Source organism: Amblyomma americanum, chromosome 4, assembly GCF_052857255.1.
Source record: "Amblyomma americanum isolate KBUSLIRL-KWMA chromosome 4, ASM5285725v1, whole genome shotgun sequence".
Taxonomy (NCBI): domain Eukaryota; kingdom Metazoa; phylum Arthropoda; class Arachnida; order Ixodida; family Ixodidae; genus Amblyomma; species Amblyomma americanum.
The window spans coordinates 74,774,452-74,918,630 of NC_135500.1; the positions used below are offsets into that span (position 1 = coordinate 74,774,452).

Sequence of the window (144,179 nt, forward strand, 5' to 3'; positions counted from 1 at the left end):
GTTGCAGCCTTCTTTCGAAAATAAACCCTTTTAGGGCAGTTTAGTCTGAGTAAGTTAAGCAAGAAGCGATCATATTCGAATTACTTTAGACTGTACCTCATTTCGTTCGAACCTGAACGCTGTCGGAGCTGGTTCTTCCTCGCCTAAGCTTCAACAGATTTGGTGACCCGGCTACGAACACGCAACTTCATCGTCCTACATGGATTCCCCTGGCTCTTCCGCCCTTCCTACCAGCGGCGACGCGTCCGAGAACGCTCAGCCTCTCAGTGCTTCAGTGGCCGCGTTCCAGCTAGTCAGCCTGCCGCCATTTTGGCTCAATAGCCACCGCGCCTGGCTCCTGCATGTTAAGGCGCATTTCCAGCTGCGACGTATCACCAGCCAGGAGACCGAGTTACTCCAACTCGTGTCGTCCTTGTCTCCTGACGTTGCTGAGGACTTAGTGGACGTCATCTGCTCGCCGAACTCGGCTGGACCCTTCGACACGTTGAAGGCGGCTATCACGGACCACAAGTCAGCGTCCGAGCGCAGCAAACTCCAGCAGCTCCTCAGCGCTACAGAGCTTGGTGACAGCCGCCCTTCGCAGCTCCTCCGTCGCATGCGCCATATTCTGGGAGACTCCGCTCCTCAGCACGACCCACTTCTGCGTGAGTTGTTCCTTCAGCGTCTTCTCCAACACATGGTCCTCATCCTCGCAGCTGCGGGTGATGTTTCATTAGGCAAGCCCGTTGAACTCACTGACCGTGTTCCGGACTACTCACGGCTCCCCAACGTCAGCTCTGTCACCAGCCAGCCTCCAGCTACCGCCGCAGACTCCCACCTCGCCAGCATCGAATGTCGACTTGATGCTCTTGCCAGGCGGCTCGATATCCTCCCACCTTTGCGGCGCCGTTCTCGGCCGATGTTCAGGACACGCCGCCGCTCCCCGAAGTCCCAACCATCCGATGCGCGGCCAACCACCTCGCCCTCGGCTGTCTGCTGGTACCACCGTATTTTCGGCAGCTCTGCCCTCAAGTGCACCACCCGTGGAAACGCTGCGACCGGCCACTGACGGCGGCAAGTGGGGCTGGTGGACGGACATGCCGCCTCTATTACATCTCGGTCAAGATTACTGGAACTCGTTTCCTGGTCAACACGGGAGCACAAGTACGCGTCATAGCGGCCTCTTGGGCAGATCGCCGTCGCAACGAACAGACCTCCCCGCTCCAAGCGATCAACAGCTCCCCATTCGCACGTACGGCCAATGGTCCCTGACTATTAACCTCGCATTGTGCCGCACGCTTCGCTGGAGCTTCATTATCACTGATGTCTCGCAAGCTGTTCTCGGCGCGGACTTCCCCAGTTTCTTCAACCAAACCGTCGACATGCAAGCTCATCGCTTCATAGACCTCAGCACGCACATCTTCGTCAACGGCGTACTCTCCACCACTGCGGCGGCGGGGCTTCGCGCTCTCGTCCCTGTTTCGCCGTACTCGAAAGTTTAAGCTGATTTTCCCAACCTCACAAGGCCGCATACCAGAGAGTCACCGACGAAGCACTGGATCATGCACTCACCACATCGTGATTTCGGGACCTTCGGTGTTTGCTCGCCCTCGCCGTTTGTTGGTAGAACGCTTCGCTATCACTCGCCGTGAGTTCCAACACATGCTTGAACTCGACATAGTGCGCCCTTCCTACAGCAAATGGGCATCACCAGTTCACATGGTGCCAAAGAAAGATCCGGACGTCTGGAGACAATGTGGAGTTTACCGCGCCCTCAACGCTTGCACTTCACCAGTCCGCTATCCACTTCCTGACATACCGGACTTCACATCAAATCTGGCTGGGTGCATGATATTCTCTAAAATTGACTGTCCCCTCACCTCTTTCATTTCATTTCTCCATTCTGCCTGCTGTCCTTTATTTCCGCTGCCCCAGCTCAGGTGCTTCAGTATCGATGGCAGATGCCGGGGCTAGCAAAAATCTTTTCCTTCCTTTTTACTATTATTTTTAATAAAACCACTACCACCACTTAGTGACGGCTTATTATCAAATTCCTGTGGAGGCCGCTGATATACCGAAGACGGTCTCACGTACAAAAATGTCCTATGGCCGGCTTTAGAATTTTGACCCAAATAGCTATAGACCTTTCCTATTTCTGTCTATAGCTGTCTATACAGGCTGATATATTTTTCTATAGAGAGCTTAAGACAATTGTATGGTTCCAAAGCTATAGCTTTAGTGGCATAGATTTTTCAATAGCTGTCAATAAGCACCTCCATGGGTGCTTATAGACGTTCTTAAAAGGCCATAGACGGACATAGCTTTTTCCATAGACGCCCATAAGACTTTTTTGTATGGCACCGTCCGGCCTCTTTGAGTACGTGCGGATGCCTTTTGGCTAGCGCAACGCCGCACATACTTTTCAGCGAGCTATCAACGAGGTTATGCGAGGCCTCGACGTCGTGTTCGCTTAATTTGAAGATATCCTCGTAGCAAGTTCGTCCGCTACTAAGCACGATGCTCATATGCGCGCCCTCTTCTTCTGACTGGGTGAATATGGGCTCGTCAACCCCAACAAGTGCCTCTTTGGCGTAGCTACAACAGAGTTCCTCGGCCACCTTGTCACTCCGCAGGGCTTTTGGCCTCTCGACAGCAAAGTCAAAGCCATTCCAGACTTCACCGCCCCCAGGTCATTCAAAAAGCTAAGAGAATTCTTAGGTCTCCTCTAGCTTCATCATCGCTTTCTCCCGAAGTGCGCCTCTTTCCTGAAGCCTCTGACCGATGTTTCGTCTACGAAAAAAGATTCTGCTGCGCCTTTTAAGTGGACAGAGGACTTCACTTTATTTCCTTAAAGACCCTCGTGTGAGGGTATTACATAAGCGGTGGGACACATATAGATTAACAACAGAAAAAGTACACAAAAATTGAACGAGTTATACAAAGAAAAATGATTATCGTGATGCAAGCAAACGCGTAATTTGGTTAAGAAACATAGTTTGGCATGTGATGGCAGCAAGTTCATGGGGAAGGCCGTTCCAGTCGCTAGCAGTCCGGGGAAAGGATGATGAAGAAAAAGTTGTGCGTGCTCGTGGCCGAGATACCTGCTGCTGATGTCCGGTGCGAAGAGAAAAGCGTGGTGGGGGAGGGCAGATATAGGGTTCCTGTGATAGCTCGGAATAAAAGAATTTATGAAATAGGTATAAACTAGCAATGTGGCGACGAAGTGCAAGAGTAGGCGCTCGCAGACGCAATTTTACTCGTACATCCAGTTCCTGATGCTCCACTGCGCCTCGTAACCGACGCTTCCAGCATTGCCGTCGGCTCAGTTCTTGAGCAGCACGTCTCTAGTTGACAGCCCCTCAGTTTTTTCTTCCATAAGCTGAAGCCACCCGAGACTAAATACAGCACCTTCGGTCGAGAATTTCTCGCTGTGTACCTCGGTATCAAGCACTTTCACCATTTCCAGGAGGGCCGGGACTTTCACGGCATCACGGACCACAAGCCCTTGACGTTTGCCTCCAAAGGGAACCACAGCACCTACACTGCATGCAAGATCCGCCAACTGTGTTTTATCTCCGAGTTCACAGCAGATCTCCGTCAGTCCATGGCCCGGAGAATGCTGGTGCTGATGCGCTTTCCCGTGGTAGTGCCATGGCGTCCGAATCACCAGTGGTCATTGTGGGGTTGGCTTGGGGAGATATATACACGTTCTCCCAACTCAATCGCGGCTGACACGGTTCAAAGCCGCCCGGATCCCACCCCGTGATCGCGTACGCTACCGAGCGCACGCCAACCACGGCGGGCCTTGCTCTGAGGGAACAAAGGAAACACACATTGGCTGACACAAACAGGCATTTATTGCTACAGAAACAATAACGCCAGCTAGCGACAAGGTACGCTAATGAATCGAGGTCGTCCGACTGACCAGCAAGGTTCCGAGCGAATGATCGCCCACGCTAGGGCTAGAGATATTCCGGAAGCCGGATGGGACGAGTACCGGAGCGGGTCTCCCCGTCACTTCCTCGCCCCTCCGGCGAAGAGCGGAGCCGCGAGCGACACGTCCGCTCGCGCCGACGAACCCAGCCGAAGAGCCTCATGCCCCCTCCCACGCGCGGGCTTCAGCAGTCTCCCGCGCTGCGACGCTGGCGCCCTCTCTTGCCAGTTAATGTAACTGACAAGGGAATGCGCTCCTCCTCGAGGTGAGACTGCTGCTGCACGGTGCCTCGTGGGAAACCAAACACAGGGGGCTGCAGGGCAGGTCCCCACAATGTAGAGGAGCTAGTGGCTGCACAGCGCAATGATCCAGAGCTCCAACGTCTTCGGTCCTCATCCACTTCCGCGTCCTTCGCCGAATGTTCATTGCCGTTTTCCTCCCAGTTAATTACGTGCGAGACATCCACTGGCGTCTCGCGCCCGTACGTTTCTTTGGGTTTGCGCCGCACCATTTTTGAAAAAACTGCACCACCCGAGCCACCCTGGTATTCTTGCTACGCAGAAGCTGATCACATCTCGTTACTTTTGGCCAAGCATCAATGCCGACGTCCGAAACTGGGCAAGAACCTGCCTTCACTGCCAGCGCGTCAGAGTTCACCGGTATACCGTCACACCTGCCTCTCCTTTTCGGCCACCTGACGCACGGTTTTCCCACGTTCAAATAGACATTATTGGACCACTCCCGTTATCACGAAGGGCCTCTTATCTGCTCACCTGTGTGGACCGTTTCACCCGCTGGCCCGAGGTGTTGCCCATTGCTGACACTACAGCCGAAACCGTTGCTTCGGCCTTCATGGCCGGCTGGGTCTCTCGTTTCGGCTGCCCGTCTGTCGTCACCACCGACCGTTACCGCCAGTTTCAATTAGCACTGCTTACTGCTCTTGCCAATATTCTGGGCGTTCGCCACATCTGTACGACCGCCTACCATCCTTCGGCCAATGGCTTGGTGGAACGTCTGCATCGGCAACTGAAGGCTGCCCTTACCACTTATCAGCCAAGCGAACGCTGGTCCGACCACCTTCCCCTCATCCTCTTGGGCAATCCCTCGGCACTGAAGGCTGACCTCGGCAGCTGTTCTGCTGAGCTAGTCTACGGCATTCCCCTGCGTCTCCCTGTGGAATTGTTCTCTCCTTCCTTCCCTCCTTTAATATATGACGCTTACACCTACATCCGAGACCTACGCAACACATTTGGCCACATTACTCCTGTCACCCCCGCAGCCCGTCACCCACAGTCCGTGTTCGTCAGCCAGGACCTGGCCTCCTGCACCCATGTCTTCATCCGCCGTGACCACATCCGTCCACCCCTCACGCCGGCCTACGATGGACCGTTCCGCGTCCTTCATCGTGAGCAGAAGACATTCACGTTAGACGTCAACGGCCGTGAGGACGTCGTGGCTGCTGACCGCCTCAAGCCAGCCTACATTGCCACTCCTCTGCCCGTCGACCCTACACTCGCTCTCGCTTTGACTGCGCCACCATTGTGAGCAGCTTCCTTCAAGCACATCCGCTGGGCGAATACTGTGGCTTCGCTTTACAGGGGGAGCCCTGTAGCGCCCCTGGCGCCACGCTCGGCTCGCAGGCCATGGCACGCGGCGCCGGACGAGAAAGGAAGTTTGGCTAGGCCGCCGCAGCGCGAGCAGCGCAAGTAAGCAGTTCAAACCTCAATGCTGTTGCAGCTGGTTCTTCCTCGCCTTAGCTCCGACACATCCATCCATCCATCCATCCATTCATCCATCCATCCATCCATCCATCCATCCATCCATCCATCCATCCATCCATCCGTCCGTCCGTCCGTCCGTCCGTCCGTCCGTCCGTCCGTCCGTCCATCCATCCATCCATCCATCCATCCATCCATCCATCCATCCATCCATCCATCCATCCATCCATCCATCCATCCATCCATCCATCCATCCATCCATCCATCCATGCGCGCTCAAACACACAGTAGCGTCAGTGTAGCTTGGAAGCTCCGCATGCGCGACGAGGGTTCCCAAATGTCGCAAGTCCCAGGACTCCGCTTTATCCACCATTGTTTTCATCGCCTACCCGAGCGGCAGCAAATCTGAAGATGCTTCCTTTTCGCCTGAATTTACTTCTGACCGTGACAATGACGGAAACCAGACTGCCCAACTATGTAGTTTCCTATAATTGTTTTGTCGCAAGAATGGTTTTGAAGATAGAAGTTAAATTTTTTGAAAGACAGTGGTCAGTGGAAAGCCAAACTGTCTTCACGTTTCATATAATTTTCAGAAATTTTTTCTTTGCAGTGCAAGCGTACCAAATGTGTTCAAATTTGTTTATAAAACGAGATTTTCGGCAAATAACATTTTGCGTCATAACCACTGTGTAAGAATAGCTTGCAACCCACCATTCATTATCGAAACTAAAATGCAGAAAAGCGTGCTGTTTAGATTTGCTCTGGTATATTGCATTAAATTTTAAATGTAGTAGTTTTTACAGGAAGAGAAAAGTACTGAAACCTTTAGAGAACGGTCATTTTCCCTGATGTAAGAAAAAATGTGTTGTGCGATAAGAATAGCGCGCGTTCCCGCTGCTAATAAGTACACGTATAATCTTCTGTTACGGAGGCAAATTGCCACTCAGCTACAACTGGGCCTACCTAAACCGTAACCAGCGCTTCGCCAGCTGAATGCTATTAGATAGAAAATAATGGCTGTAAAGGACGGGCAGACATAATAAATCTCCCGAGTAACTTTCGGGGAATGTAAGTGACCCTGCAGCAGTCCGAAGTCAGGAAATTGTGAGTAGTTCAAAATATATTGAATCACAAAGCCTGCTAAATTTGTGGCATGTGAAGCTACTTGCGAAGGCGCTTCTGGTGGGTACCTCCAGGAAGGCGCCCTCAAAATTCTCTCACATCCGGCTTTTAAAGCGGAGGCAGTGCGCGTTTTTGTGCAGATTGCCTTGATGAAAACAGAGCGTAGGAAGATTGCGAACATGATGTTTATTGTGTCAATATTGAAATTAATATTTAGGTTTCGGCTGCACGTCGAAACCTCGCGGAAGTGAAGTTCTCAGTGACCGCCTGTAGAATACGAACATGAATTGTTTGCACCAGTGTGCCATGTATTGTGCCTGATTTTACACTGGCAGCTGACACAGTAATTTGACTCTCTCTTTTTATTCTTTTATTGAAACCTGCGTCAACTTTGCGCAGAAGTAAAAAAAATTCGCTACTTTCGGCTACATTTGCGATTTCTTTTGCCCACTTCCCTGAACTGCTCTAAGGCAGCACTTGGTATCTTTGACGGAAAGAAATTATTCTTGAGAGCAAAGGGACGCGTCAGTAAGGTATCTGAAAAGTGAAATAAAAATGAAAGGCCCATAAATTTATTGCTACGATGCAGACCACAGAGACGACGGACAAGGAAAAACACGCAACAAGGCGCTTCTATCAACTGATTTTCACACGGAAAAGACATTTCTTAAATATCGCTGTTCTACAAGTCAAGCGATTATACATAACGTGGAAATGATCAATCAACAAACGTGACAATAAAAGTGAATTCTTTATCAAGCAGATTCAGGGTGGTACTGCTAACCCACGAGTTTCCTCCTTTTCTTATGTGATATGCTTCTGCGAGCTCTCGGGTCACTTTATCTTGGTACCTGAACAGCACGACCACCCTATCAAGGAGGGGCGAAGATCCTTGGCATCAGCTGCAATGCTCGGCTAAGTTTTTGAAAAGACGACTTGAGTGGGAACGCAAATGCTCCTGTAATCGGTTATTAAAGCACCTGCCCATTCGGCCTATGTATGTTCTTCCGCACGTCAGCGGAATGCTGTATACTGTATAAGCCTATGGCAGATCTTACATATCGAAACCGGTGCCCGACGCTGCAGCCTGTTTTGGCTTGTGCCCCAGTCCTTCTAGGGCCCATGCGCAGATCTGGCCAAGCCTCCTTGAAACGGAAAACAATACTGGCCCTCCGTATCATGACCCTATTTTTTTCAGACGATGTGTCATTTCATGGACGTAGGGCACCACTGCGTGCTTCCGTTTTTCCTTTGGTTCTGGTTCGGGGGCACCTGCCTGACCTTTTCTGGCACGTTTCAGCAAATATTATATCAATATTAATTTCCGTGCCGAAAATTGTACAAAAATGATCTCTGAATCTTTTTTGAACACTCACTCTTGTCAAAATGTGATAACATCACCTACAAGACTTAGTGAAGGTTCACAAACACTCCTTGCTTTTTTTATAAGAAACTTTTAAACCAGTCGTACCAAATCTGGTGTAATCAATTACTGTTTAAGCGATCACCTTCCGATTTTCATTTCAGTGGATAATGGGTTCCGAGCAATTGCGAAATCTGAGCCGCCTTTGTCTCGCTCGCAAATCAATCCGTGCACTTTATCGAGATTCCGTGATTGCATTGCGGAAGTGAGCTGGAATGATGTGCTCTGTAAACATAACGCTGATATACCTATGATACGTTTGTGAAGAAATTTTTATCATTGTATAAAACCTGCTTTCCCCTGAAAACATATGCTTGGTCAAAGAAAATCCGTAAGCCATGGGTATCGTCTGAACTCCTTAACCTGATAAAAAAGCGTGGACGGCTCTTTCAGAAGTTTATCAGCAACAAATGTCCTGATGCTCTCAAAACATTTAAGACCTATAGAAATGATGTCACTAAAAAACTTCGTGCTGTTAGAAATCGTTATCACTATAATATTCTGACTTCCTCGAATCAGCAATCTGGAGACGTCTGGCGCAGCTTATACCAAATATTTTGCAAATCTCTAGATATGCTTACAAAACTAAATAATAATGGCGTAGAAATTTCAAGGGAGGACTTAGCTAATACATTCTATGATAATTTTCTTTCTCTAACCTCAGTGTCGTCCATTGGAGACTACTTTTCTTTCATGAAACATTCCTTCCGACAAACTGCATTTCTTGAGCCAGTCTCGGAATCTGAAATATTAGCCACATTTGCCAGTTTGAAAAACAGCACGTCCACTGACATAATGGGTCTTCAAGCAAATCCCATGAAACATATCATTCACCTAATTGCGCATATCCTGGCGCATATATTTACCATTTGCCTTTCTTTGGGGGTGTTTCCTCAGAGCATGCAATGTGCAAAAGTCACGGTAGTATATAAAAAAGGCGACAAGAACAACGTGTATGATTACCGTCTGATTTCAATACTCCCTCTTTTTTTCTAAGGGACTCGAAAAAGTCATTCTTAAACGATTAACTTCTTTTACTGATTGCTACGACACCTTAGCTCCTGCAAAGTATGGTTTTAGAAAAAATCGATCCACAGAACTAGCGCTCCTTGATCAGAAAGAACTCATCCTTGAAAATTTTGAAAACAAAAACATGGTCCTTGTTATCTTCCTTGATTTTACAAAAGCTTTCGATTATATTAACCACAGTATACTTCTACAAAAGTTGGATCATTATCGTATTCGAGGTATAGTCCACAAATTAATTTCATGTTACCTTCAAAACCGATCCCAATGCGTTGTTATAAATGGTCGCTCTTCTGTCGTCAAACTGGTTAAACTAGGTGTTCCGCAATGGAGCATCTTAGGCCCTTTTCTATTTATTTTATATATAAACGGCATAGTTAACATTGACCCTAGCGCTAAGTACTTAATTTACGCTGACTACACAAGCTTATTTTTTCCAGGTAGTTCTGAACCGTATTTGGCTTGGCATGCTAATCGAACACTTAACCTCGTTAGTACACGGACAGCAAGAAATGAATGAAAATTAAATATTGCAAAAACCAAGGCTGTTATGTTCTACTTAAGAAATAAAGTTTATATGTTACCACCAATTGTCATTGACCGCATAGATATACAGGTTGTTCAGTGTTTCAAGACACTCGGTGTTTTTTTTTCTGAAAATTTGTCCTGGGATGCAGACATAAATGACTTCATCAAAAAACTTTCTAAAACTATAGGTCTCATGCGCCGACATTGTTTCATGTTTCCAAGAGCAGTTTATATCATGCTTTACAACTCCTTATTCTCATCACCTCTCAATTACGGCGCAATTGTTTGGGGAACTACGACTAAATACAATATTCATGCGCTCAATTTGCTACAAAAACGTGCCATCCGCATAATATGCAAAGCACCCTATTTAAATCACACGCAGGAGATGTACAAGCAGCTAAATATTGTCAGCATAGAATCTATGTATGAGTACAGGCTTTCTAAGCAATGCAGATTAGAAAGAACTAAAGGGAATGACACCTTGAAATTAGTGGTAAACCTTGAAAAACACAATCCTCTATACCCAATGCGCAACCCAGATGAATGGAAATTGAGCAAATGCCGTACAGGATATGGAAGGCAAATGTTAAAATTTAGAACACCAACATTGCTAAATGATTTCGCGAGGTGCGGAAATACAGATTTTGACTGTATTCCAATGAAGAGCCAACGGAATAAATATGTATAGGACTGAAATGTCACCACGTCTTAAATTTTGAAACTGTTTTCGCATTTACTTTTTTCCTTTCTTTTGCTGTGTTCTTTATTGCTGATGTCTTTGGATCATGTTTTACGTATGGGTAAACATATTTACTCTTCACAATGTAAACTAATAATGTCATTACAATGCGCTTTATTTTCATGTATGCGCATGTTTAACTTGTGTTTGTATTCTCCTATCGCACCCATTTTTTTAAATCGTTATTTTTAACCACTGCAGCATGTAGCTGCATACTGCTTGTCATGTATTGGGGTACGCGCCTATGTAAAGCCTTATTCTGCTTTTTGCCCGTGCTCCAAACAATCCCCGAGATGTTGAATAAACATTGTATTGTATTGTATCGTAAACTCTCGCTCACCGACATCAAGACGGGGAGCGGAATCACGGCGCTCCTCAATCTCGCCTCCTGATTTTAAAAGCTACTTTGGTAGCATGACTTAGAAATGGCCGACCCCTAGCATGCAAACGCAACGCCCCTTTTCACAAGTTTCGAGTGAGCAGACCGTCAGTCTGGCAGGGGTTTTGCTCTCCGCGGTTCATACGGCCAGCACACATGGTCCTTACGAAAACTCAACCGAAGGTCCAGAAATCGCAGGCCCTTGCCTTGTCCGTCGTCTCTGCGCTCGCTCTCGCAGGGGATCGAATCTATACCAACTAGCCCAAGTAGCCTTTCTAGCTCATAAATTTGCGTCATATGAAGGAGAAATGGCTATGACGCGAAACAAAATGGGTGTATGCTGTTTGTTTCTTCAAACCTCAGCGCGTGCTTAATTATTGAGAACGCGTTATGAATCAAGCTGGCCCCATTATCGAAAAACAAGAGTTCCCAGTGTTGCAGTCTGATGTTTTTGCGTTACCCAACAATGTTCCTAAGGGACATGAGTCCAGCGAGGCGCCAAGGTGCATTGCGTGTGAGTAGGTTGTTCGACCTCCAAAAAAAGTGTCCATGTTCCTGAGCGACGGAACCACAGCCAGACTCGACGGCAAGAAGGACTCTCATATGCCAAGTGACAAGAAAATCAGTTACTTCGGCCAAGAGTGTGTCCCCGTCGGCATCTTCTTTCGATGTTGCAAGTGAATGCGTTGCGCAAAATAATGAGCTCAAAAATCAAAGTGTGTCTGACCGTCTTCATGTTTTGCTTGGAGCCCTGCGTTGACATGTTCCAGCGATGCCGCCTGGTAACCTGAAGAACTTTCTACATTTGGCTCTTTCTTTTTAGTCCACGATTATCACCCCTTCGCAGCGAGCTTTCTTTCGAAGTAATATGAATGGTGTTCAACCTCATGAATCTAATATCCACCGAAAAGTGCCGTTTATATTGCAAAGAAACTGCGCTGGGATTTTAACTCGGGCATCGGGCAGCTGAACTAAAACTATTCTTGAAAGAGACTTGTGTTCCAGTATTGGCCCGGTCGGAAGCTGGCCTGCCAAGCGGGAGATGTTTGACTGGATATGTTGTCCATAAAAACTGCAGCGTAAAGTCATTTCCTGCAGGAACTACCGCGCCTTACATAAGAAGGAAAATTCCAAATGTTTCTTTAAGTGTTACCGATTTTTGCACGGTCGACATTGAGGTAGCGGCTGTGAGAATACAGCTCGGCTTTCGAACCCCTTCTATTGGATCCGTGTACGTGTCCCCGCGGAAAATAATAGCATTAGATTTGTTTCTACAGCAGCTCTGATACAGCTGCCCAGCTCCTCGAATCATCTGCGGTGATTCCAACGCCCATTATGTCGTCTGGAGTGACAGGAACACGGATCCCCGTGGACACAAACTCGTAGACGCTATTGACAGTTTGGACCTGTGTGTTGCCAATGACGGAAGTCCCACTTTCTTCCGGCCTCCAAGCCTCAGCGACAGCTATAGACCTGGCACTGCATTCACCTGACGTCCGCGTGAGGTGGTCAATAGCGCCTGACCACATGATCACAATCCCATTTTTGTGTTTGCTGCCGACTTTTTTATGCGTAGTCCTAAAATCAGCAGTGTGGTCAACTTGGGCAAGTACAGATAGCACCTAGAACGTGTTTCTGTTGATGTTATTGACAAAATAATTTCTAGTAAGTAGCAGCAGCTACTGCTGTCAAGTTACCTGACCATTTTCCGGCCCCGCATTTAAAACTCAGGAACCTTTGCGCAGCGAGAAGGATGGAACGCCAACTCATGCGGAAGAAGGACGACAGGGATTTCAAGGCGACCTTCAATAGGCTGAATTCTGCGATTCGACGGCACACGAACGATCTCTACAGGTAGCAATGTGTCTCATTCTGCGCTAGTTCGACTGTGTTCTCACCGATGACGAGAATATGGCGATCGAGTTATTGGCAGCCTTGCTGGAAAATCTCGCCTTGGAAATCTTTCGAAGCTCTTGCAATGCGCAAGGAAAAACCTAATGTGTGCTTGGCAGAGAAATTTGCAAATGCATTTGTACGTGATAGTTCCGGAATGGATATATATACACCACCTGCTTCCTCCTGATCTATCATGGACGGCCCGTTCACGCTAAGGGAGCTTCAGCCAGCGCTCTGTGGTCAGCAGCGCCGGTTAGCACAAGGTCCCGACAAATCCTCCCCTGGAACTCAGGAAGGAGCTCCTAAACTTCATGAATCGAGTTCGGGAGACAGGCGAAGTTGCTCCGTCATGGAAGGTAGCATATGTAGTTCCAGTACTAAAGCCTGGCAAAGATATCACAGACCTTGCCTCGTATCGCCCTGTGTCATTGACCTCCTGTGTAGCTAAGTTGATGCGGAAACTGGTAAATGAACGCTTGTCGTGGTGGCTTGAGGACAGCAAAGCACTTGCAACACGTATGGCAGGATTCCGCCGAGGTCTTAGTGCCCAGGATAGCGTCTCAGGCCTGGTGAGTCACATTAAACACCAGAAAGCTTTCGCCCTTTCCACCTTAGTCACTTTTCTTGACGTTGCAAAAGCTTATGACACCGTGCTTCAGAGCTCAATTCTGAATAGTTTGGAACGCATAGGCATACAGAGCCATATGTTAAGATTAATTTACACGTTTATCAGCGATCCTGCGGTTCGTGTACGGTTATGGAGTATATTAAGCACCGAAACGGTTCTATCATGAGGTGGGCCTCAAGGAAGTATTCGTTCCTCCACGCTCTTTAACGTCGCAATGACTGGCCTTCCCGATTCGTTGCAAGCAATTGCAGGCAAGTGCATTTGTCAATATATGCCGAGGACATTTGTATTTGGATTACTGGCTACCAACACAAGCGATTATCCTTGATAGCTCTACAGACTCTACTTTCGGTACAAGCTTACCTTCAACGTGTGCGTTTGTCTCTATCAGCGCAACAATCCGGCTTTGTTCTCTTTCCATGTGTATGAAGATGTGTAGAGTGCAGTTAAGATTGACCTTGGTCGCTCTTGCATCCACCAATTCAATCGCACGCGTTTTCTGGGCATCATTACTGACTCCCGCCTACAGTGGCGAAAAGCTGTCAACGCGATTGTCCCATCTCTATCTTCGCGTCTCAATATGATCCGTAAAATTGCAAGTGAGACATGAGGAAACCATCTTTCTTCAATGGCCTTAGCTATGCGCTCGCCTTCTCTGGTGGTGTTGCCGCCTTCGTGAGCGGCCGCGTAGTGATGGTGTTGTCGACATGGAAAAGCGGCGTTCTGTTCTGGTGTATAATTCGCTAATCTATCCCTCTACACCAGATGCCTCCAGCTCTCCTGTCATCTGGCTCCACTGTTTTGCTTAAGCTGTTTTAACGGCGTCCTCATTGAAATGCAGAACGCTGCTGAAGCGCATGTGCCCACAACTCGCCACAATCCTGACAGCTTACTCAGCCAAACTGAACCCCGTTTCAATGTGCCCGTCTCGTCAGCGCGCACATGTGGGGACGTATTCCGAGTTTGGGTCATAATAAAAAGCCTCATAATCTGCCGCAGCGGCCGCACCTGATTGGTCAAAAAGCCGGAAGCGAGTGTGGTGGTTCGGATGCAGCGAAAAGGATCGAAGCAACTGACGTGGTGACGTCAAACACCTAGCGGATGCTGAAGGGAAGCGAACATGGCGTCGCGCTTGTAAGCGGAGCATCTCGCTTCGAAGTGAACTCTTCGATGTCCCTTCGTTTTTCCGCACGTGAACTGGCTATAAACTACTCCTTTTTAATGCTTTTTTATTTTTATGACTAGGCTTCAAGGCTATCGCCGGACGCTGCCTCCTCAGTTTTTTTTTCCCTCCATGATACAGTAATTCTACGCATAGCTATGAACGAACCTCACTGCCGAGCAGCGGCCGGAAGTGCAAACCAGAGCTGATTACTAGCCGTCCTGATGGATGGCGCCGCGGCGCTAGTGCTCTAAGCCGCGCGCACATATTGCATAATGATTCATATCACGCGTCCATTTATTCCCTTCCTTCATGGACGGGATGCTGTCGCCTCGTTTTTTCTTTTCATGTATTTTTGTGTGTTGGTATGCGTTTGTAAAAGAGGCTTGGTGCTCTGAATATTGTTGCTCTATGTACCCATTTATGTATTTCTAATTTCATGAGCTTTTATATGTATGTAATTAAATTTAGTTATGCCTGCAATTTTCTTTGAAACTGAATTGCATGGATCCCAACTAGCTTTTAGCTAGGGATCCAGATGTTTTCACAAGCATGCCTATTATGAATGTTGAGAAATAAAATTGAATCAGTCAATCAAAGTGCGGGCTGCACTTGCGCCTCCGGAGCAGCAGGAGCGAACTTGGGCTCCTTCGCCCCGCGCGCTGGCTTCGCCCACCACGGAACTATGCTAACGCATCTGTCGCTCCAGTGGCACTGCAACTTGTACACATTAGGGGGTGAATGAAAGTCTCGCTAGAGTTGGTTTAGGCGCGCTTCCCTTCATTTCTCTCTCCCTTATGGCGCCATTGCATTTCATATCATTTCATAGCATAGCAGATCATGGCATTTCATGCTTAAAATTTCACTCTAAGACACGAATGTGACGCGGATTTTCCCGGGAACACAACTGTAGCTCGTTGTTAATTCATGGCACCCTTAGTGGGCCCTCAACGCGGAATGCGGGCTCGCGGTTCGCCCGACTGGTGGTTCTGGCTAGGCTTGCGATGGAGTTGGTGCCAGTGTCAGCGCGGTCGCCGCACTGGCTACCAAAATCAGCTCTTCCGCACACAGCCTCGCACGGGTGAGTGGTTTCCAGTCGCAGTTTCCGAGCGTCATAGGGCTATAGCATATATTGGTGGAAGCTAAGAAATAAAGGTAGCCCTTAGCGTCAGTTCCTGCCCTGACGGCATGGTCGAACGTGGGTGCCGCGGCAGTGCGGTTCAGTGTCACTTGGGTCCAGGAGCTCAAGAGAATTTAGGCCTATCACTGATCCAGCACTGCGGGCTGAGTAGCGCGAACTCTTTCGTAGGTGACAGATGTGAGTTTGCGGCGGGTGGCAGAGTAGGAAGAACGTCAGAAGCCAAAGCGCGTATAAAAAGCAGTCACCGCACAGTGTGGATTTTCGCGATTTATGAAGCATAGCGTAATGAGTGTGCAATTTTTTGAAGGAAATCAGTGTTTCGATGTACGGAAATATATTTTTTTTCAGAACAAGACTGTGAGCATTTGTTTCAAAATATTTGTGAACGAAATTAGTACTGCTTTTAGTTTTGCGCTTCTTCTTACCAGGCACACGTATGGCCTCATTTCGTGTTTTGAAGGCATTTGACAATACTGTTATTATTCTGAAAGAGAAGGATAAGCTTATCTGCCCATTTCTGACATGTGGAGTAGCAGTGACTTTTAGCGAAGGATGTTAAATGAATTATATTTTACAAAATTAAGGTGTTCTTTGGGAATCGAAAATCGTGCGAGCACCAGGAATCCCCGGAAATTAACGATCCAGTCTTCCAACTTAGGGTTTGAACGGAAGAAAACTGTTTTATATGCGGTTTTAAATGAACGCTCTCCGATCGGGTCGAAGAGTTCTATGTTGTGAGAACAATTCGTAAAGCGGGGCATAAACAAATGGATGGGAAAGGAAAGAGGTCGGAAAAACCAAAAAGCTGGAATAGCTTGGTGTGCGTAGACGTCCGGTCATATCATGGCGATATATCCTTGGATCCACAACTTTTTGTTGTTGATCAATAATATGTTGAACCGCCACTTTTCTAGTGAAAAAAAATCGGAGTTTTGCGTGCAAAATGAATTGTGGCGTAATATTCGGGTGAATATTTATTCTATTGTACTGAAAAAAAAAATTGTCACAGAACGTAAGGTATTATCCGTATTACAGAAACGAAAACGCCTAGTGAAGGACAAGGGAGATGCCGCATTTCATTTTTACCTGATAAATACTTTGGAGGATTATCTTACGTTTTCCAATCTTTATATAGAACCACATTTTATTAAACCAAAATTTTAAATTGATTTAAATGCAAAATCTGTGAGAGACATATAGGTGCGGTCCGTGCAGCAAGGAGAACATGATAAAGCCGAGTAATGAGATTATTAATAATTTATTATTACATTAACAACTCTTTATTTTTTATTTTAGGCGGCAAAAGTATGTTAAGAAATTGAAGGCTGTCAACTTTGATGCTCAGTCCGCTTTCAAATTTTGATTACCATTAATATATGTATGGTTCGAAACATCGAACGTAAGAAATACCTATTTCAACGCTCGTTGAGTTGGCTTTCTCGCTGTGCACATAAGCAAATAAAGCAAATCCAGACGTTGGTTGTGTATTTTATGAGGTAGAAGCAGTAAACATTATTTCGGTGAAGATAATACGCGCAGCGACTCCATTTTTAAAGAAACGCAACGCGTCAAGGCCAGCTCAACTAACTTTCAAATGTGTAATTCTTACCTTCGATATTTCTAACCACATGCCAAAGAAGAAAATTAAAAAATTGGACGCACCTTCGAAGTTGACAGCCTTCGAATCGCGATATAATCAGCGCCCTCTAACGTAAAATATGAATGTTTATTTGTAATTTTAGTTATTAAGTATCTAAATATACACCTCTGTAACGTGCATTATCCTCTCCTTACTGTACATTTCACCTGCAGGGCCTGCACCGGCGTACCTCAAAGATATTAAAAGAAGGATCTGCAAGAGTTAAAAAAAACAGCCCGCTTAAAAGAATTCAGTAGAGGTTAAGGGAATATAGGCACCTTGTTTTTCAATGCCATTTTTCTTCTTTCTAATGATGCATGACATTAGAGTACATCAATCTCCGCGTGGTATTCGACTACGACCCCAAAATAATTATAATCAATCTTCTTTCACCTGTTTCAGGGTCCACAGCCGAGCGATGACCATGACGTCAAAGGTCCGTATAGGTCACGTGAAGCCCGAGAAAAACTGCAATGTAATCGCTGCTTCTTCAATCGTTGTGCTGCAGGCTAGCGTTAGCGCTGTAGGAAATCAAAACGAAGAAACAGTGATTATGCTGCAGTTTTTGTTGTGCTTCACGTGACCCATACGGACCTTTGATTTCAGTACCTCCGCTTGGATGTTGAAACCGAAACCGCCGAGAGAGGAAGTTCGTCAATATATTATTTTTCGGTAGCAGGAAAATGCCACGTGGTGCTTCATGCATTGTAATGTCTTGGACAAAACTGCAAAGAAGAAAATATGCAACCAGATTTTTCGGTGCATATTCTTTTAAAGGCAAACAACAGAACCGTGTTTAAGCGTTCAAGGCCTACCAAATTCAAAAGCCATGTTTACTACTTCCGTGCGTCTGCATGCATGCATCCATGCAGGGAATTCATCCGCCTATATAATAAAATGTAAACAGAGGAAAAAATCGTTCTAGGCATTACTCTTGAGAGATTGAAATACCAGATATTGATTTGATATTGACCTGGTGATGCAACGTTTTGTGCTCTAAAGATAGGTTGTCGTTTTTTTTTTTTTACATCCGGCGATTCCGAGAAAATTTTCTTGGTACTCTCTGCTTTCAATAATTTCACAGCGCTTTGTAACTGACTTTATACGTGACTAACAAACTTGAATAGATTCATTCTTTTCTTGGCAAGTGCGATCTCAATGGAAAAGGCCGTAAATGCCCTCCTTCATGCGTCTGCTCCCCAAGGACTAATGGACTAGGGCTGGGAGTCTGCAAATCCAATGGTTCTCCGGTGTCGCCAGGTTTCCGTGCATCTCCAGGCGGTCCTTTTTCGGTGCCTCACGGAGCGCCGCAGTGGCGGTGATGAGGTGTTAACACAGCTGCTTATGGCCAAATAAAATGAGTACCATGTTCTGGTGTCAGCGTGAATTCCGTGCGTTTTAGGCTACATCTAATGACGAGGACATTGGGACTACTTCCGGCAAAATTTAACGCGTAATAAAGACCCCACCAATTAAAAACAGACCTCCTTCCGATAAACGCGAAATACACGGGATCAAACTTCGGATACTACGTTCGCCCTTAAAACTATGCGTCGCTACTTTTGTTCAATTGGGACGCCTCAGCACTTCCCTTGCTCTGCATGGTGCGTGTCACGAGAAACAACTGCAATTTAAACGAGTTTTCGTCCTTTTGAAGAAATCCCGGTCGACTCCCTGGAGAGGACGTGAAAAGACAAACTGCTGAACCAGACATGCCGTGTGCCGATTGCAAGGAATGGATGTTTAACTACGTGATATCAAAAACAACAACGGAGAGACCAGCGACATCATTTTCAGCTTTTGTTGTTCAGTTACATCGCGCGGTCTATCCTTCGCTGCGTGTCCCCAACATTGATGGAATGACTACTGTTAACGAAATTGGGCCATTCTGTAATCAATGCACGCGAGAGCAAGCAACAAGTAGAAAAGTGGGAGAGGCTATTTATGAACATGAGTGAGAGAATTCTTTACATTCAAGCGGTCGGGAGCGTGTTCGGTGTGAGTTGTCTGAGTACGTCTCAATGATATGCGGAGATTTCTTTCGTTGCTGCAAGCTCGGGTCTTTATGCTATCAGTGAAGCGGTGCTCTGAAGCCGCAGATGCTATGTCTCGACTTAGCCACCTTATTATCCATGCCCGGTCACCGAAGCCGAGATCCAAGGATGCCGACCGTAGCACTTGCAGTATGAAATGCGAGCGCCTTATCGCCGCGAGCACAGCAACCAGAACAAAATTGAAGGCGAAAGACAGTCAAGATGCGCCTTAAGGGTATGACGCGATAGCGTAATGAGTTAATTCCCATATATGCAGACGGTCATTCTCTACTTTACTTTCATAGATCCCTCGTAGTCCTCTTACCCCTCCTGGCGCGGTGGTGCAGTCGTTAGGCGATGCTCCACTGCCCTGCTATTGTAGGTGCCCTCAGTGGTGAGCATCGTGGCACCCAGGTTCCTCTTCCCAGGCGTCAAATCATTAATTTAACTACCACCTGCCACGGTGGGTGATTTGCTCACTATCCGGTGGACAGGTTGTGATCATGCCTCAAGGTACCGTGAGCTAGCGATGTCTCTCAAGGGAAAAGTTCATAACAGCTGTATCTTACCGGTACTCAGCTGTGGGACTAAAACTTGACTAACGAAAAGGGTTCAACCTATGGTAAGGACAGCGCTGCGCGCAATGGAAAGAAAAATGGTAGGTGTAACGTTAAGAGGCACGAAGAGGGTAGAGCGGCTCAGGGATAAAACACGGGTTAACGACATCCTAGTCGAAAATCATGTGGATGTTGTGGGACAGATTGTGTGTGGTGAGTGATGGTTAAAGTCGATCGGATTACTCCGTTACTACACTAATTTCAGGTGCCGAAACCCTGGAGCGGATCTGCAACATCAACGTGCCACCACGATCGACTCCTCGACTGACACGGAGGCTCGAAGAAAAATAGGAAGGCTCTGCGAACTCATACGACGCGTCTGGTTGGTGAGACGGAAGGTTTGCTAAAGCCTACCGCGCCGAACGAAAGGGATCTAGAGGTTCTTATCGCGCCTCTGCGATTACCTCAACGTTAACGGAACGTGTAGACGCCGCTGTCGAGCCTCTGATCACCGAACAGGAAGCCGATGCAGAGTTTGCATCCATCATCTAATATGGCGACAATGTTGCGACTTGTCTAACCAAGCAGACGCTTTAAGTCTGCAGCAAAGCGCAGAATGGAAGGAACGAACGTAAGCAGCACTAACGGTGATCGAACCAGAATGACAGGAACGACTGCAAGAGAAGACTCCCCAAATTCGTATTCTTAAAATATAACGGCGAAACAGGGAATTGGCAGCCCTTTTGGGTGCTATTCGAAGCAGCGATCCTCAAGAAATTGGGCCTATCACCAGCAAAGAAATTCCGATATTAGCGATCTGCACTGACAGGAGACGGAGCATCTGCCAAAGAGGAGTTGCAGCCGATGGCAGAGTGCTACAGCCACGCCACTGACATCCTAAAGGAGTGATTCGCCAATCAAGAAGTACTCATCCAGAACCATATGTAGCGCATCATGCTTGCCGCACAGGTGTCATTGGAAGGCAACGCCTGAGCTCTGCAGTTCTGGTATGACAGTCTTCATGCTCACACGCCAGGGTGTGGGCGAAGAATCATACTACACAATGATCTACCCTGTTGTTCTCCGGAAGCTTCCAAATGACCTGAGCCTGTTGAACAGCAGGGTGATGGCTTCGAAGGACGCAAAGGGCTCCAGCAACTGCAGCACCTCAACCACAGACTCCACCTCCGAGACAGGAACGGAGTCGATGCAAAAGAAAGAGCTGCGCGCACTTCTGGAATTCCTTCGTATCCAAGTTGAGAGCCGAGAAAGGGCTGGCGGGGAACAACCCAACGACGCCATCGTTAAGTCTAAGTCCCGTATTCAGGCGCATGAACTGGCGAAGAGTGCAGCGCATCCTGGCAAGCCTCCACATTCGTCAGCGGCAGCCTTGCATGACACAATGAAGGATATGAAATGCTTACTGTGTGAAGAAAGCTGTCGGGGAAGAAACGCCTGTTACAGGATTATGGCCGATGTTTTCAATGTACATGGACAAAGTGGTCGGGATAGGCTTTGCGGGACTGTTGTATGTTAAGAAAAATAAGCGCGCATGCAAAGCTTATATTGCCGCAAATCTTTGTAGTGTTTGTTCATTCTCCAAAGCTACCGGCACGCCGCTTTATCGCTTGGTTTGCGATGCAAGACGCGACCAGCTTTATCTCGATTGGTCGCACCCTGGCGGAGCCAATCCTAGGATGTTACAGAATGTTGTAGCAGCTTTGCACTCCGTATCTCGAAAGTTCGCTGCCAGCTTTAAGTTAAGCACGGCCGAGAGCGGCGGGAATTCTGTTGGACGACCACCGAGCGCGCTTGTTTCTACGCCGCCGCCGTGATTCAGTCCGTTGTGGGCGCAAGTCAACACAAATAAAGAGTTCCGTTTAGACACCATTTTCGCGGTCGTTCTGCTCCCCGGATTCCAGTCACCACTTCGTGCCAATATAGTGATGTTTACTTGTGCGGTCACGCGAGCTGTGCACCTTGAGCTTGTTAATGACATATCGACAAGCAGTTTTCTGTTCGTGTCCAAAGGTTTTTGTCGCGAAGGGCACTGTGCCGTACCATAAATTCGGACAACGTGAATACCTTCAGACGAGCAGCAAAGGATCTGACTGAACTGTGAAATACGCTGCGGCACCCCTAAGTCGTAGATCATTGTGCGTGTGCAGAAGGTGCATGGCGTTTTATTGCTTAGCGGGCACCATGGTGGTGTGGTTTCTAGGAAAGGACGGTGCGCTCAGTGAATACGGCATTAAGAAAAGTTACCGGAAAGAAATGCGTATAGGCTGAAGACTTAGCGACCATCCTTTGCAAAGCTGAAGCCATGGTGAATTCTCGACCATTGATTTATGTGTGCAACGGGTTCGGAGAGGGCGATTCCCTAAAGCTAACAAGCTTCTTCTTCGGAATGCGGCTAACGACTATGCCGATGGCGGATGGGGAACAGTCCGCTTCGACCCCGGAGATGCTTCGCTCGTTTTGCAGGCAGAGAAAAAGGTTCCAGAACCAATTCTGGAGGCCTGGAGAGCAGAGTACCTCCGTGAGTTAAGACCAGCTTACGCGACACACCAAAGCAGTCTCCCTCGCCTAAAGTCGGACAGCTGGTGCTAGTTGGAGAACCCGTTCTCCGCCTGCAATGGGAGCTCGGTGTCAGTGGAGAAATTGTTGAACAGCGGGAAGAATAAGTTACGTTCTTGCGAGATAAAACAGTCTAGCAGTCCTCCGACGGCGGTTCAGCTCATTTACCTACTCGAGTTGACAGAATTGTAGAATGTGTTCCCACGCATTCTGGGGGCGGCGAGTGTTGCAACGGGTGGCGATGGTCTCGCGAGCATTACCCCTTTACCTTAAAACAACTGGGTGCAGGACGCGCCGGGCTTCCAAGCACAATGTCATCGAATGGGATTTTATTCCCTTTCCGAGAAAGGAAGACCTGGGACGGCCGTGGACGGAACAGGGAGAAGGGCTTAATAGTGGTGTTTCTGACTTGGGGCCGTGGCCGGCGATGTAGCGTGCCGCCTTTCTCCTCCGTGGATATAATGGTGAATGTTGTGTTGCGGAAAAAAAGATGTGGCTTGTGATTGGTGAGTGACGTATAACGTCGATCGCATCACTCCGTTTCTCCGTTTCTCCGCATCACTACGATGGTCCTGAAGTGCAGCAGACTGGATTCCAAGGAAAGCGAAGCGTAGCAGTGGACGGCAGAAAGTTAGCTGGGCGGATGAGATTAAAAAGCTTGCGGGCATAGGGTGGCCGCAGCTGGCACAGGACAGGGTTAATTGGAGCGATATGGAAGAGGCCTTTGTCCTGCAGTGGACTTAGACAGGCTGATGATGGTGATGTTGCTGCCTGAGCTATGCCCGTGATTTTTCGCTCACTACGCCGACACCGGATTTTCTGGTGAGCAGGGCTTTAACGCTGACGCGTTATAAAATAGGCGCCCGCCTGAATAAATGAGGCGCGAGCCGCGATGAGGCGATCGTATCGCTGACTACTCACTGCCATCAAACAAGCGCTTTCAATGAAACCTGTACATTTAGCACGGAAAGAGTAACACGCTTCATATAACGGAGGTGGTTTACAAGAACCCCTTCAATGCATCTATATATATATATATGCACAAGCCACATATCAGTCGTACCGTATTGGTTTGGTAATGGTTTATGGGGTTCAACGTTCCAGAGTGACTCAGACCATGAGGGATACCGTAGTGGAGCACTCGATATAATTTCGACCACATAGAGTTCTTCACCGTGCACTGACATCGCGTCAGTACACGGGCCTCTAGCATCTCGCCTTCGTCGAAATGCGACCGCTGCGGCCGGGTTCAAATCCGCGTATTTTAGGTGAGCAGCCGAGATCCATAAGCACTGAGCCACTGCGGTGGCTTGTACCGTTTTAGCTCTTACGGTGCAGTAGTTGAAAATCATTGAAACGATTGACTTTTTTTCGCCTCTTCGGGTACGTGTTTTCTGGGACGACCTACGAACCTTTTTAGACTTCTTATATAGCTCCAGCTGCAGTGCAATGAAAATTTCGCTTCTAGCCAAGAAATAGTTTAGTTTAGTTTATGGGGGTTTAAAGGGACACTGAGGAGAACCCTATAAAATTTTTTTTGTTACCAATATGTGATAGTTCGGCATTTCATGTCTTTGTTGACGCTTCTCCGGGAGCGAGAGATGCATTTATTTCAAAGAAATTTGGATTCGAAGTTGAAATATTTTTTCGCGCCGCTTCGATTCAAACTCGAGAACTCTTATGACGACACGGAGAACTCTTATGACGACCCAGAACGGAGTGACGTGAAACGTGACGTAAACGGAGACTCCGTGATTTCTGGCCGCTAGCGGTGCGGTCTAGCAGCTGCCGAAATGAAAGCTACCGCCGCCGCACGTTGAAGGCATCTATCGGGGGTCGCCACCGTCGCTTCGTTTACGTTTGCACCGGCGTCTTGCCAGCGTTACGATGGATCCCGTTCCCGAACCCGACGACGTAGTTCTCGCAAAAACTCTGGCCTGCATTTCAGCGACCTCAGCCCCACAGAGCGTGCGATGCTTTTGAGTTAGCACTGCTAGGTTAGGCGCCGGCGGGTGGTTTCCCCCTTCCTCAGAGAGCAGCCGTTGCAAACTAAATATCATAACCTCTGTGCGGGGAGTCGCGAGGGGTGCGTTGCGCCCTTCGGAGGCTGGCCGGGGCTTTGGGGCCAACGGATTGTGATTCCTTGAACGGAGCGGTTGCACGGCGCAGCAGGCAGCGTCGAGGTCTCGCACGGTTGCAAGGGCCAAGTTATTTATTTTTTGCCACAAAAAACAAATGGGTGCTCGAGGGCGGTCGCGTTTAAAGTCGGCGGCTTGAAACCAAAGCCGGCGCACTACGCTTCAACGGTTTCCGCTAGATCCAACGTTTCCACTGGATCTGGCTCTCTCGCCAACTTGCATGTACCTTCAGATATGTACATACTCTGAATAGATTAAAATAGCCGAGCACGAAAAGAACAGCTCCGCCGAACTGCCGCAGCTATTGAATATAACGCGCACCTCGCCGCGGAGCCAAATCAGTCTGGCCGGGCCGGCGGCGGTTGGCGCACTCGGCGCGAAATAGATAAATGCGCCAATCTCCCCGCCAATGCGGTCAGGGTGCGCCGAAGCCGCCGAACGCGTCGGCGGTCAAGCGCAGTTGGTGTATAGAGGGCCTCGCTTTGCCGGACGTAACTTCGCCGTGCAGGGCGCGCGTGCGCGCGCGCCTCGCCGCAGCGTAAACGCGCCTTAACAGAGCCTGCGCTTGACCGCTAACCAACGTATTCGGCGGCGGCATCCATGGGAGCCACTGAAACCCCCCGCCCACTCACTAAATAGAAGAAAAGAAGTCCGGTGCCGAGGTTCGGAATCGAGCCAGGGCCTTCGGCGTTTGAGGCGGAAACGCTGCCGCTCCGCCACGACGGCTCAAGTTACAGCCGTCAATAAAGGCGCATCTAGTGAATGCACTCTTCTGATGCAGAAATCTCCGCGCTTTCGCTAGGTATATCCTGGCCTAACAGAGCTAGGCCATCAGCATTTTTTCTTAACTGCCCTGTACCTTGTCTCCCGTCCCTAATAAACGATTTCCGTTAAGTAGTTCGAAGTTGACTGGCACAGCCGGGAATGTTTCGCCGGGCGAGCGTGCGAAGTGCCCTTTATACTGCGGACTGCCTTGTACGATCACCGACCATCGTGCCATCATAGTTTTTCGTCGACCGTTGCGATCATCTGACAAGCCTTAACAGGCTCCTTCAAAGGTTAACTAGCACTTGAAGCGGCACTTGGAGTTCCTCTGCTGTTCGGCGCTTGTAAATCGAAGCGCGTCAAAAACAAACCTCGGGGCACGCAAAGCTCATAGACGCGAAGCGCCATAACAAATCTAAACTCTCCTGGCCGCCTGTGGCGCCGCCAAGCATCCGTTTTCTTTGCTTCCAATATTCAGGTTGTCTTTTGCCTGCCTTCCCTGTGTGATAAAAGTGCACTATTGATTTTAAAACAAAACTTAATTCAATATTGATCTGCGCAACCTATCTTTGTCAGCCTCAGAGGTTCGCGAAACCAAGTAGGATGGAAAATTCCTCCAAGATGGCGTCTCTTGTCCTATGGCGTCACCACGCTTGTACTTGCGAGATTGGCCTGTGGTGGCGATACCTGTATTTTGGTTCTTTCTATTTTTTCTACCTTACAAGAGCTTTGTTTTCAGTGAGAGCGGCGTTTTTGTGATCAGGAGCTGGTATTCTATCGATGCAAGCCAACTTCAATTTCTCCTCAGTGTCCCTTTAACGTCCCAAAGCGACTCAGGCTATGAGTGATGCCGTAGTGAAGGGCTCCGGAAATTTCGACCACCTGAGGTTCTTTAACGTGCACTGACATCGCACAGTACACGGGCCTCTAAAATTTCACCTCCATCGAAATTCGACCGCCGCGGCCGGGATCGTACCCGCGTCTTTCGTGCCAGCCGCCGAGCGCCATAACCGCTCAGCCACCGCGGCGGCTAGCCAAGAAAAAGCTCATTCCACACTGCAACGACTAAAGTAAGCCAATGTTCAATGTCCAACGACGCATTCGTTGCATTTTAAAATGGGAACAAACTTGTCGTATTATAGCAATTGACGTGAAGAAAACAACGGACAGAGAAAAGGAAGAGACGGGGCACACGCTAGGTTCGCTTTCGCTATCCGTTGTTTGTTTTTCGCAGAAGTAACTATGTCGCGACCAGTAACTCAGCATCAACTAGCACTTTTTTCAGTATAGGAGAGGCTATCAGTACACCTAAGATCGGGGTTGGTTATGATCCTCAGATCCTCAAGCATTTGTAATTATGACGTGCTAATACACAACTGCCATTAAAGGAAATTCAGAACATATTATCTTTTTTTAATTTTGGTGTTCCAGTTACAGAAACCGTTTTCTTTGTTTCATCGTCATCTTCCACACTCCGCACAGTGTACTTATTTGGGATAGCGCGTTACTTGGGAGCTCCTGGACATTATAGTTATTGAACTCGTGATACAACACGCGGTGTTCTGCGAACAGACGAATTTTTACACATGCTTCTTGAACAATATCATTAATAAAAACAAAGAAGGAATAAAGGTCCGAGCACCGGCCATTGTGGAATTTTCTATTCAGCAGGCGCAGAGTTTCACCATTTTTTTCATACAGCTACACTAAAGCATAGAACAGACAAGTTGGCTTCTATCCAAGCCAGCAGTGTGTTATTATTGAAAAGGGCTACTTGTAGTTCTTGTCCCTGAAAAACACGATCGAATGCTCTATGAAAGTGAAAAAAAATGTACATTTAGCTGCTCGCATCAATGCCTGCAGCAAAATCATGAATTATTTTGAGAAGAGCTTTTACAGACCAGAACCTCTCGTGGAAGACACACTGCTTGCGCTTGACGAGGTTACAATCTTATTGGTGAACCAAGATTTGTTTTAAAATTTGTTCAAGGGTTTTGCAGCGTGTGTATAGTAGGGCAGGATTGTCGCCTATAAGTAACAGAATAGTTTTACTGTACCTATAACCAAACTTGAGTATTGCCTGAGATAAAGTTATATTAAATACGAGAAATAGGTATTTAAACACCAATTAGTATAAAGTCTTCGCTACACCGTCGAATTCTGTTCGCTTTTTTGTGTGTTTTAAGTAAGAGACATAGCAGCCCACCATCAGAGATAATAACATTCTGAATTGATGAGGCCCTAGTAGTGATAATAAAAAGTTTGGTTTTATGTCGTCACCTTCTGTTAGCACGAAGCAAAACAAAAAGAGGTAGGTTTTCACGTAGTTAAACCATGTTGACGCGCGAAAGCTTGAGTTTAGCCTGTTTGGCTCACACTTTTGCTTTGCTGGGTCGTCGGCACGTTTGGAGACGATATTATACCCCTGTCACACGGGCACTCTAAAGGCACTTGGAACTAATGCTCCTTTATGCTCCCAAAGGAGCACTACTTCAAGGGAGTTCGTCCGTGTTACACGGTCGCGGAACGACCTTTGCAAGAAGTTTTTAGCTCCCTCATCGGCGAAAAGCGTTATTAAAATTGCAAACCTCACTGCACATGTAAATACAGAAATGCCACATTTTTTTAGTAAATTAGTTTTATAACCGTATTATGTTAAAGCAACGCAATTTTAACTGCAATAATGACATGATTTTCCAAGTACAGAGCGTAACATAACAGTGCTGGCCACACTGAGCCCAACTCGCTCAGTCTATCTCAGGCTCAGCTTCGTTCGGCACTGCCAGACGCCGCAGGTTCACCTCCACTCATTTTGTCGACGCACACACACACACACACACAAAAAAAACAAGCACGAAATTGTATAAAAAAAAGAGCACTGCAGTCTTGACGTGCGATAATCGTGGGCGAGCAGTGGCGACCTGAGTCTAGTGGCAACAGCACCACAGATGTGACGAGCTGCTCTCCGTCGCTACTCGCTAAAAACAACAAACAACATGGCCGACATGGCGGCATATTTACCGTGGCTACCGTGACGCTCGTATATCTGGAACGAGAGTATGGTGTGGTGAGACTGCCACAAAACAAATGATCTTATATTTTAAAACACCACTAATCCTACGAAGTGAATTTATAAAATGAAAATTGAACGTTTCTTTTCTCAATTTATTTATGCTGTTAACTCGCTGGGAGAGAGAGTACTCCCTTGAAGCCTCAAAGGACGAACTCGAGCTGCCTTGTTTCGAAGCTCCTTTGAGCTAGGTGTCCTTTGGCGCGTCCGTGTGGCAGCGCGCGTTCGTCCTTAGAGTAATGGAGCATTAGTTCAAAGTACCTTTACAGTGTCCGTGCGACAGGGGTATTAGACCACGGCCGGTCTCGAGAGGAGCGCGCGCTTCTCTTACGGCCTTCGCTATGGTGTCCGTTTCCGCCTCCTTCCGCATCTCGGTGGGGTCGCTACTGCCCCACCGATCCGCCGCTGCGACAGCCGTTCACTCCGCAAGAGAACGCGCGCTCGCTCCCAGTTCGGCCCACGTCAGTGGTAACCGTCAGGCCTTTATATATTGCCTCTTTACGCAAAGACCGCGTAGTCAGCCCCTTTGCCATAGGAGAAATCTGAAACAAAGAATTAACGTTTCCGCGCTCTCTCCCTGAGCCAGAGTAAGCTTCGAGAACAGACGTCAACACGTTCTACGCTTATATTTGACTGAAAAGCAAGGCTTTCCGCTTCTATAGCTCGGCTTCCGGCAGGTTCTTTATGAGTGTGTAGAATGATATGCGGCATGTAATACTCGGATTGATAGTTTCTAAGAGTAAATCATTCTGCAGAGCAAGTATAGCTCCTGAAATTCCGAACGCGGCTGCTTTAAGCTTGAAAAACAGCGGCATTAGCAATAATTCATGTTGCTCCCCAGGAAAACGCATCATGTCAATCGCGAAAGGAACGCTTATAGACAGAACCCAACCCTGGATGCAGGAACAGAGCACGTTGCAAGCACACGACGTCCCAAGACTTCCTCTTGGAAAGGCATTTTGAAGTTTGGCGGCGTCTCACGACCGCCCGTCCCACCCCATTCATGGCAACGCAAATATTAATTCCAATACACTGTAGCGCAGCAAAAGACGAGGACACAAGAGACGAGAGACGAACACCACGAGCGCTAACTTCCAACAAATTTTATTCTCCTGAAGCATCACATTTATACCCCAGAAAACAGTAATCACACGTGCGAACAGTATCGATTTCTTAGAAAAACGACCTCTTTATCTGAGAGGAGAATGGAAGGTGTGCTTACACACGAGCATCCTGACCTATTTATCTTTTCGGCTTCAATGATTTCGCGCGTTAACCTTTCTCTACTTTTTCCTATTACAAGACTTTTATCAAAGAAAGGCTTACAGGGTTTTGACTTGCATGCGAGAATGTGGTCAACCAGCGATCCGCCTTGCCCGTTTCTGACGTTGCGAGCGTGTTCCATTAGGCGCTCGTTCAGACATCTCCCCGGCTGGCCGATATAGTGTTTCCCGCATGACAAGGAAATTTGATATACAACACCTTCATCGCACGTGACGTAGGGCTTCTGGTGCCTAGTTGCGCATCCGCGCGCTTTGTTGGTGTTGGTTTTTCCCAGTTTGCACAACGTTGCAAGTTTTTTCGGCGCCGAAAACACGACGGTCGCATTCGCTCGTTGACCAATTCTTTTTAAATTGTGGGAAATCTTGCGTAGATAAGGTAATACAACAAGGTTTTTCCGTTCACGAGGAACTGGGTTTGGATTACATTGATTTTCTGGTTTCATTCTCTTAACAAGTTTTTCTGCAACAGAAACTTGAACATGGGAGGGGTATCCGGCATTAGTAAGCCTCTTGGACTGCTCTTGAAAACTATCGGTCATCATGTGCGGACAAGATTTCTGGAGAGCATTTCGAAAACATAAATTGACAATACCTCTTTTTATCAGTTTTGAATGAGCGGAGTGATATGGCAGCATCGGCTTGTTGCTTCGCGGCTGGTAGGCCCAGCATACGTGATGAGCGTGAAAGGTGAAGTTAATATCTAAAAATCTAACGGAGTTATCGATGGGCAATTCGCATGTTAAAACAAGCGGCTTAAAATGTTCTGTCATGGTAGTTAAAATGCTATTAGCCTTTGACTCAAGTGAGCCTTGGTCACACTTAACAAGAATAAAAAAGTCATCAACAAATCTAAAGACCTTGATTACGTCCAAGCTGTCAAGGTGGCTGGAAACAGCCTTGTCAAGTTTTGTTAAAAACAGATTACTCAGAATTGGCGCTATGCACGACCCGATGCATATCCCTTCTTTCTGAAGGTAGGGTTTTACTTCCCAGTTAATGAACATTGACTGTAAGTAAATAGCTAAAATTTCTAAAAAACTGCTCGCCGACACACCCGCCGCATTCTGGAAAGCAACACACCCGAACTCATCTATGCACTCCTCTACACAGCACAGCACCTTGTCGTTCGGCAGCGAGTAATATAGATCCTTAACATCCACTGAAAATGCAACCATGCTGTTATCAGAGCGCGACCGAACAAAGTCTAAAATTTCGTCAGATTTCTTGACCATAAAGGGGTCGTCAAGCGGTAAAAGGTTAAGTTTGCTTTGTAAGTACATCGAAACCGTTTTTTGCCATGTGCCAGTTTCAGAGATGATCACCCTGAATGGTTTTTCCGGTTTATGGGTTTTTGCACTGAAAAACACGTCTAAAAAATCTTTTCGTGCATCGCCTATTTCTTTAGCCAGCTTGGTAAGGTTTAACTTGTTGCATAGCTTCTGCGCTTTAGCTTTTACTTTTGACATCATTACTTTGTTGCGGCAGTTAAATACAGAAGACACGGCTTCGTCAGCCTTGGACTTGTAAAGTTCACAGGATAGAATCGCAAAGCCACCTTCTTTGTCAGCAGGCAGCACGACCAGGTCCTGTTCCTTGATGAAGGAGTCGACGCGCTTGAGGGGTAGCTTGGAAGATCCTGGCTTTGAGCACTGCAAAACGTCGACTCCTTCTGAAATGCAGCGGTCGTGTTCCAGTTGCGTTGCACGCTGCGATACTTGGCGTACCATCGCAAGTAGTTGTGCAGCTGACGGCTTGGGCTCCACAGCAAACTTTGGTCCTAACCATAGAACCCTTGACACGCCATCCGGTAGATCCAGGGCCTCCAGGGTGTGGACGGTGCTCCGGGCTGTCTTCGTCCTGCTCGCAAGGTCGGCCCGTAGTTGTGGCAGATGTTGAGCCCACAAGCATTCGGTAGCTTGAGCAGTGACACGCTGGTATTCCCGAAGAGTTCGCCAGGCTGCCTGACTTTCGCCAATCGGGAGAAGCTGAGCCTCGAGGCACTGCCTGTGAAGCCGGGCTTGCCTGTACCACTCGGATTTGGCAAGCTTGCACGCCCTCATGCCGTGACCAGCCGATGGGACGAATCCTCCAAACAACCGCCTCACGTCTTCAGGCAGCAACCTGTTGCGAATGCAAAACGACATTGTGCGTGCACGACATGTTGCAAGCGCTATGAGAATAAAATTTGTTGGAAGTTAGCGCTCGTGATGTTCGTCTCTCGTCTCTTGTGTCCTCGTCTTTTGCTGCACTACAGTGTATTGAAACTTTGTACCAACAAGCCCAAAAAGCCACGCTACTGCAAATATTAGGTCACTTGTTTACAGTAACTCCAAGCACGAACTGTCAGCAAAGAAAAATTAGTTCCGAACTGCTCTCTGTCTTAATAAAATCGGCCTTTACGAGCGAGCAGACTTATCTGAGAGGTGATATCTATCAGCCTTGCATTATTCTTCTGCATATCTGCAGCTTCGTCATCGCTTTCGATAAACCACCCGTGAGCATGAGGTTTCCTCACGTCATTCACAAAACAAAGTAGCACCACAAAAAAGTTTTCCGGAGCTTAACGGAGCTCCACTAAACCTCACAGCAATGCGCGTTATACCAGCTGGCTTAGCTTACAATGTAAGGAACTAAAAATTAAGATTTGAGATACTTAAATGCTAATAAATGTCCCTGAATTTACGAGAATCGAGGGCAATTGGCTTATTCAAGTGCATAATCTGAGGTCTTTTACAATAATATTTAAACCAAATATTTTAGGCAGTTTCAGGAAACACCGCAGGATGAATATACGTGGACAACAAAAAATGCCGCTATTTACGGTAGCTGAAGTCACTCATTGGACATAAATACTTTCTGAAAGTGCAATACTCATTACGCGTCAGTATTTGTGACAGCATACGCAGCTTGTACTGGTTGCGTCTGTTACGTTCTGTTAACGTTAGTCAGGCCAGAATGACGACAAGGAAGCTTTGTACCAGCTAGAAAATTGTTTATTGGGGCTTACTCTTGTCCTCAAACAGAAAACATGCAGTTCGATGGCGCAGCGATAAAACAAGTGATCGGTCATCGAAGGTAAGAATGGCGGTCGCTCTCGGCCGTGCAAAATTTAAAGGTGAAATACGCCTAATGCGCTTACGGCAGTTCTGAACATGGAGAGACTTGCACACGGCTACAGTCAGTCCAGAGAAGTCTGGTGCGGCTCGTTTGACAACAAAAGCGGAAAGGCCGCGGGCCATTCGCTTCGAGCACAGAACAATGCATTACAATGCTTCTTTCTTGATCGCACATTAGTAATTAGCATTATTTCGAGATATCGATACAGGTCTCTCGTTTAAGGAAGTTGTGATGTATATGAGGGTGAAAATAAGTTCATTCAGCACGTGCGAAAAGCAATATCGGCGTAATTAAGTACTATTTACACCTCCCAACAATCAATTTATTTTACAGTTCAACGACTCAAGTATCGTCTCAAGCCATCAGCTACGGCGCTATCGGTTTTACGGCTCAAGCGTCGTAGTGAATTTTTTTCCGCGATATAGTACATTTTTATAGGACGAGCCCAAAACTTTCCTTCTCTGAGTTTTCTTTATTTTGCCCTTAGCATTATACTTGTCATACTTGTCATTTAATCACGAAACATGATATATACGTGAGGAAGTGATCATAGTATTTATTTATTGATTTAAAACCACAAATGCTCGACATAGTTCTGAGGAATTGGAGAGTGATTCCTTATTTTAAATGTTTTCATCGAGCAAAGATTGTGACGAAGAATCTGTGCACATGTGGAGTGCGTTGCAGATATGCAGCTTAAGCATCCACATTTTGTTTTCTTTGATTTCGGTGCTGCGCTCACCATGAACCAGCGGGCTACAGCGCGAAAGCAGGCAAAAAGCCACCCGCCGCTGCAGATGCAGGCTGGGAGCGAGCGGTGGGCGGCGTAACTCCCGGAGAAAAACTCGCATTGCTTCCGCGGCTAATGGAAAGGCCGTATGAAAGAGTGCGCCCCCCCCCCCCCCCCCTCGACACCGGCCGTGATTAACCTCAGGTTAAGTTCCTTTCGCGGTTAAAGGGGTATTAACATGGGCGATGTCATCTCTCCCCAAGGGACGGCGGCTGCGTACACGTCATGCCTTCGAGAGTGCTCGCGGCGACGCAGTTTCCGGTTTTGCTCTGACGGCCGCCGCCGACGGGGGAGGGGACCCTTCGCTCGGCCGCTACGCTCAGTCCCTGCGCAACACCCTCTGGACTAGCTATCGATGGTGCTGCCGTGCGTCCCCGGGAGATGCGGCGGCAGTTCGCTCTCGGTGGCACGCGTCCGCTGTCGATTGAGCTGTATTACGAGTTCTTGCCGGGGATTTCGCGCACGTTGGACGAAGAATGCGCGCGCTAACAATGTATGTATAAAACATTTCTGAAGTCAAATATTTATGAACTGGTTAGAGCAAGATGCGTTTTGCGGCATACGTCGTCTTTGTGTTTGTTTGCATTTTTTGAGTTTCTTCTCTGCTACCTTTCGGGCATCTGTTCTTTTTTCTGTCACCCCCCCTCGAATGTCGGCATTTTTCCCCCCTCATATCGGCACAGCCCCGCTCATTGAGCATGGTACATCCAGACGGCGGCTTTTTTTGTAACCCCCCCCCTCCCCCCCCTGGAAAAAGCACGTAATTCGAGACGCACGAAGCACGGCAGGAACGATGAGGCCGATGCCGATGCCAGCGTCACTTCAAGACGAGTTTTCGCACTGATGGTGGTCCGCATGTTGTCTGCTTTTCAATCTGGTGCCTGATGCGTTCCGGTTGTCACAAAATTCGACGTATATTCGAAAAAAAAAACGGCGCTGCGCGTAAGCAATCGCGCCCGAGCGCGGTAAAATAAAACAAGAAACAGCGTGGAAGGATCCCCGTAGAGCGCGCAGCTTTTAGTGTGCTGCTGCCCTTTCCACTCAGCTAGTCGGCGCGGCGCCAAAGCACCCATGGCCGCGCGTGGCGTCGATTTCTCTAGAACGCCCGAGTAGTTTCTACTCATCGTCGACGCAGAGGGCATGCACTTGACCGTGCTAAAGTGATACCCACTCCCCTTCGCTCTCGCGCCGGCGTCTTCTCATCGCAAGAACGACACAGAAATTTCTCGAAGGCTCTCTCCGCACTCGACCAATGGGGTCGCGTGCCCGGTGCGAGAAGGAGGAGGAGCTTGTGCAGTTTAAACTGTGTATGTGCGCGCCTGCCTTGGCGCGAAGAACAAACAGACGCGGACTGCGCCTATAAATGAGGGGCTGCAACCGCTGTCTGTTAGCCCAAGCCGCCGTTTAAGCTTCCGAGAAGCGCGCCCGCTCGACTCCCGGAGAACACCACTCGCCCAGCCACGGACCAGCGGGACAACGTGTGCCAGTCTGCGGATCGGCGCCGTCGTGCTCCATAGATCGTCGGACTGTCTCAGTGCCCGGTGAACAAATTCTGTTTTGTTTGTTTGTCTCTTTCTGTGTTAGTGCACTTTAAGTGCAAAGATTCTGTTGAATTGCAATCTCTCTCGGTAGTTACTTGGTACGAGTTGCATTGTGTTTGTAAATCACTTCGTATGTGCTCGTACGAGTCATTGTGAAATTATCTGTATCGTCTCTTCGCTGTATAAACTGTGTTTTGTTTTGTGAACCTTTGGCTCCGACCCATTCTCTGGCTTGCGACCGGCGAAAGCTGGGCACCAAACGACCAACCCCTTTGTCACTTGGTAGCTGGTCTCCGGCTGAGCTTGCCACGCTGAGTCGAGGGCATGTCCTCTGTGAACGAGGCCGCTACCTCCACCCGCTCTAAGGGTGTCTTGGAGCGCACGCAAAAGTGCGCGAAGTGGTGACACTACTATAAATAAGAAAACTTGATGCAGCACCCGGAGCAGTTTCCGGTATTCTCCAGGGTCATCTTCTCGGAGCGTGTTGTAGAGACTGTGCTGAACAGCAAGGGACTTCTCTTGCATCCATGGTTTCACCCAGCAACGCCGCTTTTTCTCGAACAGGTCGTCGTCATCCTCGGTTTGCCATGTAGCCGACAACAACACGTACTTGAGCGTTTTTGCCACGTCCGTTTCTGCTACTCTGGATCCTGCAGCGCCAGACGCTTCGACGTGTATTGAGCTGCGGTGCTGGGAACTTATTTTCCCTCTCATCTCCGTTCAGTCTGTTTCTTCGTTTTCCTTTTTAGCCTTCCCCGTCTTCAAAGAACAGCAAAACCAGCTATCCGGTCCTTTTATTTCAGCCTTCACACTCTTGTTTCCGCAGCCCGGCCGCTTAGCGCGTCTGGATCCCAAGCGGCGGCTCCCTGCTGCCCGTGTGAATCGTGAATATGGGGGCGGGGGAGGTGTTTGGCCGGCCGGTGACGTAGCGCGCCTCCTCTCCAGCTCCAGTTCCAGCTCCAGCTAAGCGGCATGCGAATAACGCTTAAAACGGTATTCGCATTCATGACAGAACAGCAGAAGAATCCATTCAGGAGATTTAAGGATGCTTCAAAGAAAGAACTTAAGAAAAAAATGTAACACTGCACAAAAAAAGGTACTCAACTAATCCGCCACTACCAGGACAAGCGAAGGGTGATATTTGGCCAGCTTATTTCGGCATGAACGGAAAAACGTGACAGTGTTCATTTCAGTAGAGGTTCGTGGGGACATGCTGCACCAAAGGTGCACCGTCAGAGACGCTGCAAAGACGGTGTCTTGCGAAAATGAGACTTGAGGAGAGGCAACCTGGAGCTTTATGTAGAGAAATTTACATGTCTACAACAGGCTGAACAGCATCACGACATTATGGATCTGGCTACAGGAAAAATCTTCCCTGCTCGGCATAGCCGAAGATGCAGAGCATCAAAATGTAGGTCAGGACACTTTTCTTTTCCAGGCTTCGCGGTACAGTTTTGAAGATCCAGGAGCCGTGCCCGCATTCTGTATCACCCAATCATGGTCAACTCGCCACATGATTCGCTCACAAATAACATGTCCCACCCTCTAATTTAGGTACAGTTCATAATGCGCTTCCTAAAAATCAGAGTCCAAATGGAACATCAAATTCACATAAAAAATCATACATTCCCATATCGCAACACAACATGATTGGATAACAAGGTAACGAGTTAGGCTCAATGACGTCCACGATTTTACACAAAACCTATCCAGTCTGAAACGAGAACCACTGCAAACACGTCGAATCACTTCCCCGTGTGCGTCGATTTCCTGGAGACCCGTGACCGGATCGAGGGCACTTATCGGACTCAAACGAGCCACTACCGTCGTGAACAACAAACGCAAGAGTTGAATCGCTTCCTCATGAGCGTCCTTTTCCCGAAGACTGTTTGCAGAGGTAAGCTTCTCTCTGAATTCGGCTAGTTGTATAAATCAAACAGTAAGACAGTGCCATGGTGTGCAGGCAGGCAGGAAACATACACCATGCGCAGGCCGTATACAAAGCGCGCGCCGCCGCCGCAAGATCAATTCACATATGTCGCAAGGCGGGGCTCGATAGCGGTGTGGAACCACTTACCGGAGACATAAACTAGGGAGTGGAACTCAAGTGCTAAAATTATTGGTGCGGGCGACACAAATCGGAGAAAAATAATTGGTTATGTATATGTGGTATTTTTACTGTTTTCACTGTATAAAACTTCACTAGCGCTACTCGTTTTAGAAATGTTTTAGTTGTGTAGATTTTGATATGAATTGGATATCTTTATAAACGTTATTTGTATTTGCTTCCCATAAAGCAAAGGCAGCAAAGGACAGCTTTATACTCCTCTAAATATTAAGGAACGCTTTGATAATGGAGAAATTTATCGCCCTTTCCTTTCAAAACACGAAGCGAATGCTGCCTTGGACGTCTACAGAGCACACGAGTTACTGAGCTCTGAAAACTGCAACTAAAAAGGAGATGTACGCATTGAGTTTTGTAGGCTTTTTATTGAACGGATATTTTCCTTTTATTTTGCATCATTATCGAAAATCAGACAAGAGAGTCTTATATGTCACATGTCTTGGCCTTTTACGACATCTCGGTTGCTCAGGTGCTATTTGCATTTGTGTCTTTGACGCTGAGGAGTCTGTAATGAGGTCACTTGTTTTATTGAACTCTTCGTTGGTTGTCTCCAGGAGCATATGGTTTCTTTAACGTTTCCTGCGACTGCAAGGTCACTATTCGTATTGGCTTATTTTTTCTTGCTTTCGGATTGTGTGAGTACTTGATTGCGCGTTTCAACTGGTCTGCGTAAGTTTTCGTCGTATTGATGATCTAAACGGCAGCTGCAATTTCACTGGGACAGTGCAGCGCTATTTACAGCACTCTTAAGTCATTTATGCGCAGCAGGCAACTAGGTTATTCTCTGCACATGTAACCTGCTTCATCGGTTAGTTCAGCCACTGCTTATTGCGTCGCTACACAAAGTCTAGTTTTCTTGTAGATTTCATCAATTAAACGGACTTTTATAAAAAAATTTGAGCAGTTGTCTTTTCATGTGAGCAAACCTCCATCAACACAACTTTGTCACAACGCATTGCTCTCAAACTTTGGTGCAGAAAAGCAGCTCCCGAACAAGAAGCTGTAAGACTGCCTAAAATTGCACCTCTCGGACATTAACACGAACAGCTGGCCCTTTTGGTACATTAATACATACCATTCAAGCGTGACAGACGAGGTGAGGGCAAAGGAAAACGCCACAGCAAGCACTGACTACCAAAAAATGGCGTTTGTAGTCGGCACTCGTGGTGGCTTATTACTTCGCCCTTGTATTGTGTGTCGCAAGAAACTTCGAGGCGTTCGAAGATTCACTTTGACCGCCAAAAAACACGTGGTGGGGATGTCACATGATTTTGTTTTTCAGTCATGACCTCATTGTTCAGTTTGCCGCACCGTTCGAAGACGGCGCTGGCTCCCTGCTATAAGCCGCTATGATTTGAACGTATGGGCTTCTATGCAAGCAGCGCTACCGCTCTATATACATGCCTGTATAAAAAACCGTCATTCACTTCGAATGACGGCATGATGGCGCTCAGACCTTCCAAAAGCAACGAACATGAGTTCTCTTGAGAGGCCCCGCTGTCTTTTTGGAGAAATTGTCACCGACAAATCGTGTGGTGCGAATATCACGGAAAGGAAACCTTTTCAAATTATATCTCCTAATTTCATTGAAGCCGTATTTAAAACAACAGTCGATTGCAAACTTTACTTTAAACACGACACAGGACATCACTCTGGGAATTCCGGGTGCCAAAGATAATCCGCATCATCATACAGAAGCGGAGATGATGGGATTAATTCTCTCAACTGCCAACAGGCAGACAGCCGGCGAATTCAGATCATAGCGTTCAGACATGTGCTCTCGATGGGATAGAAAAAGTCGAAACTAGTTGCCCACAACATTAAGCTTATCGAAAGGACACCTGCGAAATCGAAACATTACAGAATGCCACCCGATCACTGAAAAATCATCGAACAAGTCAAAATAGCGGTAGGGCTCTAACTTAGTTAAACCGAATATACCTGCATGCGAAGATAAGGCCTTGAGAATCTGCCTCGGTCTTCCCAAGACCACCTCCACAGTGGGTACTCTAGCAGAGAGCAGACGTCTGTCTGCATCAGTACTGCTAACCCAGGAGTTGCTTCGTGCCCAGATGCGGTTCGTGGCTCGTGTACCTCACCATCCACTCGCAGCGCACTGCATAGAGGAAGTTTCTGAATTCTCCCACTACACTACCAGCGCCCTGTCACGACATCCTCCCCACCTTGGAGGTACGCAGCATGGCAAATGAAAACAACGGTTCCTGGCATCAAAAGAAAATCAACCACCCCCGGTCCTGCACTTAAATATTTTGCCCTTGAACACATTTATGGATGCTACAGTGCGTGCCGTCACATCTACACTGATGGCTCTGTCACATCCGTCTCATCACCGATTGGCGTCTGGGTTCCGTCAACGCGCACCACAATTTCGGCGTTACTCAGTCATCGCACCTCGACTACTGCTACCGAGCAGCATTCACTACACTCTTCAACAACCCCCAACAGCGTGGGTTATTTTCAGCGACTCTCGGGCTGCATTACAATCCAGAAAGTCATCAGGAAGCCTTCAAGAGCTGATCATCGATGTCTTAAATAGATTCCACTCCAAGGCCTGTGAGCTTGGACATCGTGTTGTGTTGCAGTGGTTACCCGCTCACTGTGGACTTGCAGGCAACGACCACGCTGACGGTGCAGCGAGGTCGGCGCATGGCGACACCACCTTGCTCCTACCTATACCGTTTTTTCGCAGTGATGGCGCGAGACTTCTATCTTCAAAATCCTGGCACACGCAGCGCTCTTTGTGGTGCAATCCGGAACATCAATACAAACCCCTTCTTCGTATTGACCCCACTTGTGACTTCCGCATGCCACGCAATATAACTAGACGTGGTCTAAGTTGCCTCCACCGAATTCGCCTGGACATTGCCTTCACTAAATTCTATTTACATAAAATTGGTGCAATAAGTAGCCCTCTGTGCCCCACATGTGGTGTGCCTGTGGATCTGTCACATTTGATCTTCCGTTTGAAACGCTTCCACAATCATCGAAAGACACTTTTAAGTGCGTTAGGACTCCGGCAGGATGGCCCCGTGCTCATCGAGCATATCATTGGACCCTGAAGGGACGCAGCCTCTAGTGTGCGCGGGAGAGATGCATTTTTAGTTTTTTTTGGGATTCACGGGTTTGGTGGACATTCTTTGACAATTACGTGTGTGTGTTTTTGAGTGCGCGAAGGCGCTTGATTTCAGCACTCGCCCTTTCTTTTTCTCTTTTCCTTTTCTTTTCACCATCCTCTTCTCTACCCTTCTCTTCTTTCACCCTCATCTGGAGTAGCATGCCAGGCCGACAGCTTCTATTCCATTAAAGTTCTTTTCCTTCGTTCCTTCCTGCATTCGTTTAGACCGATTGGCTCTTGTTTTTGATGTGCTGGGTCATCAGGACGTCTTTAGAGATGATATTGGACTTGTTCTGTTCGCGCCTGCAGATGGAAGTTGATGAGGACGACGATGTGGAGTGCAGAGTGCCAGAATGTGTTGCTGTTTATCACGAGGCGTGATCGACGGCGGCCATAGCATAGTGCTCTCGTGCATTTGCCAGCGAAGCTGATCTCTTCGCGCCGCCGCGGGCTCGAAACTCGGTCGCGGCGATATTTATTTTATTCCTACACCTTTGGGTCAGGGACGACACAAGATTCTCGGTTGGGTTTGAGCCAGCGTGATAGTGGTTTCGCACTGATTGATATGAGAGCTGGGCGTGACTAATTCCGCAGCGATTATAACACTCTCATGGACATCGCTGAAGCACCTTCGAAAGATTCTCGACTGAAGGCAAATATATGCTCCATGCGGAAAAACTTTACCCAATACCAAAGAATTAAGACTGGATAAAGCAGGTCAGCGAAGCAAAGTCCGCCGCAGCTCTCGGCCCCTTTCGGGGTTATTGGCAAGTGCCGATAAAAGAGAATAGCGTTGCGCCGAGTTTTCCACACCTTCTTGTATTTTTGCCCGACGCTTTGGTCTACAGAACTCACCTTTTATGTTTTTCGAGTTCGACGGGCAAAGTTCCACGCAGCGTGGGGAGATTTTCAGTTTCCTATCTAAGCGATGTAGAAGGACTTTTAAAGAGCTGGAAGAACACTTGAGGAACTTGAAATGAATATTTCCAGGTTTCACGACAGAGCACTTACTGTAAAACCAGAAAATTTTCAACCTTATTGCGAGAGAAGGGAGCTCTTTTGAGACAGGTAGTAGGAAGTAGAGTTCGCCGACGGGTATTCCTAGCGCTTGTAGGTATTACCGCCATTACATAGCGCAATACTTAGAACTCCCGACTCCTCTCACCAACGCTTTGCTTAACAACAAAGTTGAGCGTGTCGTCTCGGGTAAAGTCAAGAGAAACGTCTCTCAGTGACTAAAAAAAGCGCTTGTGAGTAATCCCGTTCTAAAGCCCCCAACAACGGGAACGAGTTCATTATACAGTGTCACGGAAGCAACAGAAAAGTAGTTCCCTCTAATGTGCCAAAAAGATGATCAGAAAACAAACATACGGACCTGTATGAACAGTCATCGATATTAAGGGAAGCGTAGGTGAATGTTTCTATTTTTTTTTCGTTTGGGGTGTCGATCAATGGGAAATTATTAACGTAATTGTTTAATGACTGAACTATAATTGATTAGAAATAAGAAGAAAAAACAACCACATGCCCCCAGTGGAATCTGAGCCGACGACGTCAGAATTTCGCCTACCAAAATCTCTAGAGAAGAAAACTCCAGCTCTTCTGAAAACAAAAAGAAATGCCTGTGCTCGGCGTAGGCTAATTCGAAAATTGCTTCCTTTGTCTGCGGATCGAGGTCCACAGTGAGAACAGACCACTGCCCTCCTATTTTGGTTGAAAAGTATGTCGAGCAAAAACAGACTTCTAGTTTGCTGAAGTCAGGCATTGCAGCAATTCTGCTTCGAGTTGTGATACAAAAAGGGCAGCAAAAGCATCAGTGCCCATGGTTTGATCTGCTGCTTCTGACGGAAGAGAGGCGTGTTCAGCACACTTCTGTTATCCTTCCTGGGCAAAATAAAAGAGGCTGATATGAGTAAATGTATTTTTTTGCGTGTCTGCGTGAACAGTGGGTCCTTGAGGTGTTGTACGTGACAGGATTTCCCCAATTACCTGTCACCCTAAATGCACAACCATCAGATTTCACCATCATCTCTGTTAAATTGACTGTTAAATTATACGACTCCTTAGATGCTCCTCTGCGTTCAGCGCCCACGCATCATTTTCAGAAAGAACTGCCTTACCACGTTACTTGACATTGTTGTAGTCAAACTACATTGCCCCGTCTGCTTTCTCTTTAACAGAAGAGGCAGCAGCATTTGTAAATAAATTACCTAATTCTTCAATCTGTAGCGAACCATGACGGCCGCGCCTGATGCCGTCAGGATAAGTAATTAATTAATCTGCGCTGGCACGAAGCGAGAATGCGGACGCTTCCTGGCGGCTTTCTTGCTAGTTCGCAAAGTTCCTCCCCCACTTGGCAGGGCCAGCGCAAGAATTGTGAAGAGAGAGTACTCTGCTAAAAAAACTAATATAGCTGAACCAACCCACACCGAAGTCTGCCGTCGCATCTTCTTTTGAAAGAGCGTGTGGTCAACCGCTTTCCTCCCAGAGCGAGTTCCAGGAAGGGACGTAGCTGTAATGATCCGGACGCCTTCTCGGTCTTCTAGGAGACGCTCAACGCGATGACGACGGGGCAAAGGCGACACACACCGCACTGTTTGCCTTGGTTCGCCGGAGATCCGCGCCGCGCACAACGGCAGGAGGAAACGCGCAAGACATAGTTCCCCAGGCCTGCTTGTTTGCTAGTTCAGATTAACGCCTCATTCGCACCGCGCGTCATTCGGTTCTGGGACCACAAGAGCTGTGAGCTATGGGGGAGAGTTCGCCGACGGCCAAGCGCCGAGAAAGTCTAGGGTAGATCATTTCAAGTGTCTTGCAATGCATTTCCTCTAGCGCTCATGAAGGTCAGCAGACTTAAAAGAAATTTCTTTGAAAGGAGACTGATCACGAGTCATCCATCTGCCAGGTTAAGCGGCTTCGTTTCTCTTGCAAGCTGTTGTGTTAATATTTTTTCGCGTTTTATATGGCCACTCATGTTCTTGCTTACCCTCTCTCCCTATGTCTATCTGTAATTGTGCTACGCGCCCTGCTTCTCGAGTCATTGCGCTGCAGAAATAAACAAGGATGTTTTAATCTGCCACTTTTTTCGAGGCTTGAATCAGCAGACGAAAACCCCAGAAGCTCCGGCTCTAAACTACCGCACAGGCACAACAGCCTGCTCCACCCGCTAGCAAAATATCCAGGAACTGCTGCAATAAATGCGTTGGCAAACAAACTGCGTCCCGCAATATTTCGCGGTAGTTACTGGAAACATGAAGTATTTAATTTGCAACATTCCAAAATGTGCCACTTGCCAGATTTTGGTTTTCTCGATGTATCGGCTTCGACAGCAGTGATAGACATACAAATGTCTGTTGCCGACGTGCTGTCGTCCCGACCCAGGATGTCCCTTTGTCATAGACCTTTCAAAAGCTCCTCCATCCAACACACGTGGACTACTCACGCCGTCGGAGATGAAGCCGAATACCACTGATCGGGGCAACAACTTTTCCCCCCTTAATAGCAGTGATAAATGGACCGCCATCGCTGGCATCCAAGGCGAGCAGCCATGAGGAGTCGGTCGCGTGGTTTTCCAGAAACGTAACGCCGCAAAGCCTTTCGTCTCGTGTGCAGGAGGCAGAAGAATGAACACGTTTATTACCGTCTCGTGCTCCGGCAGTTGTTGCGGCTTTGTAGACCAAGTGCAGTGCCCCATGTTTACCACTTGTTATCTCGTTCCGCTTATAATCTCTTTCTACTCAGGCTCTAGACCAAGCCACTGCTCCGACAGACTGCAACCAATCAGACGCCAACAGTGGATGCGGCCTGCTTGGTATTCAGTTGGTAATGAGTGGTAATGGCGCATAATAATGGTCAGGGGGCATCGGCAACCGACGGTTAATTACTAAACAGTGCCGGTGCAAGCAGACGCATAGGGTGAACTTCATCCTCGAATAAAAATGTCTTGTTGAGCAGTTTTGAGAAACACTGTTATCTTTGGTTGATTTTGTTTTGTTTCATTTTTCCATTATCAGTGGAGTGTCAAGCAGTGCACACGGGTGACTGCCGTCAGCCGCATCACGTCGCGCATATAGTCACGACTGAAACAATTCTGTGGTCAAGAGCGCTATGCTTACAATGTGCTTTCCGCTTGAAACCACGACATTTCATAACAAACAAATCATTTAATTTCTTTCCCTAGCGCAGCTTTCCTTGCATGGTTGGCATTAATATCGCCAGTTTTCATTACCAGTTCTCCTTAAGTTCTGGGAAATTAAAAAATGTAGAATTTAGCATGTGCTTTGAATCACTGGCAATGATTATGCACTCTGTTTTGGTCCAGACTTCAACATAACAAAAAGAAAGAAATACAGAAAGTCGGTGTCACTTCGTTCGCTTTCATCCTCACTAAAAAAGCGCCGACCCTCATACCTGTACTTGCTGTAAGTTTGGCTTGGTTTATGGTGTTTAATGTCCCAAAACGACTCAGGCTATGAGCGAAGCCGTAGTGAAGGGATTCGAATAATTGTTTATAGTGGTTTAAGACTCCAGAGCAAATCAGGCAAATATGTACGCTGCCTTGAAGGGCTCCGAAAATTTCGACCACCTGGGGTTCTTTAACGTGCACTGACATCGCACAGTATGCGGGCCTCTTGAATTTCGCCTCCATCGATATTCGACCGCCGCGGCCGGGATCCAGCCAACGTCTTTAGGGTAAGCAGCCGCGCACTGTAACCACTGAGGCGCCGCGGAGACCTTATTTACTTGCTTTTGAAAAAACAACTTGGAAGCAATTATTTCATTGGGAGCATCTTCACATTTCTACCCTAATAAAGCGTGGTTCAGGGCATTACTTCGGAAATTATTTCTCCAAATCAGCTACTCAGCTTAGTCGTGTTTAGGTGGGGTTCTTTAGACCACGCATGCAGTAAATTTATTGCATTGTGAATAAGATAATTATATGAATTTAGGCCTGTACATAGATTTTATCTTGACAAGAGACAGCCCTTCTAGAAGTTTACATTTCTTCCCTATGTTAAAAGACAATTGTAGAAGCTTTCGTAATCTCCTGTTTTTTTTTTGTTTGCTGTCTGCATAAACTTTTCGCAGCTGTATGAAGGACGGGAGGAATACTCCAGCCTACAGCGGACTGGCTAACGTATTGACAACAATATCCTTTTTCCAAACTCAGCCGTTCCGTCGAACGAATTTCCTATGTGGCTCAGCGAAGGTTGAGATTGAGTTTCTGTTTCTGCATGAAAATTATTTTTAGCCTTCAAACAGTACGCTGCTACTAGTGCATTTGCATTTCGCTGAAATTTACTCAACTGCATTATCCTTTGTTCACTCCAACGCCGCAAAACAGCGGTGTTGTATACCGCCGACTAGAGGATGCGTCGCCAGTTGCAATAGCCGCCACCACCGTCGATATTATGCGTGCATCGTCCACCGTCACAAGGGCGACCGCCGTTTCTCAACTCGTTACGCTCGAAAACACGAAGCGCTTTCTGTTGTTGTTAGCCTATCAAAAGATGGCACATACCCACACTGGGAGATCGGCCAAAAATCGGGTGACTATTCGACTGTATTCAGGTAATTAAAATGAAAAGCACGCGGGAAAGCAACAGCGGAGGATTCTTCCTCATGAAGAGAAAAGGGATGAAAGTTTTGATTTCAAAATTAATGACAATAATAATAATAATAATAATAATAATAATAATAATAATAATAATAATAATAATAATAATAATAATAATAATAATAATAATAATAATAATAATAATAATAATAATAATAATAATAATAATAAAGAGAGGGACTGCAACAGAAATATTAAGTCACAATGTAATAATTGAGAGGAAAGAAAATTTTGTAACTCTTAGCATAGCAGGCGGTGAGATTCTAGCAGGAAGTTTAGAACAGCGGAACAAACAGATCTGTGGCTAAACCGAAATGTGGTGGCACCAAATGATATCAAAAGCTGGCTGCTTAAACTAAGGCCAAAGGGCCGCAAGGACTCCTCCAGCAACATTCTTCTCAAAGTGGTATATCGGTGACATTAGAGCAAAAAATGCGCAATAGATTGAGACCCATGGTAAAATGCATAAAGGGGAGAGAGCGCCAAACCCGACATGTGTAAAGAGAAATTTAGAGGAGGGATACGGCACCGCAGCCTCGTGAGAGATACTTCAAGCTGCAGAGTTCGACAAACTTGGCTGTTCCAAGAATATCTTAGGTGCTGATAATTCGCTGATGTTACAAGTGTTGTGTCTTGCGTGCTTAAAAACGCACGGCGCCAAAACCTAGATGCTATAATATAGGATGTAGCCGGGTTGATAGTCAACACGGGGCCGCTTAGGAAAGCCTTTGCGAGAGTATCAGCAATCTCATTAACTGCCACACTGCTGTGACCGGGAACCCATACTAAATGAACAAGATTCAATTGCGGAGGAAGCAGTGGAAAGAATGTGTTGAAAATGGGACTGTAAACATGCGCGGCAAGGGACGAACACAAAGATAAAGAATCGGTAATTATACCACTGCTTTAACAGGGGGGTGTAGCTTGCGCAGGACAAGTACTACTGCCAGAAACTCTGCTTGAAAAATAGGGGTAAAATCTTGAAGGCGCAGTGAACAGGACCAGTCTAAATGCGAACAGAATATTCCCACACCTGCCTTTTCATTGCACTACGATGCGTCGGTTGCTATTGCAATTTTTGTAGGTAGGGTAACTAGATGATTGTCTAGTAGACCATTTAGAATACAGGGTGGCAAAAGTTTTGCATTTTGGGGGAAAATATCGACAAAAACAATGTGGACAGCGAACCCTCTGCATAGAGCATTAAGGACGTCATAAATTTTCACAACTGAAGGCTCAAGTAATCTTTGCACAAACACTACCTGTGGTGTATGGAAACGGGACCAGAGGGCACTAAATAAGGAGGTCGGCTGGCAACAGAAAATGCTCTGTGAACGGTGGAAATGAGATTCGTAGAATCTTAGGTAAGTCTGCACAGTTAAAAATTGAAGTCGAGATAAGAGAGAGGGAATGCGGGCTTCAAGGTACAGCACATTGGTAGCCACACATTTTGGGAAGCCGAGGCACATCCTGAGTGCTTCAGTCTCCAAAAGGACGAGAGGACGAAGTTTGTACGTAGCCGAGTGTGAAAGCAACACAGATCGAAATTCCAAAATTGGCCTGACATATATTTTGTGAATAATTAATAGCGCATTTCTTCGCGTGCTGTACCGGTGACTACAAAGTCTACGTAACATGCCCACGCCACGAGCCCCTTTCACAGCGACATGGTCAATGTGTGGTTACCAGGTGAGTATCTCGTCATAAAAGACCCCTATGTATTTTAGGGATTGAACCTGCGGTATTGGTTGTAACTGGCAAGTGAGAAAGACCACTACAGGATTCTGTAGAGGGAAAACAAGTATGGAGCACTTGCTACCGTTTATCTTCAGCTGTAAGCTGCTCGACCAGTGCTTTAGTGTACTCAAATATGACTGCAACAGACTATACAGGGAACGTATATCCAGCGCAACCGCAAAAAACGCAATGTCGTCCGCATAGATGTAAGTGCTTACATGGCGATGGAGAGGAATTGAGCTCAACAGAATATTAAAGAGCACATGGGAAAGAACAGCTCTTTGCGGTACACCTCTCGTTTGTTTTACCTCTCTGAATGCACACCATTGATGACGCTAAAGAATTCCCTGTTATAAACAAATTCAGATATCCAAGCAACTATATAATCTGGAAACCAAAGAGACTGTAGCCTATGTATTGTGATGGAATGTTCTACACTGTCGTAAGCTTTGGCGATGTCTAACGTAACCAAAGCCGCGACCTGGCATTGATGACGAACAAGGAGAATTCTGCTCTCAAGATCAGCACGTGACACGGGCTGAGTATATTTTTGCTGTCCACGAAGTCTGACACCCGAATTAGTAACACCCTTTCTATTAAATTTACCACGTTTGCTGTTAAAGAAATTGGCCTAATATTATCCTATTCATAGCCTCCACCCTGATTTTTAAGTAAAGGGATCACCTTGGACAGCTTCCACTCAGAAGGTATCCAAGCGTGTTTAAGAGAGTAGTTTATTAGGTGCAATAAGGAGTTGGGAGACTCTTCAAATAGAATCTTGAGCATCTTTGTGGTAACACCATCAGGACCAGGAGCAGCTGGCAATCTCTGGACAACTTGTGAAAGCTCTGATAGATTTACTTGCGAGGCATTATCATTTGGCACGACTGGTGCAAACAACAATGGTCGCATAGGTAGTAAAGACGAGAACCACTTTTGCAGGCCTGTGGCTATTAATTCAACCGCCTGGATAGCTTCTACAGGTGACATAACTAATGAATCAAAATTATGAGAGGACATGAGCTGTTTCCTAGACCGTAGAAAACCGAACAGTGCACGTCGGTTGCCCGCCTTTGAAAGATAATCGAAGTGTTCTGAGTCATATTTTTCCTTTGCGCGAGAAACTGTGCGTTTAAAGGTGGCTGCAATAAATTTATAATCACTCCAGTTATTCGGACATTGGTTATGAAGAAGCTTTTTCCACGCTGCCTTCCTCCGCCTGTAATCTCTTGTACAGTCCGCATTCCACCCGTTAAAGAATTCCCTTTTGTTGGCCTCACCAGGAACTCCGACTTTTTACGGCTTTCCTCAATGGCCAGACATATGCTTGCTGACTGGTGGACCTCGGCGATGTTAGACACTGGAGCAAGGGCAGAGCGCAACGCCGTCTGAAATCTGTCATAATTTACATGTGACCGCAACTGAGAAGACGCCGGAGTAACACGACATATGATATCAAAATGAATAGGTATATGATCACTTGAAGTGCCGCTATCAACTGTCGACCAATTCGTTACGCCAATTCCAGGACTAATGAACGTGAGATCTAAAACAGATTGAGTGTGTGAGCGAAGATAAGTGGCCAATCCTGAATTTAAACACATCAGGTTGTGATCAGAAACCCAGTCCCAAAGGCGCTTGCCGCATGAATTAGTCCTAAAACCCCAAGACACATGGTGAGAATTGAAGTCCCCAGCCACGAGAACTGGGTTTTTACAGTTTACGAGTAAAAAATCCAGAGGTCTAACATCCTGGACTCCATTGGGGAAATAACAATTTGCTATTGAAAATGGAGAGCACCCAGGAAGTACAAAGTCTATTGCCAAAATCTCACAGTCAGGAGACATTTGTTGAAAAGATACCACAGCCCTGTGGCAAAATTTTGAAGAGACTAAAGTTAGTAAACCCCCGCCTCTTGACTGGCGGTCTAGGCGAAATGACCGGTAATTTTTGATATGAAAATGTTTGTCGGTTGAAAGCCACGTTTCTTGCAGAATTATGACATCAGGACTAAGCTGTGTAGAAAGGCAGTGTAAATCTGTGGAAGCGGAAAGAATAGAGCGACAGTTCCACTACAGAACTCGCAACGACGCTATGGTTGCGAAAGTCTAGCAGCAGCAACTGCCTGCTCCAAAATGGTATCCTTGGGTTTAGTGCCAAGCTGCTTCTTCTTTGATTTTGGCTGGGTGCCCTGAGAAGACAACGAATGAGACATGGGGGACCCACTGCGCTTAAGAAGCCGCGCATCAGGCTCCACCATCTCGGAATCATACATTATATCAACATCCCTCGAAGTACCCGAGGTAGGTACAGCGGAAGTGACAGAAGTTTGTTCCTGGGGTTGTGATGCTACTGGAATTTGAGACCGGATCAGAGGAGAGGGAATTGTTGTCGAAAGAGGTGCCAAACTAGCCTGCACGACATGTGTAATCTGAGTCGCTAGAACATTTGTAAAGCACTCCGACACACTTGCGACAATCCTTTCTACCATTTTGGACATTGAAGCCTCCAAAGCAGCCGCAATTGCCTGGGATAGCGTCGAGTCAAACATGACTCCTTGACGAGCGGTCACACCTGCATAACCGTGGGCTCGTTCTTTCGTTTCTGTAATAGCGTCACGGCGCAAACAGCGTTTTCTGTCAATTATCTCTAGAATTTGTATTTCTTCGCTCGGGCGGGACAATTTGAGAAGTTTGCAGAGCGGGCCCCACAGCAAGGGCAACCCTTCTCGTTCTGCTCAGTGCAGGTGCTCGTTGCATTACCGTCCCCACAGTTGCAACACGGCAAGTTGGATATGCAACCGCCGGCGCTATTGCCATAGCGCCAGCAGTTGTTGCACTGCAGAGGCCTAGATGACAAAGGGTCTACCCGCAAAATTAGAGGCCATGCCTTGATTTCAGAGGGCAGGAAGTTCCGACAAAGGCGGCAATCACAGATTTGGTAGGCACACTCATGTTGCTTACATCCCGGCTACAGCTGTGCACAACACCTGCAGCAGACAGAAGCTCAAGAGTCTCTGCTGGAGACAGTGAAGAGTCCACGCCTCGAACGATACATTTAGTGCAAGCCAGATGTGAAGGGAGAAATGAACTTACCCGAAGCGAGGCAAAGGATGAGGCCTTTAGTAAATCTCTGACAGGGTCGTGGTCTGGCGATCTAAACAGAACCCCGCCACGTCCGAACTGGCGTACGTCTGAGATTGACTCAATAAGAAGTGGCTGGCTGGAGAGCAGCGCGAAAAGGTCTAGGGTTGGTCCTCTTGAATGCACCACCATCGTGAGGCACCAGCGCAACAGGGATACTGCCGCCGCCGCTGCGGAAAAAGCTTCCAAAGGCAGGCGATCAGGGGATAGAGAAGCCGACCAGGGGGAGCTCCCCTGGCAGGGAGACTGGGCAGACATAGTGTTGTGTTGTGTTGTGTTTTATGGCACATAGGCAACTGAGGCCATCATGCGCCAAGAACAAGGTATAGGAAAAGTCTTTTGTTGAATATTATAGAAATGCAAGAATAATCATTGCTCTAGCGACCCTCAAACATTAACATTACCCAGTGAACACATACACAAATTTTATAAATGGCTACAAGTACAAGCTTTAAAGAGGGTCGGGTAACCTCAGTAGCCTTCCTTGGCTGCGGAAGGACATCGAGGCTCCCAACCAATCAAAATAAAAGCCTCAGCTTTCTTCTCAGGCCTGAGAAATTGGCTGAGGTGTACTAAAATTCAAACAAACCAGTGGGTAAAAATTTAGTCTCTTGAGAAATCCCGTTTCGTTCAGAAAGATAGAAACACATGATATATTAACAATTGCATCATCTCCTAAAAGCAGTGCGGGATGAAAAGGAATGCATTTATTATAAAATTCAGTAAAATACGTTTTCCTTATTTCTTCCAGTTCCGCACAAGAGAATAAAATATGGTTAACCGTGAGTTCATCTCCACATTGTTGGAAAACAGGTTTGTCTTGTTTTGTTAGTAGGAAGTTGTGCGTAAGGTGCGTGTGGCCTATTCGGAGACGGCATGAGATCACTTCCTTGAAACGTTCTTTGTGCACACACGACTTAAATTTACCTAAAACTGGTTTTACCAAGTGTAGTTTATTTTTGACCTCATTGTTCCAAGCCAACTGCCATTTTTTTCTTTGTTTCCTTGCTATAATTTCATGCAATCATTAAACGGCATATTTACTTTCATTATTTTCTTGCCACGAGCTTTACCAGCACACACATCTGCTCTCTCATTGCCTTTTATTCCCGCATGACTCGGGACCCAGCACAGTTTTATATTTTGTCCTTGAGCTGTGGCAGTTACTATATGGGTATGATGTCACCGAGCATAGGGGAGCTTGCATTTTTAGAATGGAGAGCTCTAAGTACACTTAAGGAGTCTGTGTAGATAACAGCATTTTTGAGGTTCTCAGTATTTTTTCTATGGTGATCCATACTGCGAGCACTCCGCGGTGAAGATGGAGGAACACTGTGGTAGTCTTACTATTTGCTCCGAATTTCCTCGCACCACTGCGCTTCCTACGCAACTGTCTGTTTTTGATCGATCAGAATAAAATTCTGTAAAACTACTGTATTTTTCTTCAAGGGCACGGAATTCTTGTAATGTATGTTGCTGTGGAGTTCGCTTTTTACGGAAATGTGCAAGAGTGAGGTCACAGATTACAGGAAAATTGAACCATGGAGGCAGTGGAGCACGTCTTCGAGCAACGCCAGGTAATGCATCCATTACGCCGAGGTTTTTGCACACATCTTCAAAACGCAGGAGAAGTGGCCTTATTGCTAATGGTTTGTTGTTAAATAGTGTTCTAGATGGGCACTTTGTGACTATTTGGTGACAGATATGTTTAGGTAGTGAACGGATTTTTAAAACGTACGAGCAAGTGAGCATGGTTCGTCTCTCTGTAAGCGACGGCTCGTTGGCTTCCACATAAAGACTGTTTATCGGTGACGTCCTGTATGCACCGGTGGAAAGATGCAAGACTAAATTGTGTACTGGGTCTAGCCGTTTAAGGTACGATTGCCTCGCTGATCCATAAACTATGCATCCGTAATCTAATGTAGAACGTACTACAGAGCGATGAATCCGTAAAAGACAAGTCCTATCGGAACCCCAATGTTTTCGTGAAAGTACTTTTAGTATATACAGAGATTTAGAAGCTTTCTTTTTGAGTATGTTTATGTGTGGTAGGAATGTGAGCTTTTTATCATAAGTCTTTCCCAGAAATTTGTGCTCATCTTTAATTGGTAGTGGGACTTCATTTAAATACAAGGAGGGATCAGTGTGCAGTCCTCTTCTAAGCGAAAAAAGAACAGCTACCGACTTTTGCGTGGAAAACTTGAAACCGTTTCTGTCTGGCCATGTTGTTAGTTTATTTACTGTCATCTGTATTTGCCGCTCACACGATGAAATGCAAGAGGATGTGCAAGCAATCTGGAGATCGTCGACGTAGACAGAATACATGATAGACTTATGGATTATTTTTGCTAGGGAATTCATTTTTACTATTAAAAGCGTGGTGCTTAAAATGCACCCATGAGGCACGCCGTTCTCTTGAATGAAAGTTTTAGAAAGAGTGGCACCCAGGCGTACTTGAAATGAACGATTGGTCAAAAAGTCACTAAAGCATTTTAGCATTCTACCATGGATTCCGAGGTCTCCAAGGTACCGCAGTATGCCAAACCTCCATGTGGTGTCATAGGCTTTCTCTAAATCAAAAAAGACCGCAAGGCAATGTTGCTTGTGTATAAATGCTTCTCGGACTGTGTTCTCTAGGCGGACTAGATGGTCGGTTGTAGAGCACGCCGTTTTAAACCCACACTGATGGATGTCAAGAAGATCATGAGATTGCAATATAAACATTAATCTAATGTTAAGGACGCTTTCGAAAGATTTGGCAAGTACGCTTGTTAGGGCTATAGGTCTGTAATAGCCAGGGGAGGTAGGTACTTTTCCCGGCTTCAACAACGGTACAATTATGGCTTTTTCCATGCCTCTGGAATCTCTCCTGATAACCATATTTTGTTAAAAAATTTCAGAAGCGAGTCTACAGCATGTTCGGACAAGTGAGCAAGCATATCGTAATGGACTTCATCTGGTCCTGGTGCAGTTTGTTTACCCGAAGAAAGTACACTGTTAATTTCTTGTAGTGTAAATGGGCTAATATATGCTTCGAGAGAACTGTCCTTTATCGGCAGTCTTTCTTTTTCGGCTGTGTCTTTATATTTTAAAAATGATTCTGTATAGTTAGAGGAACTAGATACATTGGAAAAATGTTCGCCTAATATGTCTGCTTGTTTTTTTATATTTGTCTGTGCACCAGGGGCGGTCAGAAGAGGAATTGTGAATGAAGAGTGGCGACCATCCATTTTGTGTACTGCCTTCCACATTTTTTTCGAAGAGACTTGGCTGTTTATCGAGGAAATGAAACGCTGCCAGGATGATATTTCGGCATTTCGACGTATGTACCGCGCATTTGCTCTTGCTTTTTTAAACTTTATAAGGTGCTCCTGTGTGGGGTATCGGCGAAATATACCCCAAGCTTTATTTTGTTGTTTTTTTCCTTCTTTGCAATCTCGTGTCCACCACATTTTATGGTTGCGTTGTACTATTCCTGAAGATTGGGGGATAGCCAAGCGTGCGGCAGAAAGAATGCAATTTGTGAACTTTTCATTTATTTCATTTACATTAAGATTTTCTATCGTAATATTTTCTAACGTGGCTGCAGTTCTAAACAGCTGCCAGTCTTTTAAATTGAGCTTCCAACACCGTGGTTTTGTCTGGGTGACTGATGGTGGGGATGACAGGCAGATTTTAACAGGGAGATGATCGCTTCCGTACGGGTTGTCTAAGACATCCCATTTAAAATCGTTAAAAACTGAAGGAGAGCTAAAAGACAAATCTAAAACACTCATTTTTCCTGAATTAGGGGAGCAATAAGTAGGTTTACCGGTGTTCAATAAACAAATATTGTTGGATATTATCAAATCCTCAATAACGTGACCTCTGCTATCGGTTTTCTCACTGCCCCAGAAACAAGAGTGTGGATTAAAATCGCCAACTATCAAGTATGGCTCCGGTAACTGTTGTAAAAGGCTCTCTAATTCACGCTGTCTTACTTCGAGATGTGGTTGAAGATATACGCTACAAATTGTAATGGTTTTGTAACCAACCACGGTGGCTGCTACGGCTTCGAACTTAGTTTTGAGTTTGATCTCGCTAGCTGCTACGCCAGGTTGCACAATGATTCCTACGCCTCCCGAGAGTCTGCTCGCCCCCTCTCGGTCACAGCGGAAGACAGTATACTTCTTTAGCACCTTTGTGTGCTGAGGGCCTAGATTGGTTTCCTGCACACATAAAGCAATAGGGGAAATTGTGTTTAAAATGTCTTTTATGTCGTTATAGTTATTTACGAGACCTCTGCAGTTCCTGTGTATTATGAAAGCCATCTTAATGTTGTGTGCGTGTGTGCAGATAAAATTAGATTAACTTTGATTTGGCCCCTTGACTCGGAGCCTCACATTTTTTTGATCGATCCAAAGACCTCCGCGGTCCGTCCGATGTGGACGGCACGGGGCTGCCCTGGGTCGTGTCCATCGCCTCAGCAGAGGCGCTGGATGACCGTGCAGGATGCACGCTGACTTTTGAGTTAGACCTCGACCTGTGGGAAGAGGTCTCGAGGCCCGCTGACCCGGGGGTCTGCGCAGCCTGCTTTGGGGTTGGCGGAGTAGTATCAGCTACTCCACCAGGGGGCGCGGATGGCCCTGCCATAGGCCCACTGCGTGCGGCCTGGACAGGTGCCGAAGCCTGGTGTGATGCGCCGCGCCCACGCACCACATCGGCGAAGGTTGTTTTCGCAGTGAAGGGGAATCGGTTTGTTTCGGCGTATCGCCTTCTTGCTTCCTTGAAAGAAATGTTTTCAGTGGTTTTCAGAGTAATTATTTCTTTTCTTTTTTCCAAGACGGACAAGCCCTGGAGTATGCAGCATGGTCTCCCTCACAATTTGTGCACCGCGGGGCAGCAACACATTCATCTGACTGGTAGTCCATCGAGGAGCATTTCGCGGAAGTTTTGCGGCCGCGACAACTCTGTGAGCCGTGGCCGAACCTCTGGCAATTGAAACATCTGCGTGGGTTGGGTATATATGGCTTTACATTTATATTCAGGCACCCGACTTCAATGCTTTCAGGTAGTGTGCTGGTGTTGAAAGTGAGGATCATGTGTTGCGTATCTATTTCCTTGTTATCCTTCCGGATCTTTATCCGCTGAACATTTATGACATCTTGGTCGGCAAGGCCTTCATGCATTTTTTTTTTCAGAGAGGTGAACAAAATCAATTTCTGATATGACACCTCGGACTGTGTTCAAAGATCGGTGTGACGTGATGGAGACAGGAATCTCCCCTATCGATACAATGTTTGCAAGTTTCGAGTGGTGGACAGTGTCACGTATTTCGAGCAGTAAGTCGCCACTAGCCATTTTTGATACCTTATACCCAAACCCCAAGGTATCTCTCAGGCACTTTGCTACCAAGAATGGGGAAATCAGTCTTGCTTGTTCTTCAGCTTTGCTGTGAATGAAATGAAATTTTGGGACTGACACTTTTCTTTTTTGAAAAAAATCTTCATCGTTCCGCCCTCTTTTTAGAGAGCGATCAGGTATGGAATGAAGGGGAGCCTTAAAAAAATTTAGTTTTTCAGCCACGGTGCCAGCCACCCACCACGGAGCACAACAAGGGGACGGGACAGCAACTTGCACGCAAGTCCTGCCCAAGCCAGCTGTACACCTCAACTATAACCAAATATGACGAAACCCAGGGTAGTTCGCCACACAAGGTTAACCCAATCCGCCCATGAAGAAATGAAAAAAACCAAGAAACGACGAGGAGACAGGACAGTAGTCAGAAAGAATACAGGAAAGTAAAAGATGTAGAGTAGGACAGGAAAAGGCGACTGCCGATTTTCCCCGGTTGGGTCAGGCCGGAGGTGCCGTCTACAGGAAGCTGGGGCCAAAGTGGTGTGTTGCCTCCGCCGAGGGGCCTTAAACGTCCAAACGCTCGGCATCGGCTCAACCACCAGGATCCCCTTTTCTCCGGACACGGCGATGCCACGCACGGCGAGGCGTGGGTGCTCGGGTCCGTGGTGATGCACTGTTCACCATCATCCCCTGCGGGGATGTCCCTGCGGATGCTCGGGAACCCGTGGTGTCGCCACTCACCAACGCCTGCAAGTTGCAGACGCCCCCCTGCGGGGATGGGCAGACATAGCCCGGGCTTATTGTCTTACCGCGTCCTTAAAGCCCACAAAACGAGAAGCCACCAAAACTTTTGCCGATCGTTCACAGGAGAACCCAGGGTTGCTACACGCTTTCGTATCAGCCGTTGTTGTTGGTGTTGTCGTCATACTATGGCACATCCCCACATAGGGAGATTGGCCAAGAATGGGGGGGGGGGCACAGAGAGTTATTCACGTAAATAATTCCCAGCCGCCTTGGCAGAAGGGCTATCTTCGTCGACCTCTGCTGCCGACCTCTACTGGAGACCTAAATATGAGGAGAGGAACGTGTCAATGTCAAGATGAATGGATGCAGCAACGCGTCGGCAGAATGCCACCTTCGAGACGCCGACGATTGACGCATTTTTTACAGGGCAGCTCTGCCAGGCGGCCTCGTTTCTTCGTCGTTTGTCTGTTGCGATCTTATCACGTAACATATGCCAACAGCTGTAGCCAAAGGCGTTCGAGCGAGATTCAAAAGCAGCTATTGAAATAGATATGGGTGAGTATAAAGATTTCAGCCTGCACCCTGTGCGAAATCTTACAATCCGAAATTAATAAGTAATGCTTTTAAGCGCTTCTCACATGGCCACTTTTTGCCAGTAATCGCTGATACTGACTGCGCCAGTATATCGTTGAATATGCAGTCGAACCTAGCAGTTTTGATAAGAGCTCAAGGAAACGTGGGTACATCCTATTGTACATGCTGATAACATAACTTTTTTATTTTAAATCTTCCCAGAGTAGGATGACTGGAAAGAAATTCATTACAGAGATTTTATGATTCCTGCAGTGAACGACGCCGCAAGAGGGCACAACGGCTCCAAGGGCTCCAAAAGCACATTTCCTAGTAATATACTTCCAGTTCTGCCCTCATAACAACAACTGAGTGATGCGGCTTTGAAGCCACCTGAAGTATTTGCCATAGTTGCAATGTGCTGTACCATAGCCGAGCCTGCCGTTTTTATAAATCTCCTCAATCTCGATGGCGAATTATACTGGAAGAGTTTGTTTCATTCACTTTCGCGCCGCTGAACAAATGCAATAGGCTATCACACAACTGTAGTATATTACTATACGTGGAGCACGTTCCTGAATGTGTCTGCTCATCCCTAAGCAATACCAACATGACTATGGGCAGCAAATGACAAATCAGCACACTTGACAAGAAAGTACCTCCGCCGCAGCCGCAGTGGCGGTTCTCATTTTTTGGTCAGACAAACGCATCTATTCATAGTGGACGCTGCGTACATACTAGTATGGGTGATCAATTCTATTTTTCTTAGAGAAGCGACAGAAAAACCCACTTTTCTGGCTTCATGTAGAGCGAACTTGCAGCACTCCTGTCTAGAAGAGAAGAAAAGGCCGAATACTCCATGTTAACCCAGCATAGCTTCGAGGGCGTATTTTGTTGCAATCTAGCACCGGCTTTAGAGACTTCCACTTGTTCACCAGCGCTCACTCGCCCATATCTGCATATTTGTATCTTGTGCGCGGTACGGAACTATTCCGTACCTGCTCAGACAGCGACACCGCTACAACTTCTGTCTTCAGGCGCTGCCTCCAGGGATATATGTCGCTCCTCTCGACTACTTGCCTAACACCAGGCTAATATGCCCGCATTTACCATACAAGAAAACCTCTGTTATCTGCCAATAATCTCTATATCACAAAAAGCTTATGTACAGTTTTCTGGCCCTGCCCTTCGGCATGGCTATTATCTGTTGGCATTACTGCAACAGCCTTCAATGAACTGCTTTAAATGGGCGCATTTTTTTTCCTTGCCATTATGGAATTATGTAGTTATGGAATCATTGCCATTATGTATGGAAGCCACGTCCTCTGATCTGCTGAGTTTCTAGACAGCCTATAACGTAAAAATAACAGTTTTTACAGGCAGTCACTCGGTCCTCATTGAGCTGGCAGCGTTTTAAAGTGCCGCCATTTTGTTTAAATCCCGTGTGGACCACCGAATTTACTTTCTTTCTTTTTAAAGGAAAGTACTGCCTCTCATTTCTTAAGCGGCCAAGCAAACTTTTAAGGATTTTATACGCGATTCTAACACCACAGGGCGACCATATTTCTAAGACGTCGGAAAAGACGCCCCGGCCATCGCCATTAGTATTATTGTAATAACAAATTCTAGCCGGCGAGTGAAATTACTGTTGAATAGTGAGAAAGAAACGTTGCGCCACTGCTTTGTTAGACTGACAGCTTCAAGGTGTTAAACCTTCTAACTCATTTGGCGGATTTTTCGGAAAATACGCTGAAAATTTGCAGCTAAACAAATCGTCTATTATAAGAATTGTTTTTACAAATACACTTTTCTCATGAAATGTAACATTTGCTTCTGTAAGGAACGCAAATTAAAGACAATTCCGCGATTTTTACTCATAGAATATAAAGAGCCTGTGCGCTAAATTGTCGTCAGATGTAAATCTACGGTGTACCTATCTCCGTCAACACAGTTTCCTCTTTATAAGAGATATATAGCAAAGAAGCTTTCCATGAGCAGGAATGCTTCTAGGAGACTGCGGGAAGATCGCGAACGTCTCTCTTATTATAATTTACCAAGTACTGAGATTTGTGCCTCAATGGTTTTATTATTCTACGTGTGAGCATAACCGATTTCTTCGCAGAACTAATAAAAATTTATTCTTACGAGACCCTTCGTTTTCCCCACATCAGGCTTCTTCGCCAGGCAGAAAACAAAACTGATGCAGGTGACAACACAGATAATTTATTTCTACGCGAACAAGTATCTCTATATTATATGAAGGAAAGCAAAGTACAAGAAAAAAGGCTACAAAACAAACGAGTGCAGTAGATTCCGGCGACGGATAATTTCTTATCTCTTTCTGGCAGAAGTACCGAGCTGTTCAAACTGTGAAAATTATACTAGATATATCTGAACCTTCAGCATTAGCTCGCGAACTTCAGATCGATACATCCTTTTGGATCTCTTCGCTTAGACTCCATCATAATACAGTGATCGTGATAGCTCGAAAACCTGCATGGCACTCCTGGCTACTACGCCAGTATAGCACGGCCAATCCGATTTTGCTGGGTTGATGAACCTGCAGGTGCCATGCATATTTCGGAAAGTACATAGCTTCACGCGCCATCGATCCTCTATTCCTGCCGCACGCTGCCGAGAGCCGCCCTTATCTACATGCTTGCAAGTGATACTTTCGAAAGTACTCGGAAATTGACTGCTATTAAAACAACACTCTTCCACTCCTGCCACGCAAGCAGCCCTGTAACTTTCATTTTCCAACGTATACAATATTGGAATAGAAAGTCTGAAGTGACATGCTGTTCACAGTCATCATCGGTGCTCGGCTGTGAATAACCGCGCTCACAATCCTTCGAGGAAATAAACCCACAAAAAGCTTATGCCTACCTTCTCAAATGGGCAGTTCCCATCCGCCATCAGCATTCTGCCCTGCAGCTACTGGTTTAAAGCAAGTTATGCAACAAATGTGCGTGTTGACGGCTCTTACTGACAACGCAGCCTCGCATACCGTTTTTGCAGTTATCTGTTGCGGGACGAGAAAGTTGACAAGCAGTTCTTTTGTCTGCAAGAACTCGTCAGAAGATAGCAGGTGCGCGGCGTTTTTCTCAGCTGAATAGTTCCCGTCAGTTGACGTATGCATCGTGTGCCATGCGCTTTTATAAGGAGACAAAAAACCGCGCATTTCAGGAGGCTAGAGGTTCACAGAAAGCTGCCGATGCTCTTGCACCACACGTGAGATTCTGAAGCGCACTTCTGCGAATGGCCCCCTAAGGAGGTGATGGAGTCCTTGCACATATGACACCACGGAACAGCTAGTGCTCTCACTGAACCTTGCTCTTGAGGTCATTGCTGTCCACATAATCCTTGCTGGGGCTCTTCCTGTCCTTATAGGCTTGACGGTAGAATTGAGTGAACATGGTGAAGAAGAAGACGGCTTCGCATAGCATGACGTATATGCGAACCCTCGGATAACCGCAGTTCATGAAGATGGGCACCATCATGTGTAAAAATACGAAGGTGAACTGGGCCAGCTGCAATTGGGACAAGTAGCGCTTCCACTAAAGATGCTTCTGGACAGCCGGTCCCAGCAGGGAGAGGAAGTAATACGTGTGCATGATCACGTGCACGAAACAGTTGATAATGAGGCTCAGGATAACTTGAGCCGTCAGGACCGTAGCCGAGGCCGTAGCAGCCGTTGTAAACCACTAGCATGTGGTGAACGACGTGAAGAGACGTGCGAGTTCTTGCGAAGCACGAAAAACACGGTGTCCAGAAAGTCGGCGATCCTCACTAGCAGATACCACCAGAGCAGGTTCAGCAGGCTCATGGTATTCTCGTCGCGAGCCTCGTAGTTGATGCCCTGGCAGATGAAGCTGTAGCCGCCACCAACGTACGTCTTGGAGAGGAACGCCACCATGAAGTACGTGTTCAACATCACCTTGCAGGTGTCGTACAGGATGACGAATGGTTTGACGCCGTCGTATGGTTTGCGGTTCTTCATGAAGCGAGGCCCGGCTATTTTCACTACGTAGACATACAATGTAAAGAGAGAGAGAAGAAATACTTTGTTTCCTGGCAACACCCAGTCGGCCGTGCGGGGTTCCCGGTCCAGTATTACCTCACTCGCGACAGTGTCGAGCAAGCCTCTGATTCCGGTTGAAGACATGTTTGCTGCTCTTCCCGTTTCACCTGCGCTGTCTCCTGCACGCTGTAGTTTCTTCCCGCAGTTGCTATAGGGAAGAACTGTTCACAACTGGAAGGGGTGACATGATCGTTCGACTAGCTCAGCTCCGCACTGCTGCCAAACAGAGTTGAGCCTTAGAGCCCAGGAACGCATATACTTATTGTCTCTGAAGCCGCCGACAGAGTTGGTGACAAGGCGGCCGGCCTGACAATGCAAGAGAAAGGGTGTCACTCGCGTGGAGAGGGGCGAGAGGTCGACGGGTGCAGCGGCGAGGTCCTGAAAGTATTTCAACGTAATACGTTCCGCTCGCCTGATACAAATGCGGGCCCTCTTGAAAGGCTGCATGACCTCGACGCCAAGCCGGGTGTACAACATATCGTTTGCATCCTTCCCAAGTTTCGCTTTTTACGCCAGGTATAAATCATAACTCCTAAGTCATAAATAATAAAGTTAACCTGCTTATCTTCCTCATACCATCCTTAGTGAAGACCTTTCAAATATCAGTGCGAACGCGAGTGCTGTCATCCAGAGAACCTTGTAATGATATCGGCCTCTTAATGCGTCTTGCATGCCCTGCCATGTATGTTATTTTATTTCCAGTAATCACGGCTATATTTTCCCCGCTGTGTTATCGTCTTTCTGAGTGGACTTTACGTTTTTACACACTACGTGAATGATGTGTCTTCCCATTGTTATAATTTATATTCGCTTTTCGCCACGTTTGTTATCACACCAGTTTTTGTATCTTTGCATTGCAGTTTTGACATTGCGCAACTTCAGGACGGCTGCGTTCATTTGACTTTATTCTGCTTATCGATATGCACCATCTTAAAAGTTAACACCGATGTAATTACAGTACTAATAGGACTGTGCCTGTAGCGTTCGCCCCAATTTTCTAACTAGTCCACCTTCGCCGAAGGGCGCATTTTTGCTATGCTTAGTGATATGAAGCACCGGCTTTTAAATTTGGCAATTTTTGTGTTCGAGCTCATGAAAGTAATATTTATTACAGTGTGTGAAAATCCTGACGTTGATGATTTTTTCTTTATGATGCAATGGCGTCTGTGTCCAATGAGCAGCATGGAAAAGATTATTTTCGATTAATTAAGGTGGGGTCAAACGCCCATTTGCAAAGCATTTTACACCTACGAGGTCAAGCACCAGCCCAGTAGAAAATTTGTGCCCGTTGTATTAGCGTGAGAACCCGTCGGTATTGGGCATCGAACACCGCACTTAAACTATGGAAGGGAGCGGGAGTCCGGTCATTAGTAAAATGTGCCTTGGCACATAAATAATATGCAGTGTTAATTGCCCGCCTTGCTTTTGACAGAACCAGGGATGCATGTTCCAGGTGGTCGGACAGTTGTTCAGAAATAATGATGATTCTCTGCCACCAGTTTTATGACACAGCAGTGCGCGCAAAATACGATCACTAGCTTTTTCCCACTCAGAAGCTTTTACTACATTTCCAAAGCCTATTGTTTTATACTCTGCATAGTGAAAATGCAAAAAAAAACTCCCGCGTCGATTCTGTTTGCCTGTGAGGATTAATTCTGTGGCCTCCTTCAAAGCTATTTCAATGACAAGAAAGAAGTCCGAACTGTTTCACCATCGGAATCGACTCCCAAGTAGCCAATGGGCTTTCAGGCTTCCTACTCAAAATCATATTTTTTTTTTTTTTACAGCGGAAGCTTCATCATTTCGGCAAGACGCAGGTGGCACAAGCTTACTGACACATGCATCGAATTTTTATTTTTTGGGATTAAGGGGCTTTCCTGTGGCGTTTTGGAGAGCTTGAAGCACAAAACACAAGTTTACATTTTGGCTCTCCAATCGTAAAAAGTATTTCTGAGAAATGGCAATGCATTTATTTTTATTTACACTAAAAGTAGGAAGTTGTATCTTTGTACGCAATCATAATGCATACGTGCGACTGTATGTAATTATATTTTCTGTGCTCAATTACGTTAATTCGCTTGAAACTCGATACCTTAATGCGTTTATGTAACTGTACATAATTATACAATCTTGCCCGAAAATGTGAATCACTTTAAACCTGACACCATGTCGCGCACATTTGGCCTATGCTTAATGCATGCTTGATGGAAATGGTGACGATGTTTGAAATAATCATTTCATAAAACTGTTGTTAAGCCAAATTGCGATGAAATATTCAGTTACGGCAAAATTACGAGCTATTAGCCTTACGTTCAGAAGCCACGTGAAGAAGCGTACGAATTCTTGTTTCTACTCATATGAAAGCTTACAAGGAAAAACAGTATCCAAATTATTTTCTAAGATTATTTCATTGCGCTAACTAGATTGAAACCGTATGCATTAAATTCCAGGACGAATTCGTGCCCGGTGCCCTTCTTGCCGGCAATCTTCGAAAATCGCAACTCAGCAAAGCATGGCCTTTAGTTTTATAGTTGAAAGAAGTACAATGCAATACATTTTGTTGACTTCGAATAATTAGGCACTAAACGTCTTTCTGGAACATTTTAAATGAAATCCGAGTATATTGTTTTTTTTTAATCTAGAAAAGTTCGCCATTTATCGAAAGTTTGGAATTCTATGCGATATCAGCCCCTGATTTTAAACTTACAACATGTTTACAAACTGGAATTTTTTTACTATATTTGGAAAGACCGGTTGTCATTGAAAAAATTTCCGCCTCGTTCTTTAACTCCTTCTTGTCCCATTATTATCCTAAAACAAGCCCTTCATGGACTTCCATAACTTTTAAACAGTTTTCGCTATCTTTTTTCCTGCTAAATCTCAAGAGAGAGAAACAAAACGTGTCTTCGCTATTTCCTACAGAGAGGCATGCATAGAATAAGTGAAAAATTGTCACATTTAAAAATGTATTACTTTTCCCCCTTTACGGGGATGCAAACTCGCAACTTAACGAAATCGCTAAAGTGATGTTTTTCATACATGGTCATATACTACTACTTTCCATTGAAAACTACAGCGCGTTCTTCAAAACTAAGTACCATACATTTGTACCGACCTATTGCCCATCACGAACAAAAATTTCAGCGAAAACAGATTGTGGAACCTTGATTACTGCATTCGTCTGAACACACCCATGTGTTAGACACATGATGCTATATATTGCTGGTAGACAAAGCAATTCAGAGGAGATTCTTCGCGATGGCTCTCAATTGCGTTGTAAATGTGATGAAACCCTATTTCTGGAATGTATGTCAAATGTCTGCCAGCCGCTTAATAGTGAATGAAGTGAACAACCGAACATGTCGAAGGCAAAATTGGCGTATTGACGTAGAGCCGAGGGTGCGCTCAACCCAATCAAGCGCGAGCATTTATCAAAACAAAGAACAATGTCCGTTCGAGGTATAGCAAGTTTTTAAAGCCTCGAATGATCACCGCGATACTAACACGTTCTTGAGCGATGTTCATGGTGCTGGTAAGCCCCCGCGTGCCATTCCTGGCCAAGTACCTACTGTGCACGCGGGCGCTCCTCTAATTTGCAACAATGCTGGAACTACTTTCCGCATGCTGGAAAAAAACTGCAGCTGTCCTCAAACTTTTGCAATATCATTGTCTTATCCCGGAAGGACATATAAATGAAGTTTTCATAGCTTAGTACATAAACCTACCTAGAACGCAGCGAAAACAAATTACACTTGCAGTTAAGCGTTCAGTTGCTAAGACAAAGGCCGCCTAACCTAGCAGAAAAGTCTTTTTATGCCAAGAGCGCGAATTTTCATTTAAAAAAGAAAATTAGAAACCAACGAAAATAATTTGACGTACTCTAGTCTATAAAAAAATGTGTTCCATTATTTCCCAGGCATGACTTTCCAATATACTTTCAGTTATTTATAAAAAAAATACCACCAGCAGTCGTTTCCGTAAAAAAGGACCTCTATTCAAGTGTACCATAGGTTTATAGTAGTTATGAATATTCATATGGTGTGCGAAACTTGGACGGAACATGTAAAATTGGCGGAGAATTCCAACCCAAACTCCTTTGGTCCTCCCTTGTAGCTCTCCACTCTGTCCCAAAACAACACAAGGGTCTTTCATAATTAAAAAATATTGTTAAGAAATCGCGTACCTCACTTTATTGAAACGAGCATACTTTAATACGCGCAGCGTTGAACAAAACCTACCGCATACCTCTCTTATCATACCTAAATGCTGCTGGAAGTACATCTGAGCCTAGAAGGGTATTAATTTACTTTTGAGATCATTGTCACAGAAGAGTAAGTGCAATCTCAGCAAAAATATTGTGTGTCCCCTCGTCATCAGGTTTGAAAAACTACGCAGTTGTGGCTCTACCAAATGGCGGAAATAAAATCACGAACGTTTAGGCATTTTAGAGAGGGAACAAATCGAACTTTTTCCTCACTTTTAGTCAATTGTCAGCAAGAAGACAGAGATCATCTGTAACTATTGGCGAGGGATGCATCGAAAGGAGGAACTAATTTTTTATACCACATGGTGGACACAACGGCTCCTCTTCAGATCTTCCATATCCTTTAAACATCTGCTACGATTTTCCTTCCAGAGCTGTCGCTGTTATGTAGTTGGTTTTTAATCTAGAAGCACTAAGCTCTTAGTATGGGGCGTAATTTTATTGAATTCATGGAAAAGAAGCAAGATTTTTTTTATTATATAAACGGTGAGCGAGCAGCACGTTCTGCTTTCCGGGTGTGTTTATCCATATTAACCGTAGAACTTGCGGTGACAGTCTCAAAACGTTGCGTCCAACATGACGTAAAACACGGTAAAGAATAAAACATAGGAGTTATGCTTATATGAAGTAAGGGAGAAAGCCTCATCGCTATTTTTTCACAAATCTGTACGATGCACTGCCAAAGCAGCGCAAGGCAACACGGAATGTACACAAAGGAGACCTTGTGCGCGCGTCCTCGTCACCGGTGCATACACCAAGCTCCCATGGCGCGAAGTGCGCTTCCGCAGCATGCGAACAGAGCGAGCTTCTCAGGACTGATTGCGCGATAAAGTCGGCCTTCAAACAGGGCCAGGCCGATGCGATGAAGTGATAAGCGAGAGATCGGGGCGCTTGCCGGCGTCCCTAAGCCTTTGCTTCCGCCTAGCTTCGCGTGCCGTTTGCTTGAACTTGCATCGGGAATTTGAGGTCAACACGTCTAGCTCATATCTGTTCACGGTGTCAAAGAAATTTCAGAGTGGAGCGTTGTGAGTTTATTCCTTATTCGAGACTGTGTGAGGTGGCAAATTTAAATAGCGGAATAGTGCGTCCAGTGGCGCGCGTTTCATAGACAACACTCGTTGTTTGGGACTAGCGTTTGAGGCTTCCCTTTTGTCCTGGTAGCAGTCTTCGTTGCTGCTTCTCACAAGTTTTGCACTATTGCTCCTGTGTTCAGGCGCTGTGAAAATATACCACCCAAAGCGTAACAACAGTTCTCAAGACACCAGCTGTCGCGTGTCCTTTGCAACTACTGGTAACGTGGTACATGCATAAAATACGCGGAATGCCAGAAACAAACTTATCTGAATTTTGTTTGCATTTTTGCGACGTGTTGTGAAAAACAGGTAACTCTTGGGAAGATCCGGACAGAGACACATCATGATCATCTGCTATACTGGTTCAGAATTTTGCTTGACTGCGAACAACGCTTCGACGTAAGCAGAGTAGCATTTTGAGCCCTCTGATTTTAAGATAATTTCATTTGCAGCCCCACATAAAGACGTCTTTTTGCACTGCTTCGGTGCGAAATAATTATCAGCGTCTAAACATGAGCCCCTGGAGTTTCTGGAATCTCTTCAGGACGCACAGATGTTATATTCTTAACGCTGCTAAGCACAGTCAAAGACATAACTCCACCTTTCTCCTCCCTGAAAATGGTTTTTAGTGCAGAGATTTACTGAGCGCCTGCGTCTCTGCAGCCTGCATGAACTTATTTGTTATTTTTTAATTATTTATTACATACTGCGGACCAAATACGGTCCAAGCAGGAGAGGCACAGTACAAAACAATGAAGTACAAAACATCGTCCTTGAAAGAAGAAAAAGCATTCATGACGACGAAACAAGTGCTAAAAAAGAACAACCAACACACACAGAACGCTAAGTAGGCACAGCAGGAAAGAAGCACCACGCAGTGTCAATAACCTAGCGCGTCACAGGCAGGGCCAAAAGACGGTTGAAATCACTCAGGAGAAGCAAGCAAGGGAGAATCATGAGGCAGTGCGTTCCAGTCAGTAATCGTATTAGGAAATAATGAATACTTATAGGCATTCGCGCGGGCAAAAATGGGTTCAGTGTGGTGTTTATGCTCATGACGAGATTTCTTAGAGGACTCTTTAGTTATGTAATCCTGGGGTCTATGCCTAGTTTTGAAAAATACAAACGACCAAGAAATTTGATTCGAGCCGTTTTTCTTCGTTCCCGTAAGCATTCAAGCTTTGCTTCATGCCACATAGCAGATGGAGGGTCCCGGCGTTTGTAGCGGTTGTATACATATAAGACTAGTGCCTAGCCTCTGAATTTTTTCAATTTTTTCTATGTCTACGTTTGTGTGAGGGTGCCACACAATACTAGCTTACTCCAATGAAGGTCTTACTAGCGCTTTGCACGCCTTCCTTCTCAGTTCCCTTGACGATCTTCCTAATTTGTGTTTTAAGAAGCCTAATTTTTCACGAGCCGAAGAGTATATGTTATCAATGCGCACCGCCCATTTAAGCCTGTTTGTAATTGTGACGCCTAAATACTTATATTCCACTGCCTGTTTAATCACATTGTCGCCCATGTTATAAGAAAATTCGTTTTTTTCTTTTATTAGTAACACACATATTCACCGTCTTTTTAATGTTATTCATCATATCCTATTTATCACGCCATTCTTCTAGTAATTTTAGATTTGTGTTCAGCTCGAGTTGATCCGTAAAAGAATGTATCGCTTTAAAAATGAAACAATCGTGTGATTAGTTTGGAAGGTAAACCAATTGTTTTCGTTTTCAGGATTAATTTATTATCAGCCACCCTATCAAATGCTTTGGAGAAGTCCAAAAATATTATGTCTACCTCAGCATTCATAACTAGAACTTAAACGATTTTGGTTGATGGTTGCTATTAAGCGCGTGTTGTTCAAAAAGTGGTGCCTGAACCCATGTTGCGCTTTATTTATATCTTCCTTGTATCTAAGAAGGTATTGAGATTTCACAAGATTATGCTCGAGCACTTTACAAGAAATACTTGTAAGTGAAATAGGTCGGTGATTACTAATTTCCGCCGGCCTACCTTTCTTGAAAACCGGAACACCACGAGCTAGGAGCCAATCAGTCGTTATTTATCAGAGTTTAAAGACCTATCAAACATTATTAGAAGAAATTTACTTATCAGCTGTGCATATCTTTCAAGAAAAATGGCTGGAATTTTATCAGGACCTGTGGATGTTTTTGTGTCTAGTCGTAACAGCCGTTCGAATACACTCGTCAAATATGTGGATAGGGTGTCTCATCCAGCAGTTGCTGGTGTGAGATCACAACTATTGTCCGGCTTCGAAAATCAGACCTCAGTTAATCAGTTAACCAGTCCTTGCCTTGGCAGCCCTAAATATTTCGTGAAAATGAAATACACCCGAATAAATTGTAGGCTTCGGCGGGTTTCTATCCTACACCCCTTGAGACTGCATGCGGGAACAGCGCGTTCGGATTTTTAGCCACTTTGCTTATGGCCGCAACACTTGATTCTGCTTGCTTCTTTGTGGCATACGCACTTAAGACACAGTGGTCTACGTTGATCCTTGAGAAGCTACAGGTTCGTATTAGAAAAGCAGCGCGCAAAAACAGAAATGGTGCCAAGAGACAACGCATCAAACAGCGCGCTAAAAAGCGGTGCCCTCATGCTACCACGATTCGTAAAATATTAGTAAAAGTATAGCACTCAGGGAATATTTCTTAATCGCTGAAGTTGCGAAAGCACCATCACGACACAGGCCAATAAAGATTAGATTTGAAAGCTATCGCGGGCGCTCTGAAATATGTGATAAAGAAATATATAAGACGCATATTGTAGCTTTGTGCAACAGTGTATTATACGGGTAGAAAATATAAGCAGCACATTCCGATAAATTACTCACCGGAAATCTTCAGCAAGTCGACGAATATTAGAGCACATATTTTGAAAACTTGTACGCCTCACTCCTGTTTCTTGTAAGCACTTCAGGACTACATAAGATGTAAAAAAGGTAGGAATAGCACAGAGTTAAAAAATAAATTTTACAAACAATATACACCTCGGATCACAGGAGTGGGTTCAGTACGAGGTTTAAACGATAGCCTGTGGGCGGCCATGAAGCCTGACAACACTTTTAATTACCAAACTTTAATCTCCCATGTTTTGTTGTACGCTTATCAGGCGTGCAAAAAACTTCAGACAGAGAGACAGAGACAGAGGCAGAGACAGAGACAGAGACAGAGACAGAGACAGAGACAGAGACAGAGACAGAGACAGACAGACAGACAGACAGACAGACAGACAGACAGACAGACAGACAGACAGACAGACAGACAGACAGACAGACAGACAGACAGACAGACAGACAGACAGACAGACAGACAGACAGACAGACAGACAGACAAGCGGACGGACGGAGTATTGGATGGATGCATGGATAGATGGATGGATGGATATTTATTTTTAAGTGTGCCTCAACAGCCAATTGGCTTAAACGAGCGCACATTAACTCAATACTAACACCATGGCGTTAACGGACATAACACAAAAAAATGATCACAAATACAGCAATAATAATAAAGAAAAGAAGCATAATAAAAAAAGCAATGAAAACAGAAAATTAGGTGAATATATCTGTGTCACTAAAAGTTGGATTGTATGTTATTTGCAATCGAGCCATTCGTGAAGTGGCATGCATGTCAGGATAAAATGTATCACGTCATTTGGTGGTTTCTCTCTGAAGCACACGAAATCGCAGCGACATCAAAAACTGATCACAGTCAATAGAGCCTGGCACAACTTTATGTAGAAAATGCATGTCACGCGCCAGTCGCCTGTCATAAAGAGCAGACATACCAAGTTTTGCTAGAATAAAATCGTAGGTGCCGGGTTCGAACCCGATCGTGGCGGCTGCGTTTTTATGGAGGAAAAACGCTAAGGCGCCCGTGTGCTGTGCGATGTCAGTGCACGTTAAAGATCCCCAGGTGGTCGAAATTATTCCGGAGCCCTCCACTACGGCACCACTTTCTTCCTTTCTTTCACTCCCTCCTTTATCCCTTCCCTTACGGCGCGGTTCAGGTGTCCAACGATATATGAGACAGATACTGCGCCATTTCCTTCCCCCCAAAACCTATTATATATATATATATATATATATATATATATATATATATATATATATATATATATATATATATATATATATAATTATATATATATATATATATATATATATATATATATATATATATATATATATATATATATATATATATATATATATATATATATATATATATATATATATATATATATATATATATATATATATATAGCCGCCGTAATGGGGTCAGATTTTACCGCTGTGTGTCTGACGAGTATGTTTCAACGTCAGGAGTTACGGCGGCTGCCAATGTAGCTTTGGAGCCGTTTGCAGTACATGTGAGAAAGTCCGTATTTTTCCATCTTCGTCACAATTATCTCATGGGAAACAGCGTCAGAAGCTTTAGTCATTCAAAGTAGATTGTGTCCACTTGACTGCGATCAAACACATTAGGAACACTATACCCAAGGAAGTTGGATAGATCGTCCTTTAAACAAACAGTGCTGCAGAGGTGTTATCTTTTGTTTTAAAATATGAACTCATGCGTTCGTACATTACCATTTCAAAAAATTTTGCAAAACAACAACCAAGTGACACGGCTTGAAAATTATTCACATCACAAGCATCGCCAGACTATATACAGGAACAACTACTGACAGTTTCCATAGACAAGGAAAAACACAAGTGCGCAAAGATAAGTTGAACAAATACGTTAGAGCAGGAACAAAAATGTCACTGCATCCTTTGATTATAAAGCTGGGAATTTCATCAACTTCTGTTGAACGTTCTTGCTTCAGCTTCTGAATCGCCGATAAAACTTTATACTCAGCGACACTTTCAAGCGCTGTGAGTCAGGGCTGTCACCAAGGGTGATAATACCAGCGGTGTTGTCAGGGCGCACAAAGAAAGAGCTAAAGTGCTCACGAAAGCTTGGCATACATCTTGCGGCTTGAAACACCGTCACGCATCTTTAGCACAGTAGCACTAACTTTCTCTTTACTTTGCTCCCACAGAAAAACCCCAAAAGTGTTCGGTTCTTTCTTAAAGTTATCTTCAAGATGCTTGTGATATTGAGCTTCATCGCCTGCAATAAGCTTTTTCGCAATTTGTCTGCATAGTGATTATTTTTGGTACCAATGCTCACTTTCTGATTTAACGTACCGTTTGTAAACCGCTGTTTTTTCTCTAAATAATGTTTCAAATCAGAAGAAAACTAGGAAGAAAATTTAGACCCTCTCAGACGACACCGCAGAATAAATTGTTTCATTGTTCCCTCCACAACTGATGTCAATAGCTCAACGCATGAGTCCACGTTCCAGATGCCAAAGGATCGTGACCGGTCGTAGCTCTAAAGCTCTTTGTATATCACCAGATAATCGCCGTAAGCGCACCTGAATTTTTCTGGTTTAAGTTCACGCGCTGGACGAATGACAGAAAGAATGACAAAGTAAATGGACAGTGGAACTTGTCTACTAAAACAAGAGCATCGCGCTCCTCTTGCACACCAAAAACAGGCATGTTCGATATGACTAGATTTGTTTATTTTATTTATTTATTGGTACGTGCATCACCTTTCGGCATTACAGCAGGGGGGCACTTTCACATTCACAAAACAAGAAATCATGCACTTGACGCGTGAGAAAAGGCTTCATTTGGTACAACATTAACAATACGTGGCGGCAAGGCATTCCATTCGCGAACTGTACGCAGAAAAAGCGAATATCGGAGTACGTCGCCTTTAAAAGGAAATTCATAGAGCTTTAAATTGTGATCCCTTCGCTTTGAGACATAGAAATGCGGCTTCAAATATTTGGTTCCGCCTATACCAGTCTTGGAATAGAAAATATTGTGTAAAAATTTTAATCTCAGATTTCTTCAAGTTTTAAGTTCTGGCCACTGAAGATTCCTTCTGCTTTCTGAGATACTGAGTGTCCTGTCAAAATTTTCAAGGACAAAGCGGACTGCCCTATTTTGATTTTTTTTCAATTTATCAATAAGTTCTTGTGTGTACGGGTCCCAGCACACTGACTCATATTCGAGTACCGTGCGGACGCGAGTATAATATAGCTGTTCCTTGAGACGCTGTGGAAGATGGCCTAAATTTCTTCTTAACAAACCTAGAATACCAGCAGCTTTGTTTACGATGTAATTAACACGCTTTGACCACCTCAGGTCAGCAGTAAGATAAACGCCTAAGTACTTAAAATTTTGTTCTTTATCAAGGTCGCATGATTTATAGTGTATATATAAGAAGGGTAAGAGCGCTTACTCGAAAAGGTGACGTGTACCCACTTTTTAGTATTCAAAGTCATGTCCCAATTATTACACCACACGGCTATCTTGTCTAAGTCATCCTGCAGGCTTTGCACATCAAGTACCCTATGTATAATTCTATACATCACGCAGTGAGCCGCCGTGGTGGCTGAGTGGTTACGGCGCTGGGCTGCCGGCCCGAAAGACGCGGTTTCGATCCCGGCCGCGGCGGTCGAATTTCGATGGAGGCGAAATTTCAGAGGCCCGTGTACTGTGCGATGTCAGTGCACGTTAAAGAACCCCAGGTGGTCAAAATGTCCGGAGCCCTTCACTACGGCGTCTCTCATAGCCTGAGTTGCTTTGGGACGATAAACCCCCATAAACCATAAACCATTTAGAATGTTCGCAGTCGTCTGCGAACATTCTAAATGAAGAAGTAACATCAGCATTAATATCATTTATATATATCAAAAAAGAAGCTGCCCCAGAACAGAGCCCTGGGGGACGCTCGAAGTAACAGGACCATAGTTTGAGGAGCGACCACCAACATCTACACACTGCTGTCGTAGAGATAGGTATTCAGAAATCCATACAATGACTCTTTCGTTCAAATTGTAGTTGCGTAATTTAGAAACAAGGAGATCATGTGCAACAACATCAAATGCCTTCTGGAAGTCCAAAAAATACAATCAATAACCTTCTGTTTATCAATAGCAACTGCAATATCATATGTAAACTCAACCAGCTCTGTAGAGCAAGACAAACCTTGGCGAAATCTGTGCTGAGCAGGGTTAAGTAAATTATGTTTAATGAAGTGCGACATAATAGAACTGTACATTACATGTTCCATTCTCTTCCAAGCTATACTTGTTAGAGACACTGGCCTATAGTATTGTACCAAATTTTTTGGTCCACTTTTATGGATGGGCACAACTCGAGCCAATTTCCAGTCTTTTGGCAGAGTCCCTTGCAAAGTCTTGCGAAATAATCGAGTAAAATGCAATGACAAGGTATCAGCACAATTTTTGATAACTGCTGCTGGCAAATCATCTGGGCCGCTTGCAACCGATGAGTTCACATTACGCAATAACTTGCGAATACCTGCTATGCTAAAGATAACTTCTGGCATCAGATCAGCACTTATTGGAATCTGTAGAACTCGCGAGTGGGATGAAATAAATACAGACAAGAAATATTTACTAAAGGTCGCAGCCTTACATGCGTGATCTTCAATGAGCGTTTCGCCCACCGAGCAGTCATCTTTGCCGCGACTGCGAGCATGTTTCCAGAACTGTTTCGAATCCTGTAACAACCTGTTTCTTAGTGAAGAAAAGTATGAAAGTTTCGCTGTCCCTGCCAGCGATTTAAACTCAGACTTCAACCTTTTTAGTTCAGCCAGATTCGCAGGACAAAGCCTTTTTCTAAGTTTCAGGTAAACTCGCCTTATTCTTTTCGTTAGAGCGTATAATTCGCTGTTGAACTATGGTTTGCTTTTAGCTCTTCTAGGAGATATAGTTTGCGCGGGGATGAACATGTCTTGTAGCTGTAGGAGTTTTTCTTTTAGAATGGCTCATAACTGCTCAGTGCCAAGTTCACCAGCTAAAGTCTCGAAAACCGAAAAATATGATTCTAATTCTATGTTAATGCTATAACAATTCTCCTTACTAAATACATAGACTTTTCGCGCGAGTTTCCTTGCGACTGACACATTGCCAATAGAAATGTCAGCTATCACCATATTGTGATCACTTATTCTCGGCAGTAGTTTAACAACTGCTATAATGTTTGAGGTATTACACAGCAAAAAATCAAGAATATTCCCAGAGCCATAATTGGGAGACGCATCATGAATGTACTTATGGAACCAAAATGAATCATTTAAATAAAAAAATGTCGAGTACAAGGAACCTTGAGCAATGTCTCTCGGGGCAACTGGCTGATCAATCTATGCTGGGGAGGTTGAAGTCACCGCCCAACAAGATAGGATCACCTTCAATAGTGTCGAGAATATCTGATAGATGCTCAAATTCTGCTCGCGAAGAGCCTGGTGGGTGCTAGAATACCCCAACTTTTAAACCTTTTCCATTTGATAATCTTAATTTACAAAACACAGACTCCGTAACACCAAAAGATTCGACCATTCCACATGGTATTCCTGTTGCAACGAGAATGAACACCCCCCCGTTTCTTCTGCAACGATCGCGACGAAAACACTGATATCCGGAAGGGAAAACTTCAGAATTTGACAGACTAGTCGAGCCAGGACTCAGTTTCAAGAACAATTGAGGGATATATAGACTGAACGAGAAGACAGAATTCATCAGTTTTATTTTTAATGCTCTGGCAGTTGATGAGCAGCAAACTAAGAAGCCTTGTTTTCAGGGACGAGCCCAGAGGTCACAGCTCGAGCACACCCGCTGACTCGCTATCATACTGATAACATTTTCCGTTTAAGTTCAGAGTATCAAACTTAAGCACTGGTTTCTTTCCATTCTGTTTGTTTCTTTCTGCGTAATCCCACAAAACATTTCTCTTTCGCGCACAGCACATGAAAAATCTTCAGATATGCTGTAAGAGGTGTCCTTCAGCTTATGCGCTCTTGAGAGCACCGGCTGCCGTACCTTGAAAGTAGAAAAATGCTGCAATGACAGGCCGATCTTTGCCAGCTACGAATTTACCTAGCCGTTGAGCGCGTTCAATTACCAATGAGGGAAGTGAAAGTTCGGAGGTGCATAGACCAAGAAGAAGTTCTTCTGGCTTCGCAGCGGTTTCGTTCTCAGAGTCCTTGAAACCAAAAAGATCAGGTTATTCCTCCTACCTCTGTTTTCTAAATCTTCAATTTTAGCATTGGGAACTTCAACGCTTCATGGTCCTGGCGCTGTTCCACTGAAATAGAATCTATTGCCTTGCTCATGTAATCTATTTTTGCAAGCTGTTTTTCAAGAGAACATAGACGCTCTTTCAAATCGTTCATTTCCGTTGTAATCTCGTTTTGCTTTGCTTCTATTCATGTTAATTTCGACATCATGTTTTTTTTTGGCCTTCGAGTAATTGAGTGAACTGTTCAAAAGGACGTGGGTTCAGTTCAACATCTCCGCAACACACCAGCAAAAGAAAAAAGTAAAATGCAGGATTACGAAACAGAGATAGCTGCCGCCTAACATGAACATTCCACGACGGCACATAATTCCGCTGTGATGACACAATCAAAAACAACGTGTGGGGTGGAACCAGCAGCAAGAAACCTTGGCTAGTAAGAGAATGATGACGAAAACCAACCTGCATTAATAGCAGAACAGTGGAGGTGGGCACTGCCATGTCGCCGGTTCTGCGCCCCGCTGGTGAAGTGCCGCTTCGCAGCATTTGTAGCCGAAGATCGTTGACGCCCAGTGCACATTGTTGCAAACACAACATTAAAAAAAGTTCGGATTTGTTCTTTGCAGTACACACTTGATTGTGGGGCTTGAAAAAGGACGGGCATTTTCATCGCTGAGCCAGCACACGTCGTATGGGAAGGCAGGCTCCGTAGACGTTCCTCCAGCAGTTCGGCACGCAGAAAAAACCTGCATTAATAGCAGAAGAGTTGAGATGGGCATTGCCATGTCGCCGGTTCCACGCCCCCTCAAAAATATTACCAGGGCAGTTCCTCATCGCATTATATTGACGTAACCCATGGAAGTTATTAAAATCAATGGACATCGGACTTTTTCTCGTACGGCTACGGAGTCACTGCTGACCAAACCAGTTCCCCATTCGACTTCAGGAAGATTAAAACCCTGGTAAATATGAACCGTGTACTTCGAAAAATCAATTTTTCCCAATATCAAAAAAAAAAAACGATTCGTGAAAACGTTAAGATCGGAGTTTGGTGGAAAGTAATAACAGCTAACGAGACAGTGAGATTTATCACGTGTTGGAATTTCCAACCACGCACATTCTTCGTACGTCTCCAGGTATTGTCTTCTAAATGAACCTATACAGTCTTGCACGTTATCAGAACTCCTCCACCGTATTTAACCTGGTCAGCGTAATTTCTGTCGGCCTCTGAAGACAGCATACTCTTCTTATAAATAAGAGTAACTAGCACATCATGAGTTTAGCCACGTTTCTGTCTAGCATATAATATCATACCCACTTTGGTATGCACTCGCGAAGAGCACTTCCCTTTTAGTTTGAAGCCCTCTCGTGTTTTGATAATATAACATAATTTGCTGAGTCATTTTCTGAAAGCGTTAGAGCACTGTTAGAATTTTAGTGTTGGGAGGACCACAGCTAGGTTTCCATAGAAGAGGCGAAACACGCAACCGTCAGGCCACACTACCAACTCCTATAGTGGCGCCGTATACCAAGACTAAACTGTGTTACCTGGCATTTGGCAAGCCTTGAGCCATTTCGAGACTAGATGTCTTCCTCGACTTCGTCTCTCTAGCTGCCTGCTCGAGAGATGAACAGCGTCTTGCGCGTATAAGGAAACCAGCCCTGCGTACGTCAACCGTTGCTCGGTGACACATTTGGTAGAGCCGCTGGGTAACGCTCCATGTACGCCGACCTCGAGGACACTCTTGACGTTAGTTCTCAACGCGTTGCTACAACACCAGTCCACAAGGCGAGCCGCCGCGTGCGAGGCCTACAACCAGAGTTCGGCCGGCTCACAAGATCAGTAAGGGCCACGACGTCCGCTACGGCTAGCCAGACAAGTCAGCATTCTGGGAATGTCCCGCTGTTCGTCCTTCACACGCCTCGGTCACCCTTATAATTTCAAGGTGAGAGGTTTGAGGACGTCGAAGACTGGTTGGCCAGGTTTGACCGTGTGGCGGGCTTCAACGAGTGGGACGGCGAGCGCAAATCACGGAACGTGTACTTCGAACTACAGGACTCGGCCAAAACAAGGTATCAGAACCACGAAGCTTCCTTCATTAACTGGGAGATCTTTCGCCGAGAGCTTTTGGCCACTTTCAAAAACAGAGAACGAAAGGAGAAGGCTGAAATAGCCTTACAATCGAGGTCGCTGCAGCCGAACGAGAGCGTCGCAATGTTCATCGAGGACATGACGCGACTAATCAATCGCGCCGGCCCTGCTATGCCCGAGGCCAAGAAGATACACCACTTAATGCGCGGCGTAAAAGAATAATTGTTTGCCGGACTAGTACGCGACCCGCCAAGAACGGCGGCCGACTTTGCCTAGGTGACAACAAGCATGGAGCGTTCTCTGCAAGAACGGAGCGCGGACTACGGCCGACAGGCTAGTGTAGCAGCCGCTCACACTGTACGCCCACGTCGCTACCCACTGAGGAGCTTCGAGAATTCGTGACGAGCCTGGTGTGCGAAGAACTCGAGAAACTTTGTTTCGAAGCTCCACAGGCCAGCCTCGCTGCCTTACTGGACGTTGTCCGAGATGAAGTCCGGCGAGCTGTTCAGTCGCCACCAGCTCCGCAGCTGGCGCCCTATGTGATGACATAAAGTCAAGCACTACAAAGTCGTCCTCGGCCATTGAGACAAGCCTTTTCCCCCATCACTCCTGTGCCTTCACTGCGGTACCCAACTGCAGCTGTACCCGTCGTACCGCAGGAGCCCCGGTCCACCATGAGCAAAGCGCGCGTTTGGCGTACGCGGAACAGTAGCCCGCTCTGCTCCCACTGCTGGGAGCCCGGCCACATCCTCCGCCACTGCCTCTACCGCAGAATGGGCTTAAAGGGGTTTTCACCTGACGCACCTCGACCACGCTAGAGAACAGCCGCGGAACATCGAGCAGTATCTGTCCGGTAACGTGCTGCCAACGACCTCGCAGCGCCGCTAGTCTCGGTCGCCATCCCCAAGGCGGTTTTCTTCGCCAAGCCGCCCGTCTTCTTCTAGCCAGTTCAGAGGCGCGTCCCCACATCGGGAAAACTGAAGAGGCGTCTCCCGGGGGTAGGGCCGCCGCTATTGGATCAAGTCAGGAACCTCCACCCGACGATCCGCGGCTACGATCCGACCGACGACGACCTCGCCCGACGACCTCAACGACGTGCTGTGACCGACTGGTGTCTGCCGAAATCCCAGAAATCGCTGGTAATCATGATGTGACCGCACTTGTGGATACCAGCGCCGCTGAGTTTTCTGTAATGAGCAGTCGGTTAGCCACGGCCCTCAGAAAGGTCCTGACTCCTTGGTCTGAACCACAGATTCGCACCGCCGGCGGCCATGTGGTTACGCCAATTGGCGTCTGCACGTCACGAATACAGATCCGCGGTGCTACTCTCCCTGGTTGCTTTGCTGAGCTGCCCGAGTGCTCCAAGGACCATATACTCGGTTTGGATTTCCTTCGGGAGTGCGGTGCTGTCATCGACCTTCAGGAACTGGCCGTGTCATTCTCTACTCAAACCCCTGCTGACGGCGATCCCGAGCCACGCGGGATTAAGTTATGCGCCTTTGACGACCACGTATTGGTCCCGTCAAGAGCTAGCATGTTTGGTGCCATAGATTCAGACATCACCGGAGCTCGTGGCGTCACTTAAACCAAAATGTCGCTGCTCCTTGGTTGGCAAGTCTATGTTGCTCGCGGAATTCTTGAGCTGAACAATGGCCGAACCGAACTCTTGGTGACCAATTTTGGCTGTGAACCTCAGTGTTTGCCTGGCAGAACAGTTATTGCGTATTTTGAAGACAGCACGCTTTTTCCGAAGCCTCGGCATCAGTGGAGGCACCGACCACTCGCATAAAAAACTGACGTGAACCCGAACCTCCCGTCTAATCAGAAACGCTGCCTCGAAAGCGTTATCCAGTCTTTCTGTGACTGCTTTACCTCGACCTCTAAGGTTAGACAGACACCGCCAACAAAGCACCGAATTATAGTCGACGCAAACCAGTGGCCGTTATGTCAGGCGCCTTATCGAATCTCTTCGAAGGAGCGTGATGTCATTCGCCGCCAAGTTCAATAAATGCTCCAGGACGACGTGATACCGCCGTCGACGAGCAGTGGGCGTCGCCTGTCGTTCTAGTAGCAAAGAAAGATGGAACCCTACTGTTCTGCGTTGACTACCGTCGTTTAAACGAAGTCACAAAAAATTTTGTTTATCCTTTGCCGCGCATTGATGACTCCCTGAATCGGCTGCACCAGGCCAAGTACTTCTCATCGCTAGATTTACGTAGCGGCTATTGGCAAATCGAGGTTTGGTTTATGAGGGTTTAATGTCCCAAAACGACTCAGACTATGAGGAACGCTGTAGTGAAGGGCTCCGGAAATTTCGAGCACCTGGGGTTCTTTAACGTGCACGGACATCGGACAGTACATGAGCCTCTAGAATTTCGCCTCCATCGAAATTCAACCGCCGCGGCCGGGATCGAACCCGCGTCTTTTGCGCCAGCAGGCGAGCGCCATAATCACTCAGGCACCGCGGCGTCCTGGCAAATCGAGGTGGACGAACGCGACCGGGAAAAGATCGCCTTTATTACACCGGACGGTCTTTACGAATTCTGGGTGCTCCCTTTCGGCCTGTGCTCGGTTCCGGCAACCTTCCAGCTGATGATGGACACCGTTTTTGCCGATCTGAAATGACAGTCCTGTCTCGAGTACTTTGATGAAGTTGTCAACTTCTCTGATGCGTTCGAAGAGCACTTGAGACGCCTGCGCGCTGTGTTCGAAGCAATTCGGTCGGCCGGTCTTTCCCTTAAACCCGAAAAGTGTCCCTTCGCTTTCGAAGAGTTCAAGTTTCTGGACCACATTGTGAGTGCTAAAGGGGTCAGCCCCGATACCGATAAGGCAGCCGCCGTGGCTGCTTTTGCTGTGCCCGGCAATAAGCGAAGCGTGCGCCGCTTTCTGGGTCTCTGCGCCTATTATCGGCGTTTTGTGCAGTACTTCTCCCAGGTCGTAGAGCCCCTCACCGGCCTCACGAAAGATTCCGAACCATTCTTCTGGGGTCTGGAGCAATAGAAGTCCTTAGAAGACCTCCAAACCCGTCTCCAAAGTACACCCATCCTTGGAGACTTCGACGAGTCGGCCGCCACTGAACTGCACACAGACGCCAGCAACGTCGGCCTCGATGCGGAAATTGTGCAGTGGCTGGATGGTCTCGAACGCTATACGCGAGCTGCACCTTGTTTCGATCTGAGGCAAACTATTCCACCAGCGAAAGAGAACGCCTGGCCACCACTCGCTGTGTTGGCTGGCGAACCTCAAAGATCCCTCGGGACGGCTTGCACGCTGGAGCTTTCGACTTCAGGAATTCGATGTCACCATCGTCTATAAGTCTGGTAGGAAGCACAGTGATGCCGACTGTTTGTCTCGTGCTTCTATCGAGGACCCCCGAGCTGTTCCCGACAAAGATTCAGTTTTTCTTGGGCCCATCTTCACATCCGTTCTGAGTCAACACCAAAGAGACGACAGTGAACTATGGCCCGTCATTCAGTATCTGGAAGGAAGCGCTCAGTCTCTCCCACGAATCTTCTCACGCGGACTGTCGTCGTTCTGTTTACGCGACGGCATCCTGTATGAGAAAAACTGCAGCCCAACGGAAGCTGTTTATCTACTCGTCGTGCCTACAGCTCTTCGCGACGAAGTCCTGCAGGTGTGCCATGATGAAACATCTTCTGGTCACCTGGGTTTTTGCCGAACTTGGTCACGAATACGGCAAAATACTACTGGCCCAGTGTTGCTGAAGTTGTGAAGCGTTACGTAAGAACTTCCCGCGAGTGCCAGCGTCGCAAGACGCCGCCGACTAAGCCAGCAGGCCTACTGCAGCCTATTGATCCGCCTCAGGTCCCTTTCCAACAAGTCGGCATGGACTTACTCGGCCCATTTCCGGAGTCCTCGCTGGGTAACCGCTACATTGTGGTCGCTACCGAGACTACCTCAGCCGATACTGTGAGACTAAACCTCTACCCCGTGGCACCGCTAATGAAATTGCGAACTTTTTATCCCAAGCAATGTGCTTCGTCACGGTGCAGCCACCCACCATAGTTTTAACTGACAGGAGAACAGCGTTCACATCGGCTCTTACGCAGGAGGTTACGCGCCTGAGCGGCACCAGTCACCGCAAGACAACCGCTTACCACCGTCAAACGAACGGCCTCACCGAACGGCTCAACAAGGCGATCGCCGACATGATTTCCATGTATGTCGACGCGGACCACTGGAACTGGGATGACGCCATTCTCCTTACGTCATTTTTCCCTATAATACGGCAGTCCAGGAAACGACACGCTTCACTCCATTTCGTTTAGTACATGGTCACCAAGCCACAACCATGCCGGACGCCATGTTGCTTCCGACTAGTAGTACCTCCTCTGTTATGGGTGCTGCCCAATTCGTGTGTTATACTGAGACCGCCCACCAACTCGCTCGAGAGCGCATCCCGCACCAGCAAGTTCTCGACGCTCGGCGCTATAACCTCCGCCACTGGAATGTGCGTTACCAGCCCGGCGAACACGTCTGGGTGTGGAGCCCAATCCGCGTGTGAGAGTGCTCTGTGAAGCTTCTACGCCAATACTTTAGCCCCTATGAGGTGGTCCGTCAGCTCAGTGAAGTCACCTACGAAGTTCTTCCCCAGAAAACCGTTCGCTCTTCTCGACGGCCGAACTCCGAAGTTGTCCATGTCGCCCGGATGAAGCCGTACCACGCCCGCTAGCCCCTCGCGCGTGTCTACACCGTACGCCAGACACATGCGACTACCCTTATTGTCCTGCCTCCCATTGCTGCAGCACCGAGTCAGTGTTTTTCAGAGAGGGGGAGTAATGTCACAATACTAACTCCTATAGTGGCGCCGTATCGCTGCTAAACTGTATTACCTGGCAGTGGGCAAGCCTTGAGCCATCTCAGGACTAGGTGTTTTCCTCGTCTTCCTCTCTCTAGATGCCTGCCGCCTTGCGCGTTCCAACAGCGTCTTGCGCGTATAAGGAAACCAGCCCTGCGTACGTCAACCGTTCCTCAGTGACAATATCATGCCCACATTGGTATGCATTCGCGAAGAGCACTTCCTTTTGAGTTCGAAGCCCTCTCGTGTTGTATTAATATAGCCTAATTCCTGAGCGATTTTCTGAAAGGGTTAGAGCACTGTTAGAATTTTCAAAGTGTCGGGAGGACGACAGGTTTCCATAGAAGGGGCGAAACACGCAATCGTCAGGCCACCGCTCATGTTTGTTAACAAGATCTAACAAATGCTCATCGAGCGAGACATGGAGCAATACGTGGCGTACAGTCGTCAGCACGTCTGTCAAGAGCGCTCGAAAGGGCCGCTTTTTCTGCCCGCGCGACGCCTACCGATAACACCGGGTTCGAGATAGCTTGCATCTGGCCGCAATAGCAAGGTCGAGATAGCACCTTAGGGAAAATTATTTTCATCCTGGAACTTTGACGCGCAGCAGTTTCGTTCCATATTTATCATTGTTGTTCGCGAGTTCACTTTCAAACAGAGGTTGGCAATTTTTCGTTTTCGCAAGTGGGTGGATATTGTGGATGTCGCAGACTGTGCTGTTCAGCATGATCACTAAATAAGCCGAACAGCTATAGGAATTAGACACTGTGGTCACTCAGATTACCTTTCATGCAAAGAGATACCATCGCACAGAACGTGCAGATATTCAGATCGCTTTATTAAAGCTATACACTTGCGTGAACATGCTCGAAAAACAAAAAAAACGAATACAACATCCCGTAAGACGCTTTCCTAAAAAAGTAACAGGTAGCCCTTGTTATCCTGGAAGAAAAAGTCCGTGGCTCCTAGTAGCCGATTGCGGCTTCTCCAGACTGCTTCACACTTAAAATCCTTTTTGGGAGCGAGTCATGGACTCTTTACCGGCCAATCCAAAGTATAAACACCGAGGCTATGCAAACAATCTTTAGCAACATTTGCAGAGTGGACCATCCTGCTGGAAATGAAAGAATCCATCCGGGAACGGCCCATCCAACACATAGGGGACAAGGAGCGTCTGTATGATGTCCACGTAGGAAGCAGCTGTGATTCTTCGTTCGATTCTATGCAGGGGCCCAAGTCCTTTGGAGCTTATTGCTCCCCAGACGTTGACTGACGTGCGGCCGCTAAACCGAACATTCAACACATAGTCCTCGCCGTACCTGAAACGTAGTGGATTAAAGCGGTAATTAAAAGCCCTTAACGTTGAGAAGCAGTGAGCAGTGTTAGAGCGCAAAAGTGCACTGATTTTTTAGAGCCTATGAAAATCCTACCGACTTATATTTCTGCGCGTTTACCATTCTTAATCACTGTGGTCATTACAGACTAAGCATAGCTACAATAAAAAAATGTCTTACGAATATATGCCTTACCGTCATTTCACAGGGCGCCACACCAGTTGTTTCTGGTCCCAGCGGGTGCAGAAAGTCGCTTAGTCACTAAAAACTACCGCCCTCCAGTTTTAGGGCATCCATTCTCAAACTCGAGGCGCTGTTGCTTATGCGATCCTTGAAGGTACGTCTTGTGTGCAGCGATTCTGTCCTGTATACCTGTTTCGCGAAGCCTGCGTCGGATGGTGTCCGTGGAAACATGCCCCAGCTGAAGTTCATCCCGAATTTCGCGGGCACTGAGGAAGGGGTCCGCAACTGCGGCTGACACTATCTATCACTCTTCATCCGTTGTCCTCCTTGGTTGTCGATTTCGGACGGCATCAGCAAGACGATCTTCTCTGTTATAGGCCTCCAGGACTCTGTTCACTATCGGCATCGGACGCCCTGTTCCTGCTCATATGGTTCTTTGAGACATCGTTCGTCCCACTAGTCAGATGGCTTTCCTTTCCTGCAGCGTCAAGCGCGGAGCCATCGTTGAAACCCATGTGCTGCATTTTCGAAACCACACTTGGCTTTTAAATGCATTGCTAGCTACTGCAAGTGCGCAGTAATGCGTTTGCGCATCGCAAAGCGCGCATGTATTGACAAAGAAAATGATGTGCGTCAAAGTTCGAGCATGAAAAAATTTTCCTAGACGTTTGATCTAATAATAATAATAATTGGTTTTTGGGAAAAGGAAATGGCGCAGTATCTGTCTCATATATCGTTGGACACCTGAACCGCGCCGTAAGGGAAGGGATAATGGAGGGAGTGAAAGAAGGAAGAATAGAGAGGTGCAGTAGCGGAGGGCTCCGGAATAATTTCGACCACCTGGGGATCTTTAACGTGCACTGACATCGCACAGCACACGGGCGCCTTAGCGTTTTTCCTCCATAAAAACGCAGCCGCCGCGGTCGGGCTACGTTTGATCTCGACCTCGCTATTTCGGCTTGCAGCGCCATCACCGGTGATCGTTGGCGATCGCGGCTGTGAACCGAAACGGCGATAGAGCAGCAGGCAGTGTAATCAGTGAAACGGCGCATGCTCAGATGAAGGTATCTCGAACCGAGTGTTATCGGTAGGCGTCGCGCGTGCAGAAAAAGCGGCCCTTTCGAGCGCTCTAGACAGACGTGCTGACGACTGTACCTAGTTTTCAGTCTTGTGCACGTAATCACATTGCCACCCACTATATCCCTCAAGAGTTCCTGTATGTCCGACGCTGTTGTAGTCGGGTCCATGCGAGAAGCAAATAGGCCTTTTTTAGTCGGCAGTTTGGGCGCTACTTTAAGCATCGGCTGTTTAGCTGTACCAAACGTCGCTCGAGGCCGTGATGGGTGGCTCACCGCATTAGACGGGCGTGGCAGATGACTACGTTGGTGCCAACGTTGGTTGGTGCTAAGCAAGAGGCTGCGGAGGGACGCCAGGATTCGGGGCAGCGATGTTTGTGGTCACAGCAGACGCGTAGCTCCGAGATTCTGAACAGACGGAGGGCAAACAGTCATTCTGTTTGGCGGTATGCACCAAAACGGATGCACTCTGACTAGTCACAGCCGCACGCAGGACCACATTTTCCGCTCGAATCTATCGCACCACAGCCGGCAACGCATCCATTCAACTGGCCATTGTCTGCATCAGCTGAACAACGCTCGAGAAGCGCTGATACCAGCCGCGCTCTGAAGATCAAGGTTCCTCGTGGGGCGTGTCTGGGCGGCCGGTGTTGCAGATAAGCTCTACCGATGAGGGGTCGTGCCACTTCATGCATTGAACACATTTGAACTTGCTGGTCCCGGATTACATGATGATATTATATTCCTCGGCCTGTATGTTGAGGAATTTGCAATGAAAACGATGCCCAGCGCACGGCAAAAACTGCTGCCTACCACGAATGGGCTGGGAGCAGCGCGCGCACATGCGTCTGCTTCGGGCGCCCTCTTCAGTGGATGGAGAGGGATAGTATCTTTATAAGAACTGCACCATTACCCTGTCGTCCGGAATTCTATGGCACGAAGTGAGCTAATTGCCGTATTTAAAGGCGAAATAAGGAAGAAAAGCCCGCCCTGAAGCTGGACTACAATACATTTTCTCAAGGCAGAAATGATATTAAAATATAACTTCAAGCTGCACAACCCAAAGTTTGCATATTCCAGATATACTTAGGCTTTACTTCCGCTACATAGGTCGAGTTTCAAAGCATTGCTCATTACAGCGGCTCCTCTCCAGTAATCGAAGTAATTTTTATCATTCTGAATTTGGGGACGTATTAGCACCGTATAAATGAATTGTTTGTGTGTACACATGCTCAGAAGGCAGAGCGCTGCTAAGCAACTGCGTGTTATTGTTACTTCGTGTTTTGTTCGGATGAAATAAGCAGGTGTTACAACCAGAATCGCTCACATCTTTGACAATTAATGAAATTTCTTGACACAAATATATATTACTGTTGCAGGGTTTTCGCGTTCCTAGAGAACTGAAGATTTCCAACGTAATTTCTAAGTTGGGTTCCTAGCACCGGTCGTGATTATACTCAGTGAAAGAGTTAAATAAAACACATACATTTGATTGACATCACTATTCAATGAATAAGACCTGAATTCAGATCCCTGGAGCCCCTCCTAAACAGTCCTGCATTGCGTACAACGGAGGCAACAACAAAGCGTAGTAAACGAGAAGACTTTCCCCTAAAAGCTTTCCCCTGGTCTCGTGCTCCGTTTATTTAGGGTGAAATACTTGGAAAATGGGTCTTTGGCCCCACCTTGAGTAATCGAAAAATAACTTGTGCCATAGCGCTCTTTGGCCATAGATGCCCTTTCGCCGTAAAAATTCATAATCAACAAAACTCATCGGTTTTGGCCGCAGAAAGAGAAGCAAAGTGACGTGACTTAAATGCGAGGACCCTGAAACTCGAACTGCGACAATACAGGTAAATTGACCTAGGCGCCAGGACATTGCAGTTCGAGCCTCCGGAGCAGGAGCGAGACGACGCGGCCGGCAAGCCATCACAGCAGTCGAGACAGAGGCAGCAACCGAGGCACACACGAAAAGATTTCTGGACTATCCGTTCGGGCACAGCTGCTCGGTGTGCGATCGGATATTTTTTTAAGCGGCATTTATTGCCTCTGGGCATCAATGATGGGCGAAGGTGTGTTGATCGAATATCGCTCAAGAACAACTGCACTGCCATTGTTCTACCAGGACAGACGTTACTCACGTTAGTGTGTTCCGAAGGCGACCTCTGGGTACTCTAGCTCTGCTAAACGTGGGTAATTTGCGTTGCAACATTAGTAACCATTCTTTCGTTTTAGAGTGCAGGGCAGGGCATATACTTCCGATGTATTTTGAGGCATAACTCAGACCCGTTTTCACAGCACCTACGCCACCTACCTCATTCTGGCTTCTTTTTTTCCCGTTTCACCGTCTCTTACCTTTAATACTGTTTTCCAGCCAAAATTTACAGTTTTATCTGTTTTTTTAATCATAGATTTATTTAGTTTTTCCTAAGATAAAAAATGCAATGGAAAAAAATCTAACCGTGCAGTTACGTACCATTGTACCAGCTCTGTTGTTTTGTGTGTTTGTTTCGGTAAAACCTGAAAGATCAGCCATCTCTATTTCCTTGTTAATGTAATAACCGATGAAATATAGGAAAAGTTTTACATATTTGCTATTTTTGCAGCCAGAAAACCAAAACCATACGTGTGTGTAGTTTTTCGCTAGAACAAATTATATACAGTGAAACCTGTGTTTTATTACTGCCACCAGCCACATAGTGAATACCAGTATGAATTATGGGCTTCCTCTTTACTGCCTTTTGGGTTCTGTAGCCACATTTGTGCACTGTACTGGTACTGCCTCAGTAAACGTTACAGGAAGGTCCACCTCACGCAACCATATCATGGTCCGGCACATCGTTGACAGCTAATAAGCCTCCGCAGTCACTGGAAGTGAACCAGCCATGCTACTAGCACTGTACATAAGCGCTGTGTCTAAAGTAATAATTCGGATATGGACATTCTAAAAGCGACATTCATCACTGCGTGCAACCAAACGACATATTAAAATGGATCTCTGGCGTTTGGCCCACGGTTTGCCCGTAGAGGCATTTAATAAAAAGCTCTGTTTCGGTTTCTGTATGCAAATAGAGTTCATGAGGTGAAGCTGACCAGACAGCGCTTCTTTGTATCGACAGAAGGTCGGCACAAGCCTCCGGAGCCTTGGACTGAGGGCCCGCGCACTTTCGCTCCACCCACCATCCTCTTCAATAAATGTTCATTTACTTCACTTCAGTTCTTTACTCCTTTGCGCCAATTTCTAAACTTTTCCTCTCATTTTGGTTGGAGACAAACACATGCGTGACGCCCTTTGGGCCACGTATTTCAGCATGTTTGTTACCGACAGCGACGCCTGTGAATCGATGTGTTTGAGTGACAGCCACGTTTCATGAGCGAAGGAGAGTTGAATAAGGAACGAACCTTTCGTGCGGGAATACTCCTTTAATTAGTCCTTTAAAGGGCTGCATTGTTTGGCTTTAAATTATGGGTTTTTGGGGACGTGTACAAGTGATAGGTGTTATGATTCGGGCGTCGCCGCACCAAGGACATTTGTCGTAAAGTCTTGGGTGTAGGTGATGTATATAGTGTAGTTCGGGATAGGTGTTTGAAGACGTCGTAGGAGGCAGGAGTCTTCAGAGAATAGGTAGGGATGAGGGAGAGGGTATAGGCGTCTATTAAGGCGTTGGGTTTCGAGCCGGGCGACGGGCGAAGTGGGAGGATAGGGGCTACAGGGCAGGAGGGCACGGCCCAGCTTGGTGTGTATATTCTCGAGGTGTCCGCCCTGACGTTGCTATCAAGGTGCTTGAGGCCGGGGACCCAGGTAATGATGGGATCTTGATGGAGTGTTTCCCACGATGCGTTGAGTCTGTCGTGGGACACGGCCGCTTGTATACGCTCGACAGGCGGCTTGAGAGTCCGTGAAGATGTTAGTGCTGTTGCAGTGTGCGTAAGTCATTTTTATGGCGACGACGATGGCAATCGCTTCAGCAGCGATTGGATATGGGGCTCTGACCGAGGCTGCCAGAAGTGGATTGTTGGTGCTGTCTCCGGCAACACTGGTGATTTTCGGTTGGCATAGGACGCGACGTCAACGTAGAGAGCGGTGGAATCGTGCCCGTACTACCTTCGTAGATGCCGGAGTCGGGCTTGTCTTCTGACCTTTTGAAGTTCATGGTGCATTTGCCTGGGGTTACGGCTTGGGTAAAAAGGGGCGCTGATACTGGGGTTTAGTATTCCTTTGAGGGCGAGTTTTTGGGCTGCTTGGTGATCCCCTATGTGTTGGAGCATGGCCAGTCCCGCGGAGGTAATGAGTAAGCGCGTGCGTTGCCAGGAGAGGACCGCATCTCGGAATTCATCGAAGATGTGAATGCCCAGAGTCACCAGTCGAGATGTTGACGTGCACATGGAGAGATCGAGAGCGGTTTTGAAAAGTATGCGGATCGGGACTTCACCCTTGAATTGGTTGGTCTCGGTGAGGTGGAGGTAGGGAAGGCTGTACTGAATGCCTCCTATAGCAAGGCACTTGACGAGTCGGAGAGTGTCCTCCTCGCGAATGCCTTTTCTGTGTCCCGCTATGCGGCGGATCATGCGGGTAATGTTGAGAACCCAGGTGCGGAGAGTCTGCACGGTGTGATGACCCCCATAATGAGCAGGTCCACACGGGACGGAGAGGCAAAGAGACACCGTATGGCTCAGTTTAAACAAACAGGTATATTCAATAATTACACATGATTAAGATTATACATCAGAGGCTGGGGCGTCCGAGCTTACGTGCCGACGACTTCATGGGGGCGATGGAGTGGCTCCGGAGTTCGGCTCGAGCGGTTGCTGGCAGAAGCTGCACGCCGTCGGGCTTCGGCGCTGAAGGCCCTCTTGGCGAACGATGTCGTCCTGAGCGTAGACTGGGCTGGACTGCATCCGTTTACATGTGCTTTTAAGCACTTGATTAACAAAGGACTAAGGGCGGTCATTTCCAGTGGCCCGCCCAAAGCATCAATTCTTTAATCAAAAATAACATGCGAGATGGGGACAACCCCTTGGGTTGGGCTTAGCCTCGAACCCAGAGTCTGTTAACAATACAAACTAAATAAACAACAAAAACGCCACCACTCTCTCTCAAGTGAGAGTATACACAGGCTCTCTCTTCGGAGCTAATCCTTGCCTCAGGCATGCATACCGCCTCCCACCATCGGTCCGCGTCGCTCGTCAACAACAGAGGAGGGGGCGAAAGGGCCCACGATGCTGCCGCGCTACCGACGGCGGGACACAGCTAATAAGCATGAATGGGTTCGTCTGTTGCTCCGGGAAACCAGACTAAGGGTCGCCCCTGTCTTCCCACATTCTTGGCGAGTCTTGCCTGTCCGCCATGACAGGTGTCCGTCACGGCCCTTCTGGGAATGCGCTTTTGTTCACGAGGCACGGCGGGAAGCTGTGGGTGCCTTCCCGGCGATAGCCCACGTCGTAAGGCGAAGGAGGGGGGGCTAGGGCTTTCACTTGGGCGCACAAACATACCCCCACTTCTGGTCTCGCCCCCTTCACGTGTTGAGTCAGAGGGAAAGAATGTTGTCTTCGCGGTAGCGCATAGCGTCGGCTGTGGTACGGCGCGCTCTGGATTGCTGACAGTTCCCTTGTCCTGGAATGTGCCCGGGAGGGCCGCACCTGGAACGGCCACGCAAATTGGGGAGGATAAAGCCTGTTTCCCCGCGGCGGCGGCGGCGTGTCCGGTTGGGTCCGGTTGGGCTTAAACCACTTCGTTCTGGTTGTCACTCTCAACGAGCATGGCTGGGGTAATTGATGATGCCTGTCAATCTGGGTCTCCGTCTACGCCGCGCCGTCGAACGTGGATCCTCGTAGCACACACAAAGGAATGTACCTCGTAGCACATAAGGAATGTCACACTCGCTCACCCTCCAGAAGAATGTTCTCCGAACATTTGAGTCCACGCAGCTCCCCTTGTCTTTCTGAATCGCCTCGCACACTGCGTCCGACAAAACACTTTTCGCTGCACTCAACACCACTGCACAACACCATATGCCTCCGCTGTCATAACTGGCGTCTCCAGGGGCAGCACTGATCTTCTTTTACAGATAAACATGAAACTCAGCACCCAAGCCTCTCCTTTCTAGTCCAAACTGGACGAAATAAATTTACCACAGTTACAAAGGAGCTCCCACTTCTAGCACGATCACGGCACAGACAAAAATATAGATAACGAAAGGAAGTAGGGCAGGTTCTGCATGCGCTCCGCATGCTCTCCTGTGAAGGTGTTACTTAATGACAGAAAGGTTTAACTACCAACTCCGATAACTTAACACATAAGCACATAGCAATGTTATGAGCTGTGGCATTACACAATTCTAACCAGTTCAAAACTCCGCTCTGTTTACGCCATTAGTCCGACTTAGCTTTCCGATTTCGCAGCGGATGTCGGCCTTCATGAGTCATACTAAGTAAGTCTGTGACCCTTTGTCTGCTTTGGGACTCGCGAGGGCTCGTGGCAGGAGCCTCTCCTGGCGTTATCTGCGCGGCAACCTCGCGCGCTTCTTCTTCTAGCAATGCATGAAGTAAATCCGGTGGCATTCCGGCCGTCACATCTGGCGCCTGCCGAACAAATGCAGGAGAGGGCGTTTCTTGCGAACTATCTGCGCGCTCCGCTTCACTTCTGTCCCCATCAAAATCCGCGCTTTCCCTTTCCTCATTTCGTGAATACTGAACCGGTGCCGACTTGAGGCGATTTGCGTGTATCCTTATCAAGCGCCGTTTTACGTCTCGGACTCTGAAGTTTACCGGAGAAAGCTTCTCGACAACCTCGCACGGTCCTCTCCACTTCGTCTGGAACTTACGAGCTAGCCAAATCTGCCTTTGGCAGTTTTCAATGTACACGCTGTCCCCCACATCAAACGGCGCGTCTCTAGCACTGCGATCGTGCACCTCCTTCCTGCGCTTCGCCGCTTTCTTTAAGGCCTCCTTTGCGATGTCCCTCGCCACTTGCAAGCGCGATTCTAGCTCAACCTTATAGTCGTCCAGTGAAGCGTATGGGACACGACGGGGGCCCTCTGGCACCTCACTAGGCTGGTCCGGGTCTCGGCCGTAGAGAAGAAAGAATGGCGATTCGCCCGTGCTCTCGTGTGCTGCGGAATTGTAGGCAAACATTGCATACGGGAGCCACAAGTCCCAGTCCCGCTGGTCGCGCGAAACAAAATGCGACAGGAACCCGGCCACGGTTTGGATCAGTCGCTCCACCGCGCCGTTGCAAGCCGGATGGTACGGTGTTGTCAGCTTCTTAGCGATCTTAAGCAGCTCGCAAACTCTCCTCATTAGCTGCGACACGAAGTTCGTTCCCCGATCTGTCATTAGTTGCCTCGGGGGTCCATGTCGGAGCACGATCTGTTCGACAAATGCTCTTGCAACCGTGTCTGCCTTCTGATCTGGGAGTGCTACCGCTTCCGCGTATTTTGAAAGGTGGTCGACAAATACTAAAATGTACTTGTTTCCAGAAGTGGTCGTGGGCAATGGGCCCATTATGTCCATACCTGTCCGCTCGAAGGGAGCCGAAACCTCAGAGAACGGCTGAATTGGAGCTGGTCTTCGTCCCTTGGGTGTTTTTCTTTCGAGACAGGAATGACACTTCGCACAGTAGTCTCTAACGTCCTGTCGCATGCCACTCCAAAAGTACAAACGCTCCACACGCCTGCGTGTCTTCGCTACGCCAAATTGACCGGCGCATGGCGCATCGTGAAACGCGCGAAGAAGCCTTTCTGTCCACGACCGAGGTATGACGACTCTCTCCCAAGCGGTTTTCTCTGGTCTCCCTTTCCTGGTTGGCCTCGTGCGCCGACACAGGGTGCCGTCTTTGTCAATGAAATAACCTAGCTGTTCGGGGTGAGACGGTGCGCCCTCTAAGCTTTCGATTATTCGCTTCAGGTCCGGATCTTTGCACTGCTCTGTGCGTAATTCGGCGGGGTCGACTACGGGGACAAACTCATCTATAGCTGCCACGGCAGCTGTGCGGCTGAGTGCATCAGCATTCAGATGCGTCTTTCCTGACTTGTGCTCAACTTCAAAGCAGTATTCCTGCAGGTGTAGATTCCATCTAGCGAGTCGCGAGCTAGGGTCCCTGACACTCATCACCCATTTCAGAGGATGGCAGTCTGTGACTAGCTTGAATTTGCGGCCGTAAAGGTAGCATCTGAAGTGCTTTACTGCCCAGACAACGGCGAGGCACTCCCTTTCCGTAGCTCCGTACTTTTGCTCTGTGGGGCTCAGCTGTCGGCTAGCAAAAGCAACGGGATGTTCTTTGCCCTCGATAACCTGAGATAGCACGGCACCCACTGCGAACTTTGACGCATCTGTGGCCATAACGAAGGGCAAATTAAAATCCGGGTGGCGCAACAGCGGTGCACTTATTAGCTTCCTTTTCAGGGCCCCAAAAGCATTCTCCGCGTTTTCGTCCCAGCGAAAGGCGACATTTTTGGCTGTTAAGGCGGTGAGCGGCTTAGCGAGCTTGGCGAACTCCTCTATGTGCCTTCGGTAGTAACCGATCAGGCCGAGAAACTGCCGGACCTGGCGGACGCTAGTCGGGGATGGAAAATCCGAGACACACCTTAGTTTCTCAGGGTCCGGTCGCACGCAGTCAGCTGAAACAACGTGCCCGAGGTATTTCACCTCGTTTTTGAGGAATTGGCACTTAGAGGGCTTCAGCTTGAGACCCGCTCCTCTTAGTCGCACCAAAACCTGCTCAATATCGCGCAAATGGTTCTCAAAACTGTCACTGTATATGATAATGTCATCCATATACACGAAGCACAGCCTCCCCAGAAGACCTGCCAGGATAACATCAGCGGTTCTCTGCCAGACAGCAGGGCTGTTGGCCAGACCCATCGGCATTCTTTTCCATTCATAGTGCCCTGAGGGCGTGTTGAATGCCGTTTTCTCGGCATCTGCCGGATCCATTGCTATCTGCCAGAATCCCGCCGCCATGTCCACTACCGTGAAGTACCTGGCAGAGCCCAGCTAAGAAAGCGTCTCCTGTATATTGGGGATGGGGTATGGATCGATGCGAGTTACGGCATTTAGTTTGCGGTAGTCCACTACCAATCGATACGAGCCATCTGGCTTTTCCACCAATAGTGCTGGTGCTCCCCAGGGTGACTTTGAGTGTTCGACAATGCCGCGATCAATCAGGTCCTGCACCTGTTGCTCTATCTCCTCACGTTGGGAGTAAGGAATCCTGTACGCACGCTGGTAAACGGGCGATGAAGTGCCGGTTTCTATCCTGTGCTTTATAACGCCACAGCAGCCCAAATCCAGGTTGGACGCGGCGAATACTTCCGAGTAGTCGTTCAGCAAACCAGCCAGAGCCTCCCTCTCCCTGGATTTTACGTGAGAAAGATCGAACGACACCTTTGGAGCAGCCGAAGGACTAGCATGCTCTACAGTTGCGAGTACCTTATCGGTGGGCTCACGTTTCTCTATCGCAGAGGTGAAGAAAGCCAATGTTTTGTTCTTGGGAAGGCTCAGTGGCTGCTGGCTACAGTTAACCACCCGTAGGGGCACTCTGTGGGCGTCATTAACTGTTACGAGGCACGCGGCTGCCTTCAGGCCATTGCTGAGAGAGTCGACCGGCTCAAGCACTCCCACGGCGCCGCTCTCTACATCTGAAGGCACAAACGCGTACAAAATGTGCTCCGACCAAGGAAGGACGACCGCCTCCTCGACCAGCCGGACGGCAACCCGCGAATATACCTTCTCCAATGATCCCACTGTTTGACGGGTGTCAATATCGGTAATGCGAATCTCAGCCCCTCTCCTGTTCAAAAACGGAACTTTTGAGCCGCCCGCATTAACCTCTTCCTCAGAGAATGAGACTACTACCTTCCCTTTTCTCAAAAAATCCTGCCCTAATATACCTGACACTCCGTTTGGCAGAGACACCGTGTCCGGGCATACGTAGCAGGGGTGCTCCAATGCAATTCCGCCGAGAGAGAAGTGTAACCGGTAGAGTCCACTTATGCCAAGAGGATCCCCCGTTATGCCTACAAATTTGGTTGCCATGCCACCAGACGCTTCCAACACCTCGCGGTCCCCCTTCCTTCGAAGCGTGTTAAAACTGCTCTCCTTAAGCAATGTCACCTTTGACCCCGTATCTATCAACAATTCCATGCAACAACCATTTAACTTGCAACGCACAACAGGGCATGCCTCGTCGGCCACACAAACTACCACCACCTCATCATCCACTGCTCCCTCCCCACGCTCCTCAGGCTGGGGAGGACTAACTAGTTTTTTGACTCGGTATCTGGAGCCCCGCTGTAGCTTGCTTAGGGCGTGTCTCGCCTGCTTCTCTTTGTGGCTCCCCACGGCGCACGTTTTGGCAGAACCTGGCGATGTGTCCGCGACCCTGGCAAGCGAAGCATACGATTTCTTTAAAATCTCGCATACCGCGCCTGTAGCTTTGTGGCGGTCTCCGGTTTCCCGCGAATGGGCGCTGTTGAGCGCGCGCTTCAACCTGGCGTTCTACCTGCTGAGATAGCAGCTGTTCTAAGCGATCTAACCGCTCTGTCAAGAGAGCAACCTCAGGGTTGAGCACCGCTCTCTCTATGACGCGTACTCTCGCTGCGGCTGTCGTTAACGCCTCATTTTGTTCCTCATCCAATGCGGCCTCCACGGCTTGGTCGAAATTGCTCGGCTTGCGCGAGAGCACGAACCGGCGCACGGGGTCTTGCAGACCAGCCACGAACAAAGCGGTCATTTCCTCTTTAAGTATATCCTCCGCGTATTTCTTCTTAAGCTGGTCTCCTTCCTCCTCCCTGCTTAACGTATCGCGCGCTAAGCGCTGAAGCCGCGACGCAAACGTTCGCACGTCCTCCCCTGCCATCTGTCCGGCGTCACGGAACCTCTGTACTCGCACATGACGTCGTTCAGTGTCAAAATGCTCAAACGCGAGCTTCTTAAATTCCGCAAATGATTTTGTGGATTTTACTTTTTCGTCTCGCCATGCAAAATCATGAGCAGCTCCTGCCATCTTACACCTCGCCATTCCCAGCATTTGAGCATCGGACCATCCCCCCATTTTCCCAATCTCTTCTAGCATGGAAAAGAAATCGCAGATTGGAACCCCTGTCTTATCTCCCGTAAACGTCGGAATGACGCTTCCTAATGCCAGCATGCTTGCTCCGAGCGACGGCTGTGGAGTGGGAGCTCCCTCAGATAAAGACATTTTTTTTCAAGCCCTCCGGTGCCTCAAGCCTCTCAAATGGAGGTAAGAGTCCCACAATCAGTCCCGTGATTCCCTTTTGATTACAATTTTGAAGTCATGAATGTCGCAGCATTCAGAGGACATTTGCTTTTGAGACCCCACTTCTGACACCAGTGTGATGACCCCCATAATGCGCAGGTCCACACGGGACGGAGAGGCAAAGAGACACCGTATGGCTCAGTTTAAACAAACAGGTATATTCAATAATTACACATGATTAAGATTATACATCAGAGGCTGGGGCGTCCGAGCTTACGTGCCGACGACTTCATGGGGGCGATGGAGTGGCTCCGGAGTTCGGCTCGAGCGGTTGCTGGCAGAAGCTGCACGCCGTCGGGCTTCGGCGCTGAAGGCCCTCTTGGCGAACGATGTCGTCCTGAGCGTAGACTGGGCTGGACTGCATCCGTTTACATGTGCTTTTAAGCACTTGATTAACAAAGGACTAAGGGCGGTCATTTCCAGTGGCCCGCCCAAAGCATCAATTCTCCAATCAAAAATAACATGCGAGATGGGGACAACCCCTTGGGTTGGGCTTAGCCTCGAACCCAGAGTCTGTTAACAATACAAACTAAATAAACAACAAAAACGCCACCACTCTCTCTCAAGTGAGAGTATACACAGGCTCTCTCTTCGGAGCTAATCCTTGCCTCAGGCATGCATACCGCCTCCCACCATCGGTCCGCGTCGCTCGTCAACTACAGAGGAGGGGGCGAAAGGGCCCACGATGCTGCCGCGCTACCGACGGCGGGACACAGCTAATAAGCATGAATGGGTTCGTCTGTTGCTCCGGGAAACCAGACTAAGGGTCGCCCCTGTCTTCCCACATTCTTGGCGAGTCTTGCCTGTCCGCCATGACAGGTGTCCGTCACGGCCCTTCTGGGAATGCGCTTTTGTTCACGAGGCACGGCGGGAAGCTGTGGGTGCCTTCCCGGCGATAGCCCACGTCGTAAGGGGAAGGAGGGGGGCTAGGGCTTTCACTTGGGCGCACAAACATACCCCCCACTTCTGGTCTCGCCCCCTTCACGTGTTGAGTCAGAGGGAAAGAATGTTGTCTTCGCGGTAGCGCATAGCGTCGGCTGTGGTACGGCGCGCTCTGGATCGCTGACAGTTCCCTTGTCCTGGAATGTGCCCGGGAGGGCCGCACCTGGAACGGCCACGCAAATTGGGGAGAATAAAGCCTGTTTCCCCGCGGCGGCGGCGGCGGGTCCGGTTGGGTCCGGTTGGGCTTAAACCACTTCGTTCTGGTTGTCACTCTCAACGAGCATGGCTGGGGTAATTGATGATGCCTGTCAATCTGGGTCTCCGTCTACGCCGCGCCGTCGAACGTGGATCCTCGTAGCACACACAAAGGAATGTACCTCGTAGCACACAAGGAATGTCACAACGGTGTGTGCGGGTTCGCCGTCGTATTCAACCCAGAGGCTATGGACTCGGATAAGCGGACGTTCTTCAATGAGACGGTCATTGATTCGTAGGCAGATAAAGTCATGTGACTTGTAGCGGGGTCCTCGTATTGGAATGACCAATTTTTTACAGAGACATATTGCATACCACTGCTGCTGACGAAATCCTCGATGGTTAAACTGGCTTTTTGAAGAGACTTCCTTAGTCACGACGAAGACCAGAGTAGACCATAAGGTAATATCGTCTTCATGCACGATGCGGCCGATATCCTTTTGAACAGTTCGTTAATGAGCCAAGCAGGTCATAGCAATATTAAAAAGGAGGGAGCGATGACAGCTCCTTGCAGGATGCCCTTCTTACGAGTGTCGAAGGTTTGGGATCACGTGGTGCCCATGCCGATTGCGGCATTGCGGTTGGAGAGGAAGGCGGTGATGTATTGATAGATGCGGGCGCACCAGTTGATATTACTGAGGCCGTTCAGGGTGGCTGCGTGGGTGGTGTTGTTAAATGCTCGCTTGATATCCAGGATGAGGAGAGGATGTTCGCCTCCGGATGGGATGCCTGTCAGTACATCGTTTTGGAGCAGTAGAAAGGCGTCTTTGGCGGAACGTCCGCAGTGGAAACCGAGCATGTACGGAGGAAAGAGGTTCTTAGCCTCAATATGGTTTTGGGGACAGTTATGAACGATCCGTTCACAGATCTTGCCTAGGCAAGACGCGAGGGAGATGAGCGGAGTGCCTTCATATAGGGAAGTTCGTTGTGCTTGGGAATGAGAATGACTTCCGCGTGTCTGAACGCTGGAGGGAGGTTGCCACGGATCCACAGTTGTTCCTTTAGGTATGTCGTGAGGGCTTGAATGTTTTCGATGCAGAAGTTACGTATGATGGAATTTGTAATTTTGTTCGCTCCCGGGGCGCTAGACCTGATGGTCGACCGCAAATCGGCATAGACATTCTCATAGGTGTTGAGGGCATACAATTCTGGGTTGGGGAGACCGGTGTATGGAGCAATGACTAGAAGCGGGTGGTCGGTACCAAATTATTGTGTGTAACCCTCGTCGAGCAGAGCATGGTCGGAACCGTTATAGGTGTGGGCTATGGTCTGCAGGGTGCAATGTGTGGCGGCTTTGATAGTGTCCGGTTGAGGAGGCCCGTGAGGATCCAGGTTTTCCAGGATCCAAGTGACGGTACAGGTTTCAAATGTGCTTATCGTACCCTTCAGAGAATCAAAAAACCGGAGCAAATTTTGGGTGGCCCGCTGGGAGGCGTATTCTTGGGCTCGCCCCGTGAAGTGTGCTACAAGGCGCTTAAGTGTGCAATTGTGCTTTTGTTGTCGCCATCTATGCAGGAGGCCATGCCGTGCCTCCCAGAGGTTTAGGAGGTGGTTGCCAGCTGAGGGGTATTCTTCAGTGCGTTGGAGGCTGCGGGTGTGTTTTAGAACGATGCTCGTATAGAGATTCGCTCCATTTTGATGTCTGCTATGGATGAGGGTTGGCGTGCGGTCGGCCGGAATTTATTTCAGTTTGTGATGCAGATGGCGCCCATCGGTTTTCGGTGTCGAGGGGACGGGATGCTGATCAATAGGATGAAGTGGTTCTTTTCTAGAGCCTCCCCTAGGTTGGGCCACGCGGTTCGTAGAATGCTCCGGGTGAAAGTGAGATAGGGGGGGTATCACGAGATATGCTGTTGCCAAGGTGGGTGAATGAGGTGAAGCCGATGAAGAGATTAAGTTCCAGTGCATCTACGGCATCCTGTAAGGCGGCCTGTTTAGCCGGATCATTGCGGTAGGCCCATGTAGTGCGGGGGGCGTTGAAGTCTCCCAGAACCACTAGACGACTGCGCAGTGCTAATGGTGACATTCCAAGAAGAGAGCGCCAAGCGAGACCTGCTTCTGCTTAGAGGGGCTGTAAACGTTGAGAGAAAAGTGCTTTTTTTTCTCTTTTGGGAAACAACCTCGATCATATTGGGGTTTAGGCCATCTTGTTCCACGGCGTGAGAGATTGCGGTGATGTATTTGGAGACGGAGGATGCCACACGAGATTGGGGTGGGGGTGTATTTTGTAATAGTCTTGCAGTTTGTCAGCAGAGGCTACCACTTACAGGCAGATGAAATCGGGAGGTATGTGTGCATTTTGAATGTAGTGGAGGGTGTAGGAGGTTTTATGGCGCAAGATGCGAGTTCCATTGGCATATTTCAAGGTTGTGTGTTGTGTTGGGTTTTATGGCACGTAGGCAACTGAGGCCATCATGCGCCAGGAGCAAGGTATCGGAAAAGTCTTTTGTTGAATATTATAGAAATGTAAAAATCATCCCTGGTGTAGAGGCCCTCAAACGTTAATACTACCTAGTGAACACATACACAAATTGTAGAAATGGCTACTAGTAAAAGCTTTAAAGAGGGCTGGGTAAGCTCAGTAGCATTCCTTGGCTGTGTAAGGATATCAAGGTTCCCAATCAATCAATATAAAAGCCTCAGAATTCTTCTCAGGCATGAGAAAGTGGCTAAGATGTACTAAAATTCAAACAGACCAGTGGGTAAGAAAATTTTGTCTCTTGAGAAATCCCGTTTCTTTAAGAAAGCTAAAAACACGTGATATATAAACAATTGCATCATCTCTTAAAAGCAGTGCGGGATGAAAAGGAATGTATTCGTTATAAAACTGAGTCAAGTACTTTTCCTTAGTTTTTCCAGCTTCACACAAGAAATTAAATTGTGGTAAACCGTAACTTCATGTCCGCATTTTTCGCAGACAGGTTGATCTTGTTTTGTCAATAGGAAATTGTGTGTGAGGTATGTGTGTCCTATGCGAAGACGGCACATAACTTCGTTAAAACGTTCCTGGTAGGTGCAGGTCTTCCATTCATCTATAGCTGGTTTTACATTGCGTAATTTTTTGTTTACTTCGTTGTTCCATGAGGACTGAAATTTTTGTCTTATTTTACGATGAATTACGTTAACGCAATGTTTGAACGGTGTATTTACTTTTTACATGCTGATAACGAGTTTGAGCAGCGCAGAAGTCCACTCTTTCGTTGCTTTTTTTCCGGTATGGCTTGGTACACAGCTAAGTTTTACGTTTTGTTCCTTTAGCTGCGGCTATTACTACGTTGTGTATGATATCAAAAAGTAGAGGAGTGACTGCATTTCTAGAGTGAAGGGATGTAAGCACGCTTAGCGCGTCTGTGTATGTGATACTGTTTGCGAGGTTCTCATTCACTATTTATTGTACGGCTTCAAAGATCGCGTAACATTCGGCAGTGAAAATGGAGGCACACTGTGGAAGCCTTACTATTTGACTGCAGTTCCCTTGTACCACTGCGCTTCCTACGTAGGCGTCTGTTTTTCAACCATCCGTATAAAAAGCTCTGAAAGTACTGTACTTTCCTCCAGTGCTAGAAATTCTTGTATGATATGTTGTTGTGGAGTTTGTTTCTTCCGGAAGCGTGTAAGTGAAGAATTGCAGATTGCAGGGAAATTGCGCCATGGAGGTAGTGCACCTCGCCTTTGCGCAATACCAGGTAATGTGTTTAGGACGCCAAGATTCTGGCACATCTTTCCAAATCGCAAGAGCAATAACCTGGTAGCTTGAGGTTTGTTAAAGAGCGTTCGAGATGGGCACTTCGTATCTATATGGTAATATAGATATTTTTGTAGGGAACGGACGTTTTAGAATTTACGAGCAGGTAAGCATGGTTCTTCTGTCTGTAAGTGATGGTTCGTTAGTTTCTACATATAGGCTGTTTGTGGGTATTGTCCGCTATGCACCAATGGAAAGACGTAAACCTAAGTTATGCACTAGATCCAGTCGTTTAAGATATGATGCTCTCGCTGACTCATATACTATACATCCGTAATCTGAGGTAGAGCGTACAGCACCGCGATAAATATGCAAAAGACATGTCCTGTCAGCACCCATACATTTGCGTGACAGTAACTTAATTATATTTAGGGATCCGGTGGCTTTCTTTTTCATTGCGTTCATATGGGGCAGGAAAGTGAGTTTTGTATTAAAGGCTATACTTAGACATTTGTGCTCATTTTGACGGGTATCTGTGTTCCGTTCAGGTGTACGAATGGGTCGACTTGTATTCCGCGTTTCAGAGAGAAATGGATGACTACTGCTTTCTGTGTGGAGAACTGGAAACCGTTCTCGTCTGCCCATGTCACTAGTTTGTTCATTGTCAACTGTATTTGTCTCACGCATGTTGCAATGTTTGAGGATGTGCAGGCTATTTGAACATCATCAACGTATACTGAATGCAGGATGGACTTTGGGACTATTCTACTTATGGACTTCATTCTTATAATAAACAATGTCGTGGTTAAAATCCATCCCTGAGGAACCCTGTTCTCTTGAACGAAGATCCTGGAAAGGGTTGATCCCAGGCGTACTTGATATGAACGGTCTGAAAGGAAGTCAGTGAGTCAGTTTAACATCCTACCGCGGATACCTAGGTCACCTAGGTCACGGAGGATCCCAAACCTCCAGGTTGTATCTCCAGAGATCTACAATCGGACAGAGATCTACAATCTTGCAGAGATCTACAATCGGACATTACGCAATTTTAACCGTAATTAAGCCACCGTCCTTCCATGCGGGGCTCTATGGGATCAAGGGACCCGTACGGGCCCCGAAACGTTGTGTTTCCTTTCTTCGTCGAAACTTTTGGCTAGTGTATGTTTATTCCCACAATGTTTGCCCCTCGCCAGACGGTATTCTGTCAAACTCTGGACTATATCCATCAGACTGGTGATTATTCGAAGCACACTTTTCGCAAGTTTTGCGAGCGCGGCAGCTCTGTGGGCCGTAGCCGAACCTTTGACAACTGAAACATCTGCGAGGGTTGGGTATGTGTGGTCTTACATTGACTTTCAAATATCCCACGTCGATTGTGTCGGGCAATGTGCTGGTGTTAAAGGGCCACAGAAAGGGGTGTTTGAGCTTGGCTTTAAAATGCTTGCACTATGTAGAGTACAGACCACCGAGCGTCCATGGCGCATACGAGACCTCAGAAGCGAGCAGGAAATTTACAATACATTTTTAAAAAATCCCGGTTTCGCACCTCGCGGAGATGCGCGGTGCAGGGCTTGCGCACGAAAACCTGGCAGACGACGTCACGTCTTGCACATGACGTCAGCAGCCGGAGGTTATTATTGGTTCACCGCGCCAAATTATTTCATACGTCACGCGCTACCGCGGCCGCTGCCACTCCGGGCGCGCCGCAGGCGGCGGAGGTATGGAACGGGCCGAGCGAGTCGGGCCGGCGGAGGAGCGTCGCCGTTTTGGCGTGCGAGAGGAGAGGGAAAGGCGTGAAGACGCGGAAGTTCAAATTTTGTCTGCATATAACTAAGCTTCCACAAAACGCATTAAAATAATTCTTGCTGGGGGGTTATTATGAACCGTCGTCTTTTAACATCACAGACATATCACACCTTTATTGAGCCCCCTTTCTGGGTCCCTTTAAACGTGAGGATCAAGTGTTTTGTCTCTATTTCCTTATTGTCCTTCCGGATTTTGATTCGGTGGACATCTATGACGTCTTGGTCCGTGAGCCGTTCGAGCATTTCTTTTTCAGTGATGTGAACAAAATCACTTTCGGATATTACGCCTCGGACAGTGTATAGTGAGCGATGGGGAGTCACAAAGAAAGGGATTTCCCCTATGGACGTTAGGTTGGAGAGCTGGAGTGTTGGACATTGTCTCACAGTTCGAGCAATAAATCTTCACTGGCCATTTTTGAGAGCTTATAGCCAATGCCTAAGGTTTCTGTCAAGCACTTTGCCACAAGGAAGGGAGATATTATTCCTGCTTGCTTATCTTGTTCTTCACTGTGGATCACGTGATATTTGGGAAAAGTTAATTTTTTTCTGAAAGAAGTCGTCGGCCTCGTTCCGCCCTCTTTTGAGAGAGCGATCTGGTTTTGAAATTAGGGGAGCCATAAAAAAAATTTGTTTTTCGGTCATGGTGCCAGACACCCACCACGAAGTCCAACAATGCGACGGAACAGGAACTTGAAAGAAAGTCCTGCCCATGCCAGCTGTACACATCAAGTATAACCAAATATGACGCAACTCAGGGTAGTTGGTCACACAAGGTTAATCCTCGGCGCCAGGAAAGAAGGAAAAACCAAGAAGTGAGTAGAAGATAGGAGAGTTGTGAGAAAGAGATAGGAAAGTGAAAGGTGGAGGGGAGGATAGGAAAAGGCGACTGCCGATTTTCCCCGGTAGGGTCAGGACGGACGTGCCGTCTACAGGAAGCTGGGACCAAAGTGGTGTGTTGCCTCCGCCGAGGGGCCTTAATTGTCCAAACTCTCGGCGTGGGCTCAACCACCAGGATCCCCTTTTCCCCGGACACGGAGATGCCACGCACGGCTAGGCGCGGGTGCTCGGGTCCATGGTGATGCACTGTTCACCATCATCACCCTGCGGGGATGTCCCTGTGGATGCTCGGGAACCAGTGCTGTCGCCACTCACCAACGCCTGCAAGCCGCAGACGCCCCCCTGCGGGGGTATTTCAAGGTTGTGGGAGATAGGAGGTGAGAGAATATTGGAGGCCATGGATACTCTTAAGGTAGGAAACTGGAGGAGTGAAGAGATGGCGAGGTAAGAAAAGAGCAGAGCAAAACTTACTCTTCAGAGGCCACCCAAACATGAGCTGCACCTTTCGTGCTTTTAGCTGCCTGCTGGTGAAGAATCAGCGGAGGTTAGGATGTGAAAAATCCCAGTTTTCATTTCGAAATCATTTTAGGCGCCAGAGCGACTGGTAACTCCAAAGTAGTCGGGAGCGCTCACTCGCCTCGTGATTTCGCGAACTGAGCTTCTCTGGCCCTACAGAAGGACACAAATGCATAGGAGTCACTAAATAATGTTTAGCAATGTTTTGATATTGAATACTGGTATGGAACCAAAAATCAGAATCTTTCCAATTTAGGCAACCCTGTAAGCATCACTAAAGTTTCACTAATGTCTGAGGTGTGTTTCTGAAAAACTTCCTACCTCTTCTAGGCAACATCGAATTAAACCGCCTTCCGGTAATGCCTCAGGGGCGGCGTAGCTGTAATCAATAATAATAATAAAAATCACAGTCTATCTCGTCGTCACCAAAAGATGTAAGAAATTAATTGCATAAAAGGCGTACCGCATTCTAGGACGGCTCATATCCGGCGATGGCCCCATCCGAGTCCTGGAGCTTCCATCATCAGCCTAGCCCGCCGCGGTGGCTCAGTGGTTGGGGCGCTCGACTACTGATCCGGAGTTCCCAGGTTCGAACCCGACCGTGGTGGCTGCGTTTTTATGGAGGAAAACGCTAAGGCGCCCGTGTGCTGTGCGATGTCAGCGCACGTTAAAGATCCCCAGGTGGTCGAAATTATTCCGGAGCCCTCCACTACGGCACGTCTCTCTTCCTTTCTTCTTTCACTCCCTCCTTTACCCTTGCCTTACGGCGCGGTTCAGGTGTCCAACGATATATGAGACAGATACTGCGCCATTTCCTTTCCCCCCAAAACCAATTATATTTATATACATCATCAGCCACTTTAATTTTGTTAACTTTTCATAGCCAGTAAGAGCCCGCTCGGCAACCTTCGCTCCTTTTGGTGCGTGGCGAGCTTTCTTGACTAGCCCTGACCTTCTAAGAAGAGGAATTGGCGCTAGCGCGCTCCACAGATTTCTATTGCGATCGACTGTGCCCTACGTTCCCTCAAAACGCATTTTTCTCTTAGCGGCCTTCGCAACCAACACATGAAAGATTATGAAGGCGATGATATCAAAAGCACAACGCGAGAGTTACGCACTCTGCTCGACAGGCTGCGGGGACAGCTGTTCGGTCTAAGTCTGCGGGAAGCGAAGGTAATCTCTTTGAGCCACCGCCATTTCAAGTCCCTGCTCCCTGCATTTATATTAGGCGATAGCGTAAGGAGCTCGCTCTGCTGAAATCTCGGCGAAGCCCGTCGTCAGGCGTCAGTCGGGAAAAATCGCAGAATCCGTGCAATCAGAATATAGAAGAATAAAACACCCGGTAGTAGAGTTCGAAGCCGGGCTCTCTGCGTGCCAGGCGGGCACGCAGCGCCTAGGCCATGGTGGGTTGCTTGTTCAAGCGTCTTAGAGGACCACCTAGTGAACGCGCTGTGGTGTGAATGACTTTGTAACGTGTGTTTTGGGATGTGTACCAATGTTATAGAAATTTAAAAAAATGTACCAATTAGGCATCGGAAATCGCGTGGAATGTAACGGCGGTGTTATGGTGCTTTAATGTACGGAAAGAAATGGTGTGCATGTGTATGAGTATGCAGTGGCGTACTACGTCATGTAGTGTAACCTGGATAGTGATTGGTGATCAATAATTGTGACTTGAAATATTTAATCAGTAATGTAACCGGTAATTGTGATTGTAATCGATGACCGTGATCTGTAATGTTATTGTGGATTGATAATCGGTGAGACATTAGAAAGAAAAGGAATGGGATGGCGAAAAAAAGAGAAGAAGGCGCTTTCGTGCCTACTGTTAAAGCAAAGCCTAAGCGTCCTCCAATTTTTTCCTTCCTGCTATATACCATTCGCACGGGAGGGTTCAGAATATTTCGGATCAGTTCGCCCTCATGTTTTGCGTCAAGTGCTCCCAACTGTTCGCCTTCAGGTTTGTACGATATTCACCTGAACGGGGCAGGAATTGCAGGAAAAAACGTTAATAAAGGAAATTTGCGGAAATTCAAGCTTTGCCTTCAAAAGAATAACGCGGTAGCGTTAAGTCCACACAAGATTGCGGGATAGATTTCTGAATAATTATCGCAGTTTTGTTTTAGGCGCCATTCATTTACTCTTGATACTTGCACCTCATGATGATGTTTTAGTCATGCGGCTACCTTCACATAACCAGTTATCTAATGTTTTAATCGCTTTTTGTTCTGCAGCTGTGCGTGTGATGTCCCATCAGTCTCGACCAATCCGGCATCTCTCCACACACCGGCGACAAAGACCACGCCGGGTCCTCCGCTGAACGGGACCCTTAACCCTGTCGCGTTAATGAACAAACCTGAAAGGTGGCATGGCGACTCGCCGTGCCGCCTTTCGGGACTGCCCCCGCGTCGAGGTACCGCTGCATGGATCGTAGTTCTATCCCCGACCACGTTCCTTGCCGAGGGACGGCACGGGTCTGGGCAGTCAACGTATTGGTTGATTTCATGGCGCTGGTCGACGCATCGTCTGTTGCTTCATGCAGTAGTGGTGACCATGCGGAGTCGCGGATAAAGTATTTGCTTCAGTGTCCCACATCTTGGCCTTGAGGGAGCTTGTGGGAGGTTGCAATGTCTGTATGGCTTCTACGCTTGTTGAAGCACCAGCGGCACGCCATGTTTAGTGAGAGAGCAGAGACAGACTGCAGTCTGTGCAAAACTACCGTGATTTGCCTCATGAAGTTCTCACCCTGTGTAGGATTTACAGGCTCAATTTTGTATGTAAAGGAACTTTTTTTTACCGGACTTTCCGCACCTGGTACAAAGCCAGCCTGAGAAAGTTGTGCAACCCGCTAATAAAATTATGCACAAAAAGCGCAAGCGTCACAAAACTGGCCAATAATATATGCGCCGGGAATTTCTTGTCATTTTCTGTGGTAATAAAACGATGTAGTCCATAGTCCGCACTGTTACGACTGGGCCTCCCCGCCAGTCTCTACTGTTGGGACTGGGGAATCTCAGCCACCTGCCACTGTTGCGCAGTGCTGAGTGACGAAGCGGAAAGGCGACGGTGAGTCAACAAAACATTTATATACAGTATAAACAAAGGCATTAAATTAACGACACAATGGCCCAGAACACAACGTGATTCCGCGCGATGGCGATTCCTCGGGCATGCCTTTAGCTCCTAATCTAATGACAGTTTCGGGCTTGACAACGTGACTGACGTTGCTGCTGTCATTTTGGCGGCGACGCTGATGCTTCCGATTGTGGCAAGCCCTTTTCGTGCGCTTGCCCTTTCTCTCCTTTCGGCGGCGGCGCCACTTTTTCTTATGCCTGCCTTTCATCTTTCGGTGGCAATACTCTCGCACTAGCTGCTGCTTCTTCTTTAGAAGCACATGCTGTTTCCGTAGCCTAGGTCGCCTAGGTTCCTGGTCTCTGACAATATCGCTCTTATTGCCAGCCGATTCACCTGGGCTGCATGGCTCAGGCTTGACTTTGATGCCTTTACTGACATCCTCAAAACTGCGCTCTCCCTCCTGAGAGTCTCTGAGTGCACATTCGTCCTCATCTATCTCGGATGAAATGAAGTCTACAACCTCCATGTCGTCTTGAAGGTCCTGTGCTCCACTGTCGTCCAGCACCTTAGCTTCTTCAGCCGCTGACGAACCAGTGTTCTCTCCTGACACAAGTGCTGGCAGGCAGCTCTCCTCACGTCTCCGACGCCTTTCAGCAGACTGCAAGTGGCGGTCGGCCTTGCACTCAGCTGCGGTGCTTCCGCCACTGCAGCTGCTTTCTGGACTGTGACTAAGCTCGAAGCGGTGCGAAAGCTCGAGATTCGTTTTGCATTGATGGCCGCAAGCACTAGCGTACAATTCGGCGTCCGCAAACACTATATGCGTCAGCTTCCATTGACTGAACGTCTGAGGTTTTTGAATTACTGTTGAATGCGATGCACAACACGTTGTGTCGACCTCTTTCAGGTCGCTAGCGTTGGCACTGGCTTTTTGATCAATGTCCAGCCGGACTTCCCCTCTGCAACGCCCTGCAACTCCTCCTCCTTTTGACGCGCTACGAGATTCACTTTCCGATAACTCCACTCGCATCTCATGGGGCGAGACCTCTGTAACTCCATCGTCCGTTGCGGTGGCTACCTTACCCGAAGTTAGAGAAGTTTGATCAGTTGGCGAATGCGAGGTATCTTCCACTGTCACAGCAGCAGTTACAGCTGCCAAGTACGAACTACCTTCATCTGTGCCGCACTGGCATGGCTGCTCTACAGCTGCGCACTCTACCTCCTTGTCACGATCATCCAATCCTTCCGAATTTTCGAGCCATTATAAAATGTCGGCTTTAAACTGATACGCAAAATCTAAATCCGACTTGGGACCTTCATACTCGCACTCTTTCCTGAGATCCAGTGGTGACAGCCGATACTTACTCAGTAAAATACTTGTGAAACTCAGCGTAGCTGTCTATGCCATCGTCAAACAAGCCTTTGATCACGTCAGACGCTTCGTTGGAAAGAAGGGCTACTCACACTTGTTCCCAACCATTCCGTTCAATGCGCTTTCTCTCACAAATGCGCTCGAAATCTGCTAGGCATTTCGCCATATCATCGGCAATAACGAAGGGCTGCAGCCTCTGTCTCGACTGCCGACCGTTAGTCTCATGAACTGCGGATAATATTTTGTCGTTATCATCTGATCCACTTCAAGCTCCAAGTTCAAGTTTCATTACGCAAGCACGCTGCTTTATATCAAGCTGCTCCTGTCTACCTTCCTCTTCGCGCCGAAGGCGGTCTTTTCGATATCGCTCTGCGTCTTAGCGCGCACGGCGTTCTTTGGCCTCCTGGCGCTCGCGGCTTTCTGTGGCCTCGCGCTCAAGGCGGTCTTTGGTCTCGCGCTCAAGGCTTTCTTTGGCCTCGCGATTAAGGCGTTCTTTGATCCAAGGCCCTTTGATCTTTGAAGGTTCTCTGATATGATCCATGGACTCATTGGCTTCCTCAGCGGTTATGCCTGTCGCCGGCATAACCTCAAGAATCTCATGCTTTCGTTTTGCGGGACCCAAATCGATGCCCAACTCTTCACAAATTTCGATTTGTTCCTTCCTTTTAAGACTCTCCATCGGTCACATTAGCCTCTTGCTGTTTGCCTTTTTTTAGAATTCTCTTGCTGTTCACTACTATACCGCTACTATAGTATTGCACGCGTAAGCAATTCTTTCCAACACCACCTGGCTTACTCTGTCAGCACCAGCTTTAGTTTTAAAACACTCCTACTAGGCTCGAAACTACAAAGCTTTCTCCACTGCTTCACACAGCTCTACTCTATCGTGCTATAACGTGTGCTAGAGCAGTCTGTCGAACTGAGGGGAAAACATCAGGCACTCAGCGCACCGAGGTAGCTGACGCCTGGCGATCCCGCCGCTGCAATCCACTGCTACGACCTGTCCTCCCAGCATGTCTCTACTGTTGGGAGTGGGGCATCTCAGCCTGCTGCCACTGTTGCGCAGAGCTGAGCGAGGAAGCGGAAAGGCGACAGTGAGTCAACGAAACATTTATATACAGTATAAACAAGGGCTTTATATTGTTACGTGGCGGCCAGCCGAAGAAAGGGACACGATGATCGATGGAAATGAGATGATTTAATGGCTGCCGGCCTAGCGCGAGCGCTCCTGCCCGCGCCACTGCGCAGTTCATCGTCTTCGTCACACTACTCGGGGCCACCGAGCGATCGTCCCGATCGGCGACAGAGTCGCGCGAAGTGGTTACGGGCTAAAGAGCATGGATGATGGATGGACAGGAACGAGAAAGGGGTGAGGTGCTGGCCGCCACGATGAATGAGATGTCTGAATGATTCCTGGTCTTGAAGCTTCCGGTCCGCAGGTCGCCAAGAGCCGACGGTCGAGGCCCCAGGGCACGCCGAACGGCCTGGGCAGGGGAACGATGTCTTCAGATGTAAGCGCGGTCTCGGGTCGGTGTGGTCGGTAGGTCAGGTCCTTGCGTCGTGTTCAGTTCGTCGTGTTGAGTGGTCAGGGCGGGGGACGGGGCGGGGGGGGGGCAACAACGGCGAGGTTGGTTCGGGTCTCAAAGGCTGGGGCACGACAGAGCGACACACACCAAGAACTCACGGCTGACGACCACAGCTGACGCAGGACGCCGAAGCTCCTTGGACCAGGATGTCGACGGTACCCCGCACCTCCACCAAATGTTACGTGGCGGCCAGCCGAAGAAAGAGACACGATGATCGATGGAAATGAGATGATTTAATGGCTGCCGGCCTAGCGCGAGCGCTCCTGCCCGCGCCACTGCGCAGTTCGTCGTCTTCTTGGTCACAATATTAACGGCACTGTGGCCGAGAGCACGACGGGCTCGCACAAAGGGACACGGCGATGCGCCAGGAGAGCGTCTCTCTCTCTCGCTTGTTGTCGCTGTCTGCCAGTCAGCTCTTCTCGGCTCGAAATTTTATAGCCTCCAGTGACCATTGCCGCCACCAGCCGTTCAAACCCTCCAATTAGGTCACGGTACTGGACACAGAATTTGACGAGGGGAGCTCGGCCGTTCCAAGTGCGCAGCCGGGAAAGGGCTGCCGGCGAAGCGCCAGTTGCCGTTCGAGCCGGCGCTTCCGAGGGCGGATAGGGAGGATTCCGCCGGGCGTGCCTAGACGAATCACGCTGCAAGCTGCGACATGTCCGAGAGTCCGGGCTTGCGTTGCGAAATGGCGGGTGCACGGCTCTGGCTTTCAGGGATGCAAGCGGAATGCGTGCTCGAGCGTAACAACACCCAGAGATAGTCCGCGAAGAGTGAATTTTTATTAACATTTGTAGTCTGCGCACTGTACGGCGGGAGTTACGGCAGTTTGCCACCCCTCAGGAAGCCGTTACGTAAGGAGCGGCGGTCACGAGGCACCAGGGCTAGGATGCGCGCTTCACGATGCTCAGATAAAGTATTAAGGGAAGAGCATTTTTTTCTTTTTTCCTGTGGCAAGATTGCTGCAGATAAAGAAAATTTGCTAATACCTTTTCAAGCGAAGAAAAGTTTTTATTGAGCTTGACAATTTACTTAAAAGTGCATTTGCAGAACGAACGGCTACACAATTCCTTGATTCCTTATTCTGTAAAGTTATAAAGTGGGCAAAAGAACGAAACAGAAAAGTTTCGCGGTTTCTCCTAAGCCACAAAATAAAAAGAAGAAAAAGGCGCGGTGCTCCTTGAGTAGCACAAACACAGGTCCTTGCAGAATTTTTTTTCGCTGTTACACGACATCGGTAAAGATGTACATTGTAAAAAATGATATTGCATTATGCATGTCGGGAAGAAAGGAATTATTTGTAGAAATATTTACTTGGAATATATTTCTTGTGCAAACGTAAGCAATGGGTTTATAATGATAGCTCTTATTGAAATAAGCGTCAGACGGTTACAATTGCACGGACAACGCTTTAGGTCTTAATGCGCACTTCTTGCTTCAATTAGAAATACATACATGCTTCGGGTAATGAACGCTGCCGATTATATTTTTACTGAGAGGGCGAATGACCTCTGTTAGAGTATGCGGAGTTTCAAAGGGTGCGCCTTTCGCCACTTTCTTTTTTTCATCGCGAAAAAGCGACTAAGTACTTCATGTACAGCTGGTACAAAATGGTAATCGTTTTTCCACAAAAAATTCTCGCCGAGGGAAGCGGCGCATGAACAGTAATAACGTTTCCGTGATTACCGCCGACAGCGCGCTTAACACGAACGCTCGAATGCGCCGCGTCCTGCCAGTTCACAAGCACAGCCATCTGCGCCATACTCCGGCATTCAAAACCGACGACAAAGTTTTTAGGTCCCTAAAACACAGTTTGCACAACACCAAAACGCCCTTAGGCCCTCTCTTTGCGCCGAAGAAGCATCAAAAGCACCGAAAATAGGTGCTCATTCGCTGGCCTTTTGTTTTTCTTTTGATCAGCTTTCTGCATTCCCCCATCTAACTGAATTACCAGCTCTCGCAGAGAAAGCAGCAAAGTGCGAGCAGTCTTAAAGGCCAGCGGTCCGTTTTTCGCGGTTTACATGGCTATATAAGGCGCGATGTATGAATTAACATTAAAGTTAAACTGATAGGACAGTTATTATGACAAGAAAAAATTCCTCGGGTTAAACTCAGAAGTACCGTTGGCGTTCGCGTATATTTGGTTGCCGCCTACCATCTACCCTCAGCAAGAAGAGGCCTTGGGTGTGAGCACGCTGATGTTCGGAGTGGTACGGATAAGGACACTGAGGGCTGTATTCTATGTTTGGCGTTATAACCAGAACGCCAATGCGGGGCCTCTTTTCACAACTTTATTAGCATGAATGAGGATGTTTTCGCTTTTTAAACTGAAAACTTTTGCTGGCTGCGAACTTCAGATTTCGCCGTGGCGGTGCTCCGAGCAGGCACATGATGTCACAACGCGCGCCTGGCCGCAGAGCCGAACCAGTCTGGCCGGGCCGGCGGAAGCTGGCGCACTAGACGCGAAGTAGAGACATGCTCCAAGTCTCCGCCAGTGCGGTCAGAGTGCGCCGAAGCCGCCGAACGTTTCAGCGGTTAAGCGCACTTGGAGTATAGATGGTCTCGCTTTGGCCGACATGACGTCACCGTGCAGCGCGCGCGTGCGCGTTACGCCGGAGTATAAACGCGCCTTAACAGAGCGTGCGCTTAACCGCTAACCAACGTATTCGGTGGCGGCATCTATGGGAGCCACTGAAACCCACCGCACACTCACTAAATAAAAAAAAAAACCTTTGTCGAGGCTCGGAATGGAACCAGGGCCTTTTGCGTTTCAGGCAGAGGCGCTACCACTCCACCACGACGGCTCAATCCTTAACCATGAATAAAGCCGCTTGCACTGAATGCACTCTTCCGATGCAGAAGTCTCGGCGCTTTCGCTACGTATATCTTGGCCTAACAGAGCTAGGTCATCAGCAATTGTTTGTTTCTGCTTCTGATGCTGGTGCGTCGGCGTTCTTTGCTGTGGCTGTCGGCTTGATGATAACGCGGGGTATTATCGATGGTAATCGCTCGAGGTTGCGTTGCCGGGTAAGCTGCAGTCAAGTGAAGAGCTGCTGCTGGCTGCTCAGTTTGATGCGTTATAGGTAGGCCCGTTCCATCCTATTATTGTCTTTTATTCGCAAGTCTTGCCGGCCAGAGGTTGTATTGTGTTTTTTCGTATTCTATTCTACCATCCCGCATGTTCTACCATCCCTCGAAAAGCTGGTCTTGCCTGTCCGTATATACCAGCCTTTGGTGTCGCAGGTACCTATGCGCTCAACGACCGGATTCGATAATTATTCGCGGAACATCAATGTGACGCAGGAATATCTAGATTTCGTTAGGAACTTTTGGTTGCTTAAAAAAATCAAAATAAAACTGCTTGATATGTGCTTTGTTTGTTCGAGGCCTTATTTATGAATGCACAATTTTGACTCGCAGACGTACATTCGTATATTAAAAACTCCGGGTGATGGAGTATAGCCCTGATGGCTTCGGAATTTTGTTGATTGAATTCTGCAGAACCACCTCTCTCAGATTTCTTGACCACGTACCTAGATATCTTTCATTAGCCAAGATTACAATGGAAACCGGCTTTTCTAAAGGATGGTCGCTCCGAACATTTGTCAGCTAGAAAATCGTCACACTGTTTAAGTGCCCCAGTGTTTCCATGGAGATGCAGCCTGCCAGCTGAAGTTTAGGCGCACAAGTACCATGCGGCAAGAAAGACGGAGCATCGAAGGCGTTGAACTCTGTCTTGGTTAAAAGGCCAAGCCTTCGGAACTTGCGCTGCTAGATGCGAAGCGTGAGCTAAACCTTTGCACTCCTTCTCGGAGACTAAATCGAGAGATGTCGAAATGATTGCGACGAGGTTAGGCAATATCGACAGATTTCGCAGTGATTACCACGAGCTTAATTCATCTGAGCGATCGCAGTCACGCTCGCACCCAATATGGCTTTGGTGGGAGGCCCGAAACTGCACCGCCAGAAGCGAAGTGTATCAGCAGCGTTGATGGGACACAGGGGACGCATAGGCAAGAATGGGAACAAATGGCTGCTCGGTTTTGGTAGTTATATTGTTACCATGAGATACTGGGAGACTTATATTGATAAGAAAACCTTCGCGATAAGGGGCTTTCGATAATTCTGCCGCTCTAATTTCTCCAAGAGCGCGAGCATAACCTCGCTTGTAGCTCAAGACGGCGACGACCGATAATATGCAAAAAATGCCTGTTACAGATAGAAAGTGAGACGTTGTGGAAGTTTATATAACGACAGTAAACGGTAAAGAGCTGCTTCAGAATTTAGTAGACAACATATAGAGAGCACACGTGGTTAGGGGCGTTACATTAAGCTCAAGGATGCTCACGAGCGACGCACACAACGCGAGTTTTAAGCAACATTCTGCTCATTTCAGAGAAGAGTCGATGCGCTGTCAGTGGGTGATGATTTTTCTCCCAAATTATCACTTCATTAGTATGTGGACGAAGGATAGTTGCGGTCTTACGACCGTTTTCTCGAGGGGAGCCCATTGGTTTGAAGTTTTGGAAAGTTCTTACCGAAGTCAAGCACGCAAAAGTTTGTGCCTTTCTCGCTCCCGTTAGCGTTAGCACTAGGGCGCACTCAAGTTCCGAAACGTTGACGGCTCAGGCTCGCGAATTTGAAGCATCTGTTTTGTGGTGTTTTGCACCGTGAACAACGCCTCACAGCCGACCCACATTTGAAATTGAGAGCTGTAGCTTTTCTTAAATGGGAACAGCGCGGACGAAGAGAGGAACGTACAACACAGGCGCCGACTTACAATTGATGTTTATTCGAAAGGGCACACACATATTAAGTAGTCTCGAGGAAAGATGTTAGCTGAGTCAACGACAGAGGCGGTGTAAAGGGCCGAATAAAAGCGATTAATTCTTAAAAGCTATGAAAGATTTAACAAGAGACGGTGCCTGTGGGAAGAATTACATGAGGGAATGAAAACAAGAAACAGGTGAAGGATGTATAATGGGCATGCGGTTGGGTAAAAAAGGAACGTGGCGAGCACTTTTTGTACAAGAGTTAAAAAGTTAGAAAGTGAGATAAGATCACTTGTCTAGATAGGCAGTCTCGTTTGAAAATTGGTTGATGGATGGACTGCCAGCACATGTGTCCTCACGGTTTTGAATTCGGCAAGCTTCGTGTATCTCACGTGTACGCTTTTCGTAGTAGCTTTTCAAAATGTTTGTCTTCTCAAGGGCACGCGCGCAAAAGCATTTTGTTTTGTTGTGAATGGGCAAGTTGCTGCCTGTGGCGGTCTTGACTGAATTCGAGTGTTCCAGCAGACCCTCGTTGATACATCTTCCTGTTTGTCCGATGTAGGACGCATCACACGATAGCGGTATTTCATATACTGCCGAGGTCACATGTGTACATGCTTTTAAATATGGCGTCCTGCGCCTAATCTTACACGCGCTTTTCGGCAGAAATTTATGATTATCTCTTTTCCATAGGCCTCCTAGTATGTTAGGTGCCGGAGAAGCCATGCGTATTTCGTGTTTCCGCGCTGTTTTCTTGAGTCTGTGGCTTGCTTCGTGTACGTAGGGAATTAACGCTGTTCTTGGAGGAGGGGAGAACAATACAGTGGAAAGAGAATTATACGGTGCTAATAAAATACGACAGAATTTTGCGTGATAAAATGGGATGTGATATAATAAATACAGTCTGAATGATAAAATACAATGCTAGTGAATGCAGAGTGGCTGATAGTTTATAGGAGGCAGGAACGAGTACTATGGGGGGATATGAAGAGAAAAAAGAAATAAAATAATTTTGCATAGCACAAAGAAAACAAAGAAAAAGAAAAATAATTTGTACTGATAGACAGGAAGCCACTGGAACGCCTGTTAAGAAGAGATAGTGATGATGATGTCCTCTGTGTTTATGGCGCATACCCACTGCGGGGGATTGCCCAGGGCGCATTGCGGATTTAAGGAGAGCGATTGTATGATGAATGTAAATAATGACTTTTTTTTTGTTTTTGCTGGGGTTTCTAACCTGAGAAAAAATAGGAGTTGTAATAAGCATGATGACAAGGCCGAACTGCCGTATGTCCTCTCCTGGCGGGCAGATTAGGAAGAATATCAGAAAGATGAAGGCAGAATGATAGTGGAGAATCTTGGGTCTTGCTTCCGTCTCTTGCGGCATTGGGAATATATGACTGGAGGCTCATCTAAAAAAGTGAATATAACACAATAATAAGTGCCCCCCCCCCTCCCGTGTAATGATGGTTGCTATGAATGCTTGGTTTTGGCTGAAAATTATCAGGCTCTAAGCTTTGTTGCGTGACTTATTGTTTATCTGGGTCCATGTAGTTTTGAGAAAGGTTTGAAGCTACGTTTGTGATATAGGATTATCCCAAGGTGGTCGAAGAGTTTGTAGGCAGTTTCTGTTGGTAATTGTCTAGGGTTGTGTGTGTTTTGAAAAGGAACGTATTTTGTTGGTTTATAGTGAATTACAATGTTGGATATTTCTGCTGATTTTCATTTGTTAGACGGTATGAGATATATGGCGTCTAAATTTAAGAATGAAAGCGAAGTACGATAAACGTGCAATTCCCATTGGACTTCGGTTGAGCTGGATAAGTAGTTAGGATAGCATTTAAATCAATACACTTGTGTATTTTTACGGTTATAGGAGTCACATTCGGTTACTTGTAAAGGAGGTTTATTAATGAGCAAACAGCATTAACGCGCAAACACACACACACACACACACACACACACACACACACACACACACACACACACACACACACACACACACACACACACACACACACACACACACACACACACACACACACACACACACACACACACACACACACACACACACACACACACACGCACACGCACAAGCACACACGCACACACACACACGCACACACGCACACACGCACACACACACACGCACACGCACACACACAATGATTGCAACTATATATACTGTAACGACGAAGACCAACATTGTTTAGCGGTGGCATTGTCATCGCTGCGCGTGCCGTGTGCTCGACCTGGCTGACCACGGACTGTGGCTTCCCCTGCTCCTGAAGCCCAAGCCCCTTCATCAAACCCCGTGTGACATATGGTGGAGGCGCTGAGTGGCGATGCCAATAGCTCAATTATTGTGGAATGATTCATTTCCAGTGTGTGGTGTAATTCAAAGATTTTCCTTGTTTTTGCAGTTATTTGGGGGGGGGGGGGGGGAAGAGGATGGAAAGCAGGAAGAGAAGAGGAAGTTGGCTACAGGTACATTTTTTAGGAGCATGGAGTGATCATGACCCATTGTTTCCCCGATGCGCTCCGGTAGGCAATGTACTCTTGATTGCCACTGGTGTTAAAACAATGCAGAATGCCATTGGCGTCCATTAGTTTCGCGCGCCTTGAACGGCTAGTCTAAGAAGCACCATGAGGCGGCTCCTCTGGCCGAATGTTTTAGTGGGGATGGTACCCCGCCGGTTTAAGTGAGCCTTGATGGGATCTAACGCATGCAGTGGTGAGGCTCCGGCCGAGTAGGTGGTGATCCTACGGCCCGGGATTGGTCACCCGAATTCTCAGGGACCTTCCACCTTCAATGTTGCTAGTACAAGCTAGAACCCAAGTGTCGGAGCAGGTTTTTTAAGGATTGCACTAGTGACGAGGATGCTCCTTTTTATTGCGTAGCAGAGCCCTCTGGGTTAGGGCTAACTTTGGCTGCTCACCCCCAGCCAGTTGCAGAAACACGACGCAGCGGGACATAAGTTCCGGGCGCGATGGGGGGGGGGGGGGGTCGTTTGGCCACTTGCGAATCACACGTGGAGGCTGCTCTATAATGGACGCAGCGCAAGGAATAAGTGAAGAAAGTGGCCTGTTAGTAATGTTCGACCAGTAGCTCGCGCCACTCGCGGGGCCTGTTCACCAACCCACTGGTAGCATTATCGACTTCGGCGAAAATGTTATCCCGGTTTCCCGTAGGTGCGTTGTCATGTTCGAGGCACGGATCGTGAAAAAATGAAAATGGGTTCTTGGGGAAAGGAAATGGTGCAGTATCTGTCTCACATCTCGGCGGACACTTGAACCGCGCCGTAAGGGAAGGGATAAAAGAGGCACTGAGAGAATAAAGGAAGAACGAGATGCCGTTGTGCAGGGCTCCTGAATAATTTCGACCAACTGGGGTCTTTACCGTGCACTGACATCGCACAGCACACGGTCGCCTTTGCGTTTCCCCTTCATCGAAACGCGGTCGGGTTCGATCTAGGGTACTCTGGGTGGCTGTTGCTGCTGTGTTATGATTTGGGACTGCTTTCAGGCTCTCTAAGACTCCCATTGACGGCGACAGGGAAGTGGGAAGTTGGAAAGAGGTAAACTGTGGGAGTAGTAGGGGTACGTGGAAGGGATAGATGGGGCGGGAGGGAGGGGTCTGTAGAGCTACAGGGAGAAAGTAATAGGAGATAAGCAGGGTTGTGGTGAAGGCTAAATTTCAGCGATAAACGCTATGAGTGTATTCATTTTTTGTACTAGTGGCTCTACTACTTTGTATGTTGCTTCTTTGTAGTGATCAATGTTTTCTGCTTGAAGGCCACAGTTGCATGTAATGTGGGCGGCGGCTACGAGGAATTTTTAGAAGTAAAAACAAAAGAGACCATGCCCTTTTATTGCCTGGCTAGTATAGAAGTTAATCGGAAATGAGAGGGGGTATGTGGAGAGAGTGCTGAATTCATTCGTATGTGTTTGTATTTGCACTTTCACTGTGCCATTCGCTTGCCGATTTCGAATGCATTTGTACATGCAGTTGTCTTTTGAATAATGCTTTAGTGGCACGAATTTTTATCCCTTCTCCCTTTGTGGTTGCTTTTCTAGTGGCTTCGTCAGCTAAGTCGTTACTTCTTACTCCCGTGCGCACTTTTACATAATAAAAAATAACATATTGTATATTTTCAATGCTTTTCTTTTTCATTTTAATCTCATTTGGGACAAGGTTTATGTTTGCGGGGTTTCGCATTCGTTTAAGACTCGGGCAAGAGGAGGAGAAAACACTTATTGCTGCACTGTAACAAAATGGGAATGGGAGGTGGGGATGGTTGTCGCGCTGGGTGGCAGTCCCTATTCCGGGACGCTATTGGCAGCCGCTGCTGCCTGTGCTCTCTGGACCAGCACTCGATGGGCCTCTAGGTCCGAGCTGGGCAGGGCCGCCTTCAAACCCTCCTTAGTTGGCTTACTTAAAACGGCTATATTTGTATTGTGCTGGCAGGCCCACATCATGCGGCATAGGTCAGCATACTGCCCGCAGAATTTCCACCTGTTCGTGAATGTAGGGTCCACGTGTTTTTAGTATGGCGGAATTCAAGAAAGACTCGGTTTGGAGCCGTCTAAGGTGGCACTCCTCGGTTCTGTCGAGACCCTTGGCGGGTCCCGGGAGTACCCTCCTGCAGAGTAGTAAATGCTTTGTAATATCCGCGTAAGAGATTAACGGGATTGGTATGATTGCCGCGGCAGCACCGAGGGATTGAGTAGAACCTGGTGAAAGGAACACTCGGCCATCCGCGTCAGCAGCCTCGTTCCCCTGAACCTCCTGGAGACCTGGAACCCATACTGTGTGTTTTTTTACTTATCGGCGAATCTGAATTGCTCTCAACTGCCAATAGTATTCTGTGGGCGAGTGGCGCTATTCTACCCCGCACATAATTTCGGCAGGCAAGCTGCGACTCCGACATTATGTACGCTGCATCGGAGCGGGTGGCGGCCAGTGCAATTGCCACTTCCTCCAACATCAGCGCGTCACTAGTTTATTTCTTACCGAGATCCCATTCACCTGTTTTCTCTCAGGCATATGCACTATTGCGGTGGTGCACGAAGGAAAACAGGTGGACGGGATTTAAGGCAGGAGAAACTATCAGTTAAATCAGAGTTGGATGTGCTTTTTTTGTTGTAAGGTATTCAATTGCTCTAATTATTGCGGTAGATTCCGCTTCAAAATTTGAGATATAACATCTAAGAGTATGTCCCGTGTTGGTTATGAAGACAATTGCCGCACCTCATCCAGACTCAGTTTTCGAACCATCGGTGTGTATATGTGAGCCTGCTTGAGAGAGTTCCGAAGATGCTTTGAGGAATGCTGTGAGACTTTATAAATCCTATTACGTGTTGGCGTTGAATGATACCGAATGCATTTTTTATATCTAGAGAAATGAGTATCGTTGTCTCATTGCCCGTGTTGGATTGTAGTATGCGTCGTTTTATATTTTGCAGGCCCATAGTAACAGAAGTGTTGTGTGAATTCGTTCTGAACATTCGGAAACAAGTTACGGGCGTATAGGTAATAATGAGGTCTATCTTCAAGGAGTGTCTCAAGTATCTTGCCTAGAATGAAGTTTAATGCTATGGGACGGTAGTGGTCTGGCTGTGTTGCGGTGGAGTCGAAGTCTTCTTTAGGGATAAGCATTACTTTTGACTCTTTACTCAGGGTGAGAAATGTCCGCGCTAAAAATTGTCATAAAAAATTGTTTATTTTTGTTATACAAACCTTGGACGAACAGGGTTGAGAGTTCGTCGATGCCTGGGACTGTATATATTTTCAGGTGACCCACAGTCTCGTTTTCACTAAATGGTATGTCATGAGTAATGGCCTGTTCCGAGGCCGGTGGGTGGGGTACTATGTTTCTCATGTGGGCCTGGAGGGCTCTTTAGTGATGTTACCATGGTAGCCGCATGCGCGTTTTGGCTGGGATCAAATAATGCGTGAAGTGTTACAAGAAATAGAAAATATTATTACTAAAAGCACTGGGTTGCAGACAGATATTCAGTATTATTTATTTGTGGCAAATGTCTATTAATGCCTGGTTAAATTTAGCAGGATTGCTCTTGTGGACAATTGTGTCCGGCAGCTGGTTCCAATTTTGTATTTTGGTTGGCAAAGAAGATTTATTTAACGTTTTGTTGATCCAATATAAACGCTGGAGGATCAGGCAACTAAAGGGGCATCTACTGAGAAAAAGGGGCAGGGAGAAAGGTTAAAATAAGCGACGTATCATATCCACTGTAAAGATATTCGTGTCCAGAAACGACCTTTACCTAATAATGCACAACTCGAGACCGTCATCACCAAAATCGTCTTGGCCACCGTGTAAGAATATCTGTAGGTGCTGACACTGCGGCCGGCGGTGTGACCAGATCTTGTCCGCTACTCCTTGCGCTTCTCTCGAACGCGAACAGATGGCGCCACACGATGAGGGCCTGTGAAGTGCGCTTGCCTAGTCGCTGAGCTGCAGCGGCCGTAATGCAGGTGTTGCGCGATCGTTCGGTGCTGCGACGTGTACGTGCGCTTGTTAAGTGCGGCAAGGCTGAGAAGGTTTGAAACTGCTGTCGACACCAAATAATTTTGGGCGACTTCGCGTTTTACTTGCCGAACTCCATGAATGGGTGGAACAGGAGCGAGGATGCGGTCCTGCGATCCTTCCGAGCTCGTTACCGAAATGCGTTCACTGCAAAGGTTTTCATTCTTCCGCACGAATGCTGAGAGAATAGTTAATTATACCGACTCTTAGATATAAAACGTCGGCCGCCACGCGCATGCTCTCAGATTTGGGCCAAACTGCCCACGCGTAGGTTCAGACATTGCTTGGACAATATAATGCGCCAACGCGGTAAGTTGATGCCCGCCGTGTAGAAAACATGGTTGAATTCGGACAACTGAAGTTATTTAATGTGCAGAGAAACCTCAACGACGGTAACGAATTTCGCCTGCGTCAGAAATGTTGCCTCCTCAGCCAGGAATAGACACCGCGCTCTTGTGCCGCGTTGCGGGACGCCTCCAGCGCTCTCCTAACGAGCATACGGACCAGAAGAAAACTAAATTGCGCGTTTGCGACGTGTTAATGGCTAGTGCACAGTACTTTTAGCTACGGGACGCAAAAATAGTTAATGGAAATTCCCTTGGCATTCCTCCTCCCAAGCTCATTTACGCCGAAAACGATGATGCTAAGCTGTTGTCTCCGTCAAGGGAAGACTGGCGTGCACTCCCAGAAGTAAAATACTTACGCAACTGCAAACTGGGATTGCAGGATGTAAGTTTAGAATAATTGCAGTTGGCATGGTAAAGCAACTTATTGACCTCAATAATGCTGGGCCACGAAATTCTCCGTCGAGCGTTCCAGGCCGCGGTAAATAATGCAGCTACATATTTGTTAAAAATCTTACCGGCATGCATTCTGCCTTTCATATCATCATGTCTTCTTGCACCAAAATCTACAGCGGGTGGAAAGTGGCGAAAAGATCGGTCGAAATTAAATGCTACGCTGGCATTGTTGTGCCCGCGCTTCCTTCCTGCTGTGGAGTTCGGCGAAGTTGGGCATGAGGAGGATTCCCTGAGGACCACTGCGAGGGTGGGTGAGCCCTGTGGAAGAAACGTGGCTGCAGGAACATGGGGTGCAGAGACAATAGCGTCCCCACGTGTTCGATCAGGAATGCCTGAAACAGCGACGACCATAGCGTCCCCACGTATTCGTTCAGGAATGCCGGAAGCAGCGACGACCATAAGCGTATTCGTTCCGGTCCTCAGACGACAAAGTGCGGTATTAGTGTGGTCTCCTTCGGTCACGCTGGGGTTGAACAATTGCCCGAGTGCCGCACCTTCGACAGAGCCTCCGCGTTCCGGTCACCAGTACAAGATCTTTCAACCCCTGCTGGGAGACAGCCTGCATTCCTGTGTCATGCAGGCGCCTTCCGGGTCAACATGGGCGCGGTCCGAACACACGTGCATGCCTACCTGGAGGAAGCGTGGACGACAACGTGACCGGGTACTGTTCCCTTTCCATCGACCGAGCTGCGAGGAAACATCAGGACCGCCCTGCCGTGGGTGGTACCATCAGTGCCATCATGTGATTGGACATCATTCTTCCAACTGTAATCACCAGCTAGGGATCTGGGGAATATGAAGAGTATTTAAGGAGCTGCTGGTTTGGTACCAAGAGAGAGCCCTCTTTTTGACAGATACCAGAGACTCCCGACTGCTAAGAAACTCTTTTTACTGTGAAGCCCTCTCAGTTTCCCGTACTTGTACGTTATGTAAATAGTTCTTGTATAAAGTTTTTCAAGTTTTCTTCTTCCGATCGTCCTCGTCTCTTCTCCGCCCCAGTCACGCTACCTGACATCCAACAACTGGATGGCAGCTGTGGGACGTCCACGTGAAGTTACCGGCTCCAACGGACCTCCGCAGCTACGGGACTGACAGGTGCCAGCTATACCTTGGCACGGTGAGTGCCCAATTTTTCCGTTCATTTCTCCAGACCGTACTAGCACAGGCCGATGCTAGGTGCGGATTCCTGTTGTCTGGGAAATTGATTAATGGAAACTGTTTTGTCCACTTCAAGCTAGGGCTTTTGTTTTAGTGGGCTTGCTAACGCATGGTGTAACTCACGATGGAGAAGTTAAAAGTGCAGGAGCTGCTAGCAATTTGCCAGGAACTTGTGATTTCGCTATGTTCTGCGAAAAGAAAAAAGAAATTCTCGAGGTTATGCGGTAGGAGGAGGTGACTACTGAAGAGGTCGACGAGGCTTGGGAAACGATTGTTGGACGCAGAGAAGGGCAGAAAAGACGGGAGTTGTGCGAGCAGAAAGAAAAAGAAGAGCTTCGGTTGGCTCAAGAGAGACGGGAGGTCCGTGAACACGCTCGAAAAATGAAGGAGCTCGAAATCGGTTCGAACGGACAGAATATGGCGCGTCTTAACCCTGTAGCTTGGGAAGAGGAGCAAGGGAGGCAGATATTGCAGGATCTCGTCTCACCATACCGCGTGGGAGGCGATATTGCACTCTTTTTGGTAAATTTCGAACGTGCATGCGGGAAGGTGCACATTGACAAGAGCGCTTGGTCGGAGAAGTTACTTCCTCTCCTTCCATGCGAGGCGGCCGAAGTGGTGGCTCGCCTCTCATGAGAAGAGTGGGATGACTACGAGAAGGTAAAGAGCGCACTACTTAGAAAATACCGGCTTTCTGCTGAAGCCTTTAGGCAGCGATTCAGGCAGGCAAAGAAAGGCGGAGAGTCGCATACTGACTTCGCGTACCGGCTTAAAGTCAACTTAAACAAGTGGCTTAAGACCGCTGAGGTGCACGGAAGTCCTGAAAAGGTACTGAAGTACATCGCACTAGAGCAGTACTATAGTGCGATTCCAGAAGATCTGAGGATATGGCTGCAAGATATGCTAACAGATATATACATAGACAAAGCGGCACAGCTCGCAGACGAGTATTACGTTCGCCGAAACCTCCTAAGCAAGGCAGGGTACGATAACAGGTTAGGAAACGGAGAAACCTATTTAAATAGAATCCCCGACCGAAGGGTGCCAGCAACACGCCGGGATCAAAGAACAGAGGAAGTGGGATCAAAACGAGGGGGTAGCGAAAACAAGATTGAGTCACCCATATCTGCCGATTCGCCGAAACAGCAGGCACCTGGAGCTCGTGCGTTCGAAGCGCGAAAGTCCATTGTCTGCTATAATTGCAACAAGGAGGGTCACATCTCAGTGAAGTGCAAACAGCAAAATATGGCGTTCGCGTGCATGCGAGAGTCGGAGGAAAACCTTAGATTCCTGGAGCCATACATGCGGGACGTTGTGATAAATGGCAAGAAATTGAGAACACTGCGGGATTCAGCGGCTACCATGGATGTTGCTCACCCGTCCTTTGTTTCCTCCACGGATTACACCGGCAAATGCGCCTGGATTAAGCAGGTAGCTGAAAAACAGTGTGCATGGTTGCCTATGGCGAAGGTGACTCTAGAGGGGACTTTTGGCAGGCTAGACACAGAAGCGGCAGTTAGCGCAAACTTGCCGACACACTTGCCCTATCTGTTCTTGAGCAAATCCGAGCAGCTGCTAAAAGAGAAAGGTCTCTTTTTCACCTCGGACATAGCTTGTATGGCGCTAACACGTTCTCGAGCGCGATAGCTCGCAATGAAACTCGACTGCGCTCCGATAAATGCGCAGGCACCGAACCATTCTCCCGATCAGTCGGGGGATCCTTGCAGGAAAACTGATTAGTCTAAACCGCATGAGCATGATGACCATGAAGGTGTTCCCCAACAAGCGGTTGCTCATGAAATCCAAGGAACTGCCGATTCCGTAGAGAATGGGGAAACAGGAACCAACGCGAAGGGTTCGACATGAGATCTCGGACATACCGTATGTTCCTCATGAGGACGAGCAAGCAGCGAATGAGCTGCTGAATTCATTTGACAGAGAGCCACGTTTGACGGAAAGTCAACGAGGAGACATGAAAAACGTCGTCCGCGACTTTGAACAGGGGTTTTCAAACCAGCCAGGAAAAACAACCCTCATCGAACACGAAATTCAGCTGTCCAGCGAACAGCCGATCAGGTAGCATACCTAGGAGTACGTTTTCCTATTTCGGCCAGGATAAGTAAGAGCGAGGGGTGTAACGTCCTTGACTCTAGGTATTGGGGCGGGCAAAATTTAGCGCCACGTCCGCCAAATTAAGTCACCTATTCCCGGTACCGCGCGCCCTCTAAGCACCAACCTGATTTCATTTAGCGAATTTTTTTTCCTATCCAAGTGCGCCTCGAGCGGGAGCATACGCCTTGGACAGGTGCCCTGTCAATACTAGTCATCGGGAGACACCATGTGTTCGTTCAGGCAAAAAATTTGATCTCTTCAAATTTTAGTTGAAGTTTTTTGCAAAGTGCAGTTATGGCCCTGAGTTTTCGTCTGGCGGTATGAGTGGGTTCTGAGGGCACTTGCTTTTGTCAGGTGTGGTTTGGCATCTCTGATCCCTTTTGGCTAGCATTGCAGAGAATTTGGCTGCAGGAACATCGGGTGCAGAGACAATAGCGTCCCCACGTGTTCGATCAGGAATGCCGGAAGCAGCGACGACCATAAGCGTATTCGTTCCGGTCCTCAGACGACGAAGTGCGGCATCAGTGTGATCCCCTTCGGTCACGCTGGGGTTGAACAATTGCCCGAGTGCCGCACCTTCGACAGAGCCTCCGCGTTCCGGTCACCAGTACAAGATCTTTCAACCCCTGCTGGGAGACAGCCTGCATTCCTGTGTCATGCAGGCGCCTTCCGGGTCAACATGGGCGCGGTCCGGACACACGTGCGTGCCCACCTGGAGGGTGCGTGGACAACAACGTGACAGGGTCCTGTTCTCTATCCCTCGACTGAGCTGCGAGGAAACATCAGGACCGCCCTGCCTTGGGTGGTACCATCAGTGCCATCGTGTGATTGGACATCATTCTTCGAACTGTAATCCCCCGCTAGGAATCTGGGGAATGCGAAGAGTATTTAAGGAGCTGCTGGTTTGGTACCAGGAGAGAGCCCCCTTCTTGAGAGATACCAGAGACTCCCGACTGCTAAGAAGCTCTCTTTACTGTGAAGCGCTCTCAGTTGCCCGTACTTGTACATATTGTAAATAGTCCTTGAATAAAGTTTTTCAAGTTTTCTTCCTCCGATTTCCTCGTCTCTTCTCCGGCCCAGTCACGCTACCTGAGACCCAACAGCATAGCCTGTACAGGTAACACTGAGCACCTATATAATGTTAAGTACCCGGTGCTCAAGACAACAAACGTTAGCACCATGAATACCGATGAAGACGGAGCTCGCACTTAAGTGAGGAGGCACCTCCAAGTTTTATGGTAGAAGGGCGTGTTCCTTGACCATCTGATACGCATTGTGAACTCCAGCCAATTATATGCAGTTTCTTTTGAGGGCTCCATGCTGGATAGGCGTCTTTTTGTTTTTCACAGGCCGTCCCCGAGGGTAGTGTGGTAAGGGCGGGTGCGGACCGCTTGCTTGCCGACTTTGCACACGTGGCTGCAGACACGTTTTCTGGGAGGCTTTCTTGAGCTAGCCTCTATTGTCAGATATGACACGCCCGAGAAAAATACTGGGCACAGCATTCGAGGACCGTACCGGTTTATTGGGTGCATTTAAATGTTACTCGATATTTAAGTCGGCGTAGTGCGATTTTATATCGTATGCTCGGGAAAGTTCTTCGCGCAGACGTGGTCGTTCGGTTGCATTATTTTATCTCCTCCAGTGATTTCCTGGAGCCTAAGTTCTAGGCAAGCAGGCTCTGACGGAGCGTTAAAAAGTGGCGCTTGGTGCGGACAACTTTGGTAGGCCGATCTGCAGTTGGTTACGAAGCACTTCTTACCCATAATCGCGTCTAATCGGCCTCTGGAACCGGCTGGATCCCTCACGTGTGCCGCCACAACAACCATCATATTACAGCCACTATGTACATACATAGGCCGCGACGACCATTCATGGCGTCGGCCCGCGCAACCATGTGCGTTTGTACACAAACTATCACTGCGGCTGATCCCAAACCACGACACAAAAAGGTAGTTCAAGCGAACTTTGTTCGTCCACGGTGCAAAAAAAAAACGTGGAAGCCAAGAACCTTACGTCCACACCTTGTGACGCACTGCGGCAGTGCAAAAACACAGCCTTAACGGCACCGAAAGCCGCTCGTAGTGCTGAGGCGCCTCTGCCGCTCCGCAAGCGAATGGCCCCATGGCCCCTTCTCCGCAGCGCCCCCGCGCCGCTGCGTTCGACGCATATACTAGAGGGCGAACATGATATGTTCGCGCTCTCAAAATATTCCTAAAATATTTTTACACCGTGGCCTTCGCGAACCAATATAGACAACAATAGTTCTTCTAGCCCCCAATAACCGGCAACGTAAACACGGTTTTCACGGCCAAAGTCCAAAGCTTAACCGATGATCGCTAACACCGGCTCTCAAAAACGGCTGCGGAGGTTTTTGCGGCCGAGCTCCAGTGATTGTCAGATGATCGCTCACTGCAGCTGTCAAGGGCGGCTGCGGAGGTTATTTTCACGGCCGAGCTTCCGAGCTTATCCAATGATCGCTCATTGCAGCTCTCAAGGGCGGCTGCGGATGTTATTACTCCACAGTCGTCGTCCGGATAGAGACAGATGTCGGGTGATAACACATGAGAAAGGAAAATGAGAAAATCGCTAGATTCACTGAACCGGTTACGGCAGTGAAAGTGAAATGAATGTGACGGAGCAAAGGCGAGAAAGAACCAGCTCCGACAACGCTGAGGTTCGAACCGTTATTTATTTGCGCCGCTCGCGCTGCAACGGCATAGCCCAACTTCCACTGTCTTGTCCGGCGCCGCAAGACATGGCCTGCGAGCCCAACGCGGCCCGAGGGGCGCTACAGGGCTCCCTCGCCCCCTTCCCCTTAGAGCAAAGCCATGGGGTTCGCCCAGGTGGTGTGCTTGGAGGAAGCTGAGCACAATGGTGGCGCGGTCGAAGCGAGAGCGAGTGTACGGCCGACGGGCAGAGAAGTGGCAATGTAGGCTGGTTTGAGGCGGTTAGCAGCCATGACGTCTTCACGGCCGTTGACATTTAACGTGAAGGTCTTCTGCGCACAATTTACGACGCGGAACGGTCCATCGTAGGCCGGCGTGAGGGGTGGACGGACGTGGCAACGGCGGATGAAGGCAGGAGTGCAGGAGACCAGGTCTTGGCTGACGAACGCGGACTAAGGGTGATGGGCGGCAGGGACTACAGGAGCAATGTGGCGAAATGTGTTGCGCAGGTGCCAGATCTAGGTAGAAGCGTCATGGATTCACAGAGGGGAGGAAGGAGAGAATTCTTCATGCAGACGCAGGGGAACAACGTAGACTAGCTCAACAGAAGAGCTGCCGAGGTCAGCCTTCAGTGCTGAGCGAATTCCCAAGACGACGAGGGAAGGTGGTCGGACAAACGTTCCCTTGGCTGATAAGAGGTAAGGGCAGCCTTCAGTTGTCGAAGCAGGCGTTCCGCCGTGCCATTCGCCAAAGGATGGTAGGCCCAAAATATTGGCAATGGCAGTAAACAGGGCAGTTTGAAACTGGCGGCAGCGGTCTGTGGTAACGATAGCCGGGCAGCCGAAGCGAGAGACCCAGCCGGCCATGAAAGCCGAAGCAATGGTCTCGGCGTAGTGTCAACAATGGGTAACGCCTCGGGCCAGCGGGTGAACCGATCCACACATGTGAGCAGACAAAATGCCCCACGGGATAACAAGAGCGGTCCAACAATGCCTATGTGAACATGGGAATACCACGCATCGGGTAGACGATCCGAAAAGGAGAGGCAGCCGTGATGTTATGCCGGTGAACTTCGACGCGCTTGCAGTGAAGGCAAGTTCGTGCCCAGTGGTGGACGTTAGCACTGATGCTTGGCCAAAGGAAACGAGATGTGACCAGCTTCTGCGTTGCACGAATACCAGGATGGCTCATGCGGGGCAGTTCTTCAAAAATGGTGGCACGGAAACCCAACGGTACGTAGAGGCGCGAGACGCCAGTGGATGTCTCGCACTTAACGAAGTGGGAGGAAAACGGCAGTGGATGTCGGCGAAGGACAGGGACGTGGATGAGGACAGAAGACGTTGGAGCTCTGGATCATTGCGCTGTGCAGCCGCTAGCTCCTCCATGTCCACTGGTGATTCGGACGCCATGGCACTAACACGGCAAAGCGCATCAGCAGCATCATTCTTCGGACAATGGTTGTGACGGATATCCACTGTGAATTCAGAGATAAATCACAATCTCATGTGCGGGGTAGGTGCTGTAGTTTCTTTGGAAAGCAAATGTCAAAGTCTTATGGTCCGTGATGACGTGAAAGTCCCGGCCGTCCAGGAAGTGGCGAAAGTGCTTGATGCCGAGGTACACTGCAAGCAATTTTCGACCGAAGGTGCAATATTGTTGCGCCGCGGAGTTCGAGGAAGAAGAGGAGAGAGGCGCGCACAGTCTGATCTGGGCCGTCGGCGACCAGCTTTCATCCACCGAGCTTTCACCTGTAATAAAGCCATTTCATCCGCTACATTTGGTGGATGTGCTGGGTGAATAAGTCCTGGATTCGCCAGTACCTCGTCGCAGCCCTCGTGTAGCAGGTTTTTCACCTTTCTCGCCTCAACTGTTCCTTCCAATGCCTATCACGCAAGCGACGCAAACTCGGGTACAGCGACCTGACCAAGAGACGGCCTTGCTACATCAGCGAAAGCCGCGTACGTTCCACGGCGAGACCGAAGAGGACGTTGAAGAATGGCTTCGGCATTATGAAAGGTGCAGCAAGTACAACCGTTGGGACTCTACCGCCCGCCTGTACAATGTCGTTTTCTTCCTTGCTGGTACGGCTCTGACTTGGTTTGACAACCACGAGGAAATTCTCACTACCTGGAGCCGATTTGTCGAAGAAATCAGTAAGTCCTTCGGAGACACTCTTGCGAAGAAGGAACGCGCTGAGCAGCAACTTTCTCAGAGAGCTCAGCTGCCCGGCGAAACATGCACGCGGTACATCGAAGATGTCATGAAACTTTGCCGCAGTGTCAACCGGCAAATGCTAGAAGATGATAAGGTCCGACACCTTCTCAAGGGGATTGCTGAGGACGTGTATCACTTCCTTATATCACGCGACACCCTTGATACGGTTGCAGATGTCACAAAGCAGTGTCGTGCATTTGAGGCGCTTAAAGCACGCCGCATAGCGCCCAAATTCGGCCGCCTCTCGAATGTCACAACCGTCGCCAGCATCGACGTCCCCGACTCCGAAGACATCGCTTCAACAGTGAGGAGGATCGTACGCGAGGAGTTGGCTGCTCAGCGGCTACGTACAAATTTTGATGTACTTACATTACCAAGAGCCATCGAGGTCCGTGCCATCATGGGAACAGCCTACGCCATGGACTGCTACCCCAAATGGAAACGGATCAGGTTACACCACCGGCTCCGAGCAGACCCGGCAATCGACGTGGAACCCTTATTTCCAGCAGCGTCCGTCCCATCCTGGTGAAGTGCCTCGTGGTGCGCCCCGTCGCGTGTCTGTCGCCTCTCCGCAACCTCCAACGGATCCTGATATGAGCTACCAGAGCCGCCAGCCGCCCATATGTTACGGCTGTGGATGCAGCGGAACATCTCCCGTTTTTGCCCGCGTCGACAACTTTCTCGACCCCCTGCACAACGCGCACCACGCTTCAGGAATGACGCCCAGTGGGAGTGGCCACCCGCTAGCTTCTATCGGCCTCCTTCTCCCCCCCCCCCCCCCCCCGATGTGCACGCAATGACTCCCCTGTCTCCGATCGCAGTATCACTCCGCCGCCGCAGCGGCAAGGCCGTTCACCGACCCCACATCGCCGCTGCGTTTCTCCACCGCTGAGAAACTAGGTGGTGCGACCGATGGAGGTAAGGTCGCCGGACGGTCAATTTCGAGAATACCTCTGCTTATCATCATGTTAAAGAACAAAGTGTCAGTGTGTGTTGACAATGTTGAGACGGATGCTTTGGTTGATAGTGGTGCCGCTGTGTCAGTTATGAGTTTCTCATTTAGGAACCGCCTTGGACACAAAGTTATGTTTGTGCGGTACAGAACTGGTACGTTTTGTTGAGTTGGGGGTGATATTCTAGTTCCGGTTGGCCTGTGCTCGGCTTCAGTGGTACTAGGTGACGTGTGCTACAGAACAGAATTCGTTGTGCTGAGACGTACCACACATGACGTTATTTTGGGTGTTGACTTTTTGCGCGAGTGTGGTGCAACGCTTGACTTTGGTAGCGGTGAGATTTCTTTGAAGTCGAACACTATTCGGTCATTAGTGGATAACCTATACCGTTATCATGAAGGAGTTCTCTCTTTGACAGAAGATGTGCTGCTGTCTCCGATGACGGCAACATTTGTGCCCGTGAAATCATCTGACCATTTCTTGGGAAGACACTGTTGTGATCGGAGGCCCCGACAGCGGGAACAGACGAGCCCGGCAGGCGCCATCGAACTATGTTTGACCAAAGGTGCTGTCGTCCTGAGAAGAGGATTAGAAACGGCTCCTGGCGACGGCGAGCTGTGACGAAAAGCCTCTAATCCCTTCGTCCGGACTATGGAATGCGGCATTTCTCCCGAACTGCGCCCTCACGTGGACCGGCAGAAAGACCCAAACAAAGGCGCCGGACCCTCCTCGCTCGCTTGCACCTGCGCGGCCAGACAAAGCGAGGGCGGACACGGGTGATTCATCTTACCCTCTGGAATTCACCGGGACCGTCAGGACGCATCTTTCCACGAAGGGGATCACCGCCTACAAAGCCAACGACCTTATGCACCTGGTCAACCCGTCGGAAACCGCATTCCAGGACCTCAAGGCGCCAGGATTCCTTATCGCCTGTGCACGTGTTTGTGAGGGCAGAGCGGTCACGGGGTTAGGGCGGACACTATGAAGAGTGTGTCTGCCCATTGGACGCTTGATCAGCCACCGGTTTCCCCAAGCTGGGTGCCTTGGGAATATCCACGGTATTTAAGCCGAAATTTGGCTGGTTTCACAGCACTGCATCTCTGACTTTTGGTCTCCCTGCTTATGTTGTAAATATGTAAATAAACCTTCAAGTTTACCAACCCTCCTGAAGGCTTCCCTCCGTCGTCTGCAGAGTTCATCGTCATGCAGTGAAGACCTCGGTCTCGATACCCAAGCATATCAACTGGTTGGCAGCGGTGGGATGGTCTGCGCCTAGTCCTGACTCTGGTACGGTAAGTGCGCGGTCTTTCTCTTGGAGCATTGCCAGGTTTTACAACTTTGGAAAATTGTTAGCCTAGGTAATCGAAGGTTGGTATAAGAGGCAGCCGGGGCTCCTCTGACCATGTGAGTAGAGACTTGCCGTTTCTTAAATAGTCATGGACTGGAAGAAGCTGCGCAAACCAGACCTAGTTCTTGTATGCGGGGAATTGGGCATTGATTGTGGGTCGATCCGTAGAAAACCTGAATTGATTAGGGCAATTGAGGATTTCGGTGCGGACGCGGAGGAGATAGTACGTTGGGAGCTAATTAAGGAGGAGTTGGAGAAGGAAAGTGAACAAAAGAAGCGAGAGGATGAAGAAAAAAGGAAGCGCGAAGAGCACGAAAGGGAGCAGGAAAGGATGCGCGAAGAGCATGAAGGAGAGTTCGAGAAAAAACGGCTCGATCTACAGATAGCTCAGGCTGCACAGGCAGAACGCACTAGGTTAGAGGTGCCGAACACAGTGGCAATCCAGGCAGCATCAAAAATAAAAATAAAGGACCTCTTGCAACCGTACAAACTTGGAGAGGACATAAGGCTCTTTCTCGTGAACTTTGAGCGGGCATGTGAAAGTTGCGAGTTAATAATATTATTAATAATAATAATAATAATAATAATTGGTTCTGGGGGAAAGGAAATGGCGCAGTATCTGTCTCATATATCGTTGGACACCTGAACCGCGCCGTAAGCGAAGGGATAAAGGAGGGAGTGAAAGAAGAAAGGAAGAAGAGGTGCCGTAGTGGAGGGCTCCGGAATAATTTCGACCACCTGGGGATCTTTACCGTGCACTGACATCGCACAGCACACGGGCGCCTTAGCGTTTTTCCTCCATAAAAAGAAGTTGCGAGTTCCCGACCGAGTCTTGGCCGCAGAAATTTCTGACCATTCTTCCATGTGAGGCGGCCCAAGTACTCGCTCGTCTGGGAAAAGAAGAGGCGGCAGACTATACTAAAGTAAAGGCAGCACTCCTAAAAAAGTATCGCCTGTCCGTAGAGGCCTTTCGGCGCCGCTTCAGGGAATCCAGATAACAGCCTAACCAGTCATTTCCGGATTTTGCGTATAACCTTAAGACAGACCTGAAGGAATGGCTAAAGGGAGAACAGGCTTACGGAACTCACGATAAAGTAATGGAGGTGATCTGCCTGGAGAAGTTTTTTGGCTCTTTGAGGGAAAAATGCGCGTGTGGGTGCAGGACAGGCCGGGAAATAAAACCCTAGAAAGTGCAGCAAAGCTGGCTGAAGAGTTTCATGCCAAGCGCGTAGCAGACGGTGCGCGTGCCCCCGTAAGCCCCAAAGTCGAAAAAAAATTTCCTCCGATCCAGACAGGAGGGGCAGCAAGCCGCAACTGCGAGCGGAACGAGGGCCACAAAGCAGAATCAAGCAACCAAACAAAGGGGGCGACCGAAAAAGAGAGGGATAAGGCTTTTGAAGCCAGAAAGAAACCAGTGTGTTTCCGTTGTCACGAGCCCGGTCACTTCGCCCACGCTTGCAGGAAGCAGAAAATCGTTCTCTCCTTTGTGGAGGCGGGCGATGATAACATGCGCCTGCTAGAGCCATACCTGAAAGACATGCAGGTTAATGGAAAACTGTGCCGGGTTCTGAGGGACTCCGCGGCCACCATGGACGTAATCCACCCCACGTACATGAACGCAGCTGATTTTACTGGGGAATGTGCAGGGATTAGGCAGGCGGCCGAAGAGAATAGCGCATGCTTTCCGATCGCACGAGTTAGAATAGAGGGCCCGTTTGGCGTTCTGGAAACGGAGGCAGCGGTATCACGGAATCTGCCGGAAAAATTTTCGTACCTCTTTTCAAATCGGTCGGAGCAGATGCTCCAGCAAAAGGGTCGTAGTTTCGGCGATCGAACCATCCAGGCGCTTACTCGTGCGAAGGCTCGCGAGATTGCAGCTGAAGTAAATCGTAGGAAGAACGAAGGCTCTCCCAACGACTGGTCAGGCAGGTGCAAACCCAGGAGGCGATGCTTCTGAGACGAGCGGAGAGGCTCGCGGCAGGAACAGATGCGACGCCGAGTACACGGACTCAAAGGGGGTCCAGTTTGATCAGCTCGTGGTGCCGCAGAAATACCGCGCAGGCATCCTTAAATTGTGCCATGGTGGGGGTTGGTCTTGCCACCTTGGAGTGAAGAAAACTAAAGCTAGGCTTGTACAGGCGTTTTATTGGCCTGGCTGCTTCAGGGATGTCGAGCAGTTTGTAAAGTCCTGCGACACCTGTCAGCATGTCGGAAAGCCAGGGGACTTAAGGAAGGCTCCGATGAAGCTAGTGCCCGTGATTAGCGAACCCTTTCCGTCGTTTGGTGGTGGACGTAGTCGGTCCTCTTCCAGTGACTCAGTCGGGCTACCGCTACCGAAAAGGGCGGGAAAACGGGAATGCCGACGGTCTCAGTCGTAGCTTTCCTGCATAATGTGGCGTAAAATGCCCTAATGCTCGAGAAAAGCTACCGTCCATCATATTTGTTTTTTTTCTTACTTCTCCGTACCTACCTCATTGTTGAAAAAAAATAGTTTCTTACCAAATTTTAGACGCATGTCTTCCGAAAAAAACAAAAAAAAAACAAAAAGAGGAACTAGTTTTGGTTCAGTAGACTTCCTGGCGTGAGCTGTTGGCGAGGGTTAAGTCATCCAAAATTTGCAGCCACATTGCTCCGTATTAAAGATCTGGCAATGTTCTGAGGCTGGCCGCGTACTGCCTAGCCGGAGGTTGGGGCTGAGCTCAGATCTGATCGCTAATGCTCCGTTGAGGACCCTTGCCAGCTGTGCAGGTCAAGTGAGCTGACTACTACGAGGCCGACTGGGACTCTGACGCCCATTCGTGGTGCACCGACCAGCTGCAACCACTTCGTGGCGCCTTCTTGGCGGCGGACGGGTTGTTGTGATCGGAGGCCCCGACAGCGGGAACAGACGAGCCCGGCAGGCGCCATCGAACTATGTTTGACCAAAGGTGCTGTCGTCCTCAGAAGAAGATTAGGAACGGCTCCTAGCGACGGCGAGCTGTGACGAAAGGCCTCTAATCCCTTCGTCCGGAGTATGGAATGCGGCATTTCTCCCGAACTGCGCCCTCACGTGGACCGGCAGAAAGACCCAAACAAAGGCGCCGGACCCTCCTCGCTCGCTTGCACCTGCGCGGCCAGACAAAGCGGGGGCGGACACGGCTGATTCATCTTACCCTCTGGAATTCACCGGGACCGTCAGGACGCATCTTTCCACGAAGGGGATCACCGCCTACAAAGGCAACGACCTTATGCACCTGGTCAACCCGTCGGAAACCGCATTCCAGGACCTCAAGGCGCCAGGATTCCTTATCGTCTGTGCACCTGTTTGTGAGGGCGGAGCGGTCACGGGGTTAGGGCGGAGACTATGAAGAGTGTCTCTGCCCATTGGACGCTTGATCAGCCACCGGTTTCCCTAGCTAGGTGCCTAGGGAATATCCACGGTATTTAAGCCGCAATTTGGCTGGTTTCACAGCACTTCATCTCTGACTTTTGGTCTCCCTGCTTCTGTTGTAAATATGTAAATAAGCCTTCAAGTTTACCAACCCTCCTGAAGGCTTTCCTCCGTCGTCTGCAGAGTTCATCGTCATGCGGTGAAGACCTCGGTCCCGATACCCAAGCATATCAACACTCAATAGTCGTCGAGCCAGATGTTCAGAACGGGGCGAAGAAAAATGTGTTGGTACCACGTGCCATCCTGGAGGCAGTGGGTGGTGATGCACACCTCTGGACTGTGAATGTGTCAGAAGAGCCTGCTCGTCTTCCTTCTGGTCTAGTACTCGCAAGATTTGAGAACCATGTGACCCCCACCATTGAAACTATTTCTCATTGCAGCGGCGCCGCGCAAGCAGTCTGAATATGGTTCTGCGCTTGAGCGCATGGTCAACAAATCGCTCCCGTCTAGTGAACGCCATACCCTGAAAGACATTTTTACGGCTCATATCCAAGTATTCGACTTTGCCTCCAACGGATCTGGTAGCCATTTCCCTGCCTCTCGACAGCACCATAAAATTGACACTGGAAGCGCACCCCCTATTCGCCGGTAACCTTATAGAGTATCTCCGGAGGAGCGCAAGTTAATTCAAGAACAGGTGGACGACATCCTGCAGAAAGGAGTTATCCGCGAGTCTTCTAGTCCGTGGGCTGCACCTGTGATCCTAGTCCGGAAAAAAGACAATTCTTGGCGATTTTGCGTTGACTACCGTCGTTTAAATGCGTTGACCAAGAAAGACGTGTACCCGCTACCTCGCATTGACGACGCCGTCGATTGTCTGCATTCCGCGTCATATTTCTCTTCCGTTGATTTGCGATCTGGCTATTGGCAAATTCCCCTGCATCCATCCGACCGTGAGAAGACAGCTTTCGTAAGCCCAGATGGCTTGTACGAATATAATGTGATGCCGTTTGGTTTGTGCAACGCCCCCCCCCCCCCCGACATTCGAGCGCTTTATGGACTCTATCCTTCGCGGGTTAAAATGGGAAATATGCATGTGTTATCTGGATGATGTCATCATTTTCGGCAAGACCTTCCAGGAACACAATGCCAGACTGCGCGTTGTTCTCGAATGCATCGGCAAAGCGGGACTCATTTTGAACTCTAAGAAGTGCCATTTTGGGGGCCGGCAAGCTCTAGTTTTTGGCTTCCTCATCGACAAGGATGGCATCAGGCCCGATCCGCAGAAGACCGCTGCAGTCCGTGATTTCGAAACTCCACGCACCCTGAAAAACCTTCGGAGCTTCCTGGGACTCTATTTTCGTCGTTTCATTGCTGGCTTTGCGCAAATTACCCACCCCCTCACATCTCTTTTGCATAAGGATTCGCAGTTTGTGTGGACCCCTGAGTGCAAGTCCTCGTTCCATCTCAAATCTTCTCTCACTTCAGCACCCCTCCTGCGGCACTTCGACCCTTCTGCTGTGATGGAGGTTCACACTGACGCGAGCGGCGTCGGTCTTGGGGCAGTACTTGTCCAGCTGCATAGTGGGGCTGAGAACGTTGTTGCCTACGCCAGCCACGCGTTAACAAAATGTGAGCGTAACTACACTGTCATCGAATTGGAGTGTCTCGCAGTTGTGTTCGCTGAGCACAAGTTCCGACCCTACTTATATGGACGCCACTTCACTATTGTCACAGACCATCATTCTCTATGCTGGCTCACCGGACTTCGCGATCCATCTGTTCGTCTGGCGCGCTGGGCATTGCGCTTGCAAGAATATAACTTTGCTGTCTCGTACAAAAGTGGCCACCGTCACGCTGATGCAGACTGCTTGTCCCGCCACCCATTGCCGACTTCAGTCGCTGATGAAGACTGTTTCGACGGGTGTTTAGCCTCGCTCGCGCCGACCTTCCGCAGTCAGGCGACCTTTCGGCGCGAGCAACGTCGCGACCACTCACTGCAGCCCTTTATAGCAGCGGCAGAAGGAGGAGTAGATTCAACGCCTGTTACTGTCAAAGATGGCATTTTGTTCAAGAACTACTCCGTCGATGGTGCTGCCCTGCTTTTGGTCGTTCCGAAAATTCTCCGTCGGCAAGTTTTGCACGCTATGCACGATGACATCACATCTGGACATCTAGATTTCTCTCGCACTCTGCATCGACTTCGCCAGCGTTTTTATTGGCCGCAAGTTTATAAGAGCACCAAGCAGTACGTTGCAACATGTGAAGAATGCCAACGATTTAAGCCACGAACCATCCCGCCGGCCGGTCCTTTGCAGCCCGTCAAACCACCCACATCCCCTTTTGAAAAAGTTGGAATTGACCTTCTAGGTCCTTTCCCAAAGTCTTTTGAGGGACGCCGCTGGGTGACTGTGTGTGTAGACTATCTCACCAGATACGTGGAAACCGCCGCTCTCGTTACCGCAAAGGCTGATGCTGTTTCGACGTTTCTCCTACACACTGTTATTCTTCGCCATGGCGCCCCCCGTGTTATAATAAGTGATCGTGGGAAGCAATTTACTGCTGATGTCGTGGAAAAAATGCTCCGGCTTTGTGGATCGGACTACCGACACTCCACACCCTACCACCCGCAGACCAACGGTCTTACCGAACCCAACAACCGCACTCTGACGACAATGTTGTCCATGTACGCCTCGTCTGACCATCGAAACTGGGACGCAGTGCTGCCATATGTGACGTACGCTTACAACACTGCCAATCATGAGGTCACCGGATATTCTCCCTTCTATTTGCTTTATGCCAGAACTCCCCGCGTTTTTCTCGACACGATCTTCCCGTTTTCTCCCAAAGAAAACGAGTCGGTTGGCCAGATACTATGTCATGCCGAAGAAGCCCGTCGTATAGCCCGTTCACGTACGCCGGCCTCGCAACGCGGTTCGAAAGAACATTACGACCTGCTTCATCGTGCCGTGACTTACTCTCCAGGAGACTTTGTCTGGCTGTGGACGCCAATCCACAAAAGTTGGTTGTGTGAGAAGTTCCTGTACAAGTACGATGGCCCCTTCGTCGTGTTGTACCAACTGACTGACGTGAATTACGTCGTCGCCAAAGTGACGACGAATAAACGCCGTTCCCGCAAGACAAGTTGTTCATGTGGCTCGCTTGAAGTGCTGCCATCGCCGATCTACCTAACTTTCTCGGGGACGAGAATCATCTGCACCCGGGGAAATTGTTACGCCGCGGATTTCGAGGAAGAAGAGGAGAGAGGCGCGCACAGTCTCATCTGGGCTCTGGGCCGTCGGCGACCAGCTTTCATCCACCGAGCTTTCACCTGTATAAAAGCCATTTCATCCGCTACAATATTTAGTCTCAGGTGGCTTCAGCTTTTAGGAGAAAACACCGATAGGCTGCCAGCTAGAGACGTGTTGCTCGAGAACTGCGCCGATGGCAATGCTGGAGGCGTCGGTGACGAGGCGCAGTGGAGGGTCAGGAACTGGATGTAGGAGCAAAGTGGAGTCTGCGAGCGCCTTCTTGGCAGCAGAAAATACAGCGGCAGCGTCGTCAGTCGATTCATGTGGCACAGCAGAATCTTTTTTAGTAGCAAAAAGATCGATGAGAGGCTTCACGAAAGAGGCGTAGTTCGGGAGAAAGCGGCGATTAAATTTCAGAAGGCCGAACAAATATGTGAGCTTTTTAATTGACACAGGGGCGGGAAAATCTTGAATGGCTTTGACTTTCCTGTCAAGAGGCCGAATACCCTGTGGAGTGACAAGGCGGCCGAGGAATTTTATTGTAGCTGCGCCAAAGAGGCATTTGTTTGGGTTGATGACGAATCCATATTCATCAAGTCGGTTGAAGAGGGTGCGTGGATGGAGCTTCATGCTCAAAATCAGATGAAATTGCTACGATGAGATCATCGTTGTAAGCGAACACGAAGTTGAGGACTCGCGTATCCTCGTTGATAGTTCGCTGAAAAGACTGTGCGACGTTGCGCAAGCCAAAAGGCTTCTGCACGTACTCAAAGAGGCCGAACGGTGCGGTAATGACTGTCTTCGGTTTATCAGCGAGCGCCACATGAATTTGATGATAAGCCGTCACTGAGTCAATTTCCGAGAATATCGTGCACCCAGCCAGATTTGATCTGAAGTCCTTTATTTGAGGAAGTGGATAGCAGTCTGGTAGAGTGTGAGCATTGAGGGCGCGGTAATCTCCACATGGTCTAGAGTCGTCCAGATCTTTCTTTGGCATCAAGTGAAGTGGCGATGCTCAGTTGCTCGAGGAAGCGTGCACTATGGCAATTTTAAGCATGTGTTGGAACTTATGGCGAGTGATATAGCGAGGCGTTCTCCAGACAAGCGGCGAGGGCGAGAAAACACCGGAGGTCCCGAAGTCACGATGTGGTCGGTGATCAAGTGCTTCACCGGTGACTCTCTCGTGAGCGGCTTTCTGAGGTTGAGAAAATCAGCCACAACTTTCGCATACGGCGAAAGAGGGACGAGAGCGCGAAGCCCCGTCGCAGCAGTAATGGCGAGTACGCCGTTGACGAAGAGGTTCGTGCTGAGATCTATGAGGCGATGAGCTTTCATGTCGAACGCTAACTTGAACAAACTGAACAAGTGAGCGCCGAGAACTGCTTGTGAGATGGCAGCAATAACAAAATTCCAACGAAACGTGCGGCGCAATTCGAGGCTAAGCGTCAGAGGCCGTTGGCCGTACGTGCGAATGGGGGAGCTGTTGATCGCTTGGAGCGAGGAGGTCTTTTCGTTGCGACGGCGATCTGCCGAAGAGGCCGCTATGACGTTGACTTTTGCTCCCGTGTCACCAGCAAAAGGCTCCCAGTGATCTTGTCCGAGATGTGAAAGAGGCGGCATGACCGCCCACTAGCACCACTTGCCGCGTCAGTGGCTGGCCGCAGCATTTCACGACCAGGAGCACGGGTGAGTGCACTTGCGGGCAGAGCTGCCGAAAGTACTGTGGTACCAGTAGACAGCCGAGGGCGAGGTGGCTGGCCGCGCGTCGGATGGTTGGGGCTTAGAGGAGCACGAAGGGGACACCGGGGAGCAGCGGCGTGGCCTGAACCTCTGTGGAGAACCGTGTGGCAAAGGTGCGAGGACATCGAGCCGCCTGGAAAGAGCATCCGGTCGACTTTCTATGCTCGCAAACTGGAGGGCCGCAGAGTAGCTGGAGGCTGAGTGGTCACGGCGCTAAGAATGGGGTGCCATGAGTAGTCCGCCACATGGTCAGTAAGTCAGCTTGTCCAATGAGACATCACCCGCAGCCGCGAGGACCGGGACCATGCTCTGAGGTAGACGCTGAATAAGGAACTCACGCAGAAGGCAGTCGGGCTGAGCAGCGGAGTGTCCAAGGAGCTGGAGCATGCGACCGAGGAGCTGGGAAGGGCGGCTGTCATCAAGCTCTGTAGCGGTGAGGAGCTGCTGGAGTTTGCGCTCGGATGAGGACTTCCGGTAGATGAGAGCCGCCTTCAAAGGGTCGAAGGGACGCTGCGAGTTGATGACGTCCTCTAACTGCACAGCGACGTCAGGAGGCAGGGAGTTGACGAGGTAGAGGAACTTGGTCTCTTGACTGGTGATACGTCAGAGCGGGAAATGCGCCTCAACCTGTAGGAGCCAGGCAAGGGTATTATTGGCCCAAAATGGAGCAGGCTAACTGGTTTGCACGCGGCCACCGAAGCACCCTGAGGCTGTACGTTCTGGGACGTGTCACCGCCGGTAAGCAGGGAGGGAGAGCCAGAGGAATCCATGTCGGAAGATGGAGTTGCGTGTTAGAAGCCGGGTCGCCAAATCTGTTCGAGCTAAGGTGAGGAAGAATCAGCTTCGACAGCGCTGAGGATCGATTTTTTTTTATTTGCGCTGCTCGCGCTGCGGTGGCCTAGCTCAACTTCCTCTTTCTCGTCCGGCGCCGCGTGCCAAGGCCTGCAAGCAGAGCGCGGCACGAGGGTCACTACAAATGAATGAAGAACGTCCATTCAGAAGCGTTCTCTGGCATTTGGGTGGTGCCCCTAGTTCTGGGTTCCTACCGAGACTCCAACTGCTCTCGCCCGGTCTACGAGGCGTAGTCGCTGGTCTTGCAGGCTTGAACTGGACAGAGCCTCCTCCAATTGCTCGTGTGATGAGCTTTCTATATTGAGCACTGCCGTATTGCGCTGGCAGCCTTACGAGAAGTGATAAACTGTGGGGAGAGAGAGAGACGGCCCTACAGGTTTGTTTGGGTGAATGTTGCTAGAAATGTGAAAATTAGTGTAGTGTTCGTTTAGAGCCGTCCCTAAGCAGTAAGTTACCTGTTCTTTTGTGAACTAACTCAATAATTTGCTGATTTTCGCAGAGGTAATTATTTCAGGCAGCACTGTCGTATTTTATTACTGTGAAATGACGTGCTAAATTATCATTGGAGCACGACAGCCGCTGCATTTAACTGTCTTTTTGCATGCATACTTGTGGTCGTTGTAAATTCGATAGTGTTTAGGTTGTCGTCTAATGAAATATTCCCGGCTTGTCTGTCACGAAATGCACTGATTGGTTGAATGCGGAGGTGGGCAAATGCCCTCATTTTTGCTTTTCCTCCCTCACCCTTACTTCAAAAAAGTTGCCTGCCCTCCCTCGCCCTCGCTCTCACATCGTCGGCCGTTCCTCACCATCACCCTCACTAACAGTCGTTTTAAAATTCAAGTTGTTTTATTTTTTTGCACTTCCCTTCGTCTCCCTTCCCTCGCCCTCACCAGCCATGTTTCTCCTCTCTCACCCTTGTCCTCACGAATTTTTATGCGGCCACCCTCCTTCACCCTCACCTCAGCCAGTGAAATCCCAATGAGGTGATGGTGAGGACGCCTTCACGAGAGCTCGCCCGCGTAAGGATGCCCATCTCTGGTTGACTGAGTTCATGTGAGATTGAGACGTCTTCGCAACCTGCCCACCAGACTGTGAGCAAACGTGCCTACCGTGGAAGGTGGCAGTTAAACTAAACATTTGTCGAGAGAGGTCCCGTGAATCTGCGACGTCTTAACAGCTACCATGGGTATTAGCAACCTGCTCACCTGGCTTTGAGCTGCCTGACAACCATACAACGTCGCAATGAAATGAAATGAAATAAATTCAATGTAATTGCCACCTGCCCGTCGTGGCGCTTTGCATGGGTGTTACAGGAGCACGGGAAGAGCAATCTGGGTCCCACCGTAGGCTACGTTAGTCACGGCAAGGGAGTGACGCGTCGCTTAACGGCTGCAA

The 144,179-nt window shown here is 48.1% G+C and overlaps 1 long non-coding RNA gene and 1 pseudogene across 1 annotated transcript; both read right to left on the reverse strand.

Moving 5' to 3' along the window:
- Positions 1–6,930: 6,930 nt before the first annotated feature.
- Positions 6,931–77,110, reverse strand: LOC144130184 (uncharacterized). The gene is made up of 3 exons (XR_013313994.1): positions 76,605–77,110; positions 8,836–8,918; positions 6,931–7,290 (listed from the first exon to the last, which is right to left on the reverse strand). It is a non-coding gene; the product is annotated as an uncharacterized LOC144130184 (long non-coding RNA).
- Positions 60,811–61,762, reverse strand: LOC144130183 (very long chain fatty acid elongase AAEL008004-like; annotated as a pseudogene).
- Positions 77,111–144,179: the final 67,069 nt, after the last annotated feature.